Source organism: Microcaecilia unicolor, chromosome 10 (assembly GCF_901765095.1).
Source record: "Microcaecilia unicolor chromosome 10, aMicUni1.1, whole genome shotgun sequence".
NCBI lineage: Eukaryota > Metazoa > Chordata > Amphibia > Gymnophiona > Siphonopidae > Microcaecilia > Microcaecilia unicolor.
This window is the reverse complement of record NC_044040.1, coordinates 165,443,539-165,587,691: the sequence shown is the minus strand read 5'-3', so window position 1 is coordinate 165,587,691 and position 144,153 is coordinate 165,443,539. Positions and strand designations below refer to the sequence as shown.

At 42.8% G+C, this 144,153-nt stretch overlaps 1 protein-coding gene across 1 annotated transcript; it reads right to left on the bottom strand.

Annotated features, from left to right (window-relative positions):
• Window positions 1-26,411: 26,411 nt before the first annotated feature.
• SGPP2 (sphingosine-1-phosphate phosphatase 2) lies at window positions 26,412-107,865 on the bottom strand. The gene is made up of 5 exons (XM_030216960.1): window positions 107,584-107,865; window positions 87,947-88,105; window positions 47,429-47,608; window positions 37,528-37,617; window positions 26,412-28,213 (listed from the first exon to the last, which is right to left on the bottom strand). Exons 1-5 carry the CDS (start codon window positions 107,785-107,787, stop codon window positions 27,671-27,673), a joined length of 1,176 nt encoding a protein of 391 aa, XP_030072820.1. The 5' UTR covers window positions 107,788-107,865; the 3' UTR covers window positions 26,412-27,670.
• Between the last annotated feature and the right edge of the window lie 36,288 nt (window positions 107,866-144,153).

The window sequence follows — 144,153 nt, the reverse complement described above, 5'->3', positions numbered from 1 at the left end:
TAGGCATACTAATCCCCAGCCCTGGTTGACCCCTTGCATCCGTTACCTTCGCTTCTGCGCCCAATCTGCTGAAGGCCTCTGGAGGAAATCTCACACCTATTCAGATTTCCTTCATTACAAATTCATGCTATCCTCCTTCCAGTCCTCCCTATTCCTTGCCAAACAGGACTACTACACCCAATTGACCAATTCTCTCAGCTCCAACCCTCGTCGTCTCTTCGCCACCCTTAACTCCCTCCTCAATGTGCCCTCTGCTCCCACCCCCCCCCCCCCCTTCACTCTCTTCTCAAACACTGGCTGACTATTTCTGCGACAAGGTGCAAAAGATCAACCTTGAATTCACTACCAAGCCACCTCCTCCTTTTCACCCTTCAACCCTCTCCCTCAACAAACCAACCAACCAACTCTTTCTCCTCCTTTCCTGATATCACGGAGGAGGAAACCGCCCGCCTTCTTTCCTCCTCGAAATGCACAACTTGTTCCTCTGATCCCATCCCCACCAACTTACTTAACACCATCTCTCATACTGTCACCCCTCCATCTGTCATATCCTCAACCTCTCTCTCCACTGCAACTGTCCCTGACACCTTCAAGCACGCTGTAGTCACACCTCTCCTCAAAAAACCATCACTTGACCCTACCTGTCCCTCCAACTACCGCCCCATCTCCCTCCTATCCTTCCTCTCCAAAATACTTGAGTGTGCCGTTCACAGCCGCTGCCTTGATTTTCTCTCCTCTCAGGCCATCCTCGATCCACTTCAATCCGGTTTTCGCCCTCTACACTCAACAGAAACAGCACTCTCTAAAGTCTGTAATGACCTGTTCCTTGCCAAATCCAGAAGCCACTACTCCATCCTCATCGATCTATCCGCCGCTTTTGACACTGTCAATCATGATTTACTTCTTGCCACACTGTCCTCATTTGGGTTCCAGGTCTCTGTCCTCTCCTGGTTCTCCTATCTCTCCCACCGCACCTTCAGAGTACACTCTCATGGATCCTCCTCCACCCCCATCCCACTCTCTGTTGGAGTTCCCCAGGGATCTGTCCTTGGACCCCTTCTTTTTTCAATCTACACCTCTATCCTGGGCTCACTGATCTCATCTCATGGTTTCCAGTATCATCTTTATGCTGATGACACCCAGCTTTATCTCTCCACACCAGACATCACTGTGGAGACCCAGGCCAAGGTATTGGCCTGCTTATCCGACATTGCTGCATGGATGTCCAACCGCCACCTGAAACTGAACATGGCCAAGACCGAGCTCATCGTCTTTCCACCAAAACACATTTCTCCTCTTCATCCGCACTCGATCTCAGTTGATAACACCCTCATCCGCCTCCTCTCATCTGCCCGCAACCTCGGAGCCATCTTAGACTCCTCCCTCTCCTCTGCGCATATCCAGCAGACAGCCAAGACCTGTCACTTCTTCCTCTTAAACATCAGCAAAATTCGCCTTTTCCTCTCTGAGCACACCACCTGAACTCTCATCCACGCTCTCATTACCTCTCGCCTTGGCTACTGCAACCTACGCCTTACTGGCCTCCCACTTAACCATCTATCCCCCCTTCAATCCGTTGAGAACTCTGCTGCAAGTCTTATATTCCGCCTGAACCGATATATTCATATCACCCCTCTCCTCAGGTCACTTCACTGGCTTCCGATCAGATACCGCATACAGTTCAAGCTTCTCCTTCTTACCTTCAAATGCACTCAGTCTGCAGCCCCTCATTACCTCTCTACCCTCATCTCTCCTACGTCCCCGCCCGAAACCTCCGCTCACAGGACAAATCCCTCCTCTCAGTACCCTTCTCCACCGCCAACTCCAGACTCCGCCCATTCTGCCTCGCCTCACCCTATGCTTGGAATAAACTTCCTGAGCCCCTACGCCAAGCCCCCTCCCTACCAATCTTCAAATCCTTGCTCAAAGCCCACCTCTTCAATGTTGCGTTCGGCACCTAACCTTTGTACCTTTCAGGAAACCTAGACTGCCCCTACTTGACTGACTGTACATTTGTCCATTAGATTGTAAGCTCTTTGAGCAGGGACTGTCCTTCTATGTTAAATTGTACAGCGCTGTGTAACCCTAGTAGCGCTTTAGAAATGTTAAATAGTAGTAGTAGTAAATTAGTAGGCTCAAAGTGGCTTACATAATCCCAGAGAGGTGGTTACAAACTCCGGTGTGAACAAATACAGTATAGGGGTACTATTACAGTAGCAAATACTGTAAAGAAGTATCGGTAAATAGGTTGGGGTGATTCAGACAAAATGTTAGGGTGTGATCATGTGTCGGGGTTGAAAACTGTCTGTTTCCTGATTAAAATGCTTATTTCATTCGGTTTTTAGGTTTTTTTTTCGGAATTCTAGATAATGTTTAAGTTGGACTTTGGATGTTTTGCATTAAATGTCGCCATTCCAAATAGCAAAAGTAACCATTTTTGAAAAAAGAAAAAAAAGTCCATCTTTTTTTCAAAAATACCATTTTGAGCAAGGTTTTGTGGTTTGTGCATTTATCTTTTTAGGCAATTTAAAAAAAAAAATGCACAAGTTAAAAACGCACAAAATCAAGCCATTGGGATGTAGGAGCGGGCCAGCATTTTTAGCAGACTGATCCCCCAGACATCCCAGGAGAGCAATGGGGCACTCTAGGGGGGGCACTGCTGTGCACATCATATAAATGCTGCCAGGTACGCATCTCACCATTGCTCCATCTTGTCTGCTGAGCCCTCCAAAACCCACTACCCCCAACTGTCCACCTATATGGTTACAGTGGGTTTTTAGTGAGTTTTGGAAGGCTCACGGTTTATACCGCAAGTGTAACGGGGGGAGGCATGGGCCTGGGTCCACCTGTCTACAATTCACTACACCCACCTCTAGATTACTCCAGGGACTTGCATTCTGCTCTAATGGACCTGGCTATAGCATCTGAGGCTGTCATAGAAGCTGGTGAGTACAATTTTTATTCACATTGGGGTGGGAGGGGTCAGTGATCACTGGGGGCAATGGGGGGGGGGGGGGTCATCCCTGAATCCCTCCAGTGGTTATCTGGTCATTTAGGTCACGTTTTTGAGTCTTCTTCATTAGAAAAACAGGTCTAGACTAAAATGAAGTTTTCACCGTAGATGTTTTGGTTTTGTTCTATTATGGCTGTAGAATGTCCAAATGTTAGGCATGCCCCCTTGTGATTTAGATGCACTGCAGGCTAATTGCATAGATAAACATCTCACAACTATACACCTTGCAAACTATCAATGTTGCTCACAGTCTCTCAAAAGAGTTCAGATATCCGGTACTATTTCATTCAGTTAATGAGAAGTACCGCGCCGCTCAGCCGCTGTTTAACTAGATTTCTGTACTGCTGCTGGCGGGCGGGTGGGTATCCTCATGAGTCTGTAAAAAAACCTAATACGAAAATAAACTGACTCCAACTCATAACATTCAAAACAGCTGATGTTTTCTATTGAAAATTGGAGAAAAGCCCTCAGAAACTAAAGGCGAAACGTCTCTGGTTTTAAACACCGTCACAGTGAATTTATGTGTACAGCGTTTGATTTTGATCACTGGGCTTAAAAATTTCAATAACTTTTGTAGAAAAAAATTTTTTTGTGATGCTTTTAAATTGTGATTAAAGTGCTAATTTTCAATTAAAAAGTGCAAAAACTTCTCTCAAAACTGAAATTCTCTTTTAGTTAAATCACACTTATAACTGGTAATGATAGAGGAAGCACTTTTCTTATTGTCTTATCCAGCACAGACTCAAGTTTGACGGGGCCACCGTTTCACCCATCAAAAAGGCTTCTTCAGTAACAGGTGCTGAATAGCAATGCAAGATCTATTCTGGTTCACTTGATTTCAGTTGTAAAGGTAATGTCTCAAAATGTCCGTCCCATACCATGAAAATGTTGTCTATATATCTATACCATTTAATTATGTTGTGCCCCCAGGGGTTATTCTTGATCCATTTGTTTTCAAAGTGAACCATATACAGGTTAGCGACCGAAGGGGCGCATGCCGCGCCCATGGCTACTCCTTTTAATTGTTGATAAAAGTGCTCTTTGAACACAAAAAATGTTTTGTTAATGCCATGGTAGCTAATTCAACCAGAAACCCTGTGGGAATTTGGTGGGGATGGGATCTAGTTTCCAGGCTTTCCTCCACTATTGTTAAACAATCCTGTTGAGGAAGAGAGGTTTACAGTGATAACAACATCTAGAGTGACCATTATCCTCTGTGTATCGCCCTGCTGGATCGTTTCTAAGATATTCAATTGTATAGATATATAGATGACATTTTGGTGGTATGGGACGGACAACAAGAGGATCTAAATACATTCTTTAACTGGTTGAATGATAGGGATAATAACATAAAATTCACCATGCAGCCATCAAAGATCCGAATTAACTTTCTGGATATCTTAATGCAAGAACAAAATAAGTTGATAACTTCGGTCTATGCAAAACCCACTGACCGAAATACGTTACTGCATTTTGACAGTAATCATCCTAAGAAAACGAAAGTTTACCGTTCTCGCAATTATTGAGATACAGGAGAATCTGTAGCAACACTACTATTTTCAAAGAGCAAGCTAAACAACTAATAGATAAATTCAAAACCAGAGGATATCCCAATCAAGTGGTAAAACCACCTTATACACGAGCAAAATATAATCATTGGGACCAGTTACTATTGACCACTAGCAGAAAGAGAATAACAGAAGAGCAGGTGCAACTTGTGTTTTGAGATATTCACAAGAGAACCGTCGGGTGGCACAGACTATTAGGAAACATTGGAAAATATTGCAGATGCACCCAGCCTTTCAAATTCAACAGTTAAGGATTGCGTATACTCGGAACCAAAATCTGAGAGAGATACTACAAGAGAGATTGTAAGCTCCTTTGAGCAGGGACTGTCCTTTTTTGTTAAACTGTACAGCGCTGCGTAACCCTAGTAGCGCTCTAGAAATGTCAAGTAGTAGTAGTAGAATGCCGGCGAAGCATATGGAAAGGCCGATGAGACATAAGTCTTGTGCGAAATGTAAAGTCTGCATAATGATGACCCCTGGGGATGTCTTCATTAATCCATCAGATAAGAAAAAATATCATTTGAGGTTTAATACAGATTGCAATGCCACCCATGTGATGTACATTTTAATGTGTACGTGCCTGAAAATTTATGTTGGAAAAATGACGAGATCATTAAAGCAGAGATTAAGTGATCACAAACATAATTTGAAGTATAGATGTCTAGAAGCCCCCACGGTCCCCCCACAGTATAAAGAAATCACATAGTTTTGGAGAATATTGGTGTACCATCATAGATCACATAACAGAGTCAATACGGGGGGGGGGGGGGGGGAGATAGAGACAGAAAATTAATACAAAAAGAACAACGTTGAATATACAGTTTGGGGTCTTTAGCCCCGGTTGGCCTTCATTGTAGAGTGGAAGGCTTTCTTATGAATACCAAGAGGATAGGGACAGAGATACTCCCTATGTATGACATTTGGTTAAAAATGCACCATTGAAAATGGAGCATACAAAACTAGATGTGCCTCGAATTGGAATATAGAGACATTACAGATTTGCACAAATGTTAGGGGCACTAAATTATCTTTCAAGGTACTAGAAAATAACTTAAAAATGTTATACTGGGTTTTGTGTATATATTCATGGTTACTGAGATATATCACTGGGATTTAGGTTGACAAATTATACAGTGCTTTCAGGGTTATAGCGCTGATCCTCTAGCCAAATGTGGTATGAGAAAGTGATGCCATGAGAAAAGGGAAGCAGCAGCTGCTAAGGAGTGAAGGATAGAGAAGACAAAAAGGCAGGGCATCTATCATTTGAAGATTGGATTAACAAAACTGTCTTCTATTACTGTATCTTTAAAGCTTTTAAAGGGAATTTTGCTAATTCTCCCATTACATTTTGTCCTTTAGATGAGGGCTTCAAACATGCCAGTACAGTGAAGATTACATTAGAATCCTCCAGAACTTCCTCAGGAAGAATGATTCAACTTTGACTCATCCCAGGCTGCTGTTTTGGTGCTTTTAGTTTTTAAACACCAAAGATTTGTAAACTTTCTCACTGCTAGTGCTGATCTAGGTAGCCCTAAGCATTGGAAGGTTATGTCCTTGGTACATTACTACATAAGGATACTCCTCACCACAGTATGCTTCGTGCCTGTAAAACAGAAAATCTGTTAGGAAATAATATCACCCTTCCTAGAAGCCCTTCATGTGTTTCCAGCAACAAAACGTTTTTTAGTGTGTACTGGATTGGACTGAACCTCTGTGCTCCACTGCCTTTTCTAGTCCAACTGACAGAATCCATTGTTGATAGTCAATACAAACTTTAATCTTAAAATTAGCTAGATGCCTGTTCCTATATTTTTTTTTTACACAATCCATACCACTTTACATCATCATCATAAATCGGATAGTGAACAGTATAGACAGAATGACTTTGCAAATAAGGAATTTGTTGACATTGAGACTTAGTGATTATAGAGCACTACAGCCCAATTTGAGTCTGTAGGAATGACAGGGTCAGTGATCTTTTCAGTACCGCATGAGAGAAATTGTCTCTCAGAAGACTACAATTAGTGAAAAGGAATCGGTGATCCTTCTTAGAGCAGCTGTTGCTCAATAGACAGCAATGTTAAAGGTGTTTTGCTGTTATGTCTGGCTACAGCCTTGGCTTGTTTGTGAGAAGACAATAAAGCCAGAGTAAAAGAGCTAGTAGGAACTTTTGAAAATTAAAATGAAACTGCATATGTAACACAGGAAAAAGGATCAATAGGGTTAAGATCACAGGTTGCCATGATAATCTTGAAGGCTACAGGCTTGAATTGCTGAGGAAACGTTTTAAGACGAGTGCAATGTGTTTGGTTTTGGTCCGTAATGGGATTTGCTTGGCTTAAGGATAGAAGATGAGAGTAAAAACCAGGTGAAACAGCAACTTTACAACCTGGAAGGGAAATGGGACTTAATATACTGCTTTTCTGAGGTTTTTGCAACTACATTCAAAGCAGTTTACATGTATTCAGGTACTTATTTTCTACCAGGGGCAATGGAGGGTTAAGTGACTTGCCCAGAGTCACAAGGAGCTGCAGTGGGAATCAAACTGAGTCCCCCAGACTTTCGTCTTTGATTAGATAGGAACAACGTTTTGAAATTGTATTTCCGATACATGATTGATAGTTTTTTGGGTTTAAAGATGAATATATTTCCTGACACATCAAGGGAACCGTAGACTTGGAGGTGTGAAGTCTTGGCTTTTAAGCCAGGAATCATTGCCCCAGGTGGGACCTTCCTAGCACGATTCCCTTGTGTTTTATTTTCCTTATTACTTATTTGTTTGAACCTAAGAAATTATAAGAGTTTGTGGAAACAGATGAAGAATCCTCTGCAGCAACTTCCTTTAGTTACCACTGTACCGGCTGCAATAACCGATTAACCTTCCTCCCTCAGAAAATGTGAAGTGTAAGATTAACCATTTTGAGATTTTCTTATTTTCTTTAAGATTGTTTTCCTGATCTTGGATCTTCCAATTGTGGACAATTATGTAAATATATATTGTTGAGAGAAAATGTTTTCCTTTTTATATTAATTTCTGTATTTCCTTACATTTATGTGATAAATGTGAATGTAATTAAGTAAAATGATAAATAAAATAAAAAAAAAGTCTCCCAGGATCAAAGTCCACTGCACTAACCACTAGGCTACTCCTAAGACAGAATCACTTAGATATATGCATGTGCAATAGAGTGCATACTTCTGATTTTAGATTTCAACCCATATGGAAACTAGTTGTTTACTGGATAAATACCAGGAAATGCTCTCACATCCATAGTACTCCTTCACCCCCACTCTGTTTTTGTGTCAGGTCTGCACCAACTCCTTAGCTGCATAAATATATATATTAGATTCCTGCAGAGAAAGTACTTGGCAATGGCACCTATAAAAACAATTTTTTTTCCTTTGCCTTCTCAAAAGCAACTCCTAAGGAGAAAGAATAAACTGCTGGAAAATGAACTGTGGATTATTTTAACCTGGCTGGAGTAGAGACGATTTAATAACTAGATAAACCAATGTACTGATTATACACTGGAGGAAGACCCAATTCCATAAGAGCTGATGCAGGAAGTGCTTTTTTCCAATAGATGTAGCTTCCTTAATGTGATTATTGTTCAGTTAAATTACATATTCTAAAGAAACAGATTTAAAAAGAGGGGTTTCTGGGATCAGTAAAGAAGTCAATATGCTTTCAAACAATTTGAAAGAAAAAATTATGTATAATACATTTGGGGGGGGGGGGGGGCAAAAATGCAGTCTGCTGCTGGAATTTGGGCTGCATGTGTGCACCCTGCCAGTAAAGGGCAGAAACATGGTAGATGAAGCTGATAAACTCTGTATAGGGATGGGCAGGGCCTGGGAAATGAGCCACAATGTTGTTCAGCTGAGGGAACCAAAGACCTGTGATGCTTTGGGAGCAGATCAGCGATTGGAGTTATGGGAGCCAGGGAGAGACAGTTCCTTGAACGGGGAAGTGAAAGAAACTTGTGAAGGTACAGGGGTGAAAGTGTTTCTGGAGGGGGGGGGGGGGGAGACAAAAGAGCAAGAGAAGGTGAGATGGGTTACCATATGACTCCAGAAAAAGGAGGACGGATTGAGCCAGCCAGGTTTTACTTCCATTGCTTTCAATGGAAGTAATTGAGCCAGCCGGAAAGCAATGGAAGTAAAACCCGGATGGCTCAATCCGTCCTCCTTTTTCTGGAGCCATATGGTAACTCAATGAGAGGGGAAGTGAGAGGCAGTGTAATGGGGAAGGAGGGAGGACAAGGTGCCTGCAGCAGAAGGAAGGAAGGAAGGAAGGAAGATATAGTATGCCTAGGAGGAGAGGCTTTGAAGGAGAGAGCAAGAATGGTTTGCTCAGGCTGAGATGGAGGGGAGTGGAAATGCTATTCTTTGCTACTAGTCTTATATTCCCCCATATCCCTTCGTTCAGGTTTGGAGAGGGTTACATAAAAATTACATATCCCATCCATTTACTATATATTCTGATTTCAAAAGGTTGACACAACCACATTGTAACTCTCTTTTGAAAACACTTTGACATATGTATAAGGGTAATGAATTCCAAACTGCAACTGCACAACACTGATAAGACTCTTGATATACTCGCTTATATTTAATACCCTTAGTAGATGAAAAATATAATAATCCTTCATAATTATAATTCCCAATCTGACATCCTAACAGAATTAAATCAGGAAAAGTATCAGGCACATTTCCATGTAAAGTTTTAAACATTAGACAACATAATTTAAACATTAATATGTAACTCCACTGGCAGCCAATGTAAATTGAACTCCAAAATATCAATCTTTCAGTTGTGTTCTTGACCAAGTGCAGTTTCTTCATAAATTTTACTGATAATCCAGAATACAGAAAGTTACAATAATCCAAAAATATAAAACAGATTGAACACTCTAAAATGTTGCTGATGAAAAATAAGAACGAATCAATTGCAATGGTCTTAACTTAAAAATTATTTTTCAACCACCAAATTAACCTGTGTCTCAAAATTCAATGAACAGTCCAAAAAAAAAAAAAACCACCCAACACTTTTGAAGTAGTATCAGTTTTAAAGCTCAGACCATCAAGCAACTGACAAAAGCTGAAATAGATTCCTTCTTTAAACCATAGAAACTTGTTTTTTTTCTGTATTAATAAGTCGCTGACCATTGCCTAACCTATGCATCAACCTCTGATAAAGGGCTGGGGTGAGATGCTGTCAAGGGGAGGAGATTCTAGACACTTGGGGGTGAAGAGGGAGGATTCTGGGATACCTGAGTGGGAAGGGGATATTTCATCTTGAAGGGTGTGCACAGCTGAAGGTTGCATAGGGCATTGAATACCCTTGGGCCAGACCTGTGCCCTATAATTAAAGTAACCAAGCTAGTGCATGCCAACAAAGTGATTTGTCAGAGATTAATCACACAGTGGGAGACCCTATTTTTTCTCTCTGATGCTTTTATTCCTGCAAGATGGTTAAATCAACAAAATGACTTGCGTGGCGCTGCTCGATTACTGCTGTGCACATCTCCAGTGCTAGAAAATGTAAAAAAAAACATTTACACCGGAATTGGCTTGCGGCGGGAGTCAGAACTACTGCTGGGCGGCCGTAGGACCAAATTGCTGCACACCAAGCCAGTGCTGCTCCTAAGGGCCCCTAAATTAGTAAATTATTTAAATATTAGCAGAAACATGTTGCAGTATCCCCAAGATGGGATTTGTTTTGAACACTGGGTACCTCGATGTGGTGTGCCACAGGGATTGCCCATATCTCCTTTATTATACAATCTTTATATGAGTACACTGAATATGAGTTCATTGCATTTCTGATGAACAGATTTTTTTTTCATATGCCGACAACATTTTTGTTAATTCTTGTTAACTTCAATATGGACTCATTTACTCATCACAACGCAACAATGATTTTGCTACTGAGAGAAAAACGTGATTTATACTAAATTGAACCCGCCGATTCCAAATATGAAATCCGAATTTGCCTGACACATCTAGATTTTAAGTTATATGTGCAAAGCCTATTCACTTATAATATTAATGTATTATATATTGGAAACATGGAGAGAGTCTCCATAAAGACATTTCTGCAATGGAGAACAGATATCAAGGCCGTTGGAATTCCAACATGATGGGGGACTACTGCTGGTTTTTGCAACGGGAAAATATGACTGGTCACAAACGCAAAAGCAGATGCCTGAAGCACTTTTAACAGTACTGGGCCTTGCTGAAGTAAGACTTAGAATACGAGACTTTTTTGAAATTTTGTTATTCCATTACATTTTCATATACTGTTTACTTTGAAAACTTTGATGTAGATCAGGTAATTGTTGGAGTAAAACTCATTCTGTAAAAAATTATTCAATGCTTTCCAAGTGCTTAATTCATTTGGGCAAACTTATGCATAACAAAATTTCCTGACGTGTTACAACAATTTTGACTTTGGATTTGGAATACGCACACTGAATTTAGTATAGGACAAATGGTTTTTGCCCAGTAGCACATGAAAAATTTTTTTTTTGTTGTGCTGTGAATTACTTGCCTTACCTCCACTTGTTGCTGGCGCCCCCACCGCAGCATCGAAGAGTCAGAGTGGCAGGCACAAGGCCTCTGTGCATAGTGCATACTCAAGGCCTTCTGGTTTCGGCCCCTTCCAAAACCAGAAGATTGGAGGTGGTGGGACAGGGCAGCCCTTCAGTATGCGTGTGTACTTGGGCGCCTTGTGCTGAAAGTTGTAACTCTTCTTTACTACCACTGCCTACTTTAATGCAGACACTATCCCAACACTGCCCCTATGACTTCAGCATGTCCAAAGTTCTACCTTAGGGTCCCATGTTCCAAGGAGGGAAGCAGCAGAGCGTAGTCTTGAAACAAATCATCCAAATGACCTCTCATTACAATCAAAAAATTTTTTCTCCAAATATTAGCTTCTGGATTAGGTTCTGGAAAATCACTAATATTTAGCTAGGAGGGTTGATGGATTGTATTTGGATCCCGCCCCCACCTTAGCACCATCCTGATGCCACCTTTGGAATTGTACTACCCTAGGCAGGTACCTAGTCCACCTGAATGTAAGGCCAAATATTCAAAAGGGACTTCTTATGTTTAGCAGCAGTCACTAAACAGATAAACGTGTTTTTTTTTTTAGGATATGCAAGAAAATAGGCCCTGTAGCACAGGAAATGTTATTGATTGAATGCTGCATGGGAATGTTGTCCCAACTGTGATCTCTCTTGAAGATTACTGCTCAAGCATACCCCATCAGTCCTGCTGCTCTTGCACAGGACCACCTCTGTTTTCATCATTCTGTGAAACTATGCATGGCCCCAAAGCTTCCAGTGTGGAAAGTGTAGTATGATTTTTGTTTCTTTTGTTGTTGCTTATTTGTAAGTTTTCCTCAGTTTTATCACGGTCATGTAGTTCCTAATTCCTGGTAGTACCTTAGAAAAAGTAACAAAAAAAACCCTCTTATTTTTTTTGTGCGCGCTTTCACTAGTGTAGGCCTCGATAGAGAACCTCAGCCACTGCAGCAGTATTTTTCAGTTCGGCAACACCATCCGTTAGATATACACAATTGGTGCTTGTAGTGTTTGGAGCCCAGCCATTGACTGTTTCAATGCAAATTGTGTTCAATGAGTCAAAAAGGATTGCAGGGTTGTGTAAAGCAGGACGATCAATTATTTGATATGTATAAGTCCAGTCCATCAACACTGGCTTCAGAAGCATTGGTTTCCACAGGGTCCTGGAGCTGCACTGAATGCCGAGGATCCCAAAAAGCACACAGACGAGTGCTCTGGAAGATCCAGAACAGCAGATCCACGTGGTGAAATAAAACAAGATTTATTCAATGCCAATACATAAAAACAGCATACAACTTTTCTCTAACTGCCCAACATGGTCATGTTTCACCCTATCAAGACAAATACATAAAAGGCCATCGGATAATATAAGAAAAAACTATAACTTAATACAGTGGCATACCAAGGGGGGCGGTGGGGGCGGTCCGCCCTGGGTGCACGCCGCTGGGGGGGTGCCGCACGCCTGTCGGCTCTTCGTTTTCATGCTCCCTCTGCCCCGGAACAGGTTACTTCCTGTTCCGGGGCAGAAGGAGCATGAAAACGAAGAGCCAGCAGGCGTGCGGCACCCCCCCCCAGCGGCGTGCACCCAGGGGGCGGGGTGTATCGGCGATCCGCCCCACGTGTCAGCCCCCCTAGGAACGCCACTGACTTAATACACCTTAAATATGTGAAACAACTAAAAGCAACAGCAACTCATTCATAGGTCCAAAAAAAAACCCAACATTGCATATCCAGCAGAAGCAGGCCAATGTTTTCCCTGTCTGGTTAGTACTAATAATATAAATAAATTAAAAAGATCCCACAAAAAAATGCCCCACTATAACAAAAAAAAGCACAAAACACTATTGATCAAAAATTGATTAGTCACCAGTGCAGCACAAAGAATAAGGCTCAGGCTCACAAGCAATGAGCTGTCTCTTCCAAGCAGCTGCAGCCTGACACACAGGCTACTCACAAATCAAATTACTAAGGCCCAATGTTCAAAACTCTGATGCTGTTCCAAATAGCACCATAAGAATACTGCCAGAACTGTGCAGAACACCACCCTAATGCTCAGTGCTAATGAGATGCAAATATAGGTGTGCTCATAGCTTTGAGCATTAGGGAGTTTGGCAGAAGGATTGTGCTTTGCACATACGCAGAAGTGTTCCACAGTAAACTCAGCTCCTGTGCGCATGTGCCTGGTAAAACCCGAACATGAAGTACACACTGGCGTCTGTTTTCTGTGGCCTAAATATAAGCATTAAAAAAAAAATTTTTTTTAGCATGGACTCATATTTAGATGCAGGAAACAGACACAAATGTGTGCTTTCACTGGATGTTTTCATTTAAAAAATGATTTTTCTTTTAAAGTATGGCCGCTTTAAATTTAGAAAACAACACAGGGTGGAAGAGAAAACAAATCTAAGTGACCAGCCGAACACAGCAGTGAGAGCTCTAAACAAAGTTTATTAGGACCCAACACGGTCCGTGTTTCGGCAAAAAGCCTTCCTCAGGGGTCGATAAATCCTCTGCAGAACGTATAATCGACTGCGTGTGCTAGGAAAGCACTAAATCAATTGCCACTGACATCCGTGCACTGGCAGCGTCCATTTTCACGGATTTCAGTGGCAATTGATTTAGTGCTTTCCTAGCACATGCAGTCGATTATACGTTCTGCAGAGGATTTATGGACCCCTGAGGAAGGCTTTTGCCGAAACACGGACTGTGTTGGGTCCTAATAAACTTTGTTTGGAGCTCTCACTGCTGTGTTCAGCTGGTCACTTGGATTTGTTTTCTCTTCCACCCTGTGTTGTTTTCTGCTTGCGTGACTGTGGAAGGAGCAGACCCCCTTTTTTGGGGGCTTTAAATTTAGACACAGGAAAAAACATGGGCTTCCTTCTTCTTCCAAAGGCAATCAAAACTGGCAGATTTTGCAGAAAGAATCATGAGAGAAGCATGAGAAATCCTGTCTTCCAACATCCTAACACCTGCTCCGACCTTGTATTATTTTTTTGCAGCAGTAAGGCAGTTTTGTTTCAGGCGCTCGTTTCTGAGCATTGGGAGAGAAGACGAAATGACCTTGACTACATTCACATGATATCTGCATTAATGCCTAGCAATTGCCGTACTAGACCCCTCTGAACATTGTGTAGGTAAATGTGGGCCCTAGGACAGCGCTAATGGCCTCTGGTGCCCACGATTACTTTTGAGCATCAGGGCCTGAATGTCTAGCTGGGGTCAAAGTTCCCATTTAAATGCTTCCTCTACATATCATATCAAATTAAATAGGTCCCAGAAAGCAGCCAAAATACACAAAAAATGGGGCGGGGGGGTGTGCTAAGACGGCGGCATGCAGTTGAGCGAGCTCTGCACCGCTCGGAGATCGGCGCTCTGAAAAAAAGAATCCTCTTACCTATGCCGCATACCAAAAGGAAGGGGACGGTCCGGGGGGAAGCCTCAACAACCCGGACCTCCTCTCCACATCAGGCTTCGATAGAGCGATTCATCTCGCGAATTCCCATCCAAAATACTGAGAGGAGTACGGGCTGTCCTCCAGGAGGGGGAAACCCTGGAGGACTTGGGCCTAGATGTCACTATCTCCTCCGGTGCTTGATCCACCGCCCCACCCTGAAGGGCACCAAATCCAGAGAGGACCCCTTGAGACCGAAGTGGTTACCACGGGTACCTTATTCGAAGGCACTGGAAAAGCTCAACCTACGTGGACGCAAAGGCCAGCAGGCTCGAGCATTGAATGGAAGCAAGTAAGATCAGCTCCTGGGACGGTGTCGTTGGAGAATGTTTGGATAGTTCTCCAACAGTAGGCGGTTACCGTTGAAAATCTACAAAGGAACTTTCTTCCCTAATGAGTACAATGAATAATTTTTCTGAGTCTTTGGCTGTTATTAAAAAGGAATTCACTACTCAAACAACAAAGCTCAATCAGGATGTGAAAAAGCTGCAAGATTTATCTTCAGAGTTAATAAAAGACAAAACTATAATATCTAGAAAGATTAATCAAATTGAAAATTATAATCGGAGATTAAATCTATGCATTTTAAATTTTCCGAGAGAAAATGGAATATTACCGTTAGACGCCTTTAAAAAATATTTGGTTGAGGTTTTACAATATTCCTCAGCACTATTACCTCCTGTAAACAAAATCTACTATATAAGAAATAAATCTTCTGATATACCTACAAGTAATGAGGCGCAAACAGCTTTAAATGTATCTGACCTGCTTGAAGCTACTTTATCAGAACAATCAGAAAGAATGACTTTAGTGGTTCAATTTGTTTTTCAGCAGGATGTGGATGCTGTTAAAAAAGTATATTTTCATAAAATGAATGAACCATTCTGTGGTAAACCTGTACCTATTTTCCAAGATGTCACAAAACAGACACAGGATATTAGAAAGTTGTTTTTGAGTATGAGAAAGGAGACGCAAGATTTGGGAACCTCCTTCTTCTTGAATTATCCTAGTAAATGTACTATTAAACATGAAGGTTTAAAATATATTTTCTTTCAGCCAGAGCAGTTAAGAGTTTTTCTTGATTCTAGGAAGACATAATTCCTAATGGTTCTTAACCAACTGATTAAGCTAAAGAATTGAAGGATGGAAAATGCATGTTAAGCCTATTCTTTCTAAATGTTATACTTCTCTTTCTTCTTTTTAGTTTTAACCCCATTATTCTTATGTATGCTCCCTCTCTATAGTTTTTTTTGTGATATAAAAAAGACAATTATTTGTAATTCTTTATTAATGTACTTAGGTGGATGATGTAATCCCCAAAATTTTTTCCTGTCTGTTTTTCTGAAACAAGAATCTCTTGTAATGTAAAACTTTGAAATTATAAATAAAAAAAAAATACACAAAAAAATGCCCCAGTGTCACAAAGTAAGAACACAAAAATACATCAAACGTTGATTACGCACCTGTGCAGTGCACAAAGGCAGCTCACAAGCAGTCAGCTGTCTTTTCCAAGCAGCTGCAACCTGACACACACAAGCTGCTTTCAAATGCAAATTACTAAATGCCTGGCTAGGGGGGGGGGGGGGGGGTGTTAAAGTTCCTATTTAAATATAGAGCGTCTGTTTACGCTTTCCAAAAATACTAGGACAAAGGGGCATGCGATGAAGCTGGAGTGCAGTAAGTTTAAAACAAGAGAAAATTTTTCTTTACTCAGCGCGTAATTCGACTCTGGAATTTGTTGCTGGCAAATGTGGTTAAGGCGGTTAGCTTAGCAGAGTTTAAGAAAGGTTTGGACAGCTTCCTGAAGGAAAAGGCCATAGAATGTTATTAAAGGAACATAGGGAAAAATCCACTATTCCTGGGACAAGCAGTACAAAATGCTTTGCCCCGTGGATCTTGTCAGGTGATTGTGACCTGGATTGGCCACTGTCGGAGACAGGGTGCTGGGCTAGATGGACCTTTGGTCTGTCCCAGTGTGGCGATGCTTATGTCTTACCCCTATATAAGACTTTGGTGAAACCTCATTTAGAATAGTGTGTACAATTTTGGAGGCCACACCTTCAAAAAATACAAACAGGATGGAGTCAGCCTAGAGGGCAGCTACTAAAATGATCAGCGGTCTTCATCATAAAGCATATGGAGAGATACTTAAAAATCTCAATATGTATACTCTGGAAGAAAAGTGGGAGAGGAGAGATATAATCGAGACATTTAAATACCTACATGGCATAAATGCACAAGAGGCAAATCTCAATTGAAAGGAAGCTCTGGAGCAAGAGGGCACAGAATGAAAGTAAAAGGGGATAGACTCAGAAGTAACCTGAGGAAATATTTCTTCACAGAAAGGGTGATGATTTCATAGCCTACCACTGCAAGTGGTGGAGAAAAAACAGTTTTTGAATTCAAGAGAGTTTGGGAGAAGTACATAGAATCTCGAATAGAGGGCATGGATGGGCAGATGAGATAGGCAATAAAGTCTTTATCTGCCTACATTTTTTTTCTATTTCTATGGTTATTAGGAAAGTTGTATGGAGGAGATGGGGGTTAGTGTTGATTGGGTAAGCAAGAACTGGGAGATATATGGATATGAGTGGATAAGGAGAGTAGCAACTGGGTGATTGGTGAGATAGTGGTGAATGGGAAATTGGAATAAGTGGCAATTAGAGCATGGGTAGTGGGAGAGGTGGAAGGGGTGAAGAAAGCAGGTACTGGGGAGGTGAGCTGGGGTTTCGTGGGATCAGAATGTGAGAGTGGAGCAGGAAGTAAGTAACCATGGTTGTTAAGGGCTACAACCTAGTCAGGTTTTCAAGACTTTCACAAAGAATATGCATGAGTTCTAGTTGATTTGCTTGCACAGCTTCCATCATATGCAAGCAGTACATGCAAATCAAGTAGATCTCATGCTTATGTGTTATGACCCGGTAGTAGTGAGCCCTTGTGCCCTGACAGAGCACGGCAGAGATGGAGTGCTATCACACTCAGTCAGGCAGCCAGACAACCCCTTGCTTCACCTGGAAAGCGACCACCGCTCACCGGGAGTTGAGCTCCCAGCTGCAGGTGGCCACCAGGACTTCTGGAACCGGCGGGGTTGCACAGCCACTGACCAGGATGGCAGGAAACAGACAGTCCAGAACCAGTACTCCGATAGGCAAAGAATAGTCAAAATCAGTCCAGGGTCAAGGCAGGCAGCAAACAAGCATAATCCGAGAAAACTAGCCAAGGTCCATAGGCGTAGTTTGACTGTTTCATTTGGGGGGGCAAAGAATGGGCGGAGCATATTAGCATATCATTTGCATATATACATATGCAAATGAATATGCTAATGTGGAGGAAGGAATTGAATTTACAGGCAAAATATCACAGATCACATTTCAAAAAGCTGACACATTTCAATTAATAAATTATGAATAAAATACTTTTATCTACCTTTGTTGTCTGATCATTTAGTTTTTCTATTCGCTTTGGTCCCAGTGTCTTCTGTTTTATTCAGTGTCTTCTTTCCAGTAGGCTTCCCTCTGCTCCCCCACCCCTCGCAGTCCCATCCATCTCTTGCTCCTTCCTTCTGCTCCCCACCCCTCGCAGTCCCATCCATCTCCTGCTCCTTCCCTCTGCTTCCCACCCCTCCCAGTCCCATCCATCTCCTGCTCCTTCCCTCTGCTTCCCACCCCTCCCAGTCCCATCCATCTCTTGCTCCTTCCCTCTGCTTCCCACCCCTCCCAGTCCCATTCATCTCCTGCTCCTTCCCTCTGCTCCCCACCCCTCGCAGTCCCATCCATCTCCTGCTCCTTCCCTCTGCTTCCCACCCCTCCCAGTCCCATCCATCTGTTGCTCCTTCCCTCTGCTTCCCACCCCTCCCAGTCCCATCCATCTCCTGCTCCTTCCCTCTGCTTCCCACCCCTCCCAGTCCCATTCATCTCCTGCTCCTTCCCTCTGCTCCCCACCCCTCCCAGTCCCATCCATCTGTTGCTCCTTCCCTCTGCTCCCCACCCCTCCCAGTCCCATCCCTCCCAGTCCCATTCATCTCCTGCTCCTTCCCTCTGCTCCCCACCCCTCCCAGTCCCATCCATCTTCCCTCTGCTCCCCCCCCCCCCCGCGAGGTCCAAGATGGTGACTCCGTTTACCCCCTCTCTTCCTCCCTCCCTCCCTCCGGTGCAGGCAACAGTCTTCAGCTTTTTCAGCGTTCCTGGCAGCGGTAGCGATGTACACGCTGCCTTCGGTCTGCCCCGGAAGTCTTCTCTTCAAGTTCCTGTTCCCGCATAGGTGGGAACAGGAACTTGAAGAGAAGGCTTCAGGGCAGACCGAAGGCAGCGTGTACAACGCTACCGCTGCCAGGAACGCTGGAAAAGACTGCTGCCTGCGGCGGAGGGAGGGAGGGAGGAAGAGAGAGGGGTAGACGGACACGCTCCTCTCCGTCCGCTACTCCGCTTGGCTTCCCTGCCCTCTCTGTCTGCGTCCCGCCTTCCTCTGACGTCAGAGGAAGGCGGGACGCAGACAGAGAGCAGGGAAGCCAAGCGGACGGAGAGGAGCGCGTGCGTGCATGTGTTTTTTTTTTTTTTAAACTAATGGCGCGGCGGCGCCTCATCGTCGTTTGGGGGGGCATTGCCCCCCCCCCCCAGTCTACGCCTATGCCAAGGTCCGGTGCACAGGTAAACAGGAACAGAAGAATAGTCAGTAAACAGCACTCCCACCGCAACTCCTCAGAACAATTGAGGCCGAAGCAAAGAAGGCCTGGAGGCAGTGCTTTAAATAGTGAAGCAATCAGAGCAAACCAAACTCAGGTGCATCCAATATGTCAGCCCCCATAGGAGATCCTCCCACGACCAGATATGGAGTTCCTTCCTGTTCTCGTTTAGACAAGATGGCTGCCCCCTCCTGAGCTAGCCAAGATGGCTGCTGCTCTTGCTGCAAGCCGGATGACGGCTGCCGGGTTAGGAAACAGAAACTGACCCATCCTGGAGAAGTGTAGCAGAGCGTAACATTATGCATCGTTGAAATCTTGGAAATATGACTGGGTTGTGGCCCTCAAGGAATGTGGTTCCCCACTCTTGGTCTGGAGGGTATTACCCCGGAACCTAGGAGAAGGTAAAAAGCAATTGAAAGGGACAGGCTGAGATAGTGTAGGAATGAGGTGAAAAACAGAACAAACTGGAAACTTGGTAGGAGAAACTACAGTGAAAGAAGAAGCTTGAACTATATGAAAGGCAAAATAAAGTAAATGAGAGCAAGGGAGGAAAAGAGTAAAAAAAATAAACAAAACATTGAAATGGGGGACTGGATAATGAGTTTGAACAGCAGATGAGAAGGAAGTGATAGAGGGTTGATGGGTTGGGAAGGGGGGGGGTCAATAGAAGATAGAAAACTAGTAGGCAGGGAAGCAGGTAGTAAATTGTAAGATGGGACAATGGGAGAAAGAAATAGAGGTAGGATGGGAGAAGAAGGGGAGGGTGCAAAACAAAGAAGATGGCAAAACAGCAAGGAGGGAGAGGAGCAGTGATGGGGTTGGAAGTGCCTGCATAGAATTGCTGGAGAAATGTAATGGGCTAGTGGAACAAGAGAACCAAAATGAGGTAGAAGTTAAGGGATAAGGACAATGGAAACTGATACCTGGAGACTGGTGAAGAGGAAATGGAGGACTCAGTTGGGGAAACACATAGCTGGAGGAAAGAGAACTAGAAGGGAGGTAGAGAACTGAGATGAAAAGGTAAGATCAAGGTCAGAGACAGAAGTAGGGGGAGGAAGCAAACAGGAGAGAGAAAACAGAAAATGAAAAAGTAAAAGTAAAGGAGTTTGGAAATAATGGGAAGACCGGATGACACTGAAGGCAGAATAAACCAGGACCAAGCATAACAGAAAAAAATGTCCAGACAAAAGGTAACACATACATGGCTCTTCACTCAGGCCTTTAATGGAAGAAGTAACTTGCTAGTTACACACACAAGGAGTGACACCAGCTGCACATACTAAGGCAAGACATGCTTATCTACTCCTACCCTAGCTGTTAATATTCAAGCACCTTTTTGACTTCATGAGCAACTTTCTTTAAATTAGTCCCCTAATTTTCTAACTCCTGTTATTCTATTTTATCTATGTGTTCCATCTTGCTTACACCCTATGCTGTCTATTAAAATGCTTTATTGTATTGACATTGTAAAGTAACGTACCATGCCATACCTTGTACAAAGTTATTCAAAGTTGTAAAATCGCAGGAGGATTGTGAAAAATTACAAGAGGACCTTACGAGACTGGGCATCCAAATGGCAGATGCAAGGTTCCACATTAGGAGTCACCAACCCGGAATGGGTTCTAGGTGTCATCATTGACGATATGTTGAAACCCTCTGCTTAGTGTGTGGCCATGGCTAAGAAAGCAAATGGAATGTTAGGTATTATTATGAAAGGAATGGAAAACAAAAATGAGGACGTTATAATGCCTTTGTATTGCTCCATGGTGCGACTGCACCTCAAATATTGTGTGCAATTCTGGTCACTGCATCTCAAAAAAGATATAGTGGAATTAGAAAAGGTACAAAGAAGGGCAACAAAAATAATAAAGGGGATGGAATGACTTCCCTATAAGGAAAGGCTAACGCAGCTAGGGCTGTTCAGCTTGGAGAAAAAAAGACAAATGTGGGGAGATATGATAGAGGTCTATATAATGAGTGGAGTGGAATGGTAGACCTTAATTGTTTACTCTTTCCAAAAATACTAGGACTAGGGGGCATGCAAAGAAGCTACAAAGTAGTAAATTTAGAACAACAAATCAGAGAAAATATTTCTTCACTCAACGCATAATTAAATTCTAGAATTCATTGCCAGAGAATGTAGTAAAAGCAGTTAGCTTAGTTTAAAAAAGGTTTAGATAACTTCCTAAAAGAAAGGTCCATAAGCCATTATTAAGAAGGACATGGGGAAAAACCACTGCTTATTTCTAGGATAAGCAGCATAAAATGTATTGCACTGTTTTGGGATCTTGCCAGGTACTTGTAACCTGGATTGGCCACTGTTGAAAACAGGATGCTGGGCTTGATGGACCTTTGATCTGTCCCAGTATGGCAATACTAAAGATTTGAATATTTTTACTGCTGCAATTGTCTGTTGCCTATGTTAGACTTATTCTTGCTGTGCACTGCCTTGAGTCACCTTCTTCCAAAAAGTGGTAAAAAAATATGTATTTTATTCATTAGGATTTAAAGTTTAGTACTAGGATATATCTGCTTTGGGAAATGTACCTAAAGGGGGTGCTCATTTCTGGTTCTTTTGCAAGTGTTACATTGCATGTAAAGTGACTTCTCAGGCTCTCTCATTTGTGTCTGTGCTCTGAATGTGACAAGTGAAGTATTTTACTAGGGTTCTGTTTGAAGATCCATAGCAGTATGGCTTATTCTGTTTTCCCAGTTGAAGGTATAGAGGGCTTGGGGTAACAATGGCAATGTTGCCTTTCATAGGTAGGATTTTTGCTACTTGTAGCCTGAGAGATAGTGCCCTTTTAGTTTGGCAAGTTTCACTACACAGGTTTGGAATGTGTTTTTGTCTTATTCCAAAGGGTCTGGTAGTGGAGAGTTTAATGTTGCTGTTACTGAGAAGACTCCAGAATTTGTACATTATACTTCTGAAAGCAAATTGTGTACTTCTACTGTTGCACATTTTTAAAAAGTTGAAAAAAAAGTTGAGGTGTGTATTTGAATTCAGTATTAAAATAGTCTATGTCTGTTGCACAAAGTTTGTTAAATAATAATGTTGTATATGGTACAGTGCTAGGTTGATAAGAGCACAGACATATAGTAGTTTTCCCCTTTGGAATTGGCAACCCTAACACACAGCCTTTGGTTTGGTGAGGAGACTATGTGTAGGCATAGCCTTCACAGCCCTGCTTCAGCCTCCTCAAACAAACCCGTCACTGGCCATCTATGTTCCTAGTCCCTTCCTTCCCCAAGTCCTCTGCACATCTAAAGTGTCTTATCTCACCCCACCCCTATTAGTCACCCTCTGAAACTCTGCATTACAGATCACCTCTTACACTTCTATATCCCTCTTCTAAGCAGAATTTCTCACAGCCTCATTACACCTCCTTCCTGTAGGTCCACACACCCCTATACAGGCTAGTTCCCTCATATCCTCTTACCCCTATAAAAACATAAGAGGTTCAACTGTTCCCATAAGGAGATTGATGATGCGCAAGCAGGTATCTTTTCAGTATAGATGGCCCCAGCAAAATCACAAAAATACTTTGTTATTAATATAAATGTACATTTTAACCAAAGAAAAAAACAAGACATCTCATAAATGTAATCTTATTCTTTAATCCTCTGCATATTGTGCAAATGTTTTGAAAATACTACATGTTGCAGGTACATTAAGCTAAATTCTTCAAGAAGTAATGGATAAACTTACTGTGTGTGTATTATATATATATATATATATATACATATATATACATACATACACACACGTAATAAAAATATAAATCCAATATACTTATTTTTATTGGAGACCAAAATGAATCAAAATGTACCTACTTCAAGCATTTTATCACATAAGATAGCTGCTCTTTTTTGGCTTAAACTATTCATGGGCAGGCATATGGAAATCCTAGCCAATCATTCTCTCATTTTCCTCAGCAAAGCATGCAAATTGCTCTCCTGTGTTTGTAAACGCATATATTTTTAACAGTTCTACAGTGGCACTTCCCAAATCTTATGCTCAAGGACCCTCTTAATCCCGAACTCTGGTTTTTAAGGTAACTTTGCACCCTATATGAGCAAACCCATAGAAGTAAGTATTTCTCATGAATGTTTAACATAGTAACATAAAAAGACCTGCACGGTCCATCCAGTCTACCCAACAAGATAAATTCATATGTGCTACTTTTTGTGTATACCCTACCTTGATTTGTACCTGTCCTCTTCAGGGCACAGACCGTATAAGTCTGCCCAGCACTATCCTCGCCTCCCAACCATCCTTTAAACCTGACCTGTTGGTTCTTCTGGATCAGACTTTGGAACTACTATTCCAAGGCACATGTCCAAGTTCCTGTTTGTCACAGATGGGAGTACACAAGCAGTGTAGCCACACCTATTTTGGGTAGACCCACAGTTCTATTGGGTGGGCCCTTCCAACCCCCCCCCTTTACCTCAGCATTTCCTCTGTCCTCCCCCACCCCCAAAGACCAGCATCTGTCCCCTCCATGAATCTCCTTAGTGTGCTTCACAGGCAACCTGGCGGACTCAGCGTTCACCTTCGCTGCATGCACTGGCCCACACAGGCTTCCCTCTGCCATGTTCCACCAGTGAGGAAACAGGAAGTGGCATCAGCGAGGGAGGGACATGGCCTGCAGGGGGTGGTACAGGCAGTGAAAATGAATCACTTTGACCGCTAGCATACCTCTGAGGTACAGGGGGAGATTCAGGGTGGGGGCAAATACCAGGCCACCAGTGGAGAAGAGAGAGGGGAGTGAGACGCTGCCATTAGATGGGCCAGAGACAGGAATGGGTGGGCCTGTGCCCACCCGTAGCTACGCCAATGGAGTACACATTCATAAAGTCAAGCCAGATCCCGCTGCTGCTAAGGTCAGAAAACTCATGATAGGACATTCCAAGCCACAGGATTTTTTTTGTTTTAATTATAACTTAAGGCGCTTTCTAAAACGTGGCACTATTGATTAGCGGTACGCTGAATATGAAGCAACCCATTCACTTCTCATGGGTTTCTTCACATTCAGCGCACACAAATGGGCAATGCCGTTTTGTAAAAGAAGCCCTTAGTGATTTGCTTGCTTTGTGCATTTAGGGAACAATTCTCTAACTGGGTGCCTCCCTTTAAGTGCCCTAAAGATAAGTGGGGAGAATCTATTCTAGAATGGCATCTGGGCACTCAGAATTATAGTATAACCCAGTATTAGTATACCTTGCATTTATGCACCTGTTGCAGTCATGTAAATGTGGCCTTGACACATGCAAGAGCCTCCAGCCATTGCATCTACACCCTACATCACTTAGGCATACTTTCATTAGATAGTATTCCACAAATGTGCACATGCAAGGGGCATATAAATATGGATGCCGTTATAGAACTGCTCTTCACAAGCACCTATTCTATACAATAAAGTAGCTGCCCAGTTTTCCTTCATAGAATATTTGTGTAATTGGGTATAGACACACGTATGTAGAGCTGGAGATACACCAATAGGGCTAGATTCTATATATGGCACTTAAATTCCACATGGAAAAAAAATACACCTAGGCGTATTCTGTAAAGCAAGCCTATGTTTTATAGAATAGGCTTAGATTTCTGCACAGTATATAGAATACACCGAGCGTCTCTCCATGCGATCAAATTTAGTCACGGCCATCTCAATGCCTATACTAGGCGCAGCGTGGATGTATTCTATAACAATGCGAATAGATTTTAGTAACACCCTTGGCCACACACTCCTTTTCAACTATGCAACTTAGAATTTACATGCATCACAGTACAGAATATGCTTAGCGAGTTCTGCATGTAAATCTTAAGCAATTATCAGCAATAACTGGCATTATTAACATCCAATTGAAAGCACTGATTAGCTAGTCAGTTAAAGTTACCCACATGGTTATAGAATATGCTTCAAAGCTCATAGTACTGTCAACGTTCCAGCCTGCATCCACCCATGTGCATACACATGTAATATATGTGCGTATTATCAGAAAGCATGCATAGGTGTGTATGCACATATATGCTAGTATTCTAAGCATTTAAGCACATACTGGCACATGGACTTACCCCCCCCCCCCCCCAAGGGTCAGATTTATACATCTTTTTCCTCCACAGACAGCAACAATGTGAATAAAGAGGCTTCAGTTCACTTCTTTATACAGCACATACAACAAAAATCACCGTTCTTGTAGGAGCCTGCAATGTGTGTATGGGGGTGGGTGGGGGGATGGAAAGGTTTATGGGGAGAGAACAGCTGTGGCTCTGCCTTTGTCTGTCAACTCTGAATTTTCTATTAAAGCTCAAGTCTTGAGGTAGGAGTGTGCAGTCTTGTGTAGGCCCCATTTTTAATGGCCAATTTGAGCTATATGGACCACTTGCTAGAATGGCCCTAAATTAGCTACGTCATCTTATTTAGCATTCACCACTCCTCTGAAGTATGAAAGCAATATGGGCCAAGCCTACAATATTCTTTTACATATCTAAAAAATTATTTTAAAACATACCATTCAATACAGTACTAACATAGCAACATCTAGACTCAGCTGGCTACAGTGGCATATCTAGCTTGTTCACCACCTAGGGCGGGTCACCGCTATGCTCCCCAGCATGTCACCGCCCCCCCCAAGGTGCACCACACACCCCTCATAACACTTCACCCCACCACCTTTCCTCCTAGCAAGGGGGTGCACAGAGAAGGCGTTTGGCTGTCCGCTCTGCCGGTCCACTTCCCCTGGACCAGGAAGTAACATCAAAGGGAGCAGGGGAATGGCAGAGCAGACAGCCACATATCTGCTCTGCTTACCCCCTTGCTGACTACACCTGGGGCAGACCACCCCTACTGCCCTGCCCTTGGACACCTATTTTCAAAGCACTTAGCCTTCCAAAGTGTCATAGGTTTCTATGGAACGTTGGAAGGCTAAGTGCTTTGAAAATATGCCTCTAATTAGTATGCTACAGTTTGGCTAAACTATTCTTACTCAAAGTAATTGTTTTTTTTTCATAATGGTGGTATAACTTTATTAATCCTTTTCCATGTATAGAGCCTGTCTTGCTTGTAAGTCTTTTATAACAGTGGACAACATGGAAAAACTGAGCCTATTTTACATAATCTGTGAAGGCATTTATAAAGGTGAAGTTTGGGTGGTGCAAAGAGCTGCATTTTCTAAAACGTGAACATACACATTTGTACAACTTTTACTGAACAAGATGTAAATTTCTGCATTATCTTTAGTGCACTTTTGGGGCTGGCTCTGGGAACCTATTTTATAAAGGCACACGGTCATCGATATTGCCCTTATACAGTAGGCTTAGTCTTTTTGGACTTCCCAAGTGCAAATGACCTGCAATAAGGAAGGGCTGAAAACCATCCTTCTGTTCTTGTGCCATTTCAACGTCTACCTGTAGACAGAAGGTGGGCTCAAGTTCCCTCATTTTCACTGCTAAGAGAACCTGTGCTGTGGATCTACTAGCACAGCCACTGCTGCTATGAATTCCTAAAATGCAACTAAAACAAGCTCCTTAGGTAAGGATACAACAAGAATCCTATGTAAAATGCAGGTTAGCATGGGAGGAGAGATATGGGTGACTGTGGAATGCAGGATGCAGCAGTATTAATTATTCATTTAACAAGGCATTAACAACAGCAGCCCTCCCCCCCCCCCATTAAAAAAAAAATAGGGGGGGGGGGGGTAAGAAAGCCCACAGAATCAAATCTGGAGCTGGCACTTCCAGCAGGGAGAAATTTCTGAAGCTAGGGTGGTAGTTGCTCAAAATTTACTAGGTAGTTGGTATTCTAGTTCCAGAATTTATAAGCTTCAATATAATTGAAGAATGGCCCTGGTTAACTAGCAGCATAATGTATAATACTTATAAACCACACCAGAATACATTTAACAGTGCCAATACGTCATTCTCAAAATCCCTGAAAATGCAGCTGACTAGAAGTCATATCAGATGTCACACATGGACGTAAGCCCTGAATTTACCGGAGCTCTTGTTTTTATTGCTCACTTGAGCTCGTCCCAGGACCTTGCATGACTCCCATCGAGGTTCATAGGTCACATTTTTTTATATTGTTTCCTCTCCCATCTTTGTTCATTGGTTTATGCATAGTTCAAAGTCATTTGGAAAGTTAATACTATCCTTAAGAGCAGCAGTTTGTATTTCAGAAGGCTAATTAGTATTTAATTGAAGTCATGACTTCAACAAGGTGGGGAAAAAGCCCCATACATACATGAAAATCAAAGCTTAACAGTGATTTCTGCAAAGCAGATCCGACAGGTTGTACCTTTCTCCAAAGCGCCAACACAGCTACATCTGACATGCTAATTTACACCCAGGTTTTCTACAACTAACATTTATAATCCAACACTCTTGCATAACAGGGGCACAACTACTGTAGCACTGAAGCCGATGCCAGAATATGTTACAAACTTGTATGGGACTTCAATTTCCAGACTCTGTCTAGCTTTTGTATCCTTGACAGAAACCTTGTGCCAGGAGCACAACAATTCAAGGGAAAGTCGTTTTATGACTTGCCGTGTGACTATAAGAACACACATTCCCAACAAGAACCTCACTATCATCACCACTAGCAAGTCAATAGTTGCTGGAGGAGTGATGAACGGAGGGGATCCAATCAGCTCATAGGTTCTTCCACATTGGTAATTCAGCCATGCTCCAATGTTTGTCCCAGCGGATACTCCCAAGATGGTGGTCGTGTCTGCTCTCGTAGGGCTGTAATGATCGAGCTTAGGATAGTTGTAGCTCATAAGGAAAGGCACCACCGTGAAGAAGAGAGGACAGAAAGGACTGGTCAAAATTAGATGGTCTACAATGTCCCAGAAGGGATACGTCATGGTTATGATCAAGGCAGCAGCCAACGCTCCACATATCACATCCTGCAAAACAAACAAAAACAAAACAGAGAACTGCACACCACGAATAAGAAAACAAACCAAGAATATTAATCAGGAAAAAAGTCCCCAATTCTTGAGAAATAGGGAAGGCCAATTTAAGTTCACTAATGGAAGTTTTCCTTGCTGCCACCGTTCCCTCTAAGCTGAGCAGGAGTTTTCCAACTGCATTGGTGCCTGTGAGTGTGTGTGTGCGTGGGGGGGGGGGGGGGGGGGAATCAATATTGTGTTTTCAATTGCTAGGGACACACAAGTTCCCCGAGTCCTGTAGAGCCTATTTTGAGTTCAGACTGGCCGCCTGGACTGAGAAACATGTGACCACATTCCCACAGTATGGCTTGTTTACCAAAACAGAGAAATTCTCAAGCATTCTGTAATTTTCCTTAGCCTAACGAAAAAAACGGAGTTTCTATCAGTGAAATTGGGAGCTTGTCTGTGAGTAACGTACAAACTGTGCAGGGAACCATATTTCCTGGTCAAAGAAACTCCTGGCTTGTGCTGTGAACAGGGCCCCCCCCCCCCCAGCTGATAAGAGCCTGGATGATGTAATGTATTTTATAGTGTATTATTGCTTCTTTTCCTGGTCTAGAAACTCCTAGCATTGTTTGGATGTAGAGATTCAGGACCAGTGCTATAATGATTGTTTATAGGTATTGTTTCTTTTCAGTTATATAGCTAATCATTGTATCTATCTATCTATATATCTATATCTATATCTATATCTATATCTATATATATATATATATATATATCTTAATCATTGTGTATTTAGAACCTCTAATAAAAGTCTCATTTACCTAATACGACTCCAAAAGAATCCACCGTAATTACTGAATAGTCTGTGTCAGTAAAGCAGGCTATAAAACCTGGGGCAGAACAAGTCATCATAAAATTGCTTTTGTATAACTACCATAGTTTTGTGTGTATACGCTACAGAAAACAACCCTAAAATTTTAAAGAAAAATCATATATACCCCACACCTTTGTATACCCTGCACCATAATCAAACATAAAATTGTATATTAGTCTTATTAAGAAAAAAAAAAAAAAAAAAAAAAAAAAAAAGTTACCTGTATATATTCCCCAGGTTATATATGCAAAAATACAGTAAGTGCCACTGGTAAGTGCTGTAGCATGTAACTTCAAGGAGTGTGTACAAGTGGGTGGAGCATAAGAGGGGAAGAAAGCAGTGGCGAGCCTAGCATATTTGACACCTGGGGCTGATTTTATTTTATATTTTTTACACCCCCCTCTTCTATATGAAATAATTATTTTCAGTAATAATCTATGAGTCACACAACAGGGGTGTACCTGGGAAAAGGTAGCATCTTAAACATTGCAGCGAGCACTAGAACATCAATATACTCATTGTAAAATAAAACAAGCCAGATTCATAAAGATGATTCTGCCAACAGAAAACCATGTCTTTCACAAACAGAGAACATAGAAACATCCTCTCACCCAGTATAGAATAAGTAACCACAAACTAAAAATATAAATATGTAGACAAAAATTAAACTGAACCCCCAAGAAGCCAGATTCTGCATACAATGCAAAACCACAGAAACAGTGAACCATGTGCCCTAGTACTGTGGAAAATATAAAAAGATAGATATAAATTTGAATTAAAAAAAACCCAAAACCTGTCAAATACTAACCACTTTACAAATTAACAAATAGAAATAAAATAAAAATGGAAAAGATAATACCATTAATTGGACTAATACATTTTTCAATTAGTTTTCAGAGGCCAAAACTTCCTTCCTCAGGTAAGTACAGTATACTGCTGTTACTGTATCCTGTCCCAAGAATGGGTGTTTTGGTCTCTGAAAGTTAGTCAAAAATTAAAATTTTAGTCCAATAAAAAGAACACGGAAAGTAGAAACCAGAGATATATCTATATATCTGGTTTCTACTTTCCTCGTCTTCTCTTCACTCTCTCCCTTCCATCCAGCCTGTGCCCTCTCTCTCCTTTTTACATGATGCAATTCAGCATCTACCCCTCTCCCCCATCCATATCCATCTTCTGCTGTTAGCAAACAACTTCCTTGCATAAAGCAGTTTTTGAAATGGCCCACTACATACATGGGAATAATTACGCATGTATAGCTTATGGCCATTATTTTAGAAAAGTAATCTACATGTAAATGGTGGCACAGACACCATATTGCATACACGTGTAAATATCGATTTTGGAAAATCTCCCCACTATGCATAGATTTCAAGGGGTGGGGTTTGGGTCAAACTAAAATCTACATGTGTATTTGCTATGCGAAATGAGGAGAGCCTGTGTATGGGGAAACCTTTCTACAGTGGGTTCTGCAGCTCAAAAGGCAAGAATAGGTTTTTAAAAGTACATGTTTTGGCCTGGGATTTATGTACGAGATTAAGAGGCCGTTTTACTAAAGCTTAGTACAGCTAATGGACATTAGCACATGGTAAGTGCCATGTGGCCCATAAGTATAAAATAGGACACGCAGTATTTACTGTGTACCAATTCCATTAGCACATGCTAATTAAGAGGCCCATAAGTGAATCACTATAATCCTATGTAATTTATTTCCTCCTCCAAAATGAAAACAAAATTAAAATGATGGTCTCACTACTTGAGGGCCCCTTTTACTAAGCCACGTAGGCGCCTACACGTGCCAAACACGCACCAAATTGGAGTTACTGCCCGGTTACCACGTGGCCCTTGTAGTCATTTCAATTTTGGCGCACATCCGCTATGTGCATCTGAAAAATATTTATTTTCTGGCACGCATAATGGATGTGCACCAAGTGGCATTTGACTCACATAGGTCATTACCGCCATGAATTATTTACCGCTAGGTCTATGGCTGGCGGTAAGATCTCAGACCCAAAATGGACATGCAGCAATTTCAATTTTGCCACACATCCATTTTCAGCCAAAACAAAAAGGCCTTTTTTTTTTTTTTTTTACAGACACTAAAAAAAAAAATGGATTGATGCGCGCCCAAAACTTGCGCCTACACTACTGCAAACCATTTTTCAGCACACCTTTGTAAAAGGACCCCTAAATTAGCAACACTTTCACGTGTTGGGTTGTAAAATGGGGTAACTACACACTAGAAGAGGCACTACCTACATGTGGAAATTGTGTTACTACCACAGACAACTCCATGTGGGGTCCATACTTTTTTTTTTTTTTTTTAACCATGTGTATTTCTAAAATGGTTACTCCCTCTTCACATACTGGCGGATACAATCCTGCCTGTATTTTAGGAAAAAAAAAAAAAAAAAGACTTTGCCAAGCAAACCCTTATTTAAAATAAGAATGTCCCAACCCGGATGACTCCATTCAAATCTCTAAAATGGGGCTTAATGTGTGCATAGTTGTACTTCCATATTGTAGATGCATTCTTGGGGACAGGAGAGGAGTTGGTGGAGGGAGGGTGAGTACCTACTTGCATACTTTTGTATTTCCAGAACTATGAGATTGGCTCCTAAAAATTATGCATGGAAAAATACACTTAAGTATATCTATACTTTATAGAATAGTCTTAAATTTCTGTGTGGTATATAGAATACGCCGAGCGCCTTTCCACATGACCATTAATGCCATGTTTTACTTGGCATAAATCCCGACACCTAAATTAGGTGCAGAGTGGGTGTATTATAACACATACATACATAGATTTTAGAAATGCCTGTGCCTTGCCCATGTCCACACCCTCTTTTCAACTCTGTGTCTTAATTTAAGCGCACCACATCACAGAATACACCAATCAAGTTGTGCACATATTCTTAATGCCAATTAGTGTTCATTGCTCGTTTACATACAACAGCTTTGATTAGCTTGTTTACCAATTAAATTACGCGCATTGTTATAGAATATGCTTCAATTTCCGCCCAGAAATTGAGGCACCATATATAGAATCCTGGGGTATGTGTGCAAGTCTACATGGAAAATTATACCCACATATAGATTTGTGGAAACTCATTTTCAAATGGAAGTTTTCCCTTTGATAACTGATGTAAAATCTATGGGTACAAAATACTGTAAGGTACACATACAGTATTCAGTATTACTGTATATGGGAAACAAGCCTTGGAACTAATGTAACAGATTACCTAACAGGGTGGGTCCCTGACAAGGTAAGTAAACAGAGCCACACCTAGAGAAAGTGGAAGAGCAGGACTAATTTACCTAGCAAAAATGAGTCATGCGATAAGAGCTATTCATTATCTCCATGTGCCCTGCAGTGTGACATGTGCTAGAAAGGTGGAACAAAATAATAGGAAGGTCGAGAAGTGTACCAAAGGGTCACCGAATCATCACTTATAAAAAGGATTGAGGAAAATGTGTTCTTTATCATTTGTAAGTATGACAGATAATACAGTGGCTGTTGCAGTGAAACGGTGCAAAATCCTGAAGTGCTATGAAAGCTGTCTCTGGCCACAGAAAGTACTTCTATCCAATCACATGATTGCATCAGAAGAGTCCACTCTGAATGAATCTCCCACTATGGAAGCCCTATGCAATACCTGCATAAACCAGTAAGAGATTTATGCAAGATAATTAAGTCCCCATTTTAGAAAGCTGGGATAAGCATGTATCAAGCCCCTGTGTGTGCAAATGGCATGGGGACGTGTTTTGGGTGGGCGAAGGGCATAGCAAGTTCATAGACCTTTATTCCCCATTTCAGAAGGGCACAAACGTCTATGTCCTAAATCATTGGTGGCTGGAGTTATAGCTGCTACCAAGAACCTTTAGAATTTGGGAAACCGCTGCCATTGAGCAGAACACCACTGGAGGGATTGGGCGGGGGGGGGGGGGGGGGGGGCAGTTTGCCCCCTTAATCTCCTAGTGGTTTTTGTCCCTCCAAATGGCAAATGACACTGGTCACCGAGTGTCAGGATAACCACCTGTTGTTTTTTTTCCAAGGCCAAAGAACCGGCTATATGCTGGCTTTGAATCCACCCCACTGATTTGTTAAATAATGACTGTTTATGCTTAAACACACTCAGCACATAAACATCCATTTCTCCTGTATTTTAGAACAGGCTCGATAGTGGCAGATTCTGTTCTAAAATACTGGTGAAACCGAATATCTCAATTCCTACTTCTATGGCATGTCAAAAATGGGGCTCTTTATGCATTATACCAATCCACACATATATAACTTACACGTGTGTGTGTAGGGGGGAGGGGTAGGAGTTATGTATATAAACCACATTTTTATAGTTTGAATATTTCAATTTAAGGTGTATATATGTGGTAAAGGTGTGCAAAAGAGAATCCACTCAAGAGGTCCCACAGAGAAATACAAACAGAGAGGGAATGAGAACCAGGATTTCCAAAGACAGGACCACACAAGTAGTGCAGTGAAACAAGATTTATTCAAGAACAAAATGACTCGACACAACGTTGTGTTTCGGCCGAAAGGCCTACATCTGGAGTCTATGGATTAAAAACAATATATAAAAATGAAATTCAAACAAAACCAAAACAGATTATAAACATATGGAATTAAACAATTATATACAGTTTGTGTATATATTGTTTATATAAGTAACTGAATAAATCTCATAAGTTTAGGATAGACTCAAGCCTAGAATCTTGACCTAAAGGATTTCCTTATTTTTTATTTGTTTATTGATTTTTTAAGAAGGAAAGAGGCCTCAAAGAGCTCTGGGATACATTATTGTATCCAAAGAGCTGACCAGATCAATGAGATCCTCTCTTCATCATCAGCCATAAAAAAAACCTTCCAAAAAAAATTGGGATAATGTCCAACACTTTCAATCAGGTATGTTTTTCAATATTCTTTTTAACATATCCAAAAATTACCTCCACTGACATAACTCCTTCAAAGTAATGTTAACAGGCTCAGTTATCAATTAGTGAGCCAAAGTAATAAGAAGGACACTTCTTTTCTTGTGCCTGTTTGTTAATTATCCGTCATCCATTCAGCTGATTCACTGCTCCCTTCACTTTAATAATCTTATACTATGTTTTATTTATACTCGGTCAAGATGGATCATGTTTTATTCATGAAAGATCAATATTCTATTGCTATAATTCATTTTTATTACATTACAACGGTCTTCTTTTTCAATTGACTTTAAAAAAAAAAAAAAAAAAAAAAAAAGATTCTTTTAATATATATTTTTTAAAATATATACATATTTTTAGAATATATTCCTATTTTTTATATATATTTATGTCTTCTGATATGCTTGGTTAAGACGGGTTATGTCTCATTCACGAAATATCTTTTCACTATATCTATGCTCAATCATGTTTCATTCATGATAAACATTTTTATGTTGCATTTATGCTCCACCATGTTTTTGTTTGTTTCATGAAATACTTACAATTGTGTGTTGCATCTATGTTAAACAATATATACACAAACTGTATATTATTGTTTAATTCCATATGTTTATAATCTGCTTTATTTTTGTTTTAATTTCATTTTTATATATTGTTTTTAATCCATAGACTCCTGATGTAGGCCTTTCGGCCGAAACACAACGTTGTGTCGAGTCATTTTGTTCTTGAATAAATCTTGCTTCACTGCACTTCACTGCACTCCCACTTTCCTCTCTGTAAAGGTGTGCACACATATGTAAATAGGTCTGTGGGGGATTGTTCTGTGGATGTACGGTAGTATGTGCAAAGGTTTGAGGTATCACTATATATTGTATGTTTTTAGTTGCAGAAGATTTTGCCACTCAGTCTATGTACCTACTACAGATCTTGTGTCAGAAGTACAGTTGCTAAACGTGAAAGAACAACCCTAGTATTTAAAGCACCGTGCTGACAATGAGAGACACCCAGTTCAAATCTTGCTGCTGCTTCTTGTGATTTTAGGCAAGTCACTTAACTCTCCATTGCCTCAGATACAGACTGCAGGGACAGGGAAATACCTTAGTGTACCTGAACGTAACTCACCTAGAGCTACTATCCAAATAAATATTGAGGCTTAACTACTATAACAGTTACTGGGCTCTCCAAAAGAAAGAAGAGAGAACTGTTGGTTCAGGATATGGCAGTCAGAATTACGGGGGGGGGGGGGGGGGGGGGGGGGGGGACACTTGTACTACAAAGAGCTCTCTCACCTAAGTAGGGTCTAAGAATGGATTCCTGAACAAAGTTTTAGAAATAAGGGAAGCTCATTATCAATAAGTACACCCTAAATTTGGACAAGTACACCCAATTAACAGATAGAAACTAAAGCAATTGGTGCTAATTGGAATTAAAATTTACATATGTAAATTTTACATACTGGTCCAAAAAGGGGGCACCCAGTGGCATATCATTTTAGATGGGCCCTAAGTTAAGAGGGCTGTGCCTTCCAAAACTCCTCCCCTCTTTGTCCTGAATATCTCCTTCTCCTCTGCTCCCGGATCTGGCATTTACCACCTACCTGTGGCCCATCACCCTCCCCCCCTCAGTTTACCTCAACATCTTCTCCAGAACAGCAGTGATGCACATCTGCTGCCTGCCCCAGCCTCGCCGGCTTTCCTCTGTGGCAGAGGAAACAGGAAGTAATGCCAGCAAGAGCCTGAGGCGGCAGAGTGAAACCTGCAGGGCTGACGGAGGCACAGGAAGTATATTGCTGCTACGCTGGTGAAGATGCTGAGGTTTAACGGAAGTGGGGGGGGGGGGGGGCAAATGCCAGATCTGCGGTAGGACAGAGGAGAGCGAGATAGCTACCGATAAACTTTTTGGCTGTCCAGACAAGGTGGGCCTGTGCTGGCATAGCCATGGGCAGATAAGGGGCATTCCTTTATATGTGTTATAGGTAAAAGGGGATTCACGCCTACATGTCACTAAGCGCTATTTTTTGGGCAGTGAAACCCCATTTAAGGCAGCTGAAAGGGAAGTGGCATATAGTATCAATAGTCACTGCTGTTCTAGATCACAATTCTACTTGGCTGGATAGATATTTGGGTATTGGCACTGGATTGCCTGTGTCCAGAATAGAGAATGATACGGGGACTTGCAGTAACTGTGGGGATGGGAACAGAGCAGGAATGAGGACTGAGCTCATGGGGACAGGAACTTTGTCCTAGTGTCATTTTCTACTTTGAAGCCTGTTAATGAACTGGACTGTTATTTATGTTTGAGTGATGCAGACAATGACATTTTGATTTTTTGGAAAAACAAGTAAACATGTTTGCCACAACTAGCAACATTTGCATGGGGGATCCTGTACATCCTGCTACCAGCACATCCTCTAAGAAGACATCTTCTATTTCTGGAAGGACTGTAGAAGACAGGAGAGCTAGACTGAATCCTGTGACTGTTGATGACTTAATCACAGATTTAAAAAAATCATAACAGTGCTTCATAGGCATATTTCTCTCCTCTAGGGCACACAGAATGGGTTGTATTTTGTACCCCTGGACATTTTAACCGGGTGTATTAGGATTCCTTGGGCTAGTAAAAATCAGCTATTGTTGGGGTTGGGGGTAGAGGGTGGTGGTGAGGAGGGTTATTGTAGCTGCTCACTGTTATTGTTTTCTATTTGTAATTTATACACAATAGTTGCACAGCATATTGTTTCTTTTTATACTTTAATAAGAAGATTTAAATATAAAAATCATAATTGTTTGAGGCTTCTGCAGATGAGGACAGAGCCCATTGGTGCGGGGACAAACATTGTCCCTGTGTCATTCTCTAGTCCAGAATACTGTGGGGACTGCTGCAGTGGTCTGTGCAGATATTCAGTAGAACTGCTCAGAGGGATTGATCCATTGATCTTTAAAGTTTAATAAATATTTACAATGAAATGTATTACCTTCCAGTTGTAGTAACCTGAAAAAAATCTCTTGCTCTAGCCTGGATGAAAGTTTTTAACTACCTTCAATTTGAAAAAGAAAAACATACCTTTTCAAAAAGAAAAAAAAAATCCATAGCTAAATACATAAGCTATCAATGCCCCACCTCTACAAGTCTACCTCATCAAACCTCTTCAGAAAACCCACACAAACTATCGTCCTACCTCTACCAATGCCCCACCTCTAGAAACCTACTTCATGTAAACCCTTCAGATAACTACATAACCTATCGTCCTACCTTCTTTAAAACTGCCCCTCAGAAAATTCTATAGATTATCAATGTCCTCTCCATGTTAACACGATTAAACACTAATAACTCAACTAAAATGTAAATTGGAAGCCACTTTGAACTGAAACATGTTTTTGGATAACAGTGGGATACAAGACTGCATAAATAAAATAAAATCTATTCTCTTGGCTGGCAGCTGAATTTATCATAGATACTGAAATGAAGAGCATGCCTGTCATCGTGGAAAACAGCTTACCAGCACTGTGTGCATTCCAGTGTAAATTCTGCTGAGAGATACCAGCGTAGACAGAAAAAATGCCACCATTAATCCCATCTCAAGTGGACACTGCATACAGGAAAAACAAGAGTAAGTCATTAGAAAATGACCCTTCAATTTCAACCATTCCATGGCTGAATATGTAATTAACATGAAAGCAGTGTGCTTTTTTTTTTTGCATTAAAAAAAAAAAATATATATATATATATAGCATGAGTTAGTAGTAAAATAACCCATCTTCATGGTAGCCTACATTCATTTCTATACTCCTAAGTCTTCACCTTTAGGGTCCTGTCTTCTGTACTCAGGCAAGAAAAGTGAAGACAGACAGAAAAAATGGTGCAGATACTACCACAATGGGATGCTATGTAACTAGTATGGTTACAAGCTTCTCGTCAGGACTAGTACCTGAAATTAGTCATAAGGGGAGCCACGGCCTTCTGCAATAAAATAAAGACTTCCACAATTTGTAATTTCAGCAACAAACTCACTGTTGGTTGGGTACCCAGTGTTTCAGAAGCAATTGTTTTCTTTTATAAAATCTAAATGCCATTGTTTTTGTTTTTAAATCTACATACACTTTACACCTTTTTTTTTTTTTTTGGGGGGGGGGGGGGGTAGTCTTATATCATATACAATGATATACAATGCAGGAGTTTAACAGTATCTGCCAATATATGGTATGAAGCCCCGTACAGTGCATCTCAGGATATGCTGGGCAGGGTGCAGCCATTTTTGAGGCTCCTCCAGCAAAGGTATGGGGGGGGGGGGGGGGTTAGGGAAGAGGGCCATGGCCGCCGCTACACCACTAGACTCTCTTACTCAACACCCTCACTTATCACCCCTACCACTGCAATTTCCCCACCCCTAGCTGTCTGTTCGTCTGTCCAATTTAGATTGTAAGCTCTGTTGAGCAGGGACTGTCTTTTTCATGTTGATTTGTACAATGCTGCGTAAGTCTAGTAGCGCTATAGAAATGTTTAATAATAGTAGTAGACCAGGGGGTTTGATTTGCAATGCACTGGGTCACCAGGGCTTTATTTGGGGGGGGGGGGGGGGGAAATGCTAGGGGGCCTGGAGGTCCACTGGACCTCCAGAGCCCCCATGTCGCTGGCTCGGGTGGGAGTGGCCTAGTGGTTAGTGGAGGAGTGGTTAAAGCACTGGTCTTGTAATCCAGAGGTGGCCGGTTCAAATCCCACTGCTGCTCCTTGTGATCTTGGGCAAGTCACTTAACCCTCCATTGCCTCAGGTACAAACTTAGATTGTGAGCCCTCCTGGGACAGAGAAATATCCAGTGTACCTGAATGTAACTCACCCTGAGCTACTACTGAAAAAGGTGTGAGCAAAATCTAAATAAATAAAATACTAGGCCACCAGGGCCATGCTGTTTGGCGGTCTGGTGGTCCGACGGACATTCAGCCCCTGTGTTTGACAGGTCTGGGCTTTTGACAGCCCAGACCTGTCAAGTGTGGGAGGATTGTGCCCGAGTATGTTCTCCTGCACTTTACCCTATGATGAGAGATAATAGCAAGCATGCAAATGTATGTGCACTCTCTCTGATCATAGGGGCAGTAAAGCCCCGCACTGTTCCAGCGCTATTTGGAACAGCACGGGGTTTTCGATCATCTGGGCCTGAAAACGTGGTGGATTGTTCAGCCAAACTTGAACTCTTCTTTCAAACTGGATGGACCATGAAAAAGAATGAATCAGCTCCATTCAAAAAGTTCTCTTATTTCCCTTCTCAGCTTCCATTAAAAACCGGTTTAATTCAGTCAAGCTTGCTTAGTCCAGTCTAGGTGAGAAGGGAATCCTCCCACAGGCTGCCTTGGATTATGGATGGCAAAATTTGCTTCACTAGGATCAATCATTTTAGTTTGTTCTGGTTGTAACCTGCCCCGCTTCTTCTGAGCCAAGCATTTTACGAGATTCTCACAACACACAACTGTTTTGGGATGGGCTGATCATAAAAACACTTATTGCAAAAGAGCATCATTTTGCATACTACTTTCGAACAGGGAATGAAAACGCTTTCATCTGTTGGACAGATGCAGAACAGCTCTAAAAAGGAGTGCACTTCTATCACTCTTCACTGCTAACAAGAATTATAGAATGGTCATTTGCATGTGTGTATTTCAGAAAATCTAACCCTTTTTACTTCCAGCATTCCTCAATTGCTGTAAGGTCCTCAAAATTTTACTTGTGCCACAGAATTGCTCAGTCCCTGTAGAATCAGTAGTTTGCTATGCGGAGAGCCCCTTGATCAGACAGAGGTGTGTGGGTGTGCATCCTACATTTCTCCCATCCCACTCTCATAGTGAGATGATCAGATGCCAGCAGGAGGATGGCGGCATTACCTAAGGCACAGACATTCCCCTCCTCTTACGTCTACTGGCCAATCCTGGGGGAGGGGGAAGGAGAGGAAAGAGGCAAGGTGTATGCAAAACAGCAGTACTAGGATGTGTGCGAGTGGAGTCAGCTGGAGAATGGGAATATGAAGAGGGAATTTCTGGTCTTGTATTCCCTCACTCTATTATGTCACTTCCCCTTCCATTCCTGATCTTCGTTCCCTATCCCATCAAGATTCCCCTTCTCTGATTATTCCTTATTGCATCTCCTCCCCCCCACACTCTCTCTGGTTTTCCCCATCCACGTGCTGCTCCGTTTCTCTTTTCTCTGCTTCAAATCAAAAGAAAGCTCTTTCACTTCATAACCAGGGGCATAGCTAGGTGGGGCCAAGGGGGCATGGGCCCCCGCAGATTTAGCCCTGGCCCCTTCTACTTTTGACCCCCCCTGCTGCCGACCCCCCCCTCGCCTCTCCGATCCTCCTCTGCCGCTGCCTGGTACCTTTGCTGGTGGGGGTCAGGACTCACAGAAACAGATCAGCGAAGGCACCGGAGACTGGTGCTGAAGACCAGCTGGCAGGGGTTGGGGACTCCCGCCAGCAACGGTATCAGGCAGCAGCGGCATGGTAGGGTTGGTGGCGGGGAGGGGGAGGCGGGCTGAAATGTGCCCCCCCACCTCAGGCTCTGGACCCCCCTCCCGCTGAGGTCTGGCTATGCCCCTGCTCATAACTAATTAAAAAGATCTTGTTACAAGGGCTAAGTGCATATATGCATGCAAACGGCAAAATCCCGATGAAGCACTATTCTGTAAATACCTAACATTTGCAATTGTGGGTGGGGTGGGGGGACTCACACTTACAAATGCAACATACAGAAGGGGTTCCCGCAGCCCCCCCTCCCAGGGCACATGGGTCTCCACACCCCTCCCCCCCCCAGCCACATGGGTCTCCCTTTCCCTGCAGCTCTCTGCCTTCCCCAAATCCAGCATTGCTTACTACCTTCCTGCAGGTACAGGATCGCTGCCACTTCCTTCTCTTTCCCCCGCCACCACTGCAGTGCTTGCAGCTTACATTTTCGTGCTGTCCACAATTCACACAGGCACTCCGAGGCCTTCCCAGTCTGCTGCGTCTGGCCCTCTCTGATGCAACTTCCTGTTGCGAGGGCCAGACATGGTAGAGGGAAGTCCCCGCAGTGCCTGTGTGAATTGCGGATGGCCCGAAAATGTAAGCTGCAAGCACTGCAATGGCAGCGGGGGAAGAAGCAGGAAGTGGCAGATGCTGGACCTGCAGGACGGGAAGTTGGGAGCAATGCACCGCGGCACCCCTGAGTTTGCTGCGGTGCAACAGGGTGCTGCGGCACAGTTTGAGAACCACTGACACACAGAATACAAAATGTTAACGTGCGTATCTCTAGCATTTAGGTGCCAATGTTTACATCAGTTCTATGGCTGCCTAAATGTTAAGCATGTACTATATACACTTGGTTGGGCTAGAATGCTAGCAAGAAAAAGTAAGTGCCTATTATAGATTTGCCCTCATGGGGGGGGGGGGGGGGGGGAAGAATGAGAAAGGAAAGGGATTTGAATTTAGTTCATGCTTCTTAGTTCAAAGTTCAGTTCCATTCAGGTAATTAGGTACTTCTCTGTCCCCAGATAACCCTCCATTACCTCAGGTATAAAACGTAGATCAGTGTTTCCCCAAGTCCAGTACTGGAATACCCCTTGCCAGTCAGGTTTTCAGGATATCCACAATGAATATGCATGAATTTGATTTGCATAAATCACCTCCATTATATGCAAATCTTTGACGCAAATTCATTGTGGACACCCTGAAAACTTGACTGGCAAGGGGTACTCCATGACCAGACTTGGGAAACACTGAATTAGACAGTAAGTCAAGTGACTTGCCCAATGTTACCAAAACCTGGCTTCCCTGGTTCTCAGCCCACTATTCTAACTATTAATCTACTTTATTTAATGTGCACATATTTACATACCATATGTACCACAGAATTTACTGCTGAGCTGCCACAGGAAGCTGGGGATTGCGACTATGACAGCATGTGGAGCGGCTGTTCACGCTTTCCAAAAATACTAGGACTAGGGGGCATGCGATGAAGCTACTATGTAGTAAATTTAAAACGAATCAGAGAAAAATTTTTCTTCACTCAACGTGTAATTAAACTCTAATTCTTTGCTAGAGAATGTGGTAAAGGCGGTTAGCTTAGCGGAGTTTTAAAAAGGTTTGGACGGCTTCCTAAAGGAAAAGTCCATAGACCGTTATTAAATGAAATTGGGGAAAATCCACTATTTCTGGGATAAGTAGTATAAAATGTTTTGTACATTTTTGGGATCTTGCCGGGTATTTGTGACTTGGATTGGCCACTGTTGGAAACCGGATGCTGGGCTCGATGGACCTTTGGTCATAGTAGCATAGTAACATAGTAGATGACGGCAGAAAAAGACCTGCATGGTCCATCCAGTCTGCCCAAGACAAACTCATATGTGTATACCTTACCTTGAATTTGTACCTGTCCTTTTCAGGGCACAGACCATATAAGTCTGCCCAGCAGTATTTCCCGCCTCCCAACCACCAGTCCCGCCTCCCATCACCGGCTCTGGTACAGACCGTATAAGTCTGCCCTCCCCTATCCTCGCCTCCCAACCACCACCCCCTCTTCCCCCCAACTGCTCCGCCACCCAATTTCAGCTAAGCTTCTGAGGATCCATTCCTTCTGCACAGGATTCCTCTATGCATATCCCACGCATGTTTGAACTCCGTTACCGTTTTCATCTCCACCACCTCCCGCGGGAGGGCATTCCAAGCGTCCACCACCCTCTCCGTGAAAAAATACTTCCTGATATCTTTCCTGAGTCTGCCCCCCTTCAATCTCATTTCATGTCCTCTCGTTCTACCGCCTTCCCATCTCTGGAAAAGATTCGTTTGCGGATTAATACCTTCCCAGTATGGCAATACTTATGTACTTAAGTATGCTGCTCCTTTAAGATGAAGCCTTTGGTTTCTTGCATAACAGCAAAGAAGAAAGCTCTGAAGCAAGCTGTCACTGCCATACACTTTTCCATTGGGAAGCCAGAACTACAACAGAGAGAGAAGTGCTGTGCTGCCTACTGAACATATGCATGCAAACCCAGCCATCTGAAAGCTTCTAAAAAGAGGCAAATTGGAGCAGACTAGTACATTAGCACACGTGTATAAAATTGGGGTTATCATGGAGAAAAAGCATGGCCAGTGTACAACCCTGAAGACTCAAACAGCTTGCACTAATGGTGCCCTCTTATTACAATTTGAATAAAAATGGCATCATGTACATGTGTGTGTAGTGTGTGTGTGGGGGGGGGGGGGGGGGGGGGAGGCTCACTCAAAAGGGATACAAAGACTAGGGCTATTTCACTCCTGAGATTGAAGACTGGGGACAGGGGCAGCTTGGCTGGTTAGAATGGAGTAGTCTTGAGAACAATTCATTCAGTAAGTTTGGAAAGAAGGACAGCATTTAGCTTTTAAGAGTATTGCCCAGGCTAGGGTTCTTGAACCTGGGATACATGTAGGCTGATTTGTAAGTGGAAGGAGCAGTGCCTTTTTCAAGACTGGTAGTGAATATATGAAGAATTGAAATCGGAGCAACATTAACGTTTTCCTGGAGGAAAAGACCATAGTCTGCTATTGAGACAGAAATGGGAAGCAGCTGCTTGCCCTGGGATTTGTAGTACGGAGTGTTGCCACCATTTGGGTTTCTGCCAGGTACTTGTGACCTGGCTTGGCCACTGTTTGGAAGACAGGATACTGGGCTACATGGACCATTGATCTGACCCAGTATGGCTACTCTTATGTTCATGAGGGGAAGATGTTATGTAATGCAGTAGTGATTTTCATAGGATTGCAGAGCCTTGGAGTCTGCATGGGGAGAAGGAAGACTGAAGAACAATGGAGAACTACAGAGTGAAAATCGGGTAGGGGACAGATGATCATGTAAGACTGTCTGATCTCTAGGCACAATGGTTATTAGGAATCATTGTAGGGAGGTTATCTTGTCAGAGAAGTTGCTAGATCATTAACTGTTGGGGGAGCATTAGAACTGGGAGAGATGCCGATATTAGAAGTGAGGGAGCACACCATGAGAGACTTTAGCTGAATTGGGTTCCCTAGTAATTTGAATGAAATTAAAATTTCTGTTTAGTGTTTTCCTACAAATCAACCATTGAGGAAGCTAAGTACTTGTATTTCTAGAGAGACTAGAGGCAGAGAAATCTAGACAGACTGCCGTGACACTATCCAGTTAGTCTGGGACAGTCTGTGGGCGGAACAGCAATTTACACAGTTAGGGGTCAGCAGTGCAATTTTTCTAGCAAAAAAGGTGCCAGTACTCAAATGCCAGGCCATCCTTCAGGGGTGGGGTGATCACTGAGGGACTCACTCCACAATAGCCAAGCCCCCTGCAACCACTCGCAGAATCTACGACAAGGCAAAATTGGTGTCTTGAGCCTGAGTGCTTTCATTTAAACTTGTGCGTCATGGGTCAATTTTAGAAGATGCTGAAAAAAGTGCCGGTACTCAGTACCCACGAGTACCCCCTCAAAAAAAGCCCTGGGGGTCAGCAAAAGGGCTGTCCTAACTTTCTGCTATCTGATTAGTAGTCCGAATATGACCACTAACTGCACAGCACTTCCCAGTGGGTGCTGAAGCCAGATATTCCAGCAACCAAATATGTGTTATCACCAATTTTATACAGTTATTTTTTTTATACTTGGAGCCTCAGAACCACAGTCAGCTAAATGCACATAAATCTCTTTAAATGCATTGCTGCCTATTCCTCATCAGTCCATTTTCCATTCTTTATTCTTAATTTCAGCCAAACTCATCCCTCTAATCTTGCTTCTCCCTTGTCAGGGTATACATTATGCTATATATCAACTTACTCACAGCAGTGAACGGGCTATACAGCATAATGAAATAGACCTCTACCCTGACAAAGTAATCGAAACCTGGCCATGTCGGCAGAGATCCCAATTTGTATTATTGAGTGAAAAAACTCTGCAACCTAAGGGCCCTGTTTACTGAGGTGCGTTAGCATTTTTAGCAAGCCTGTAATTAGCAAGTGCGCTAACTGTGTAGGCGCCTACATGGTTAATGTGCGTTAAAGACGCTAACATGCCTATAACGAGGCTTAAACAGGGCCCGTAGTACCTTTACTATTTTATCAATAATTATAACCATTTTACAAACTTTATATGAAAATCAAGATTAAAGATATCAGTTTAGCTGAAATTAGGAATGAAAAAAAATGGATTGATGAGAAATGGTCAGCATTTAAAGAAATTGATATGCATTTAGTTGACTGTAGTTCTGAGTCTCCAAAATATTTTTTTTTATAAAATTGGTGACAGACATTAAATATTTTGTTGCTGGGAGCTTGTTAAGGAATTGGTATATGATCCCTGCAACATAAGATTTTGTCCTATTCAAGGTGAAACCAGATATTCATCAGCTGCAAGTACTGAATATCAAGTTACATTTTATTAGTGCTCGATATACTGTCCCATTAGGGATCCCATCAGAGCAGTTCATAATGACTATACTTTATAAACGGAAGAAAAGAAATTCAATATCAGATAGGAGAGGAAGTTAATATCCAAGCTGAATATTAGCCCGGTAACATTTCAGGTGAATTAAATCAATTTTCTTGTCAATGCATATAGCTACCTTTAACAATATGGGGAACCCATAATCAAGCTGACTAACCACCTCTTTGTTTTCTATTTTCTTTTTTTTAATTTAAATAATTTAATTTGAAACAAGCACAAAAGGGCTAACTAGACACTGCAGGATCTTTGTGAATTATAGAGCATACTTATTGTTGGTGTCAATGAAGAGTCTTGTATTCCAGTCAGATCGTTACAATGAAGCTTATCACCTAGCCCAATGGTATTCACTCTTAGTCCTTGAGGGCCACAGAATGGGTCACTTTGTCAAGAATATCCTTAACAATTGCATACAGTGCCACCTCATATATATTCGTTAGATTGTAAGCTCTTTGAGCAGGGACTGTCTTTCTTCTATGTTTGTACAGCGCTGCGTACGCCTTGTAGCACTATAGAAATGCTAAATAGTAGTAGTAGTAGTAGTAGGATATCCTTAAAATTTGACCTACTACTTAAGATCTAGCCCAGTGATTCCCAAACCTGCTCCTGAAGGCACCCTAGCCAGTCAGGTTTTCAGGATACCCACAATGAATATTCATGAGAGAGAGTTGCATACACTACCTCCACTGCATGCAAATCCCTTTCATGAATATTCATTGTAGATATCCTGAAAAACCTGACTGGCTGGGGTGCTTCCAGGACCAGGTTTGGGAAATACTGATCTAGCCCTTAGCTACAAGGCATACTGGAGTCTGTGAGCACACATCTAGGCCAAAACGATTAGGTCATCAAGCAACTGCACATCACAGGATGTAGTGTTGTAGCACTAAACAAATGAATGAAGAAAGGTGAACAATAATATTGGTAAGTATGCACATTTAACTGTGTGTGTCTAACTTCACTTTGAAATAGCTCTAGGATGAAGAATAGCAGTGCAATATTAGCTATCTTCAAAGACATCATTGCATTAACTTGTCATTCGTGAGTTAATTATTCTAGATATTTTTCCTTTTAAAATAAGAAGCTTAATCCCCCTGCTTTGGCAATGGTCTTAATGCAGCCATGACTGCAGGGGGATTGGATAATATGAGAATCTATTGTACAGGCTTTCAAATCAAGAAAGGACTGTCCACAACCTCTTTAACCCTGTACTTGGATCTTATTATCCAAGTAAGTATACATCTAGATAAATCGGTCAAATTATAGGGTTTGCAAAGACTAAAAAAAAACAAAAAAAAACCCACATGCATTTGCACAAAAATGCCCAAAGCAGCCGTCCACTTGGCTGGCCATGTCAATAATAGTGTCCAAGTACAACAAATTAACTCAACTAAAAGGAATAGAGAAAGCTACAAAGCTATTTAACTGTCTTCTTGTAAAACAATTCTTTTAGCCAAGTGATTTGACTGTAGAATTTGTCATTTTGAAACACAAGTATACAGTAAAGTAACAGAAAGCACCCCCCCCCCCCCCCATTTACATCCCTTCTCAGGTGATCGCTTGGCCTATATCTTCATGTTTCACATCACACCTAAGGCATGTTTTACCGGTCTTCTCTGCCATACTTAATAGCATTATTTCAAGAGCTAGTGCTTATCTAAAAGATATATTGTAACTTAAATTACATCATCCATTTAAATACCTTCACAGAATAAGCACAGGACAGAAAATGCCTCATTTTCTTGTTTTTAGTTTCTTTGAGGCATATTTTAAAATACCTCTTGATTGGGCAAAGCAATGTTGCAATATGCTAGAGGCCTGGCTACATGATCCAAGAGTATACCTGTTTTGATTGCATCATTCATTTGTAAACTACAACTTGAAGTAGTTTTGTTAGTTTTTAGGTCAATGGTTAGAATATGCTGTTGGGCTTTCTTCCTACCTTATACCTCTGCATAGCTGCAAGGAGAAATGTGAATGAGATGGCAGTAGCAGCCATTGCATGGGTGGATGGCATTCCATACTCTGTGTCCACTCTTGTTTCCAGCTTTACAACAGGGGGGGAGGAGGGACGAGGCCACTTCAGAAGGTCCTTGGAAGCTTGACCAATGTACATAACCACCTGTGCACAAAAAGATTGGAATCAATGGACAGATCACAACCAAGGGAGTTCTTTCTAGGCCAGTGTGTCAAGTTCTTTCAACAGCGACCCACATAAATACGTAAACTGATTATAGCATGAATTACTCATTGAAAATCAGCGATTCTTGCAAAATTACAAATTACTATCCAATAAATAGTTCTGAAATGCTTCAAAATCATGTGGGCTGGCTAGGCAAGGTTTTATTTTGTTGTTTTGCTAAAGTCTTAAGTGGGCTTCATCACAGGTGTGCCGCATGTTGGACACCAAACATTTTTTCTGCATTAAAAGGATGTTGTGAAACGACATACCTCTCACTTGGTAGGATCCAGTTTAAGTTTTCTACAGCAATATACAGATTCCCTGTGCTTTTTCAGAACCATATAGACCACCAAGTTCCCACTTGTCACAATGGGTAGTTATTCTTATGACGTTTAGAAAAATCTATTCTATAACTTAATCAAGCATTTTAAACACAAAAAACTTCAACACTTGTAAACTATGTAAAGATATGCCTATAAAAAGGTGAATCATGGAAATTAGAGGCTCTCATTCATTAAAATGGAACTATTAAAAGAAATCCATCAACATCACAAAACAGAACACATTAATCCAATGTGTATAATCTAATGCATATCAAATAACTACACACAGTGCCCGATTCCATTATAAACTATTTGTAGTAATCATGGTCTTAAAAAAAAAATACACCTAGGACTGCAACCAAATTTTGCATCATTCTGCTTCATTATATCTTCTAGTTACCCAAACATGTTAAACCTCTTCCTTGCATCATTAATTGCTCCGAGTGTAAGCCCATAGAAGCCAAAAATACCTAAACATGGAAAACATTCCTTATTCAATGGGGTGCAAACACACTGGACCCAAGAAAAGTTGTAAGTGTGCATAGCTTTGGTACTCCTAAATAATACCAGGAATTTAGCAAAAATGCTTCCATATGGCACTTTTGGATAAGGAACGGATATTCTGATGAAATATTAGGTGACAATATGAATAAATATTTCACAAGGATTTGATGCATTTCCAAAGTAGTTGTAGTAACAGTGCCCTCATTCAGGTTGCTAAACATCTGTTACTTCAAGGAAAGTTGATCTTAATACTGCTGCATCCATAGCTTAAAGTAATGAACTTCAGTGCACAACATAACAGGGACAGTTCAAATATCATATCAGGCTGCAGATTAAAATACAAATACCAAGATCCTTGTGTATTACACCTCAGCTTTTCCCATTAATTCTAAGAGGCATATTTTCAAAGCACTTTGGGAGGCTAAGTTCCATAGGTTTCTATGGAACTTTGGGAGGCTAAGTGCTTTGAAAATGAGCCTCTAAGTCTGCTTAAACATGAGTCAGAAAATCTGTGGGCTGAACAGTAACATGCTGAATATTTCAACATCCATCTCTTTGTTGACTAGTTTGTGACATTTGGTCTACATTGCTGCTAATACATCATACCTCCACAGGTCAGTGCTTTTGAAGGTGTCATTATCAAATGCCAATTTGATCACTTCTGACTCTGTAGTTTCAAGTTTATTAGTTCTTGATATATTGCAATCCATCTATGCAGTTTACAATAAAATAGATATTAAGGAAAGGAACTCCATTTAACAGAATAAACATAGGGTTAATAGAGCTATCCAGTGGTGTAGCAAGGGGGGCTGCCACCAGGGGTGGCTCGCCGTTGCACCCCCCCTCCGGGTGCAGCACAATGACATCCCACCCCCCTCGACCCAGTGCCTACCCTCCTCAACTCCATCCAACCAGCTCCCGCACCCTACCTTTAAAGACATCTCAGAAGCCGTGGCGAGGCGCGGCGCCTGCATGTAAAAGAAGTGTGGATCGTCTCATCGGGCCTTCCCTCACGCTTTCTGTCCCGCCCTTGCGGAAATAGGAAGTTGCGTCAGCGGAGGGCGGGACAGACAGCGTGAGGGAAGGCCCGATGAGACGATCCACACTTTTTACATGCAGGCGCGAGGCGCTGCGCCTCACCTTGCCCCGGCTTCCGAGATTTCTTTAAAGGTAAGGTTCAGGATCTGGTTGGATGGAGCGGAGGGTAGGCACTGGGTCTGGGGGTGTTGATGCGCCGAGGGGGGGTGTCATCGTGCTGCACCGGGGGGGGGGGGGGGAGCTGGCAGAGAGCACCCCCTTGAGCTGACACCTGGGGTGGACTGCCCCCCCCACCGCTGCAGCTATCATAATGAATGTCTCAATCCAGCAACTGCCCCTGTGACTTTCAATTTTTTTTTCAAAGAGATAGGTTTTATTAAGCCATAAGAAGAGACTTCAAACCCATCCAGACAAGTGGGTTTGGCCCTCCTGCCAGCAGGTAAAGAGAGCATTGGTCTGTGTTACATATATGACAAGAGATTGTGATAAGCTGGAGAGAGGTTTGACAGTAACTCCAGTAGCTGGAACTAAGGACAGCACCAGGTGGACTTCTATGGTCTAGGCCCCACAGAAAGAGCTTGTTGTAATACTCATGAATTGATAAAAAAAATGCAGCTATTGAGCAGAATGATGGACCGCTCATCTATTATGTTACTATCAGGCTCAATTTCGAAAGACATAAATCAGAACATGGACGTCCATCTCCCAGAGATGTCCAAATCAGTATAATCGAAAACCCGATTTTGGACGTCTCCAACTGTAGTCCATCGCAAGGTGGCGTGTCAGAGGCACGGTGAAGGCGGGACTTGGGCATGCCTAACATTGGACGTCTTTGAGCCATAATCGAAAAAAGCAGGGACGTCCTAAAGTAAAACTTGAATGTTTTCACCCGGAAGTAAGTGTTTAAGAATAAGGCACAAAAAGGTGCCTGAAATGACCAGATGACCATTGGAGGGAAATCAGGGATGACCTCCCATTATTCCCCCAGTGGCCACTAACCCCTCCCACCCTCAAACAACATCTTTAAAAATATTTTGTGCCAGCTTCTATGCCAGCCTCAGATGTCATACTCAGGTCCATGACAGCAAATGCAGGTCCCTGGAGCAGCTGATGTTCTTATTTGAGAAAAGTTGCGACGTGTTCTTCAAGTTTGCACCAAAAACCTTGACAGCCATGTTTTGAGCGAGTTGAAGACTCTCAATCAGTCAAGCAAAGGCCTTGAAACAAGGCTTTAAAGTAATCCAAAATGTCCCAAGACAAAGGAATGGAGCAAAATATGTAAGGTTTTTTGATCAAAACATGACCTAACAGATCAGATACTAAGTTTAATTGGGATGGGAATAAGAAAATAGAGTTTGGCTAGAAGCTCTGGGAGAAGATGGATATTGTTTCATGGGACCAGTGGCATAGTCAGATGGCCTATTTCAGGTGGGCCTGAGCCTAAAGTGTGGGAACAGATTTCACTCCCTAGGCCTGCTCTCTGCTCTCCACCCCGCTGGCAAGCCCATAAGTTTAATTGGGGTTGGAATAAAATGCCTCAATGCACTCTTGCTTCTGCGCCATCATCTTTGAAGGTGGTGTCATCCTGGGATGCATTGAGTGGGGTTAGCCTGCCAAATAGGGAGATTTTTCCCTTATCTCTTGTTTGGTGGACTGACCCTGCTTGATGCATCCCAGGATGCACTGCATGGTTCATGTGCTGCCGTTTTTAAAGATGGTGGTGCTGAGGTGGATATTGCTCCTGTCTCTTTCAGGGGAGGGGGATAGGGGGTGTGCAAGTCTGGAGGGAGGGGTGCCACTGGACAACAAGGCTTTTAAAGTTGGAGGAGGGGGTGTTACTAGAAACCAGGATTTTTTTTTTGTCAGGGTCAGAGGATGCTGCTAGACATGAGGGACTGATGCAAAAATCTACCTGGAGGAGTTGGGTTGTGTGGAGGGGAAGGGTTGTTGCTAGACATCCACCCTTTTCAACCAGTTTTTACACTGCCCCAAACTTGACAAAAAAAAATGTCTTGTGTGCATATTAGAAGCCATCTTTTTTTGTATATTGCAAGGGAGTAGGTAATGACCACATTACCATTCGTTTTAATGCAGTTTGTGGCCATGTTTACTGCACAAGTTAACACCCGTTTCAACCCCTTTCTGCATTTCTCAGCTAATAAGCATGGTAATCCTGCAGTAACTGAGTGATTTGGCTAGCATAGCTTTCTGCATCGGCCTCTGGGTGTGCTCTGAGGAATGAATTGATAACCACTGGGCTGTGCTACCAGTCTTTATATTTAGAAAATTATAACTGAAATGTTCTGTTCTCTTATAGAGGAGTAGCAGCCTAGTGATCAGAGTAGCTGGCTTAGAATCAGGATGGCAGGGTTCAAATTCCACTGCTGTTCCTTGTGATCTTGGGCAAGTCATTTAATCCTCCATTGCCTCTGATACAGATGCCCTCCAGGGCTGTCTTTTCTGTGCTTGTTTATAAAGGAAAGTACTTAGAATAAAATGGGTGTTATCAAGCATCGTCCATCCCATTTTGTTTCTTTTACCCATTATAGGATTCTAGCACTTTTATCTGATCCTGGTGGTCATTCCAACATGATCCGCACATCTGGTAAAGCAGCATCTGAATTACCCTGTTAATTTCCTTGCTCTGTAGTATCCGTTTCTGCTTGGATTCTAATACAACTTCCTTTTATATTATGTCAGCCTTATCTGTTTTTTTTTTTCTTACCATTGTGGATATTTACAATAGTCCAGGCCTTGTTTTATTGTGGATTTAATATACCACCAGAAGGCTGGTGTTGGGATTGTGGATGTGACCCTTAGCCTAAGGACCCTGTTTACTAGGCTGCACTGGCCTTTTTGGTGTGCGCTAAAGGCTAGATTCGCCCATATGTTCCTATGGGCAACTTAGCATTTAGCACGTGCTAAAAATACTAACGCACCTTTAGCTCTGCTTAGTAAAAAGGCCCTAATAATCCGAATCAGTTACCTGATTCTAGGGTCCACCTTGGTGGAGAGGGGGGGGGGGGGGGGGGGTCAGTTCTAAAAAAAAAAAAAAAAGAAGATCTGGGTGTCGTCGTAGATAATACGCTGAAATCGTCTGCTCAGTGTGCGGTGGCGGACATAAAAAGCAAACAGGATGCTAGGAATTATTAGGAAAGGGATGGTGAATAGGACAGAAAATACTATAATGCCTTTGTATCACTCAATGGTGTGTCCACACCTTGAGTATTGCGTTCAGTTCTGGTCATCGTATCTCAAAAAGACATAGCGGAATGAGAACAGGTTCAAAGAAGAGCAACTAAAATGATAAAGGGGATGGAACTCCTCTCGTATGAGGAAAGGCTAAAGAGGTTAGGGCTCTTTAGCTTGGGGAAAAAAAAAAAAAAAAAAAAGAGACAGATGAGGGGAGATATGATTGAGGTTTATAAAATCCTGAGTGGTGTAAAATGAGTAGAAGTAAATAGATTTTTTTTTTCCTCATTCCAAAAAGTACAAGTAGGGAACACTCGAAGTTACATGGAAATACTTTTAAAACAAATAGGAGGAAATATTTTTTCATTCAATGAATAGTTAAGCTCGGGAACTCTTTGCCAGAGGAGGTGGTAACAGCGGTTCGTGTATCTGGGTTTAAAAAAGGTTTGAACAAATTCCTAGAGGAAAAGTCCATAGTCATTGAGACAGACATGGGGAAGCAACTGCTTGCCCTGGGATTTGCAGTATGGAGTGTTGCCACAATTTGGGTTTCTGCCAGGTACTTGTGACCTGGCTTGGCCACTGTTTGGAAAATAGGATACTAGGCTAGATGGACCATTGGTCCGACCTAGTATGGCTTCTCTTATGTTCTAATATTCAATACCTGAGCTGATGGGGATCCCCAAGCTCCGCCAGCTGAAGACCTCATGCCCCTTAGAAGCCATCGCTCCACTAAGCAGCAGATAGTGGCACTCTTCCCTGGTTGTCACCACCACCAACAGGCCATGTGTGCTCAGTGCTTGCATCTGTGTGAAAACTGAGCAGGTGTGGAGAGGACTGGTGTTGACATCACCTTGAGGATAGTACAGCTAGTTGCTGTTTGTGGGGGGAGGCCTTCAGCTGGCATGGCTTGGGGAGTCCCATCAGCCACAGCAAGAATTCCAGAGATTTGGTGGGCCCAGCCCACCCATGGCTACACTGGACTGGAGAAGGAGTAGAATGTTGTCCCTCTTCACAAAAAAGTGTTAAAGAGAGAGGAAACTAGAAACTATAGACTGGTTAGCCTCACCTTGAGCTGAAAACCCATTGGATATTCAACTGAAGGAAAATAGAATTCTATAATCCAATGGACTGCAGATCAAGTGAGGTTACTTACCTGCAACATAGGTTCTTTGTTACCAACAGGATGTCAGTCACATGCTCTGCTTCTATCCCTGCAATGCAAGGAGCACTGGGTCCCTTCTTGACTTAAGGCCTCCCATACCCACTGCTTGTATGTATTTACATCACTGGTAAAAAGGTATGCAGACTTTGTCCTAATGCAGACATTGTCCCCTTAATGAAACAGAGAAACACTGACTGTTCAACTCTGACCTGTTTTCTACCTAGTTAGAAATTATGAACATAATCTTCAGGTGAGCCAAGAAATAGCGTTTTAGAATTTATTGGGATTTATTAACCACCTTTATGAAGATATTCACCCAAGACTGTATAGCAGGTACAGCTTGAACTTAACAGTATAAGTTGTAAAGTGACCAAATAGGTACATTTACCTCATTGATTGTATTTCAGGGATAGGATTCTCACGAGGTCATAATACAAAAACCAAAACAAACCACTCAACAGGCATACATTAGAACATTCAAAATAACTGATATGATTCTAACACTGTTCGTACAATACAATGAAAATGTATTAATAGGTAGGTGAGGGAGCAAATGCAGAACAAACTGAACACAAATTATATATACAGTTGAATACGATAAGAAGAACTAGTCTAAGTTGCAGGGTATGCAGTAAGCTAGCCCAGGAGTAGAGTGAGTGGATAAGCAATTGCAGCACGTATGCAAGACTTGGGAGAAGAACCAGGCTTTCCACCTGCTTCCTGAAATAGAGTGGCCTTGAGTTAGACATACTCTCTCATAGGGGCTGTTTCATAATATGACTACCATTCCTGAGAAGGCTCACTGGCTGGCAGGTAAGACATCCTGCAATTTTGACGAAGGTACAGATAGTAGTGCTCCTTGAGAGGACCTTAGAGGCTTTGAAGGTGTGTAGAGGGCTAAGTTAATCTTGAAGAACGTTTTCTTAAAATATATAAATACCTTCAGCTACTCAGATTTTTTTTTTAAAGAAACAAGAATTAATTTTACTGTTACCATTTGGAAAGAGTGGCTCTAGCTTTGTTGCCATAGCAACTTAGTCTGGCTTAGTAACATAAGGTTCTCTTTCCTCACTTCAGCAGCTGTAACCAGTTTCTTGAAATAAATGCATTTTTATTAACTGGAACAAATCTATGTTTAGCTATTTATTTCAAGTCAAAAAAATTTCAAACATAACAGAAAACATCTCTGTTGTGAGGCTGCCTCTTATTTTAAAGACATTCAAGGGTGCTTTAGCCATTTAAGAAGTGTTTTTATCACCATCCTAGAGTCTATAAATACATAGCAACAATGTCACATATTCAATGATCCCTACTTATAACAAGTTCCTTTGCAGCAGCTCTTACTAAAAGCTCTTCACCCAAATTAACTCTTGTAAGTTATTTTTATCCTGCTTTCCAAAGGGAAAAAGACTTGAGACCACCACATCTATACCACCTTGTAAATAACTTCTGCCTCTTGTACATTTTGGTCCTTGTGCTATCTAAAAAAACAGGCTTCATAATGCATCAATGTAGAAGGTTGTTTCACTGATCTACAAAAAGTGAATTCTGCATACCTGATAAACTTGTGTTCCTTGGGTCCTCGGTCCTTCCAGACCAGTCTAGACAAGTGGGTATGGTCCTCCTGTCAGCAGGCAAAGAGCAACACTGGGAGCAACATGAAGGTTCCTTAAGTTATTCTTGTGACAGCAAAGAATGTTCTAATATGTCCACGCATCCAGTTGCAATCTTTCAATCCCCTTGGCCTACTTTCCTCTTCCAAAAAGATTTCTCAGAGCTGTATGCCTACTCAATTTACCTCTGGGTTCTGCCCTTGTTTGCAGAACCAGAGCACACACACTCTTTGATCACACTGTACTTCTATAGGTGGGCCTCTGGACAGGTCTGGAAGACTCAGAACACAAAATTATCAGGTATGCATAATTTCACTTTCCCTTTCATCCTTGCCAGACCAGTCTAGACAAGTAAGTTGTATCTAAGCATCAGTCCAGGTGAGACAAGGCCATGGTTCTTTTATACTTGGCACCAAAGGTTACTTTCTCCTTTGCCTGACCATCCTATAATGCTTAGTAATGGAATGTAGCGGTGCCAGTGCTGCACTGCTGATTTATGAATCTCTTCTAGGGTAGCACAGGCCCACTCTGCCCATAAGCAGCTCTAGCCCTTGTTGAATATGTCCCAAGTCCTATCAGGATTAATTATCCCCTGGAGATATATGCATCTAGATGTAGAAGCCCTTGAAGCTGCTTTTCTTGGGCCTTCAATCAAGAATTCAGAACAATTGTTTGTGCTATATGGTGCTGTTGCTTTAAAAAAAAAAAAAAATGAGGGGGCATTGCACATTGGTCCTCCTGACCTCTTGCACACTGGAAGATATCACCTAGTTGAGATGAAACTACAACACTACCTTTGAGAGAAAGAAGGGACAGACACAAATTACGGTACATATGAAAGGGCCTATAATTCCAAAACACGCTTGGAGGGGCATAATCGAATGCCCATCTCCATGGGCGTCTATCTCCGAGAACAGGTACGTGAAGGGGCGGGACAAACCGTATTTAAAAAAAAAAAAAAAATGAGTGTTCATCTTTTTTCCGATAATACGGTTTGTGCCAGCCAAATGCATCGGATTTGTGCTGGGCGGTATCGTTTTTCAGCGATAATGGAAACTGAAGGCGTCCAGCTCAAAAATGAAATCCAAGGCATTGGGTCGTGGGAGGGGCCAGGATTCGTAGTGCACTGGTCCCCCTCACATGCCAGGACACCAACCGGGCACCCTAGGGGGCACTTGTACCAAAAAAAAAAAAGTTACCTCTGAAGTCCATAGCTCCCTTCCTTTGGTGCTGAGTCCCCCAAAACCCACTGCCCACAACTCTACACCATTACCATAGCACTTATGGCTGAAGGGGGGCACCTAGATGTGGTTACAGTGGGTTTTGGGGGCGGTTTGGAAGGCTCCCATTTATCACCACAAGTGAAACAGGTAGGGGGGATGGGCCTTGGTCTGCCTGCCTGAAGTGCATGCACCCACTAAAACTGCTCCAGGGACCTGTATACTGCTGTGATGGAGCTGGGTAGGACATTTGAGGCTGGCATACAGGCTGGGAAAAAAAAAGTTTTTAAAGTTGTTTTTTTTGGGGTGGGAGGGGGTTAGTGACCACTGGGGGAGTCAGGGGTGATCATCCCCGATTCCCTCTGGTGGTCATCTGGTCATTTAGGGCACTTTTTTGGGACTTGTTCGTGGAAAAAAAAAAAAAAAGGGTCCAAAAAAAAGTGACTCTCTTCCATTATCAGCCGAGGACGCCCATCTCTCGGCCGATAAACATGCCCCAGTCCCGCCTTCACCACGCCTCCAACACGCCCCTGTCAACTTTGGCCGTTTCCGTGACAGATTGCAGTTGAAAACGCCCAAAATGGGCGTTCGATTATACCGATTTGGGCGCCCACGGGAGAAAGACGCCCATCTCCCAATTTGGGTCGAAAATATGGGCGTCTCTTTCAAAAATAAGGCGGACAGCTAACATGATTGCATCTTTCAACAATGCTCACTTCAAAGGCTTCAATATTTGTAGTGTCAGGACCCAGATCTCACCGATGGTCTGATGTGATGTAGTCCAAGCAGAAACTGAAAAAAAATGGGCAGGCACCCACTAATCTTCCTTTCAATCATATCCTATAGCATGCAATTGTCGTCATCTGGACCATTAATGAGCTAGGTGCTAGATCCTTCTCCAGTCGCTTTTGCACAAAGTTGATACCTGCCAGGGCTGGCACAAGGGATTGTGATGCCAGCCTGAGCCAGCCTGCTTTAGTTCCCCCACCCAGCATCAGTGGTGCCCTGTGGTTCGGTATCTCTCTCCCTTGGTCCAGTATTGCTCCTCTTTCATGTCCCAATTTGTGGGGTAGTTTTTGATGTTGAGGCAGTTTGTCGAGTTGGTAATTTAAAATTTTTTTTTTTAAATTTTATTAAAAAGGTGTGGGGTAGTTTGTAGGAATAGGACAGTTGCAGGTGATATATTTTAATTTTAGATGTGGGGGTAATATGCAGGGTAGTGTGGCAGTAAAACAACAACGAAAGCGGGAGAGAAAGCAAAATAGACCAGAAAAACCGCAAAGTGCGGTTTCTTTCTGGTCTATTTTGGTTTTTCTCCCACTTTTTGTTGTTTTATGTGTTTTGCGGGAGACCTGGACCTTTTTTTGTTAGTGTGGCAGTAACCCAGGTTCTTCCTCTCTTCCTAGTGGGATCACAATCGCCAGGTGTGTCCCTCTCTCCCCAGTGGGTTCTCCCTCTCTCCCTAGTGGGATCACAATCCTAAGTTTTTGTACCTGGGGCTATGGAGGATAAAAGTAACTTGCCTAGGATGACAAGGAGCTGCAGCGAGACCTGAACCCAGTTCCACTGATTCTCGGACCACTGCACTATTACGCTACTCCTCCTTTCCCAACATGCAAGTTTCATCCACTCTGTTATTTACTACTAAAGAAGCTGGAATGCCTCCCACAAAAATGCAATGTGTCGGGGGAGGGGGGGAGAGTTATATCTCCAGAGCCCCCACTCTGATGTGGCCCATTTTCAAATCCATCATGTCTTTATACCACTTTTTCCCTTCATGCTAGGGTTCATCTCATTCCGTTAAAGTTTTGGAGAGTTACTTTATGCCCAGTGGAGGAGTAGCCTGATAAACTCTGGACAAGTCACTTAACCCTCCACTGCCCAGGTAGAAAATACATAGCTGTATAAATTATGTAAACCACTTTGATTGTAACCACAGAAAGGTGGTATAACAAATTACATCCCTTTTCCCCAGACTTCAACCACTTTTATATAATTTTTTTCCAATTTCCAATGGAATGGAAAAAAAAAAAAAAGTTTCCAATTTATGGATCTCAATGATGTGGAACTGCTTTGAAGGACAAAAAAAGCCAATAACAAAAGAGTTGTTGGAAATGATTTATCACCAAGTAACTGAACTGCTTGGATCACTTCCCCAACCAAAAAAAAAAAAAAAAAAAAAAAGGATATATTCATTTTACACTGATCTTGGGGAACACTTAAATCGTAGCAGTAACTCATTCTGCTGTAGTGGGATCTGGTTTTCAGACTGAATGGCTTGAAGAGGTCTTGAATATGAGCAACAAGTACAATTCAAATATCATAATCACCATATAGGCAAGGAGTCACCTATAGCCCTAAAATATAAAATGACACTGTGGCCTAGTGGTTAGGGTGGTGGACTTTGGTCCTGTGGAACTGAGGAACTGAGTTTGATTCCCACTTCAGGCACAGGCAGCTCCTTGTGACTCTGGGCAAGTCACTTAACCCTTCATTGCCCCATGTAAGCCGCATTGAGCCTGCCATGAGTGGGAAAGCGCGGGGTACAAATGTAACAAAAATAAATAATTCAAAAATATGAAAGTATCACATTACACACTAGCAACATATTAATACTTGCAAAATGGTGATGGTACAGGAACAGTGTGCCATCCTTACAGTTGACATGACACTATGAAAGAATGTAAGGTGATCAGAAAATACTTTCACAGAAATGTCTGGAATGTCTTTCCACAGTGGGTGGTAGAGACAAATGGTAGCAAGTGCCAAAGCATGCATGGGATAAACAATCACCTAAAGCAAGAGGATTGAACTAGATGACTTAAGTAACCTGCACAAAGGCATTACAACCCTAAAAAGGCAATGGTACTATAAATAGGTTAAGTGAGGTTAAGTGTGGACACTGGGGAAGAGTTGGGTTCCATGAGAATCTGTATACGTGTCTACCCAAAATGGACAAAATTGCTGCCAGGCAGACTATGGGCTATTTTGGTTTCAAGTTTGCATTGGAAGTGATGGTAGATCTATGCCATCTTCAATTAGTGCAAAATACAGCAATACATTTCACGAGAACTAGTAAATAGCACCATATCACCTCCCTTCCACTTAGGCTCATTGGCTCCCACATCGCATCATATACAACCTACTCCTAGTGTTTAAAGTTATGGCTGCCAGCGAACCTTCTTTCCTTTCTTGCCATCTAATTCAATATTTCCCCTCTCGTACCCTTAGAATTGCTTATTCATACCCAGTTACAAAGACGATCCACAAACAACCAGTGTCCACCTTTTCAGTCCAAGGGCCTCACCTTTGGAATTCAGTGCCCCAACATCTTTGCTTATAACTTCCCTCAATAAATTTGAGGTGGATCTTAAAACCTCTTTTTTAATGATGCTTTCTGCTGAGTCCTCATAGCGTGTGGGCAAGATCCTTAGTGACCTTCTAAAGCAAGACAGTCAAGTTTTACCTTCTGTCCTCCCCCCCCCAACCGCCTTCCTATTACTAATGAAGTTCTGCCCCTCTATCCTTTAACTGTCTTATGTAATTCCTTCTACCCCTATGTTAAATGGATTGTAAACCACCTAGATAGTACATCTAAGGTGGGATAGAAAAAAAACAAAACAACTTGAAACGATGTAATGCAATTAGTTCAGAAGGATGGATTTATTTATTTCCTGATTGCCAATTCTATTCTAATTCTATGAATTCCCCTCCCCTCCATCACTTCCAGAAACTTCCTTCCAAGTGATGTGCACAGAAAAAAAAAAAAGTTTCACAAGCAGTAGGTCCAAAAGTTATATACATCACACACACAGACTTATTGTGGATGGAAAAGTAGAGCCCCAAATTAGGTTAATGATTAAGACTCTAATTTACTAAGCTTTTCTGCCATCTCACAGGCAGAGAATGAGATTAGAGCCTCAGGCCCTTTATAAATCAACTGCCTTCATCTTCCACAACAAGGGTTTCTTAATGTTCTGTCTCCATGAAAGGGAGTTAGGGTCAGTGTAAGGGTATGAAGCATCCTAGGCAAACATTCAATCTTGTGCTCCCCCAATCAAGATCGCCCCTGCACCAGCATAATCTGGGCAAATGGACTATTTGAAAACTGCCCACCCTTCCTGCTGGTAAAAAGCAACTATGAGTCTGCATGGGACTTATTGTTTTTCTTTGATTGCAACAGCTTTTTGGCGTCCCCGAGAAGCAGCTGCCCTAGGTGACTGCTTAGCACTACCTGATGGTTTCGCTGGCCCAGCACTTATATCAACCGACAAACCCCCAAGAGCAGTTAAGCATTCCATAGAGAATTCTGGGTAGCACAGTGGTAGATCTAAGAATAAGGCCTAATATGCTGCTGGTAGAATCAGGACTTTGCAACTCAGTTGACTGACTACATACCAGTGTGGAGTCATAAAACAAGACCAGGAAATGCCTGCTCCACTGTCAGTAATTAAGCATGAACAGCAAAATCAGTTTTCAGTGAGGAAGCAGAGAGTTCAGCTAGAAGGCCGATTGGCCTTTATCTGACCCACATAGTATGTTACTGTTTAACTGGGGCTTGTCTAATGGTTATCTAGAGCAGTGTTTCCCCAAATCCAGTCCTGAAGTAACACTTGCCAGTCAGGTTTTCAGGATATCTACAATGAATAGGCATGAACTTGATTTGCATAAACTGCCTCCATTATATGCAAATCTCAAGCATATTCATTGTAGATATCCTGAAAACCTGACTAGCAAGGGGTACCACCCAAGACCTAGCTGATCATTTCGCCAATAAGACCCTCCAAATTAGGTCTGAACTACCTAAAGCTATTCCAAGAGAGGAAAAACAGTCTAACCCGTAGCTCAGCCTCAATTGCCGGAGATCCTACAATCCAAGGACTCAAAAATGGACCAGATTGTCACAGAGTACGGAATCACTGCTGTTAGTTCTAACTACATATGTCAAACAACACGTATGCAAAGGCGACCAAGTAATTCTTCTACAATTCAATATATTGGTGGTGTTCGATGTGGTTGACCACACATTGCTACTCGAACACCTGGATCAGATAGGAATAACAGATACTGAATTCCTTTCAAATCAAAGCTATTCTGTCAAGCAAAACAACCAACTTTCCAACTACTGGTCTCCTGTTTGCCTTTTTGGCCTCCGCCGCATACTGGATAGAAGATTTCAGCGTATGTTTGGAGATCATTTTAAAAAATTATACACAGGAGAGAAATATTAGATGTTATATTGAATAAAAGTAGATTTTAGGAATCAATGGTCAATTAGTATATTAATATTATTGAATTCAATGGGGATATCCTTAAAATCCTGACCGACTTGTGTTCCCCATGAACTGGATAGAAAACCTCTGCTCTAGATGAACACTTGTTTTACAACATTATAAAAATGTTACTATGTAAAAACACTGCTGTGTTGTCAGTCTATATAAATATAGTGGTTCTCATCCCACTACCCAGGACATATTCAGCCAGATTTTTGAGATACCTGCAATGAATATGCATGAGACTAGAGGCAGTGCACACAAACATCTTATGCAAATCTCTTATGCATGTTCAGTGTGGCTATCGGAACCAGATTATGAAGGTGAGTCTGGACGCCTGGGTTTAGAACCCCTGGTACAGTACAATACATTCAGTAACATTGCCACTGAAACTCACAGTTGTAACACTGATAAGTGTTTAGATAGTAGCAGCCATGCAAAACACTAACCAATGGTTTGTGTAATGTGGAGGGGCATTTTCAATATGACGTCTAAATCTGATTTTGGATATATATTTTTTTCAAACCAGAAAAAACTGTTTCAAAGCCATTTACTAGATGTTTTTGTGCTCAGTGTGTATCTTTTAGGACCAAAAAAAGAAATGTTCAAGGGAAAAATGCACAAAAAGCCATTGGGATGTATTGGGACCAGCATTCTTAGTAGGCTAGCCACACAGACATCTCAGCAAAGCAGTGGGGGCAGCCTAGGGGGTGCTGCAGTGGGCTTCATATAAGAGGCAACATCTCACAGTTACCTCTTATACTGTATGGGGAACCCGCCAAAACTCACCAAAAACCTATTGTACCCCATTATACACCAATACAATAGCCCTTATGCCTGAAGATTTCACCTACTGTATATGTAGGTACAGTATGTTTTTGGAGGGCTCACAATTTCCACCACAAGTGTACCAGTTAGAGTGGGATTATGGGTGTGGGTTTCCTTCTCTACAGGGCATTGCAACGACCACTAGGCTACTCCAGGAACCTGCTTGCTGCCCTAATAGGACTGGCCATAACACTTGAAACTGTCAGAGGCTGGTATGTACTGTTTTTCACATCTTTGGGGGGGTAGGTCATGCATCTAATTATTTAGGGCGCCTTTTTATGCGACTTAGTCATGATTGAATGAAACTGATCTAGATCAACTATTACTACTATTACTATTTAGCATTTCTATAGCGCTACAAGGCATACGCAGCGCTGTACAAACATAGAAGAAAGACAGTCCCTGCTCAAAGAGCTTACAATCTAATAGACAAAAAATAAATAAAGCAAGCAAATCAAATCAATTAATGTGAACGGGAAGGAAGAGAGGAGGGTAGGTGGAGGCGAGTGGTTACAAGTGGTTACGAGTCAAAAGCAATGTTAAAGAGGTGGGTTTTCAGTCTAGATTTAAAGGTGGCCAAGGATGGGGCAAGACGTAGGGGCTCAGGAAGTTTATTCCAGGCGTAGGGTGCAGCGAGACAGAAGGCGCGAAGTCTGGAGTTGGCAGTAGTGGAGAAGGGAACAGATAAGAAGGATTTATCCATGGAGCGGAGTGCACGGGAAGGGGTGTAGGGAAGGATGAGTGTGGAGAGATACTGGGGAGCAGCAGAGTGAGTACATTTATAGGTTAGTAGAAGAAGTTTGAACAGGATGCGAAAACGGATAGGGAGCCAGTGAAGGGTCTTGAGGAGAGGGGTAGTATGAGTAAAGCGACCCTGGCGGAAGATGAGACGGGCAGCAGAGTTTTGAACTGACTGGAGAGGGGAGAGGTGACTAAGTGGGAGGCCAGCAAGAAGCAGATTGCAGTAGTCTAAACGAGAGGTGACAAGGGTGTGGATGAGGGTTTTGGTAGAGTGCTCGGAAAGAAAGGGGCGGATTTTACGGATGTTGTAAAGAAAGAAACGACAGGTCTTGGCGGTCTGCTGGATATGAGCAGAGAAGGAGAGAGAAGAGTCAAAGATGACCCCAAGGTTTCGAGCTGAGGAGACAGGGAGAATGAGAGAGCCATCAACAGAAATAGAAAACGGGGGGAGCGGGGAGGTGGGTTTGGGGGGGGAAAATGAGAAGCTCGGTTTTGGTCATATTTAATTTCAGGTGGCGTTGAGACATCCAGGCAGCAATGTCAGACAAGCACGCTGAAACTTTGGTTTGGATGCAAGGTGAGATATCAGGGGTAGAAAGGTAGATTTGGGAGTCATCAGCATAGAGGTGGTAGGAAAAGCCATGGGATGAGATTAATGAACCAAGGGAAGAAGTGTAGATAGAAAAAAGGAGGGGACCAAGAACAGAACCCTGAGGTACGCCGACAGGCAGAGGGATAGAAGTAGAAGAGGATCCACCAGAGTGAACACTAAAGGTGCGGAGGGAGAGGTAGGAAGAGAACCAGGAAAGGACAGAGCCCTGGAATCCAAGTGAGGACAGGGTATCGAGAAGTATGGTGTGATCGACAGTGTCAAAAGCAGCGGAAAGATCAAGAAGAATGAGGATGGAATATTGACCTCTTGATTTAGCCAGTAATAGGTCATTGGAGACTTTAGTAAGCGCAGTTTCGGTTGAGTGGAGAGGGCGAAAACCAGATTGTAATGGGTCAAGAATAGCATGTGAGGAGAGAAAATCAAGGCAGCGGCGGTGAACACATTTACCCAGGGCTGCCGAGAGGGGGGGACAGGGGGGCCCAGCGCCGCAGTCCCACCCGCCACCAGGCCCCTTCCACCTGAACCCCCACCAGAAGAAGTGCTGTCTTCTGACTCCGGCGTGCGAGGCCCACACAGACGCGACCTCTCAGCTGATCTTCGCTGTACTCTGCAGGGCTTCTGTGTGTCTGACGTCCTGCACGTGCAGGACATCAGACGCACAGAAGCCCTGCAGAGTACAGCAAAGATCAGCTGAAAGGAGCGCATCTGTGTGGGCCGCGAGTCAGAAGACAGCACTTCTGCTGGCGAGGGTTCGGGTGGAAGGGGCGCCGGGCCCCCCTCAGGGGGGGCGGCCTTGTCCCGGGGTCCGGCCCAGTCTCTCGGCGGCCCTGCATTTACCTTTTAGCACTGATGTTTAGCTTTCATTCCCATTATGGCAAAAAGAATGTCCACGTTTTGGGAATGCCCAAATCCTGCCCCCAACATACCCCCTTGCAATTTTGCAGAGAAAAAAAAAAAATCTTAAATCCGAACTTTGAAATCGTGTTTTGGATTTTTTTTTTTTTTTTAGAGAAACGTCCATGCGTCACTTATACCATTCTTTGAGATGTTCAACCAAGTAGTAGTATGAAGAAATCGTTAAGGCACAAATTCAAGAATTTGTTCACAACATGACCTAGCTAAATATCCAAACCTAAATCGGCTACGGTAAAAATGCCCCTGCGCTAGCAGCAGAGGCAGTTCTCGCAGCACGCTGCAGCCCTTTTTACTGTGGGTAAAGATAACCATGGCCATGCGGTAAGATTGTGCTTATTGTGTGGCCATGCGAGGGGGAGCACTTACTGCCACTCACCGAGGTAGTGGTAAGGGCTTCTGTGCCAACCCCACGGTAATCAGGTATTGCACTGTGCTGCCCAATTACTGGCCACACACACACACAAAAAACCCCTGAGCCCTATTTTCCTCAGCACGAGAAATGGCACACGCTGGGGCTGGAACTATTGCCGGCAACAGCTCCAAATTGGCATGTGATAAGTCTGCATTGGGCTCACTGCTGCTTTGTAAAAGGGCCCCTTACTGACAGCTAACAGGAAGCTACAGGTCCAGGAGATTCAGGTTCACAATTAATCAGGCAAAACTGAGCCACTGACTCAGGTGGTAAGATCAATGCATTGCCATACGAGGTCCTGCAGTAATTTTGCCATTTGCGCACACTGAAACACTTTTTTGCCGGGTCATGTCTGGGGAATAAAGAATGGGCATGTTCTGTGCTAATTACACAGACACAATATTAAACACTCCAGTGCCAACCCTTACCCTTAATTGTTCTGTCTGCCTGTCTCATCTAGATTGTAAGCTCTTTGAGCAGGGACTGTCTTTTTGTGTATGGTGTACAGCGCTGCGTATGCCTTGTAGCACTATAGAAATGATAAGCAGTAGTAGTAGTAGTAATTAGCACAGTTAAACTGCTATGCAGCAAGGGCCCCTTTTACAACGCTGCAGTAAAAGGGCCCTGTGGTAGCATCAACATGTGGATTTGCCACAGCGGGTAAAAAGGCTTTTTAAAAATATTTTTAAACAAGAAATAGTATTTCCTAAGATTACTTCTGAATCTACTCCCCTCTCCCACTTTTCTTCCAAAGGATACATTTGAGATCTAAGTCTGTCCCTATATGCTTTATGACGAACACCACTGACCATTTTAGTACCTGCCCTCTGAACCAATTCCACCCTGTTTATATCTTTTTGAAGATGTAGTCTTCAGTTGTACACACTATTCTAAAGGAGGTCTCAAGAGTCTTATACTGGGGCGTCATTACCTCCTTTTTCCTAGTGGCCATTCCTCTCACTATACATCCAAGCATCCTTCTAGCTTTCATAGTCACCGCTTTTACCTGTTTGACCACCTTAAGATCATCACATACAAATCATACTCAAATCCTACTCCTGTTTTGTACACAAGAGTTCGTCACCCCCTAAACTGTACCATTCCCTCAGGTTTTAGCAGCCCAAATGCACAACCCTGCATTTTTTAGCAATAAATCTAACTGCCAAAATTCCAGACCATTTCTCTAGCTTTGCCAAGTCTTTCCTCATGTTATCCACACCATCACAGGTGATTACCCTATTGCAGACTTTGGTATCATCCACAAAGAGGTGGACCTTACCAGACAGCCCTTCAGCAATATTGTTTAAACAAATTTTAAGAACCACTCCAAGAGCCGAACCTTGCAGCACACCACTGGTAACATCCTTTTCCTCAGAATGAGTTCCATTTACCACTACCCTAAGTCATCTTCCATTCAACCAGTTCCTAACCCTGTCACCTTAGGGCCCATGCTGAAGGCACACCATTTATTTATTCATCTATACGGAACCATGTCAAAGGCTTTGCTAAAATCTAAATAAAATACATCTAACACTCTTGATCCAACTCTGGTCACCCAAAGAAATCAGATTTGTCTGACAAGACCTGCCTCTAGTGAAACTCTATTGCTTTGAGTCCTGCAACCACAATAGTCAGACTTTATCAGCCTGTAGTTCAACCTCTTCCTTACTTGCACTTGTGGGGAGGAACTACATCTGCTCTTATCCAATCCTCAGGACCACTCCTGACTCTAGAGAAGCACTGAAAAGGTCAGCCAGCAGAGTTGCTAGAATTTCCCTAAGTTCCTTCAGTACCCTCTGATGTATGCCATCCAGCTTCATCGCTTTGTCCACCTTTAGTTTAGCCAGTTCCTCACTAACAGAGTCCTCTGAAAATTGTACCCCTCCCATTCTTATTTGTGTTTATATTCTGGGGTCTTGTTCCTGGCTCTTCAGCTATGAACACAGAACAGAAATTTGCTATGTAATTCTGCCTCTCTTTATCAGCTTCTATATATGCCTCCCTTCACCTTTTCACAATGCCATTGTGCCAAATACATTATAATTGTGTGTGTAATATAACGATCACTATATAGAAAACACATTTTTAAATCTTTTCTAATTGTGTTGGTCTCAGGCTCTGGTTTATACTTTCCTTCATCTTCTCTAACTCTTTCCAAGGGCTCCTGTCCACTGGCCATTTCTTTCCTTTAGTTTTCACTTCCTCCTCCTATCCATCCCTAACACTGATCTCTTTTTAGTTTTCTTCTATTCATTTTTCTGCTTTTACATCTGGATTTCACTCCTCAGTCTCCCTCTTTCTACCCACAGCTTTCCATCTTTCCTTCACCCCCCACCCCACACTCCCATTCTCAATTGATCTCAACTTCCAATCATTCATTAGCTCTCTTCCCTCCTCCTTCCTATGTCCAGCATCTCCTGTCTCCCTAGTCTTTCCTGACCAACCAATCCAGTATCTCCTGTGTCCCTCCTCTGTGGTCCAGCATTTGCTGCCATCTATGTCACTATCCCTATCTGTCATCAGCTATTCTATTATGGCACCACTTCTCCCACCCTACTATCTGCCAAAACCAGTCTTCATCTCTCTTCCCCCACCTCCTCTTTGTTCCCTACTTCTATGCGTCCAGTATCCTGATCTCCCCCACCCTCCCATATAATTCAACATCTCTTTTTTAGTCCTCCCCCCCCCCATGTGGTCCATTAGTCCCCCTTTCTTCCTCCTTGGTCAGATCTCCTCCTGGCCCTATGCGGTCCAGCATCTCCCTTCCTGCTGCACTCCTCCTGCTTACCAGGCAGGCCACAAAGACAAGCAATAGTCTTCATCAAATGGCAGCGGCACATTGCATGGCCTGCCACGGAACCTTTTCCAGCCTTTAGAGCAGCTGAAGTGATCAGTCCAACCCCCAGAGGAGGTAATACTTCAGATGGGGGAGGACATGTAAGAGTTCAACTGCTCTCAGGGCTGGAAGAAGTTCTGTAGCAGGCTGTTCAGCATACACATTTGTTGTAAACTTATCTTCACAGCTTGCCTGGTAAGTAGGAGATGTGGCAGGTAGGGAGGCACTGGATCCAGGGGTGGAGGGGAAATAGCAGCAAAGGAGTGGGGACAAATGCTTGCCACTTAAAACCCCCTCCCCCACACACACACACAACCCAATGCCCATGCTGTCTGCCAGGGAGTAGCAAAATTAATTTTCATTTAGTCAAAAGATTACACATATTGGTTAGTGTGAGGCCACTAGTGTCACAAGTTACAACAAAAGCAATTTACATTATATATATATATATATATATATATATATATATATATATATATATATATATATATATATATACACACACACACACATATATCACAGAAAGGGTGTACACCAAATGCATGACCCATACCAGTGTGCCTTAAAAAAAAGCACACGTTTAATGCATACTAACCTTAAAATTAAAAGGAAATATCAAGTCACTTAAGGATCCTTTTAATATGCTGAAGTGACCTTAGTGTGCCCTTATGTAGGTTTTTCCATGTACGCTAAGGTAATTTTTACTGCAGCAGTAAAATGGCCAATTTTTCCTTTAATGGCCATGTACTAAGTTACCATAAAAAAAACAAAAACAAAAAGCCACCACAGGAGCACCGACTGGCCTATTTTGTAGGCAGTAAGGGCTCTCATAGTAATCCTGTGGTAATCAGTTAGCGTGTCCATATTACCTTGCACTAACTAATTAGCGCTGGAATGCCCACTCTCCAGCCCAGAGACACCAAAATACATTTTTAGCACATAGGTAGCGTGTGCCAACTGGAAACTCACTACAGGATGCCCGAGTGCATCCTGAAGTAAGTCTTTAACTATGGTAAGCACGCATTAGTGCTTACTGCGGTTTAGTAAAAAAAAAAAAAAAAAAAATGCACGTTAAATGCATAAAACTGCTTGAAAACAAAAACATCCAAAAATCTGGAAATATTTAAGAAAATAAGTTCCTTGTCTGCACACATCTCTAATATTTAGCAACTTAATCTGTCCTCCTTTTCCTCTAGTATCTATTACAGAAAACTGAACTTTTTCTCTTCAATTCAATGTAATTACTGCTTCTACTATTTCATCTTGATGTTATATCTTATTTTTAACTTCCTCTTGGATTTTTTTTTTAATGTACTTATCTTCATCAGTCTCCCTGTGTAATTAAGAGGCTTTTCTGAAACTAAGCCTACTCAAAAATGGCCCAAGACATTTGCAAAACATTTGTGGGTTTCACCTGGTTTCCAGCCTTCTTCTGTAGGGAATGCCTTTGTTTAGTGCACCAGGCGGAACATCTGGTAGGACGGTGCTGAGTTTTCCCTGTATGCCCTGCCATTACTAACGCCACAGCAATGTCTTATCCAGGCAGATTTGGGAACGTAATCCAGCCTGCATCTTAAAATAAGGACACAGCAGTGGTGAAGTGACGTCCTGGCATCCCACCAAGAATCCACTAATTTGTGCTTTCCGCAGACTGGCAAAGGATCTTTCTGATATTACCAAGGGAAGGATAGGGTTAATTGATGCCATAAACATAACTGCAAGGTTCTAGTTACTTGCAGTCATTTTTTTTTGCAAGGAGAAAAAGTGTGGCATGTCTTTCTTCCCTATCTTTACACTGTTCCTCCCCCCCCCCCCCCCCCCCACACCACATCTTTTTTATAGGCTCATTCCCTTCCTTCCGCCTCTCAACTGGTATTAATTTACACACAAAATCTGATGACTTCAGAGTTTGAGGGGATGCTCTTATTCTCATCTTTCTGCACATGGGTTTGAACAAACAAGGGATGTCAAGGAAATTCCCATAACCTAATGGTTCAGACAACAGGGCATGAGAGATTTGGACAATTACTAAACTTAACTTGATCCTTGCTCCTGGATGCGCTGTGGGGGTTTCAGACCTCAAGATGGCTCTAGTGCTTAGAAAGTGTGTGTTGGGGAGGGTGGGAGTGGCAAGAGGGAACAGGAGGAGGAAGGTAGTAGAGCAGACCACCACAGAAGTGAACAGCAACCTCTGTTGGCCGATCACAGATGTAGCCCACTCCAATATAAAGCTAGGGGTTAAAAAAAAAAAAACTAAACTAGATAAATAATGCAAGTGCAAATTTAACAGGTCCTGAAATTAGATGTACTCAACTATTGAATAACTTCTGAATACATTTTCTTATAAGCACTACCTAGTTATATATGAATTCACTTCTGTAGCATGAGCCCAACTTTGCAACTAAATTCAGGAGAATTCCAGTGCCCGATTACTACTCGCTATTGCGGCTAAAACCCAGCCACCTCCCCCTTTCCTCATCTGAGTAATACACCTGGGCACCTTTTAATTTATTAAAAAAGTCTCCTCTTGCCCGCAAAGATTCCTCCCCAAGAACAGATGCATACAGATGGTCTTGGTGTGCAGTAAACTTCTGGCTTAGCCAAGTGCAGACAGATCAGCACATAGTACCCATTACATACGGAAGGCTAGACAGTCCCGTCTTAATTTATCCATGACACTATAGGACAAAGCACTACACAAAACTCCACTGCCATCATGTACTGGTACTGACATCAAAAGCCAGACAGCAAATGAGCAGGCCACAGATTCAGTGTTCATTTGTTTTCTGGGTCAGGTTACAAGCAAATTCAGATTTTGAGGGAGAACACACAGCTATTAGTGGCACTGCATACAAGCCATGTTCTGCAAATATTAAGACCACACCAAGGACTTTCCTTCAAGTCCTGGCTCATCGTAACTTGAACCCCTTTTCTTGTTTTTGGGGTGGGGGGGGGGGGGAGACAGAAGGATGATCACATTTAGCCCTAAAATAAATAGCTCCAGACTGAGAAAAACAAACAGCATCACTTTCACAGAGCTACTGTTAAGGATAAAGTCCTGAGCTCAGCGCCATGCAGTGTGTGTCCCACGATGATTAGAGGGAACTGCAGTGGAAGGCATGGCAGAGTCCTCTTACTGCAGAATTAAGATTAGGAGTATAATAGGCAGCTTAATGTACTCAAATATAATGCAGAAGTGACAGTGTTGGGCAAGAAGATCTGAGAAGAAACAGACTTCAAGTCAGTATCATTTACCAAATCAAGGAAGACAATAGACAGATCCCTAGCATTAAGGGGCAGATCTGCAGCATCATCAAAATGCCTACAAACCCTAGGAAGAGAGCCAAAGGGAAAAAAAAAAAGAACTAGAGATGAGTCCTATTTGGGATGAGAAACCCTTCTGTTCCTTCTATAAACACAGCATATTAGTAATTGCCAGAAATGAAATTACAACATATATTCTATAACAGCACTATTTTAATGTAATTGCCAGAAATGATCAAATAAGAACATGAGTAGCCATACTGGGTCAGACCAATGGTCCATCTAGCCCAGTATCTAGTGTCCAACAGTGGCCAAGTCAGGTCACAAGTACCTGGCAGAAACCCAAATCATGGCAACATTCCATGCTATAAATCCCAGGGCAAGCAGTTGCTTCCCCATATCTGTCTCAATAGCAGACTATGGCCTTTTCCTCCAGAAATTGTCCAAATCTTTTTAAAACCCAGATACACTAACTGTTGTTACCACATCCTCTGGCAAAGAGATCCAGAGCTTAAATATTCAAAGAGTGAAAAAAAAATAAATATTTACTCCTATTTGTTTTAAAAGTATTTACATACAACTTCCGAGTGTCCCCTAGTCTTTGTACTTTTGGAACGAGCAAAATAAATAAATTTGATTTACTTCTACTCGGTCTACACCACTCAGGATTTAAACCTGTCATATCTCCTCTCAAGTCTCTTTTCCAGACTGAAGAGCCCAAACCCCTTTTAGCCTTTCCTCATACGAGAGGAGTTCCATCCCCTTTATCATTTTGGTCTCTTCTTTGAACCTTTTCTAATTCCACTACAGTAATACCTCGGTTTTCGTTGACTTCGGTTATCGTCAGTTTCTGTTTTGGTCAATTTTTTTCACGAAACATTTGTCTCTGATTTTGTCAGCGTGCCCACATGACCTCGCTGCTAATTTTGTGAAAACACGTTCTCCTGCTCAGTGTGGCGTTGTTTGTTGTGTGAGCATCATCCCGCACGTCTAGCCAAACAATTCCATTGCTTTCCAGTGTTTATTCATATGGAAATAATTGCCTCGGTTTCGGATTTCGCCGATTGTTTTTGGACAGATTATCAACAAAAACCAAGGTATCACTGTATATCTTTTTTTGAAATACTGTGACCAGAATTGAACTCAATATTCAAGGTGCAGTTGCACCATGGAGCGAACCAGAGGCATTATAGTATTTTTGGTCTTATTCACTATCCCTTTCCTAATAATTCCTAGCATCTTGTTTGCTTTTTTGGCCACTGCCGCACATCGAGTAGTGTGATAAAACATCAGTACTCACTCCCCCAATGATACTACAAGTTTTTAAAAGGATCTGTTTATAAAGGTAGTTAATAAATCTTAAATGCAAAAGACATGAGCTGATGCAAATATGCAACTGAACATTTCTTACCTTGGCAAAAAAATTTTAAACATTCACGTTTCTAGTTTTTAAAAGGGGTTTTGTGCCTCAGGATCAAACAGCACATCCACAAACTAGCTGATCTATTTTTGAGCAGACTGCATGATTTGTCCATTCTCTACAGTCTTGTTTTCCAAGTGGATGTAACTTATTACATATTATAAGGGAGAACCTCTCCCACTATCTTTTGAAAATGCTTCATAAGATGGTGCTCTACAAAGAAGCAGACTTCAGGAAGATCTGTATACATAAATTTCTGATAATCTTGGGGCCAGGTGCACAAGAATGTTAGGTGCTGGAATAAACACGAGAAATAAATTAAATGCAAGGCCATGAAGTGGAATATGTAAACCCTTTCAAATATACATGTGGTCCCCAGAGCATAAAAAAAGATACCGAAAGTGGGGTATGCAACTTATTTATACTTCAAGATAAGAGCAGAGGTTCTCAACCCACTCCTCAGGAAACACCTAACCAGTCAGGTTTTTGGGAGATCCACAATGAATATGTACGAGAGATTTGTATAGAATGTAGGTAGTGCGAAAAAAAAATGTATATTCATTGCAGATATCCTGAAAACCTGACTTGCTATCCAGCTTATTTTCGAAAGATGCCCATATTTCGACCCAAATCGGGAGATGGGCGTCCATTTCCCATGGGCGCCCAAATCGGTATAATCGAAACCCAATTTTTGGCATCCTCAACTGCAGTCTGTCAAGGAGACGCACAAAGATCATGGGGGCGTGTCAGAGGCGGGACGGGGGCGTGGTTATTGGCCAAGGAGAGATGGGCGTCTTTAGCTGATAATCGAAACAAGGGAGGTTTTGACGAGAATTTGGTCCGCTTTATTTGGACCCTTTTTTCAGGTCCAAGTCCCAAAAAAGTGCCCCAACTGACCAGATGACCACCGGAGGGAATCGGGGATGACCTCCCCTGACTCCACCAGTGGTCGCTAACCCCCTCCCACCAAAAAAAAACAAACACTTTACAAACTTTTTTTCCCAGCCTGTATGCCAGCCTCAAATGCCGTACCCACCTCCATGACAGCAGAATATGTTCTATCCTCTGACAGCCTTTCCCTGGTTCTGATGTGGGTCTCGGGTGAGTGTGACACCTTTTCTGTTAAGGGCACTGCAGAGTCACATCAGCAATGCATTGTGGTGGGTGTAGGGTATTGGGCTCCTTGATTCCACTAGCTTGTGTTAAATGCTCACGATGTTGGTAGTTGGTAGGCTCTACTCCCATGGTGCTTTTCCCTCTGCTTACTGGGTCAGAGTGTGCCCTGTTTTGTTTCCGGTAGTCCATGAGGTAGTGGCCATTTGTGTAAGACACTTTTAGATCCCTTTCATATGTTACACACGTTACAGCACTTAGTTCTTACCTTGAATGCTGCTGAAAGAGGGCATTGTACACCATTCTGCCAGCTCGGACCTACTGCTAATCTCAGTATCAGCGAGACTCATTGCCAGTGGGGCACAACCTCTGATCTGCAGTTAACTGTGAGTAAAGGTGCTTATTCAAATAAAAGACATTTTCAGCGAGATTAGTCTTCAGGTGTCAACTGCTGTGCCAAGGTTATACACCAGCAACAAGTCCTGTCCCTGGAGCACTTTTAGTGGGTACTGCAGTGCACTTCAGGCAGGCAGACCCAGGCCCATCACCCCCATAACACTTGTGGTGGTAAATGGGAGGCCTCTAAAACCCACTGTACCCACATGTAGTTGCCCCCTTCACCCCTAAGAGCTATGGTAGTGTTGTACATTTGTTCCTCCCACGACCAAATGGCTTGGATTGGGACGTTTCTAAGCTGGGCATTTTTAGTTTCCATTATCACCCAAAAAACAAAAAACAAAAAACGCCCATCTCAGAAGAGACCAAATCCATGGCATTTGGTCCGTCCAAACCGTATTTTCGAAACCAAAGATGGACACCCATCTTTTTCGATAATACGGTCTGTCCCGCCTCTTCACATACCGGTTTTCGGACAGACGCCCATGGAGATGGGCGTTCACATTCGATTATGCCCCTCCACGTGTTCTAAGGACTGGGTAGAGAACCCCCAAGATAGAGGGATATCAAATTTTCAGCCTCAAGTATTGACTAAATTACATAAAAATAAAAAATTGCATAGTCCCATTCTACTGACTATAGTATTCAAGACTCAAAAAAGTAAAGCTGCCCCTCAAAACTTATTACATTTGTATCCCACATTGTCCCACCTGTTGGTAGGCTCAAAGTGGCTTATAGTCTTATTACCCCATTTTTGGTACCTTTTTGCTCAACGGGTCACATATTTGGCAGCACATACAACCACAAAGGTTATTTTACCAGAGTACAGCATCACATGGGTCTGTACGTGTAAGTGCTGATACTCATACATGTAGGTAATAAAAGCTGCTGCTTACCTATGGAAGTACCCACATAGGATTTTACATACCTGCACATCTAAGGGAAGCCAATTCAGGAGCTAAGATCCAAAAATTGTCATTTTTTTGGGGGTGGGGGGTGAGGGAGAAGAATTGTGCTTAACCCTCTGGTGTTCAAAACGCATCACCCTTCAACTCCTCCTCCAAATACCAGAGCCAAAACATGCTGTTAACCGATGCCTCACAGTAGGTGTAAAAGCCAGCAGGAAAGCTAAAAAAGGGAACACACTTAGATGAAAAAAGGCCCACCCAAACCACACCCAGAACATGCCCCTCCAATTTCTGCATGCGCATTATTAAAATTGCTGCTTAAAAGCATATGACCATTTGTATGTGCAAGTTTGCTTTTTCTACTTATATACGATGTCTAAAACTTCAAAAATTGGTTCAACATTTCTGTCCTGACTGGAATACCTTGAGGTGAAAAGCAGGGATTTAAGGGCCCTTTTACTAAGCCGCGTAAGCATCTACACGCTCCACAATGGAGTTACTGCCTGGCTACCGCGTGGTTCTTGTGGTAATTTCATTTTTGGCATGCATACGCACGTCTGAAAAATTTTTCTTTTTGGGCGCACGTATCAGATGCGCGCCAAGTAGCATTTAACGCATATAGGTCATTGCCGCATGGCTACTGTGCAAGTCTTCACCACTAGGTCAATGGCTGGCAGTAAGGTCTCAGACCCAAATCGGACTTGCACCAATTTTCATTTTGCTGCACATCCATTTTTAGCAAAAAAATTTTAAAATGGCCTTTTTTAGGTGTGCTGAAAAATAATTCTACGCGCACCCAAGACACACGCCTACACTACAGCAGCCCATTTTTCAGTGCACCTTAGTAAAAGGACCCCTTAGTTTTAAGTCTCAAACTGCATCAGGTAAACAAATCAGACGGTTCTTCAATTTACATGTTTCCGGTGCAAAACAGTCAAAAAATGGTATGACAAGACTAATCTGGTAATTAAAAGTTTTGCAAAAGGTCCAGCAGATAGTGTTGTAGTTGCACTTAAGTTCGGCATTATTGGAAAGCCAGTTCTTTTCTTCAGCCTTCTGGCTGATAAGATTTGGAATTGCACATAAAGCCGATAGCATTCCATAAGATGTCACAGGTGACCTTCACCAAAACACAGCTGTCTCAGGTCTGTTCAATTGTAGTGCTTTGCTTTGAGCTACAAGACTTCCTTTTGACTTCTTGTGGATTTCCATTGTCCTACCCTACTCTTTTTGTAAAGGTGGAGTAGCACTTTTGTGAAAGCCAATATTAAACCAACAAAATGCCGTGAGGCATGGGTCACCTTAAAGGAGATGGAACCTTCATCCGCAGTTCCCTGCAGACCTTCAACTCAAGTAGAAAAACTAGACAGAGATCTGGCCATGGACATCCAAAAGTTGGAAATGAAAGGGGAGGTGCTGAAGCAACTTGCTAAATATGAATTTGCATAGCCTATTTACAGAATCATAAAAGCACAGCATCATGGAAGCCCTTCAAGCTCAAATGGCATTAGAGTCCATTTGGGAGAAAACACTGGCTCTAATACTGAATGTTTAATGCCAAAGTGGGAGCCCACCTGGGCAGCAGTGATAAATCACATGGTATGATTTGATTTCAGATTGCAGGCAGAATCCAGACACACAAAACTGAAGTCCTAGATCTCAAATACATTGGGTCTGATATTCAAAGCAATTTAAATGGGCAGGAAATGGTCCTGCCTGCTTAAACCATGCTCACCAGACTGCTCACCCATATTCTGTCACACTTAACCAGACAGTGCTGAATATCAGCACTAATCAGCTATTTTAAAGTGGGCAGAAGAGAGGCATTCAAGGCTGGGAGAAATCAGGGAGCAGCTAAGTGTTATGCAGGTGTGCATATTGGACCAAATAAAAGGCTGTCCTAACTTTGGTCATTTATACCAGTGACTGTGCTGAATATCAGCCGACACCCACATAGCTTTCTGGTAATGTGCCTAGGTCACTCCCTACTACATTCTGCTCTCTCCCACTAGAGAGTGAGCCATAATGGGCAAGAGTGAGTGGGGATTACTCCTGCTCTGACCCTGTGGAGTATAAGGTAGGCCCAGGGATTGTACGGGGGGGGGGGGGGGGGGAACCCCATGAGAGTAAAACTTTTAGTAAAGAAGGATCAGATTAGTGGTGGACCTTTGGACTTTGGGAAGGAGAGGGTAGGGGAAGGAAAAAAAAAAAAAAAAAAACCGACATCACCTATATGGATGCCAGCCAATATTCTGCCAGGACCCACATAAGCACTGGCAGCTACCTTCAGTCCAGTCAGTCCCAGATATTCAATCATGGTACCCGCACATGGCCAGACATATTTCTAACTTAGCCAGAGATGGTATGTTTTAATTTTTTAAATGCTTAACCAAAACCATGCTCTGTGCTACTGGCTCAATATTGACCAGATTGAATGGGAACATTGAGCAATTTGCTTTGCTAATTATCTTCAAAGTTTATCAGAATCCTAATTTGATTTTCCTTGGGTGGTGTCTTAAGTAGATAATGATTCAATACATTAGCAATGTGATTCTTCAATGACTGTCCTGTTTAGTCTAACTTCTCTCTTTCCTGGGGCACTTGGCTGATTGATATTAAAACACAGTTACTAAGGAATCTAAGTAGTAAAACACCTAGCTGCTTATTTCCATTTAGTTGTCTCACTACTCCCCCATTTGAGTTTTTAAAAAGTTGGAACAAATGAACTCAATTGCCCTTAAGTCCATGGCTACAGGGACAGTAGCTCTGGACAGGAACTTGCAAAGAGTGCCAGCCATCTCTAGAATAATGATAATTTCAGGTAATGTTCTGAGATTCCAGATCTAGATATGAGAACTCACCTGTTCCAACCCCTCTACCTACTCTTGGATGAAAGTGCTTCTGTGAAATGTTTGATAATCCTATGATCCTAGTGATGGGGAAAGTATGTTACCAGACGAGAATATACAAGATGTTGCCGTCTTGGAGAGAGTGTCACACTGCTAGCAATGGAGCTACAAACAGTACACAGTGCCAATGGTTCACAGAAAGGAGATGACAAATTTCCACGGCCACACATAGCACACACTAGAAGAATTCAGCAAAGCCATGAAGAGTACCTGGAGGAAGTCTAGGCTACCAAAATGTGTTATTACTGCAGACACTAGCCATGTAAAAAAAGAAGATCAACACTGCAATTTCACATTATTCTATGATGCTCAAATTCTCTCAATGAAATAAGGGTATTTGGAGGAAAAGAACTCCAGAGCAAAAAAAAAAAAATAAAATAAAATTCTTAGTTTTTGCACCAGACACTGCTGAGGAAATATAAGATTCTATGCATCTCCACCTACTTAAACCATCCCATACTTTACCAAGGTAAATTATGAATGAGGGAGGGAGCTCAAAGACCTGATGAGGGGTGGTAGAACAGGACTTTCAGCTTTTCTGCTGTCTTTGAAAGATGTGATTAAAAAATCTCAAGCTACCCTTTTCTTAAGTTCATATTACCAAAAGGATTTTTTTTTGAAACAGAAAAATTCATGTAGCTCCTGATACTGGTAGACCCGCATAAAAGGGGAGAAATGTCAATGTGGCACAGAGTAACATCCTTGGGGGCTAGCTTTGTTATCTTTCCATCCAAAATATATTTGTGTGTGCATTTAAATCACAATGCATGAGTTCTGTTCTGGCATCGAGCTGCTATCCAGACAGATATAATTAGTGTCTGCTTTTTCCTTAAATCTAGCTTCAGATCTTGGTACAATGACAATGCAAATTTAAGTTCAGCTTCAGTTACTATTAATATCTTCATTTCTTTGCCAAGTGACGCTTTCCTGTTTTGATACCTTCAGATTTATGGACACAAAGATTTACTTAAAAAATATATATATATCAAAATGAAGCTAAATTTGACATTTTTCAAATATTCTGTTTGGAATTACCTGTAAATTCTATAATTAGAAAAATAAACCCCACCTATGCAGGTTCACAAAAAAATCCCTTCCACGGACATGCTTTCCTTTGCAAAGCACCAGAATGAGGTTTGTAGCTTAATATTTAATCAAAAGAAGTCAGTCATTCAATGCACATTAAAACCATTTAACGCACACTAACAGACTAGGGAGTCCTTTTACTAAGGTGTGCTGAAAAAAAATGGCTTGCGGTAGTGTAGGTGCAGGTTTTGGGCATGCACCAATCCATTTTTTAGCACGCCTGTGAAAAGGCCTCTTTTTTGCCAAAAATGGATGTGCAGCAAAATCAAAATTGCCGCGCATCCATTTTGGGTCTGAGACCTTACCACCAGCCACTGACCTAGTGGTAAAGAATCCAGGTGGTAATTACCTACGCATGTCAAATGCCACTTGGCGCGTGTCCATTACGCATGTCCAAAAATAAAAATTATTTTTCAGAAGCACGTATCGGACATGCTCCAAAAATGAAATTACTGCAAGAGCCACACGGTAGTCGGGTGATAACTCCAGTTTGGCGCACGTAGACGCTTATGCAGCTTAGTAAAACAGCCCCTGGGAAGATGGTGTGGGGGGGGGGGGGGGGGGGGGGGGGGGGGGGAAGAGAAGGAATCAACATGCAGTGCAAATCATTTTGTTAAATAGAATTACAATTGCTTCATCCCAGACATGTTGAAGTTCTGCATGTCAGTTCTTTAGAAAATTTGTAATCTAACTAGTCCTCAACACCTGTTCTAGGCTCTTCTGACTTCAGAGAGCATGAGCCATTCAGCCCTATGAAATGAATACAAATAAAATTTAAACAACTTTATAAATGAAGCATTATCCAGCACAGCAACCACTGTAAAGCTCAGCAGGCAGTTAGCGGAACAGGCCACATTTTGGAAGATGACTTCACTTGTTAGCAATATTATCCATGTTCCACATACACAATGCTAATTTCAGGCCAGGAATTGAATCCCCACAGTCTGTCTCCTGGACCATGCTTGTTTACAAGACCCTTGGACACGTGTTATTTGGACAGCTTCCTCTCACTATCTGCCAGTTTCATCATTCATTCTATTCGCATGGAGCTTTTCACTAATCTCTGCCAAAAAGCATCACAAGATAACGCTTGTGATGGGAACAGTAGAAGGCATAAGTGTCGTAGAGAAAAATGAGTATTGATGGGAGACATTTAGGTTTATGCAGTAGAAGTTGGCATGCATTCTAGAGGGTTGTGTGCGCGTGGTGTGGTTAACAGTAGCCCACATTGATAATGTCCCTCTTAGTATACATGCTAAACTGGTCCAGACTGACCATTCAGGCAACCAGGCAGTGCCCAGAGGCTCTTCCCGGTTGCCCTTGCCCGCTGCTGCACACTACAGCCACCCTGGCAAAGTGATGATTCTTCCTGCTGCTGCTTGTCTCCTGTGCTGGCTCCGCAGCTTAAAATGGTGGCCACGAACTCTCGCGAGACTATCAGAGGTTGCAGATGCCATTTTAAACTGTGGAGCCACCGCTGACAGCAGCAGCATGCAAGAAGGTGGGAAAGGTGAGTTGGAGGATGTGCTGGTCATGAAAGAAGGTAAGCGCTGTGGGGGCCCAGAGTACTCTCAGTCCGCCCATGTGCACTAATATAACATATGTACAAATCAGTAAAGGCACACTACAATATTAGGTTTTAGAGGGTGTAGACAAGTGTTTGTCATTTTCTCCTTTATCATGCACCCAGTAAGTCAAAAATATAAACACCTGCCTCAAACCAGTTTTTTTTTTGCATGTTACCTGTCAAAGTCCCCCATACCATCCAGTCCAAAGTGAAAGGCTACTTTCAACTGTATGGTTGGCTATGGAGTTTGTTACAGAATTTAATAGGACATGGAAGGAGGCCCAAGTGCTCTTGTAGGAGACAGGGCTGGGATCAGCATGACCAGGCTGGCCTGTGAACAGAAGTGGAGAGAGGCCACCACTGTGGCAATTTTCAGGCAGTGGTATGACATGGAGAGGTCAGATAGAAGACAGATTCTGGGCTTGGAGGAAGTTGGCAAACAGCCATTGTTTACTACATTGCTATTTTGTTCATGATGACTCAGGAATGAAACAGATTCTTAAAGTCACTTATCTTTGATAATTAGGTATAACAGAAAAAAAAATCTTATGTAATTCTGTTTCTATGTAGAAAACTAAGCTAGCTGTAAAAATTCCTGGTGCATTTAATTAACCTTTATTGCTAGGCTAGAACAGATTCCCAACTTGTGAGGCAGAACCTTAAATGGGGGAGTTTGCAGAAAGGGCTGTGGACTTCCTGTTAGGCTGGTACTAGGTTCTGTAAGCATACGACAGCATTCAGGACCCTGTACTGACTGTTGCTACCTGTTGCCACTACTGCTAATGCTGTCTTCCTGCTTGTGGAAGGGTAGGAGGAAGAATGAATGAAGTACTGGTCCAGATGGCAAAAAGAAAAAAAAAAGGGGGGTGTCACATGATTTTTGAGTGCTGTAGTGGTGTTATATTGGATGGTCTCGTTACTGATTGTAGCACTGCTTTCAGTACAAATTAGCTACATGGCAATAATTTGTATAGCTTGTCCAGTCTCCTTTCATATGCTTTACATGTAGGTGAAATAAGATTCCTTTTAATGCTACAGGATGGCCACATTGACCAGGAGCAATATTAAAGCGTTCAAGCTAAAAGACTCATCTTCTTTGGAAGCAACGTAGCAGGACAAGGGTCTACATTACAACTTTGTTGCAAACTTACCAGTTGGTAGATACCAGCATTAATTACAGACTGGATGTGTGCAAATTGGTCACAATTTTCAATTTGGAAGTTCATGAACTACTGTACTCCCAATTTTACATCCTTTGCTTGACGACAACTTGCATCCCATGATGATCAAAATCTCTGCAAGATATTGCCTCAACATTTCTTACTTTAATGTCAAAATAAGATCGACAGAAGGTATCAAAACAGCTTGTTAGCCACCTTAAAATAGTTCTTTTGAGCCATTCACCACCTGCTGTGTAATTTTTTTTTTTTAACTTGAATAATTTTGTGTTTATATAGTTTATTTTTTTTGAGGTCACCTATGATTCACTGTCTTTCCAAAGAGTTTCCTACAATTTTTTTTCCTGTCTATTAAGGTCTCTGAGAACCGAGGTGACAGTCTAGGTTTAGGTAACCACTTCAAAAGAAGTAGATCTAACCAACATCTAGAGACTACAAATCAAAAAATGTTGGCAAGCTTCCTCTTCCCCCCCCCCCCCCCCACCCCAACAAATTTATTGTCCCTATTACTCTTTTATTGCAATTTAAAACTTAAATCCAAGGTATAAACATTTAAAAGGAAATATGAAAATACAATAAAGGAAACTAAGCAATTGCCTATATATGAAGCAATACTTAACTTAAATATAGTCCACAACACTAAGGAGAAATACAAGTGAAATTTAAAAAGAAAATAAGAAACTATGTCAACCGATATCCTTATTATGCAAAAGCGACAGCAATACACACACACCAGAAAATTACTAAGTTGCTGTGAATTGGGGATCACTGCCTTAACCAGAGAACTAGGCGTAGGGCTCCTGTCAGTCACTTAGAAAATCCAAGAGCTGCAAAAGTTAAAAAAATATATATCTATTGCAGTGATTTCCATTTAATGATGCATTTACAAGGATATTTCAAGAAAAGGTGGCTCCAAACTGGAGCACAGCTGGCTTAAGGAAATTCTTCCTTCTACTTCGAGTTCTTAAATCAGGAAAAGTTCAAACTTGACAGCCCAAGAAGAGAACATCTCTTTTTGAAGAAAAGTTTTGAACAACCATTCATGATCAGATGCCAAAGCCAGTGAAACTATCAAAGTAGTCAAGGAAAACAGCTTCAGAGTCTGAAGTCTCCAATAACTCCAAAATCAGTCTTGGTATCATCAGGGTCAAAGCCCATAGCCTGGGCACCTTGCACAGATTCCTTCTTAGTCAGTGGTAGATAATAAATGCAGGTTAAAAAGAGGCATGGAGTCTTGTGAAACCAGGAGAACTTTTTTCAAGTAGCGATGAAACATCTCTAGCAGACACCAAAGGAAGTTTAGGAAAGTTAATTAATCGTAAGTTATCCCTATCACCCTTTACTGCATTTGGAATGAAGAAATAGCAAAAAGAATCAGACCAGATCAAAGATGTAGTAAAACCAAATCTTAGCACATGTGACATGCACAAGGGTGTGAAGACTACTGGGAACTGTACATGTTTAGATTGAGGGAGGGGCAGTATGGTAAGAGTTGACTTTTTGACATACCTTAGTTTACCATGGAAATAACCATTAGTGGCTCCTGTTGTAAAACAATAATGCAAAGTTGGAATCAACATCGGGACTTGCATATTCTGCTCTCCAGGAATGAACATGCAACCTAATGCACAGGAAACATTTGTTGAAGAGGGTAAAAACCTCTCCCCTCCCTCCCCCCCCCCCCAACTGAAGATCCCAAGGCTGACCTTCTCTCCCTGGTGGTGTAAGGTAGGCAGGAGCAATCCACAGTCTTTCCTGCCTGTGCTTTAGAATGGTGGCCACAAGCTTTACCATTTATAATGCAGTACTACCCACTAAGGGCTAGGCTACCACATAGAGGTTAAACCCCCTCCCCCCCAAAAAAATAACACCCTTATATGGCTCCTTGACCACTGGGGGGGCCTGTGCTGTTTGACACGTACAGAGACCCCCTTTTACTGCAGCTGGTAAAGGGGTAGTCTCTTTTCTGCAGGAAATGGACGTGCAGCAAGTAAAGCAGTTGCTGCCTGGCCATACTGGGGGGGGGGGGGGGGGGGAATCCCTTATCGCCACTCACTGAAGTGTGGTAAGAGCTCCCGCACTAGGCCTGTGCTGTTTTTGACATGCACCGAGGCCCCCCTTTTACTGCAGCAGGTAAAAGGGTAGTCTTTCTTTTCTGCAGGAAATGGACATGTGGAAAGTGAAGTACTTGCTGTGTGGCCATTTATTGGGGGGGGGGGGGAGGGAGCCCTTACCGCCACCCATTGAGGTAGTGGTAAGGGCTCCCACACTAACTTGATGGTAACCAGGCAGCACGCGGCACTGTCCAATTACTGCCGGGTACACACTGGCACTACAAGAATAAATATATGACTGGATATGACTGCGCGCTGGGGGTGGGAAGTAGCCCGGCGATACTTCTTGTTTAACGAATGGTAAACCCGTGTTGGGCTTACCACCACTTTGTAAAAGGGGCCCTTAAGTTTCTTGGCTGTGACTTTAATGCTAATACACAGATAAACTTTTGCTGGAATTAGGTTGCCCCTCTCCCAATTACTGGGCTTTTCTTTTGTGGTATTTCTTAGGATGAGCTCTATCTACTGTACTGCTTACAAGATAACTTCTTGGATAAATTATAATACTTCAATATAAAAAAAATGTACAGAATGTACAATGTTCAGAATGCATTTTGCACTGACGAACTATTTTACAGACAGCTCCCTGAAGGTTCCCCCCCCCCCCCCCCAAGTCGTGTTAAAAGCAGAACAAAGGATTAAAAAAAAAAAAAAAAAAAAAAAAGTCAGAGATCGAGAACCCCCTTGTCCCACCTTTGGATGCTTATGTTTACTATATTCTATGTATTTGTTTAGCAACCAGTTCACAGATCTAGGATGCACGATCCTATAAACACACTCCGTTGAATTTGAATCTGCCTATGAAAGTTGAGAGCAGTGAAAGTAGCTCATTTATATTTCGTCCATGGATCACAAGCTAATTCTAGGAGACAAAACCAACTGAAGCTCAGTCACAAATGGAAAATTTTGGCACAACAGGGCAATGAAAAGCTACTGAACATAGTAAATGACGGCAGAAAAAGACCTGCATGGTCCATCCAGTCTGCCCAACAAGACAAACTCATATGTGCTATTTTTTGTGTATACCCTACTTTGATTTGTACCTGTCCTCTTCAGGGCACAGACCGTGTAAGTCTGTCCAGCACTATTCCCGCCTCGCCTCCCACCACTGGCTCTGGCACAGACTGTATAAGTCTGCCCAGCACTATCCTCGCCTCCCACCACCGGCTGGCTCTGCCACCCAATCTCGGCTAAGCTCCTTAGGATCCATTCCTTCTGAATAGGATTCCTTTATGTTTATCCCACGCGTGTTTGAATTCTGTTACCGTTTTCATTTCCACCACCTCCCGCGGGAGGGCATTCCAAGCATCCACTACTCTCTCCATGAAAAAATACTTCCTGACATTTTTCTTGAGTCTGCCCCCCTTCAATCTCATTTCATGTCCTCTCGTTCCACCGCCTTCGCACCTCCGGAAAAGGTTCGTTTGCGGATTAATACTTTTCAAATATTTGAACGTCTGCATCATATCACCCCTGTTTCTCCTTTCTTCCAGAGTATACATGTTCAGGTCATCAAGTCTCTCCTCATACGTCTTGTAACGCAAATCCCATACCATTCTCGTAGCTTTTCTTTGCACCGCTTCAATTCTTTTTACATCCTTCGCAAGGTACGGCCTCCAAAACTGAACACAATACTCTAGGTGGGGCCTCACCAACGACTTATACAGGGGCATCAACACCTCCTTTCTTCTGCTGGTCACACCTCTCTCTATACAGCCTAACAACCTTCTAGCTACGGCCACCGCCTTGTCACACTGTTTTGTCGCCTTCAGATCCTCAGATACTATCACCCCAAGATCCCTCTCCCCGTCCGTACCTATCAGATTCTCCCCGCCTAACACATACATCTCCCGAGGGTTTCTATTCCCTAAGTGCATCACTTTGCATTGAATTTTAATTGCCAAACCTTAGACCATTCTTCTAGCTTCCTCAGATCCTTTTTCATGTTTTCCACTCCCTCCCGGGTGTCCACTCTGTTGCAGATCTTAGTATCATCCGCAAATAGGCAAACTTTACCTTCTAACCCTTCGGCAATGTCACTCACAAATATATTGAACAGAATCGGTCCCAGCACCGATCCCTGAGGCACACCACTACTCACCTTTCCCTCCTCCGAGCGAATTCCGTTCACCACCACCCTCTGGCTTCTGTCCTTCAACCAGTTCACCACTTTGGGTCCTATCTTCAGCCCTTCCAGTTTATTTAAGAGCCTCCTGTGGGGAACCGTGTCAAAAGCTTTGCTGAAATCTAAGTAGATTACGCCCATAGCTTGTCCCTGATTCAATTCTCCTTTCACCCAAAGAACTCAATGAGATTCGTTTGGCACGATTTCCCTTTGCAAGATCCGAGACAACATGGTTTTACCAACTTATTGGCTTCCAGGAAATTCACTATCCTTTCCTTCAGCATCGCTTCCATTACTTTTCCAATAACCGAAGTGAGGCTTACCGGCCTGTAGTTTCCAGCTTCTTCCCTATCACCACTCTTGTGAAGAGGGATCACCTCCGCCATTCTCCAATCCTTCGTAACCTCTCCCGTCTGCAAGGATATGTTAAACAAATCTTTAAGAGGACCCGCCAGAACCTCTCTGAGCTCCCTCAATATCCTGAAGGCTACTTCTACAAGAGATTTAACTTAAAATGTCAGGAAAGGGATTCATTGCTAGTTAGTGTGGCACACTTCCCCTCTGCCTATCTGAAAGATCTTTTGCCACTTGGCCCTCCCAAAATTTGGAGTCTGCCTATGCCACTCCTGACAATGCACTTAGGCCTTGATAATCAATTTCCACGTGCTCTTCCAAACAGCGCTGTAAAATTAGCGCTAGAATAGCAAGGGAAAACAACACCTCTATGATCAAAGTTAATAGCATGCAAATTTATGCGCACCATTAGCTTTGATCATGGAGGTGGGGGGTACTTCTGTGGGAAGATTGTGCCTAGGCATGCACCCAAGGCATTCCTGCAGAAGTTGTCCGATATATCTGCGCTGTCCATAAAAAACCTTGACCTGTCAAACATTACCAATACAGGGTCTCCAGATCCCCACCAACTCCCCCCCCCCCCCCACCCGACAGAGGGCTGGTAGACCTCCAGCCCTCCACTCTGGTGGTATAGCTCCCCCCGAACAGAAAACACCCAACCCCCCTCCCCTCAACAGAAGAGAGGGCTGGAAGTTCAGTGGACTTCCAGCCCCTCCCTGGTGTCTAGTGCCCCAACCCCCTCATATTTTGAAATGATAGAGAAGCACTCCTTCTTCCTTCCAGCGCCACCTCCAAAATGGCAGTGCCCTGCCCAGTGCATCCCTACCATATTTCAAGGTATTGGGAGGGGGGGGGGGGGTGCTCCAGCCCTCTCTTCTGTTAAGAGGGAGGGGGATGCTAGCATGCTGGACAGGGCTCCACACTCCTCCTCAATGCTCTGCAAACCCTAACGCCAGCTCCAAGCAGCGTCCTTGTTCGACATTGTGCATTCCCTGTTTAGCATGGCTCTGATCAAGTATGGTTGATTATTACCAATATATCCTCACTATGAGTGAGTATTTCTAACATGTCATTGTGTATGTTTGTAATGCTTTCTGAACAAAGCTTTTTAGATTGATGGATATAAAGTAAATAGTGTACCCCCGGTTACTACCACAGTATGAGTACTTACCACCCAAACATTTATTAGCCTCCGGGCTACATAGGGGTCAATATTCCAGTAAGTGAAGGGTAGAAAGGTGATGTAGAAAATTTCCTGGCCCAAGGCAGCTGCAAACCGGAATAAATAGTAGAGGATATAATTCTTAACTATGTACTTTGGTGCAGGACCCTAAAATTGGAAAAAAAAAAAAAAGTTTAAACATGATACAGTAACTCAGCAGTACATTAGCTTCATGCAGAGAGGCAGCTTTTCTAGAACATTTCATTTTCTCAATTAATGGCCACGTGCTACTTTTCCCACCTATTTTGCAGTAAGGGCTCATGCAGTAACCATGTGTTAATTGGTTAGTGTATGGCACACCTACTCTGCTCCCAGTACTTAAAAAAAGGCACATGGGTAATATGCGAACATCTAAAAATTGCCACAGGTCGCATTTAGGCATCCTGTAGTAAGCATATATTAGTGCTTTGACTCCATAGTATGTGACTTTCTGATGCTTTAAAGGAGATCTGCAAATTTTGATCTATGTAGTAAGAACCCCACCACCACCATCACACACACAAACACAATTTCCTACAGTACCTGAGAGGTTAAGCAGCCCAATACCTGAACTGCAATGTTTTGAGGATAAGGTTGGAGGAAAAGAAAAATGCTGCACAACCTAACATATCAGCAGGGTAGTTTCAAATCTTTTCTGCAGGCAGGGCTGCATGTGCAGAAGCCAGCTTTTCTAGAATTACCCTCGGATAAGGAAGTACAGTTACACACAAGTTTCTGGACTGAGTGGAGCAGTGGCGTAGCCAAGGGTGGGCTTGGGTGGGCCCAGGCCCACCCACTTTGGGTTCAGGCCCACCCAGTAGCAGCATACCTATGATGTGGCTAGCAGGGATCCCCAAGCCCCACCAGCCAAAACCTCCCAACAAGTGTCCCTCCTGCATACCTTGTAAATAGCAGATCTTCGTCTGCAGTGAGCAGTGACATACATACTGCTCGCACCGGCCCCACAGCCTTCCCTCATGTATTTCTGCCTAGGTGGAAACAGGAAGCTGCATTAGAGGGAAGGGTGTGGGGCCAACATGAGCAGTGTGTATTAGTTGCTGCTCGCTGCTGGTGAAAATCTGCTATTTAAAAGGTATACCGGAGAGGGGGGGGATGTTTGAGAGACCATATGGCATGCAGGTGAGAGGAGAGAACAAATCACCTGTGGGAAGGGGCAAGGTTCTTCTGCCCACCCATCTTGGGCCCAGGCCCACCCAAAATTGGGTGTCTGGCTACGCCCCTGGAGTGGAGGTGTTTTAGACAAGATTAGTGTTTACATGGACATTTTATAAAATACACATTTGTGCACAAGTTAACCTAGCAAACTTGCTTTTAAGTGTAGACAATGTCAGTGCATAAATTCTATATAGTAAAGATTTTTTTTTTTTTAAAGTGGAATTATGCACTTTAATATACACTGGCATATAAACAGGGAAAAATGTGTGTGCATACCATGAGAATATTGTTTAAAATATATAAATAAAACAAAGTTTGATGGTCTATTTTACCTAATGTTACCTTAGCAGCCATTTGATATGAATCAGTTAATAGAAAAAAAATTATACACCATACATCTATGGCTTGAACCTGCAGCCCTAAATTTCTTTTGGTAACTTAATACTTCCTAAGTGCTATTGGACACTGTTGCAAACCATTTGGTATAAAGCCTGATCTATACAAAAGGACATCCAACCTATTTACAGTGGCTAAAAATATTGCTAGCAGCAGCTTGGAAACCACCATTTACACCTCCTATGACAATGGTTTTTTTGGAACCTGGACTATGTTTGTCAAAATTGACTGCACTGCAAAATTAGCAGCTTTTCATGAAGTGTGGGATTTCTCCAGTTCTGTAAGATACAGGCACACCACCACTGAAAGACTGAACATTTGTCACAGACTGCCATGGGTGTTCAAAAGAACATATTTTTGGACTCTTACCACATTGTTTATAGGTGAAAACCATTCCAACACAGCATGGTTAAAGTTTTTGTTGTTCTTTTTCTATTTAAAAACTATTACACTAAAGCTAAATTTAAAAGCAAAAAAAAAAAAAAGCACTACTGGATTCCTTGCTAAAACGTCTCTGCAGTGTACCCTTACTTTGTATCCATTGGTGGCTGTACAAACTGACCTCCCACTTCTTGGTTCGGCACAAGCTAACGGCTTTCTCCACATTACACCGACTGCCCATTTCCCTGTGGCCCCTAGAGCTCAAACTGTAACAGCCAGCCCCTCCCCCAGCAGGTGTAGCAACCCATTGCACCTTCCCAGTTCAGCACCAACTGCAGCCCACGCCGACTACACCTGTTCCATTTCACTGCCACAGAACCCAAGGGCCCCTTTTACTAAGCCGCATGAGTGTCTACGCACACCAAAATGAACTTACCGCCCCGACTTCTGCGTGGCTCTTGTGGTAATTTCATTTTGGCGCACGTCTGAAAAATATTTTTTATTTTCTGGTGCATGTAGTGGACACACGCCCAAGTGGCATCTATTGCACGTAGGTCGTTACCACACAAATTCTTTACTGCTAGGTCTATGGCTGGCGGTAAAGTGAGAGACCCAAAATGGACACGCGGCAATTTTGATTTTGCCGCATGTCCATTTTCGTGGGGGGGGGGGGGGATTTAGTGGGTGCAGTGCACTTTAGGGAGGAGGAGGAGGGCTACACAGCGCTGTACAGTTTAACAGAGAAGGACAGTCCCTGCTCAAGGAGCTTACAATCTAAAGGACAAGTGTACAGTCAGTCAAATAGGGCAGTCTAGGATTTCCTGAATAGAGGCATAAGGGTTAGGTGCCGAAGGCGACATTGAAGAGGTGGGCTTTGAGCAAAGATTTGAAGATGGGCAGGGAGGGGGCTTGGCGGTGGTGGAGAAGGGTACTGAGAGGAGGGATTTGTCCTGTGAGAGGAGGTGGGAACGTAAGGGGAGATGAGGGTAGAGAGGTAATGAGGGGCTGTGGACTGAGTGCATTTGTAGGTTAGAAGGAGAAGCTTGAACTGTATCCGGTACCTGATCGGAAGCCAGTGAAGTGACCTGAGGAGAGGGGTGATATGAGCATATCGTTCCAGGCAGAATATAAGACGTGCAGCAGAGTTCTGCACGGATTGAAGGGTTAAGTGGAAGGCCAGTGAGGAGTAGGTTGCAGTAGTCAAGGCGAGAGGTAATGAGAGAGTGGACGAGAGTTCGGGTGGTATGCTCAGAGAGGAAAGGGTGAATTTTGCTGATGTTAAAGAGAAAGAAGCGACAGGTCTTGGCTATCTGCTGGATATGCGGAGAGAAGGAGAGGGAGGAGTCGAAGATGACTCCGAGGTTGCGGGCAGATGAGGCGGGGAGGATGAGGGTGTTATCGACTGAAATAGAGAGTGGAGGAAGAGAAGTGGGTTTTGGTGGAAAGACGATAAGCTCGGTCATGTTCAGTTTCAGGTGGCGGTTGGACATCCAGGCAGCAATGTCGGATAAGAAGGGCGATACTTTGGCCTGGGTTTCTGCAGTGATGTCTGCTGTGGATAGATAAAACTGGGTGTCGTCAGCATAAAGATGATATTGGAAACCATGTGAAGAGATCAGCGAGCCCAGGGAAGAGGTGTAGATTGAAAAAAGAAGGGGTCCAAAGACAGATCCCTGAGGAACTCCAACAGAGAGCGGGATGGGGGTGGAGGAAGATCCCTGAGAATGTACTCTGAAGGTACGGTGGGATAGATAGAAGAACCAGGAGAGAACAGAGCCCTGGAACCCAAATGAGGACAGTGTGGCAAGAAGTAACTCATGGTTGACAGTGTCAAAAGCGGCGGATAGGTCGAGGAGGATGAGGCTGGAGTAGTGACCTTTGGATTTGGCAAGGAACAGGTCATTACATACTTGAGATAGTGCTGTTGCTGTTCGAGTGTAGAGGGTGAAAACCGGATTGAAGCGGATCGAGGATGGCATGAGAGGAGAGAAAATCAAGGCAGCGGCTGTGTTCAAGCATCTTGGAGAGGAAGGGTAGGAGGGAGATGGGGCAGTAGTTGGAGGGACAGGTAGGGTCAAGTGATGGTTTGAGGAGTGGTGTGACTACGGCGTGCTTGAAGGTGTCAGGGACAGTAGCAGTGAGAGAGAGGTTGAGGATATGACAGATGGGGGGGAGGGGGGTGACAGTGGGAGAGATGGTAAGTAAGTTGGTGGGGATGGGGTCAGAGGACCAAGTGGTGCATTTTGAGGAACTTTGGAAGGCTAAGTGCTTTGAAAATATGCCTCTAAGGATCTTCCTGAGTTATTTTGTTCTATTTTTCACCAAAACATCTGTGACCACTATGTTGCTAAATGATGTTACTCTGTTTTTCCACCTATGCCCGTTCCTCTTTCTGCTGCAAGAATGTCACAACAGAATATGAGTTCTGCAGTCACATTTGAAGTTCAGGTTAAAGTCATGGGCCTCAGATTTTTTTCTCATTTTAGATCCTGAACCAAAGTCTCAGGCCTTGAATCAAAGCTCATAGCTGTAATAGACAAGTGATTCACAGAACTTTTTTTTACTAGTAAAAAAGAAAAAGGCCCGTTTCTCAAAGAAATGAAACGGGCGCTAGCAATGTTTTCTTCGGGGGGAGGTGGGAGGAGGAGAGGGAGAGGTGTGTGTGTGAGAGAGAGAGAGATTGAGAGTGTGCCAGGGGCCTCCCTCCCTCACGAGTTTCAGGGTCATTGTCCCTTCCTTAGATTTTTAAAAAAGTCATCTTCATCTACCAAGTCAGGGTTACGGTGGCCGGCAGCAGCGGTAAAATGCATGCAGGCTCAGCCCTTCTCTCTCTCAGCTGTGGTCCCGCCCCTCATTTCCTGTTTCCACAAGGGTGGACCACAGCTGAGAAAGAAGCTGAGAAAAAGAGAGAGAAGGGCCAAGCCTGCACGCGTTTTACCGCTTCTATCCGCCGCCATAACCCTGACTTGGTAAGTGAAGGTGACTTTTAAAAATCAGAGGGAGGGGGCCTGGAAGTGGAAGGAAGGGAGGGACGACGACCCCCTCATGCATGTGACATCGCGTTCCTTTGCCTGGCAACTCTGCAGCGTGCCTTTCCCTCTCACTGTCATCACATTTTGATGCGAGGGCGGGAAAGAGATGGTGATAGACTGACGAATCTTACGAACGCTTCACTTCAAGTGTGCCATGGTCAGCATCAGAACGTTGGAGGTGCAAATTATTATAGTAGATTATTATTATTTTTATAAGTATTCACAATAATTCAAGAAACTCTTGATTTGAAAGATAGGAGATAAGTAATATTCAAGTTATACAAATCTTCAAATGACAAAGGAAATTTCTCGCCCCCCCTCCTTTCCCTCCATACAGAAGTCCACAATTTAGAAGGGAAAACAAGGTACAATTCCATGAAAAATACATTCCACTAATTAAACTTAGCAGGTGAGTAAAGAAGAGAACTTAAAGTGCCCTATCAATAACAATTATGGAGTAGATGATAAGCTGCAGAGTAGGAGTTATAGCAACCCTCGAGTCTAAAAAGGAACTCAAATGAGTGGGATCATAAAATATATATTTAACTGAACTGACTTTCAATACACATTTACAGGGAAAATTGAGCCAAAATAAACCACCAATTGTAGGACCCGGGGTTGAAATTTTAGAAATAATTGACATCGCTTGAGTTGCTCTTGCAATGTCAGGAAATATTCTAATCTTATTGTTCATAAAGAGTTCATCCCTATGACGAAAAAATTGTTTCAGGATCCAATCATGATTTGGTTCTAAAACAAATGATACAATTAAAGTTGCTGGTGTAGTACCCATCTCATCTTCTTGAATTATTTGTGTGAGATTCAATATTTCAAATGAAACATCTGTTCCTTGTTCAGCTTGATTAATATTTCCTTTTTATATGGTGGCAAATAATATATTTTAGAAACTGGCAGATAAGCCTGTTTAATAATTTTCAAGAAATATTTATCCAAAGTATTGAAGATTCCTGAAGGGGCTATAGATGTTATTTTAGGAAAAAAAAAAAAAAAATCAACCAACCTTAGAGTTTTGGCTCTTAGTTCATTTTCTAAATTTTCCATTTTATAGTGAAGTAACATTTTCCTTTATCAAGTTGGACTGAGTTAGTTGGAGATTTTATATTGTCTTTATTCATTTCTATTGTTTTCTCAATGTTTAGTGTTCTTGTTTCCAAGACTGAAATTTTTTTCCAATGGCAATTCAGTAGTTTGGGTCACGAGTAACCGTTTCTGTGAAAAAGAAGTTTAAGCTCATAAGAGCTTCCCAAATTGAGTCCAAGGTAATGCTTGGTTTAGCAGGCAAGAAAGACTTAAATGATGTAAATTCAGGTGAAATTTGACCCGATAGCTGCTTCTCCTCTACCGCTCTGGAGATTGCCAGGATACTGGCTCTTCCAGATACCTCGCTTCCGCTGATGATATCCAATGGATCCACGCTGCATTCAGGCCCCACTGCAGGAAGTACTCCTTGGCATGAGGTACAAGGGGTTTCCCGCCCCGTTGCTGCTCCACTGCCGGCATTGTTGGAGGGCTCAGTTCGTCAGGGCTGAGAGATCTTGGCCTCAAGCTGGGGGAACAGGACACCTCCCACCACTCCCTCCAGCAGCGAGGCATCCAGCCCCAAAAGACTTCCAAGCACTGCAAAGCGGTCCATCGGTCCCCATTGGTCTCACAGGCATAGTGGGACCAACGCGCTGTTTACCCCTCCTTTTCAGCATTTTCTCAGGTAAAAAGTTTCAAGTTAGAGGAAAACAGGGAGACAGCCACCTTACTGCGTTCTCCTCAGACGCCATCTTGTTTTCTCACAGAACTTTTAAAAAGGCATATAAAGTAAATAGACCATGGTTGCTCTATCATCGAGAAGTCAGAAACTGAAACAAAGATGACATGTGTCTTACCTTATGTGCCCCTTACTATCAAGTAAAACAAGTTATTTGTAAAAACATTGGCCAATGTTAAGATTACATAATAAATTCTGGGCTATACCTCGGTTTGCTTATATGAGGGGGCCTAATTTGTGTGTAAGATTATCTATCAGTAAATATAATACCCAGATGGAAGGTTACCATTCAAGATGTAGAGGGTGTAGATATTGCCAACATGCTATTCAAAGTACATTATTGTACCTAAATCAAGAAAAAGAAAAAAAAAAAATTGTGATTCATCTTTTATAATACATGCCATTATTTGCTCATGTGGCTTATGGTATATAGGGCAAACTATTTAAAAAAAAAACCCTGATTGGCAGAGCATTTGAGTAATAAACTACAGAAAATGGAAGCTCCACTGGGTTAGGGCTAAACATACTTTAGCATACAGTGAAACCTCGGTTTCGGTTTTCGTTGATTTTTTCAGTGAAAATTTTGTCTTGGATTTCGTTGGTTGCCTCGGTTTTCGCTGCTAATTTTGCAAAAACAAAAGGGCAACCCACGCGTTTTCCTGCTCATTGGATTTACCTTGATTCACATGGAAATAATTGCCTCGGTTTTCATTGATTGTTTTTTGGACGGATTATCAGCGAAAAACGAGGTATCACTGTTGTATATGAAATTTTGATTCGATTTGATATTTCTAAGAGGGAGGTAACATTTTACAACAAATGTTTAATAAAGGAACAGAGAATGGTTTTTGAGTGGAAAACAGTGTCGTCTCCTGGGTTAAATAAAGTGGAATAGCTTGGGATACAGCACACAATGTACTCAGCCAGAGTTAAATGAGAAAGTGGTCAGTACTGCACATGCACTGGCATTTGGGAGTGCAAGGAGCCATTGTTCCCAGTATGGATGGACGTCCACTCAATGTGTGGCTGAAAACAATTTATTCAGAATTTGGCAGCCAAACTATTTTGTATAAATTTAAAACCTTATGATCACATTACTCTATTGCACTGGTTGTCTATACCCATTAGAATAAGGCTTTGATATGGACACTTCAATCCCTGTGTACAGGGATACCCATATTATATATATATATATATATATATATATATACATACATAATATCTTTGCTTGTTCCATATAATCTGTGACATTTGCTTCAATCTAATGACAATTCCTTCATATAATAACCTGTGGCTGGATACATCATATGGGCTTTATGGGTGGTATCTCCAAGTTTATGCAATTCCATGAGGTCAGAATGAAGGTTGTAGAGTTGCTATCAAAAATTTAGGACTAGACTAAAAACACGATTAATTTTGGGATGCTTTTGCCAATATGTCTTGAGCAACTTATCTTCTCCCTTCCCAATGTTCTCTAGTTTTATGCATCATCTGGTAATCGATATGAATGTGATTTTTATTCTGCAAACTGTCTTGATATCTGTTAAAAGGCATCACATTTTACTAAATAAAACCACTTATGGTATATACAATAACCCATTTTGAGACACTGTCCCAGAGAGGGGCATTCAACTTAAAGGGATTGTACTCCATGTTCTATATATATTCTGAAATGACACAAGCCATGACGGAAAATTGTAAACCACATTGAGCCTGCAAATAGGTGGGAAAATGTGGGCTACAAATGCAACAAATAAAATTTCTCCAATATAAAACAAATCAAGAATGCTAGGTTGATAAGACAGGCCAGATGCTAGACAATCACAATTCAGACAAAACAAACCAGGATAGCAGTTCTTGGGACCAGAGCACTGCATCACTAACTTTAACAAGTATATGAAAAGGAAACTTTAAAAACGAGTCCATGTTAACTAAAATAATCTGATGAAAGTCATACATTCCTGGATCGTTTTAAACATCCGTTTTCCCTATCACTTTACTATAAAATTGATGCTTTGCCACCTTCTGATCACTGATCTCTTCAGACTATTAGAATGCTTTTTATGATTTCACTTTTAGTCTATCATCTTTTGTTCACTTTGTCAGAACTAGGAAAAAAGAAATGCATTTAGTCCAATACATTTTATATATAACAAAGCAAAAACACCCATTTTGGAACAAATGAAATGGGCCCTAGAAAGGCTATCGTCTAAGCGTTCTCACCTCTCTCCTCTGCCCTCCCATCCATGTCCAGCGATTCTCCTGTGCCCTCCCCGCCATACCTCAGATTGCAGCGGCAGCAGGCTCGGCTTGCATCGCCTCCAGCCTTCCCTTTCCTTCCCTCTCAGTGTCCCGCCCTCCTCTGACATTTCGTCTTTCCGCGAGGTCAGGGAACGCTGGAGGCGAACTGATATAAGCTCATTAGCATACACTTACGAACCAGCCATATAGGGAGGCAAATTATTAATATATAGAGATGTGTGTATATTTTAAGCCTTCATTTCTATACAATACAGCAGGAAATTGGTTGGTTAAAGATGTTTGTCAAACTAAATCTTGAGTGACATATCCCCTTTTACAAAGGCGCACAGCATTTTTAGCGCACGCTAAGAATAAGCACATGCTAAACGTTGCTCACCCATATATTTCTATGGGTATGTCTAGTGTTTAGCACAAACTAAAACTGCTAGCGCACCTTTGTAAAAAGGGACCCCATAGTAAGTAGGGCAGCCATCAACAGTGAGCATTTTAAGCTGCTGGTGGTATTCCCGGATATTTGATGCCAGGCAATGTTTGGGCACAAGCATTGACTATCTGGGTTTATGCGGCTGGCTCATGTAGTTAAATGAGATATTCTTCACTTAAACCACCTAAGCGATGCTACAAAAAAAAAAAGGTAGGACTTTTAAGCAGTCATATTGGACTGCATAACTAAGTGCTGAAAAAATTGGCACTCGTCTTCAAGTGCTGACTCACCCCCTGGACTGCGTATAAAGTGGCCAGCTTTAACTTCAGCTGTCTGCAGTGATATTCAGGGCACTACCAGTTTCATGCCACTGTTCATCAACAGATGACTAGTTAAATAGCTTGTGCAGGGCTGGGAGCCATTTCTGGCCTACCATATATGTGAATAGAAATAGAATTTCTTCCTTGCTGGCTCCAATCCCACAATGGCTGCTGTGACTTGCTGCAGCTTTCAGTGGCAAACATGAGACTGCTACTGAACTCATGGCAGCCATTTTCACTTTGGAGTGTGCGTGTTGGGGGAGGGGAAGACTACACACCTGCCCCAGCTTGCCATTGCACCACCACAGTTGTATGGTAAGCTGGGGAAGGGCAGGGAAACCTCAGGGAAGGGATGGAATAGGAGGAATGTTGGATGGTAGGCTCATCTATAAAGCAGAGATTCAATTGCCTCACTTAATATTAACCCCTTATGAATGGGTCAGTACTGAAGATATCGTGAGCCTCCTGTATGGAACAGCAGTTATGTCCCCAAAATGGTAGGAACTAATTAAGCATTAGGAAACCAAATAGTGGTATATGATATTCATGCCAACAAGGGGGGGGGGGGGGGGGGGGGGGAAAGAGAGGAATAATCCCTGAAAAATATTTTGGGGACCAGTCCTTACATTTTAAAGTGACAATGTAGAAGGATTTGTGAGAAAAACAAGGTTTTGGAGACAGTACTGCAAGGTCGAGGTGTGCTATCTAAACAGGTGGAGCGTAAACAGTGAAAATTTGGCATGTACAAGTTAATGCACAGAAGCATAGGACAAAATTTAGTACTTTTTGTGGGGAGGAGGAAAGGGGAAGATGATATATTCAAAAAGGGGAGAGAGATTGGGGTTTTTTTTTTAAATTAATTTATCAGAAATATTTAACAAGTGGACACCCGGGAGGGAGTGGCAAACATGAAAAAGGATCTGAGGAAGCTAGTGGAATGGTCTAAGGTTTGGCAATTAAAATTCAATGCGAAGAAATGCAAAGTGATGCACTTAGGGAATAGAAATCCACGGGAGACGTATGCGTTAGGCGGGGAGAGTCTGATAGGTACGGACGGGGAGAGAGAGATCTTGGGGTGATAGTATCTGAGGATCTGAAGGAGACGAAAAACAAGTGTGATAAGGCGGTGGCCATTAACTAGAAGGTTGCAAGGCTGTATAGAGAGGTGTGACCAGCAGAAGAGGTTTTAATGCCCCTGTATAAGTCGTTGGTGAGGCCCCACCTGGAGTACTGTGTTCAGTTTTGGAGGCCATATCTTGCTAAGGATGTAGAAAGAATTGAAGTGGTGCAAAGAAAAGCTACGAGAATGGTATGGGATTTGCGTTGCAAGACGTATGAGGAGAGACTTGCTGACCTGAACATGTACCCTGGAAGAAAGGAGAAACAGGGGTGATATGATACAGACGTTCAAATATTTGAAAGGTATTAATCCGCAAACTAACCTTTTCCGGAGATGGGAAGGCGGTAGAACTAGAGGACATGAAATGAGATTGAAGGGGGGCAGACTCAAGAAAAATGTCAGGAAGTATTTTTTCACAGAGAGAGTGGTGGATGCTTGGAATGCCCTCCCGCGGGAGGTGGTGGAGATGAAAATGGTAACGGAATTCAAACATGCGTGGGATAAATATAAAGGAATCCTGTTCGGAAGGAAGGGATCCTCAGGAGCTTAGCAGAGGTTGGAAGGCAGAGGCGGGGCAGACTTATACGGTCTGTGCCCTGAAAAAGACAGATACAAATCAAGGTAAGGTATACACAAAAAGTAGCACATGAGTTATCTTGTTGGGCAGACTGGATGGACCTATAAGAAAACTGGTATAAAGAGGAAAAAAAAAAATAAGCCTTCTTTAGACCACAATAGGAGAAGGAGATACATTTTCAGGAGAGAATTTAAAGGAATATTGTTAAGTTGTATATAGTTAACACACAATTAACCCGATTCATTAATACATTTATATCAATCCTTAAGATGTATTACTAAGCTGAAACCAACTTGATTGATAAAAGGCATTTTAGTTCTGGTGAGAAGAAAATATATTTAATCACACATTTACAGGGATAATTCAAATAGAAAGATGCTCCAATCTCTAGGGTTTCTTTCCTAAAGGCTAGAAACTCTTTTCTTCTTTCCTGAGTTTGTCTTGTAACATCCAGGTACATCTATATCTTTTTCCCATAGAATAAAGATTGTGATTTCTTAAAAAAAAAAAAACCAAAACAAAACAAAATGTTTGACAGCCTCCAAATCCTGTTCGAACACAAAAAAAAAAAAAAAAGACACCAACAAAGTCTTTCAGAAATTTTCTGATAAGGATGATTCTAGAATTTCAGTTAAATTTAAATTCAGTTGTCACGGGGAGAGAGAGATTGTAAAGCATTGCACCATTCTCTTTAGCTTGGTGGCCCTCACACTGCAATGCTTTACTATTGTAGTTCTGTGTAGAAAGTTTACCAATGATTTAAAGCAGGGGGTAAAAACCTTATCTTAATCTTCCTTCCTGATTAACCCTGCTTGCTGATTTAGTGGTGATCCTCCCAGTAAATTGCTTCTCACTATCCTTCCCTGTATAGTATGGTTGCTAAGTAACTTATGACTTATTGCAATAGTTAATTGCTGTTATTGTAACTCGCATTCCTATTGGTATATCCCTGTCCTGTTGCTATTCTTCCCTTTTAATTTTACGATTGTAAGCCATTTAGATTTGATATACTGCCTAATCAAGAGTAAAGTTCAACATTATAAGTACATAAGTATTGCCATACAGGGACAGACCGAAGGTCCATCAAGCCCAGCATCCTGTTTCCAACAGTGGTCAATCCAGGTCACAAGTACAATACATTTTATGTTGGGTTATCCTAGAAATAAGCAGTGGATTTTCCCAAAGTCCATTTTAATAATAGTCTATGGACTTCCTTTAGGAAGCCATCCAAACCTTTTTTAAACCCCGCTAAGTTAACTGCTTTTACTACATTCTCTGGCAATGAATTCCAGAGTTTAATTACATGTTGAGTGAAGAAATATTTTCCGATTCCCTTTAAATTTACTACTTTGTAGCTTCATTGGGTGCCCCCTAGTCCTAGTATTTTTGGAAAGATTAAACAAGCAATTCACATCTACCCGTTCCACTCCACTCATTATCTTATATACTTCTATATCTCCCCTCAGCTGTCTTCTCCAAGCTGAAGAACCCAAGCCATTTCAGCCTTTCCTCATAGTGAAGTGGTCCCATTCCCTTTATCATTTTCATCACTCTTCTCTGCTCAGCAGCTGTCAACCCCTCCTCATGCAGTACCTTCCAGACTTCAGAAAATAAATCGGAGACAATGCATCCTTCCCCCCACAGTGAAACAAAGTCCAAAGGGAAAAGTCCATCGGTACGGGATTTTATTTGCAAGTAAGATATCCAAAGCAGGTTTCATCGCACGTCGCTTAGCCAGAGTCAGCTGTGACAGATCTTGAAACACCTTCACTTGTGCCTCGTTGTATTCGATATAGGGAACCTGACAAGCCCTTATAAATCGCTCTCTCATAGCATAGGAAGAAAAGTAAACCACGATATCTCTTGGCTTATTATCTGACCGCTTTCCCAATGCTTTGTGTGCTCGCTCCACCTGATCTCTTCCGAATCAAGCAGCTTTTTACAGAGCAATTTAACCACAGCACCAACATCCTCTTTATCTCCGACTTCCGGAACCCCTCGAAAACGAAGGTTGTTCCATCTCCCCCCGGTTTTCTTGATCATCCACTTTATATTGCAACTCAAAAGTAAATCAAAAAGTTTTGCTTTAAAATCGGCCCCATTCAAATGTTCAGCTTGTTCTTCAGTTCGCGCCTCTAGATCCTTCACGCGCCCTCCCAACTCACGCAAGTCTACACACAAAACATCCATTCTATCCAATATTTCCTCCTTAGAGGATTTAATTTCATCATGGATCGCCTGCAAGCACTTAGCTAGATCCTTAGAGTTGCCACACCACAAGCCTCTGCAGTAGACTGAGCAGAATCAGAATGGGAAGCACGAGCCAATGCCTGCACGTGGCGGATCGCGGCCTTACTCGCTTGCTGCGCTGACTGCCGCTCACTCTCCTTGCAGACCACAGACATCTTCCCCGACAACGGACACACTAACCCGGCAAAATCCCAGTAATTTTCCGCTGCACCGGGTATCGGTTTAAGGGCAAGGAACGCTGCCGTTAGCTAAATAAAACAGGGACGCGACGGAGCTCCGGATTCAGGCAGCCATCGGAGCTCGTGATGTCACTTCCTCTCTTGGCCTTTTTTTTTTTGTAAAGGGGGCAATAAACAACCATGTGCTAATAAATTAGTCTACTGCCCAAGCCTTTACCACCACTTATTTATGAGGCGGTAAAGGCTCATGTGCTAACCCCACAGTAAATCAAGCAGTGCACAGCAATGTGCCCATGCTGCTGACTACTGCCAGAATGCTCCCCCTCCCCCCCCCCCTGTAGAAAATTGAAAATTATTTTCTACTGTGGGAAACTGTGCCAACTTCAGAACTACCACCAGGCTCCTGTGCTACCACTGTGGTAGGGCCGATTTGGTGTGTGGCTTAGTATGAAGCTGAGCTTTTTAATCTTTTGATATACTAAAACACTTTTGTATATTGATATTATACAAAAAAAAAAAAAACTTGAGGATGGAGGTTTTTTTTGTCAATGAGATTTGAAGTCAACTGTTAAAACCGATAATCTGAGAAAGGGATCAGTGAAATTGTATGGTATAAAGATCTTCAGCTCGCATTAATATATAAGTTATTGTATTGCCATATTTTATATACCAGTGGCTTTAAAAAAACGTCAAAGACACCAAAAAAAAGATCTAGATAAAGAATTAAGGTCCTTACAGAAAAAGTTCTCTCCTGTTTTGTATCTATGGGAAGAGTGCCAAGGGCCTCTTACTAAACCACGCTAGTGATTCCCAGCATGGCAATGCTTTGCAGTCCATTCATTTTGGATGGGCTGCATTGCATTTGCCGCACAGGAATTGCTACTGTGATTTAGTAAAACAGGTCTTAAATATGGATGCAGCAGAGTTATGTGAAAGGTAAGCCAGTGATTCCCAAGCTTGTTTTGGGGAGCCCCAGACAGTCAGGTTTTCAGGATATCCTGAATGAATATGCATGACATTTGCATATACGACCTCCTTGGCATACAAATCTCATGAACATTCATTCAGGATATCCTCAATGAGTATGCATAGCTCTACACTGGGTAAAAAAAACTTTTTTTACAGCTGTACTCTATATATTAAATATTCAACAAGATATCAACTATTTTTGATTACTCTTAATTATATATCACAAATATCAAACCTATAACATCATCTATCATCAATAAGCCAGATACACACACCCCTACATTCATCCTTCAACAACTGCCCTTTTAAGCAATTTGTTGCATTATCCATATCATTAAACTCGTTGTTGCTTCCAGAATATTCATCTCCACATTCACAGGCTTCACCGTTTTAGCAGTTTTGAATACTACATCTGGATCCTCAAGGCTGGTCTTCACAACACCACCCTTTATCACACACAGTAACCCGCACCCTACACAGCCTGTGTTTCGCTATGTGATGGTCATCAGGGTTCAATTGATGATTCCATCCAATTCGTGGATATCGGGCAGACAGGAACTCATGGCACTTCCGTGCGTCCACGCCCCAACAAAAATGGCATCCATGAATTGGATGGAATCATCAATTGAACCCGATCCCTGATGATGCTCACGTAGCGAAACACAAGCTGTGTAGGGTGCGGGATACTGTGTGTGATAAAGGGTGGTGTTGTGAAGACCAGCCTTGAGGATCCAGATGTAGTATTGGAAACTGCTAAACAGTGAAGCCTGCTGGCTTTGGAAAGTTAAATGTGGAGTGGAGGAGAATATTCTGGAAGCAACAACAAGTTTAATGATATGGATAATCAACAAATTGCTTTAAAGGGCAGTTGAAGGAGCTGGTCATCAAAAACAGTGACGACAAGTTTTGTTGACAAGATGAAAATACAGTAATTTATTTAAATGAAAGTTTTGAAGGAACTGTTAATTGTAACAAGAGTTGATTGTCAGGGCTCACGATAGTAGTTAGGCACATGATGTATTAGTAAGATCTGGTGCAAGGCTTGGATGAGCATGTGAGTGTGTGTATCTGGCTTACTGATAAAATGATTTTATAGGTTTGATATGTGATATATAATAAATAGTAATCAAAAAATAGTTTAATATTTTGTTGAATTAATATGCATGAGATTTGCATAAGTGACCTCCGTGGCATGCAAGTGTCTCATGAACATTCATTCAGTATAGCCTGAAAACCTGACTGCGTAGGGTTTACCCAGGACAGGTTTGGGAACCTTCGAGATAAAGCTACTTCTGAGGAATTTCCAGCCCACACTGGTCCTACTGTATATTCACAGGTGGTGGCTCCAGAGGCAGAGCAGTATGAATCCTACTTTTCATGAGCGATATCTTGGCAATTAACTGCCTATAAACTTTAAATCCTGGAATGCTGAATGGAGTGACTGCCATATCAATCAGTTATGTCTTTGCTGATTTAGAGCCCTGTTTACTAAGCCGCATTATAGGTGCTTTAACATTTTTTTTTAATGTGCATAAACCATGTATGCACCTACAATATCCCTATAGGCGCCTACACAGTTAGTGTATGCACTAATTGTAGGTGCATTAAAAACGTTAACGCGCTTTAGTAAACAGGTCCCTTGGAGCTCGAGTTACACTTGAGTACTATCACATTAGCAAACATTAATACCTGTTATTTTATAACAAGTTCCACTATATGATAGTATCTAGTTAAGAACACACTTTAATGGTGATTAACACATTAGTAATTCTAGCTCTTAGAATACTATGCAATGTGGGCTTTCATCAATGAAAGAAGCTAGAATAACCAGAGCTGCCTATCCATGGCAAGGAGGTTTAATGACCGGAGACAGCATGAGCCTATCTGGCCCATTACCTGGGCTGAAGCAAGTGGGCAGAGCTTGCCGCCATATTGGTTTGTCCAAAGCAATAGCAAATGCTATTCAAAACAGCAAACCTGTAAGGTTCATATCGTTTTAATTAAACCTCCTTGGTTCTGCATTCTCTGTTAGGAGGGGGGGGCTTAATGGGGTTTTTTTGTCAGTACTCCACAACTTGCTTTGTTATTTGCAATGCTCTACTGTGGAATTCAGTGCTGAACAATATGCCTTTATTTATTTATTTTTACTTACGATGACAAAGATATTGCTATATAAAAACAACAGGAAACGCTTATGACTGCCTATGTGTGTGTTTTTGTTTTGTTTTTTTAAATTTGAAAGCTTCCCATATGTAGATATAAATTTTATGCTATTTTAGTGATTTTCAATTTCATGATATATTTTAACTAGTAGAAACAGTAAAACTATTTTGTGCTTATTTTTCTACACTGTTCTATATAATACAGTAATACATGGCAGGTGGAAGAAAGTGAGCTATTGAGGAGGAGAGAGAGTGAGAGAGCGGGGAAGGTGGCTGGTGGGCAGGCGAGAGAAAGGCGTCAGCTTTGAGCTTGCATAAATCTAGCACAGAAAGCGCAAGGTGAACAGAAAAGTTGATGAAGTGTGAAACGTGTGCAATAAAAAAAGTGGGAGGCTGCCTCCCATGGAACGAGTGTCGATGCCCATCACTAAAGTGAAGGATGCACACGCCATGATCCTTAGAGGGTAATTACTGCGTAAATGCTATGTGGAGACAGTGGTTGCGGTGTCATGGATTTGTTGCCAGCCCCTCCAAGTGACAATGATTACGATTTAGGCCCAATTACTACTCTAAACAATGAAAGGATCATCCATGGGCGTAGCCAGACTACAGATTTTGGGTGGGCCTAGACAAGAAGTGGGTGGGCACCAAGTGCTCTTCCCCCCCTCCCTCTAACAACCACCACCAAAAATCTCAGCTGGTGGGGAAATGCTTCTTTTCACCAAGGCAGTCTGCAGTATGCATGCGCTGAAAACTGAGCATGTGCAGGTGCTGGTATCGTGGAGAGTAGTGTTTTCGTTACCATTAGGGGGAAGTCTTCAGCTGGCTGAGCTTGGGATCCCCACCAGCTACCACTAAACGTGTGGTACTGTTGGGTGGGCCCGAGCCCTAACTAGGTGGACCCAGGCTCACCCGTGGCTACGCCACTGGATCAATCACAATGGAATAACCTATGCTGCAGAAGTCAGCATGTTTCTAACTATAACTTAGATACAACAAGGAATGACAACATTGATGCAGCACCTGATGGTCCAAAACAAACTAAGATAGTGGCTGCTGAGGGAATTGGCTTCAGCCTTGTGATGTCATGCCATCTCTTGTCATTAAACATTAAATTTCCTTGATCCATGGTAGGGTTACCATATGTCTGGATTTCCTTAGATATGTCCTCCTTCAGGGGAGACTGTCAGAGGTCCGTATGTTTTTTTTTCCAGCCAGCCCATTTATCTGGGTTTCTGGGCTGGCGGGATGACGGACGGACAGACTGGCCTTCTCTCTCTCCCCCCCCCCCCCCGAAGCCTACCATAGCACACCCTCGTGGTCTAGTGGCCTCTCCAGAGCAGGAAAGGGCTCTACTCTTTCCTGTCCGCTGCCACATGAAAATGGCTGCTGAGACTTCACAGAAGTCTTGCAAAGTCACTGAAGCCAAGACAGAAAAGAGTGGGATTCTTTCCAGCCCCAAAGAGGCCACTACACCACCATGGCTGCAAGGTAAACCCAGGAGGGGAAGGAACAAGCTGCTCATGGATTGGAGGAAACACAGAGGAGATGGGAGCATGCTGCTCATGAATTTTGGAAGTGCACATCTTTTCCAGGTTTTGTTTTTAGACTACAGAAGAAAATATTTCTCTTATTTTTACCAATATTTTCACTGCTTATTATCTGACTTTCTTGGGAGATCAAGGTCACTGTGTGTGCGGCAGGGACAGGGCAGCATTTTATTTTTTCTGGACTCATCTCCGCAAATACGGAGACTCTAATCCATAGTAAGCTTCAATTGGAACATCAGTACTGTAGCACCAGCACTGAACTTATTCTTCTAGCCTAAAACTGTCCTTGAAGGCCACAAAATATGCTTGGCTTTTTGGGTACCAACGTACACAGAGTAACCATAAGGAGAAAGTTAGAGAAAAGTGGCCGAAGACAGTACTGAAATCCCACTGAGCCACTTTGTGATCTTGCATAGTCAATTATCCCCATTGCCTCAGGTATTCGGACTGTAAACTCCCTGGGGAAGGGGTTTTTTGTAAATGAAGTGCAGAATGCTTTAAGTAAGCCACCATGACTATCCCTTAAAAAGGGAGACTACAGTTTAAAAAAAAAAAAAAAAAAGTTACATATGTATACACACACACACCACAAGCTCCGTGCACAAAGCCATTTCACATATATATATGCACATTGCATATTTCTTACAACTTTTTGAAATACTTATTTGCCACAGTACATGAAAGAAACATGATGTTTTATTGGTTTTCCCCAAGCACAGACTCCGCACGGAGTTTCAATTCTAAATTATGTTGTCTGCAAGGCGTGTTCGAGACCCTCCCACCTGACTTTCCTGTTTTGCGAAAAGTAACACTAGAAAAAGTTGGCTTGGCGGAATTTTGTTCAGTCATTTAAAGTAATGCTGGGGACAGGTAATAAGCAACCTAGAAGTGTATTTTCTTTATAAAGGGTTCCAAGTGCTGAACAAGTAGAATGCCAATATCCCACACCTTAAACTGCCAAAGGGTCGCTAGACACATGACACTAAAACGCATCTGAACAAGCCAGGCTCCTGCCGCAGGGATCCTTACCCGATCCGTAGGCTTCTGCTGACTTCCCGATCCATTTTGCTGAGCCAGGCTAGGCCACGTTCCGGCCACCGGTGCGTCCCCGTTGGCAGAGGCCCGGCGGTGCTGATGCTCGGTTCCTCCGTCGTAGGACAGGTAGAGCCCGCAGCATCTCTGGAAGCGGACGACCAGGTGCGTCTGCTGCAGGTAGCGAGGCAACGCAGCCATCCCAGCGCCCCACCGGTTGTAGGATCGAAGGGACCACCGCAACGATGCTAAATACCAGATCGTGCTCGCGGCACCTCCCTGCAGCCGCGGGAAACAGGTGCAATGCGTGCGGGATTAGGCTCTCCCCCTGGTCCTAGCGCCTCCCGCCGTATTGCACGGAGAAATAGCTTTGCAGAGGTTCCCAAACCTGGCCTTAGAAACCCTCATCTACTGGGTTTTTCATGCAACACAGAGCATTGTGGGCTCCAAGAAAATCTAAACTTGTGGCACTGTCCCATCTGATACTTGCGGGGCTTGTGGTTCATGTACAGTACAGGTACACTTGTTCACAGTGCGTTTTTTTCTAGCAAAAAAGGTGTCGGTACTCAAATACTAGGCCACTCTTCAGGGGTGGGGTGATCACTGAGGGACCCATCCCACAATAGCCAAGCCCCCTGCCACCGGTCACAGAATGTATGACAAGGCAGAACTGGTGTGTAGAGCCTGATCTGTTTTATTAAAACTTGGGGGTCCATGGGTCAATTATAGCAGACAATAGAAAAGGTGCCAGTACTCAGTACCCCCAAGTACCCCCTAAAAAAAAAGCCCTGCTTGTTCATCTGGTATTCAAATGCGTGAACCTGAGTATTTTTTGGCCTGAAGTATGGGACAAAATTCAGCTTATATTGCAGTTCCATGAGACTCTACAAGCTAAACATGTGATATGGAAATTATGTGCTATTGCACTCCCACTAACTGCAAAAGATAATTACAATTCTATTCCGTGTCTTTTTTAAAAATTTTATTATTTTTTATTTGGTGCATTTTTACCCTACATTTTCCCACATGAGCAGGCACAATGTGGCTTACATAAAATCAAGAGGATACAATACAATACATCAGGGGTGTATCTGGACTCCAGCGGTAGGGGGGGGCCAGAGGGAGGGGCATATTTTAGCCCCCCCCCCCAATGACCCCCCCCACTGCCACCATTGCCAGAATCCCACCGCCATTGCCAGATCCCCCCACCAACGACTCTCCACCCTCCCCCCCGCTGCCTACCCTCCCCCGCTGCCGTTGCTTACCTTTGCTGGGACGTCAGACTCCGAACTGGATTGAACAGCTATCAACTACAGTACGGCCACGGAGGCCGAAGAAGAACTTTAAAGACGTCGGGTCGGCTGGCGGGGGTTGGGGTCCCCCGCCAGCTGAAGAAATATCTTTAAAGGCGGCAAGCGGACCTCGGCTGGAGGGGGGTTGGGGTCCCATGCCAGCAAAGGTAAACAACAGCAGCGGGGGAGGGTTGACGGCGGTAGGGGGGTCCAGGGCGAAATCTGCAGGGGCCCAGGCCCCTGTGGCCCCACGCAGATATGCCCCTGCAATACATAGATGGCACAGATTCGGAATGAGTCAGGAGGGGAAGGAACATGAGATGGCATGGGGTAAATGTCAGGGGCGAATTGCCAACGAGTGAGAGAAGTTAAACATTGGAGTTGCCAGTGGAATAAGCCTTGTTGAATAAGAAAGTTTTTAAGGACTTCTTGAACAGTTGGTGATAGACGAGCTTAAGTTGTTTTGGCAGAACATTCCATGATTTTGGACTGATATAAGGGAAGGATGAAGCATAAAGGGTCTTGTATTTAACATTCCTGCAGGTGGGATAATGTAGATTGAGGTAGGTCCTAGCAGTTTTAACAAAACTTCAAGGTGGTTCACAACAACAATAAATATCTCATTCAGATATGATATACAATTTACATTTTAAGTTAATTCTTCAAAAGGATATAATATTACAAGGAGAACAAATATAAGTTCACAAAAAAAAGACTACAATTAGATATTAATTGTATGGACACTGGTAAACTATTCCTTATTTTTTGGCCCCTGAAATACAAAAGAATGTTCCCAGAATGTTTCAACTTCATTTTCCTTATGGAAGGAATATCGAGTCAATTTTTTTGAACTCCTCAGGTGTTCTCTTAGATCTGGAGATGATATTACCCCTCCTGTTTACTAAGCTGTGCGACAATGCCAGTATTAGCGTGCAGCTTAGAAAACAGGGGTAAATTTCCTACCATAACAGAATTCATGCCATAAACGCATTTGTAAATTGTTCAACATAAAGGGATCTTTCACTTGCTCATCTTCCAATGTGGTATATATCATTCAGTGTAAAAAAATGTAACGAAGGATGCTATATTGGAGAAACAGGCCAGATGCTTAAGACAAGATTCAATTTACATAGACATCACATGAACAATACAGGCAGTAGGGCCCCCACCCAGGTGGGACAGCACTTCACAGAACCAGGACACTGTACCAGTGATTTCACAGTGAGAATACTGAAAGGTAACTTTAAAACCATACAAGAACGTAAGACCTTTGAAGTCAGAATGATTGAATATTTTAACACCCAACAGAAAGGACTTAACAAGGATCTGGGGTTCCTAGCCCATTATAAACCATAAAGCTGTATGTCTCTGTTGATCACCCCACCCCTCACCTATCCACACCCATCCTGTTAGAATATCAATGATATGCTTTGATGTCCCCATGTATACCTCCGACCCACCCCCATCCTCCCACCCTGTCAGACTGTCATAGTAATGCTTGAATGTTTTCACTTATATACACTGTCAGCTAGCATATTTGCTTATTTCCGATCTGACGAAGAAGGGCAACCTTTGAAAGCTAATCAAGAAATGTATTAAGTTATGTCCAATAAAAAAGGTATCATCTTATTTTCTTTTCCATGTTTTATTTTGTTTGATTTCTATTGATAAATTTGACAAGAAATTTTAAATTGCATCCAAGATTCTAATCTTAGCCAATGTAAATTGTCCAAAAGAGAACTGACCACTACATTTTCCTAGACCAAAAATCAATCGAGCAGCTGTATTCTGCAAAAGTTGAAGCTTACACATCTGCTGTTTATATACATTACAATATCATGAGTTGCTATAATCGAGTAATGGAAGTAAAGTTGTCGGTGCAATTATTCTCCAAACCACACTAGTTTAGTCTTCTGTGCATTAAGCTTAAGAACATTTGCTAGTGCCCATTTCTCAATTAACTCCCCCCTCCCCCGTTTACAAAGCCACGGGGCAATGCTGACATGGTCCATTCAAAGTGAATGGGCTGTGTCAGCAGTACCGGGGCTTTGTAAACAGGGGCCTTTGTGTATTGTTTTAATCATAAAAAAGTACTTTCCAAAGTTTCTTGAATTGGACACAGAACAAAGATATCATTAGCATAAGACAGAGAGAGTATATTTGAAGAATGTAAATAACCACCCAGATAACACATGTAAACATTGAAAAGCTGTGGTGACAGTCGAGACCCCCCCCCCCCCCCGGGGGGAATCAACTGTTGTCACAGCTTTTCAGGATTTTATGCTGCTTATCCTAGAAATAATCAAAAAATAATCTGTATGGCTATGTTCCACCTATATATTTTGTGACTCGCACAATCTATGGTGTGTGGAAACATATACATGAAGCAATGCTATTTTCTGTTAAGGGGACGTCTCATCCAGTCACACAGGCGATTACCACCATATGAGTGATGTGCCTACAGCTGTGACAATTTTGTAATCATAAACAGCCCCCAACCACCTATAGTGCAACAAACTATCACTCAAAAAATAATAATTAGTGCTTTGTAAACCGACTCCTCCCTCTCCTTCTCTGCGCATATCCAACAGACTGCCAAGACCTGTCGCTTCTTCCTCTTCAACATCAGCAAAATTCGCCCTTTCCTCTCTGAGCACACCACCAGAACTCTCGTCCACGCTCTCATTACCTCTTAGCTTGATTACTGCAACTTACTCCTCACCAGCCTCCCATTCAGCCATCTATCCCCCCTTCAATCCGTTCAGAACGCTGCTGCACGTCTTATATTCCGCCAGAACCGATATACTCATATCACCCCTCTCCTCAAATCACTTCATTGGCTTCTGATCAGATATTGCATACAATTCAAGCTCCTCCTCCTTACCTACAAATGCACTCAGTCTGCGGCTCCTCACTACCTCTCCACCCTCATCTCCCCTATGTTCCCGCCCGTAACCTCCGCTCACAGGACAAAGCCCTTCTCTCAGTACCCTTCTCCACCACTGCCAACTCCAGGCTCCGCTCATTCTGCCTTGCCTCACCCTATGCCTGGAACAATCTTCCTTTACCCATACGCCATGTCCCCTCCCTACCCATCTTCAAATCTCTGCTTAAAACTCACCTCTTCAATGCTGCCTTCGGCGCCTAACCGCTTGAGAAATATAGAATTAGATGACAGACCCTGGCCTCATGATGTACCCACAGATTTTCTATCAGCTTTATTAAAACTGGCGCTGTGCAAAGAAATTTTTTAATTCAAAGAAAAACTATTTATGCAAATTTCCGGTGTGGCCATGGGCGCAACTTTCGCCCCGACTCTGGTCAATTTATACATGACAGCTTTTGAGAGAAAGTGGCTGCAAGACTCTCCTTTCCAGCAGAAGATACACATATGGCATAGATACATTGACGATATCTTCCGGCTGTGGAGTGGTGATAATCAAGAGCTTAGGGATTTTCACGCTTGGCTCAATAGATGTCACCATAATATCCAATTTACATTGAATTTTTCAGAAACATCTATACATTTTCTGGACGTAGAAGTTACTTCATGCCAGCGTGAGTTCAAGTCCAAGGTTTACACGAAACCGACAGATCGGAACACCATTTTGGAGTATGGGAGCTATCACCCAAAGGCTTTGCGTAACAGTCTCCCTTTCTCCCAATTTTTACGATTTAGGAGAATATGTACCTGAGATGAAGACTTTCACCAACAAGCTCAGAATTTTGGCATGAAACTGATGCAACGCAATTATCCTAAGAAAGTCTTGAAACGTGCATATCAAAGGGCTAAATATAATAATAGAGAATTGCTTCTGCAGAACTACAATTAAGAAGAGGTAGAGGAGGCAAGATGGCGGCTGAGTAAGATGCAAGTGAACCAGCTCCAGATTTACCTTAGTTTGTTTCCTGAAACCCGGATTTCTGATGCCCAAAAGAAGAGGCAGACAACGCACCAGCCTGGTGGTGCAATCTATACCATCTCTTGGAACTCTGGACCGATTCATGGTTCCGAGTACGATTTCGGGAGCGTTGTCTTCGCTGCCGACGAATATGGAGAGAGGACTCCCACTTTCGCGGCTTGAAGCAGAAACATCTTGGAGCCCCGAAGAGCGTAATCCTCCCCCGATGCCGGCGGAAAACCCGGAAGCAACCCAGGAGACTCTGAATGCACAAACGCCTATGGGGCCTCCTGGCACGGGCGCTGCTACGGGCCTACAGACGCCGATAGACCCCGCTATTGCAATAGCGGGAGAACAAGGGGAGACTGTCCTAGGAGAAAATCTAGCGATGGGAGGAAGCCAGTTACCGAAGATTCCAAATGTAGGCTTACCAAGTAAGTCTTTATTACCTCCAAAACCAAAAGAAATAACTTTAGAATCAATTTGGGAAGCTCTAGCTTGTCTAGAAGCTTCTTTTGCTTCGAAATTCACATTTGTAAATCAACAGATTGAAATCTTGTCTGGAAAATTACCCTCTATGGAAAAAAAAAATGGAAACTTTGAGTAAAGATAACGAAAATAATTCTAAACTTATACAAAATTGTCAACAGCTTCAAGTTAATCTGATCAAAGAAAACATACTCTTACAAAACAAGGTGGAAATGCTTGAAAATTACCAACGGTCTAATACTCTTAGACTGTTAAATTTTCCAAAACAGCTGTCTATCTCACCTCTTATTACTTTTAAAAAGTATCTTACAGAAGTACTGAAAGTACCCGAACAGTCATATCCTCCTATATCAAAGATATTTTATGTAACGTCCTTTTTGAAGAGGGACTCTGAAAGAGTAATTCCCCCAGTAGAAACTGGGGATGTAAGTTTAACACAAATGATAGAAGATGATATGGTGGGACTAACGTCAGCAACACTCAAAGTTACATTTATTCTGCAACCTGATAGAGACTGGATACTAAAACAATATTTTTTGCATAGAGAACAGAATTTCCTTGGTTATAATATAAGAATGTACCCAGATGTCTCAAAGGTAACGCAGAAGAAAAGACAGGAATTCCTCAAACTTCGTCCCAAGGCATTGCAATTGAGAGCACTGTTTTGGTTAAATTTTCCTTGCAAATGTGTCATAAAGTTAAATTCTGTTAAATATATATTCTATGACTCTAAACAACTTAATTCATTCCTGGACTCTAAGTTACCTGGCTCACCCATTTTATTACCGGGACCTGTAATAACGTCTACGCCATAAAGTATATACTCGGACCTTTTGCTCAGCCACCTTTTTCCTAGCTTTTATTAAATATAGTTTTCCTGAAATATAGTATATAATGCCTCCATATTGTGGACTATAGATGAGAAATAGATCAAGATTTCCCTTTTCTTTGATATAAGAATTTCTTTTATGTTATGAATGATTAATAGTCATCTTTGCTGATTTCAAGAATTGTACTTGATTAAAATGTTAAAAGTGATAAATAAAGGAAAAAAAAAAAAAAGAAGAGGTAGATGTGAACATCACGACATTTGTCATGCGGTATGTACCTGGTAGCGAAATAGCCATGAAAATTATACGGCAACACTGGGATATTATGAAAGCACATCCACTTTTTAAATCACATCGGATGAGGACTGCTTTTTCGAGAGCGAGAAAATTGAATGAAATATTGAGCCCAGCGGATCTTCCTACTGGTGATTCCACAACTGACAGGCATACTAGAGGTCACTTTAAATGTATGAAGACTGGGTGTAAAACATGCACGTTGAGCATTGAAGCAGATAGTTTTTGCCATAAGGGGCGCACCTATTATTTGCGACATTCAACAACATGTCGGACTACTCATATTATTTATTACATCAGTTGTCAAAAAATGTATATAGGTAAATCGTGTCGATCGCTCAATGCTAGGATAGAGACAGTGCCATAGAGACAGTGTGGGCTCCCCCCCCCCCCCCCGAGTCCTTCCATGTCCATGAAATACTCATTTTAGCCACAAAATCAGAATATGGGTAAGACCCTGTGGGGGCCTCTCATGAAGGGACCAATTAGGCATAAGCCCCAACACACATGCCACCTTTTCCTCTGCCCAGGACTCACCAGTCCAACCCGAAATTCAATGTCATACTTGTGCCCAAAAGACTTGCACCTCGGGACAATCCCAGCACATATGTTCAAGGGACCCCCACCTGTGCGCACCTTCTCCTACAATGATCCTTCCCCTCATTTCCCCCTTGTCCTCCTTTTTGAGGGGTACATTATGTCCTATGCAAAAGTTGAAATTGAAGTTGATCTGAGACATCTCTTCACCTATGGGTGTTGGAGGAAATCTCTTGCCTGAAAATATTGGTAGAAAGGTATTTTCATATGTGTTAGGTCCTGCAAGGTGGCAGGTGATATAATAGTGTCTTGATGGTATAAGTCTCCACAAAAACTAAACCCCCGATCTGTAACACTGACCTCAACTGTACAAAATAACTGGTTGACCAGGGCTGAAAATCCTTAAGAAAACTAGCTGAGTTAGTACTGCCAGGGAAGTGAAATTTCCCCTTAACTTCCTTTCAGATCCCCAGTAAAGAGGATAAAAAGATTTGCTTAGTGGGGTTGCCAAGCTGCATCAGGAGGTATTGCTTTGACCTGATGCAGCTTGGCGAAACAAGGTGCCCTTGTTGGGATTGGCGGTTCATGAACTGGTCATCAGTTTTTCACCTTACTTGTCTTCAAAGGTTTGCTGATAGTATTGAGAGTTAAAAAAGTGACATATTTGAAAGATAAATGTTTTTTTTTTGTTATGCTATGCACAGTTTTGTTTTGGAATATATTGCCACATTGAGTGATTTTTGCGATTGCTGTTTATGATACTGCAGTTTTTTTTTTTGTTAACTGCTGTTTTTCTCCAGTTTGTGGTCTGGAGGTTTTTTGACTGTTCTTTTTTCCTGCTAATTAGAAACCAATGGTAGTATTTGGTCTCCATTGAGTAAGTATGTGCTGATGATATGTTGAGCACCACTTTGAAGCTTTGAGGTTTCTTTGTTAAATGTTTTGTATACCTGGGTGCATCATAATTTCTCTCAATCTTTGCAGGCTGATTTTTTTAGATGTGTAATTTACTCAGTTTGCTTCTCAATACTGAATTTTTCTAAATAGAAATGTCAATGTCATTTCATGTCATAGGCAAATGAAAATGGGCAGTGTTTTTCCGTGTGCCATCAATAGTGCACATTATTCATGGAAGACACATGCACTACTGGGAAAGAGCATGCACACTATCTATATAGTACGACTTACGTTGCATGCACAAATCTGGTTATATTCTGTTTTTTTGCACGCAAGCAATTATTGACACTAATTGGCATTAATTAGAATTTATTTTTATTTTATTTTTGTTACATTTGTACCCCGCGCTTTCCCACTTATGGCAGGCTCAATGCGGCGGGCAATGGAGGGTTAAGTGACTTGCCCACAGTCACAAGGAGCTGCCTGTGCCGGGAATTGAACTCAGTTCCTCAGGACCAAAGTCCACCACCCTAACCACTAGGCCACTCCTCCACTCTGAATTTGCATGTATTCTGTAAAGTAATGCGCATAATTCTAAGGCACATAGTTGAAAAAGGGATGTGACCATGGGCAGGTCATGGGCATTTCTAAAAACTATGCACATTGTTATAGAATACACTTGGTCCATGCCTAATTTAGGCGTAGGCATTTACACCAAGTTTTACTTGGCGTAACTGCCCGTGATTAAATTTAGTTGCATGGATGGGCGCTAGGCATATTCTGTAAACTGTGCTTAAATTTAGGCATAGTTTATAGAATACACCTAGGCATATTTTTTCAGTGCCGATTTTTTTAAGCATGTTATAAAGAATCTAACCCTATATGTGAGAAGCGTGCAATTCTAATTACATTGCTCCCATGATGACATAATGAGAAAAAAAGAAAAACAGATAAAATGAATATTCCCAGAAATGACTTGAAACAAAATTTTTCTGTCTGCACACCCCTACTGATCAGTCTCAGTTTCTGCAAAATTCTTCCTTTTTGATTCACAGCACTAACTTGTTTCACACTTTTTGTAGCCAAAGTTCATAATCTGGATCAGAAGCCCTCTTAAACTGGTTTATTATCCTGGATCAGCTGCTGCTCAACCTGTAGAGCAGCTGTAATGTTACAGGATCTAATGCTGTAAAACGTCTTCCCCATTAAAGAGGTGCAGGTAGTGTTCTCACTAGACATTTCTCTGATAATATTTCTTTGCAGCTCTTGCTGTTATTATCTGATCCACTGATAAACACCAGACCACAGAGTAGCAATAAAACCCGAGTAGCAATAAGCAGTTACTTTAATGCAAAAAACACTTCAGCATTATTTGTTAGGTATCTCTACCTAAGTCCTAGATTTAGAACAGAAACCCAAATTACAGCAATAAAGCACAGAAAGCATATGCAGTTGCCAGAAGGGACAGACCAAACCCTCTACCAGCTTCTGAAAGGGACAGGGTCTCTCTGGTGTATAGTTTCCTCATATATTATTCTACCTCCTGGTAGTCTTCAACCAACTTTCCAATCAGCCCCCTACTTGTGTTTGGCCATGAACTGCATACATGCCAGATTTGACTTCTCATTCTATGTGTTTATATTTTTGAATTTTATATGTTTATTTTAAGGCAATTAGGTGGTTTCCCAGGGTCAGAAAATAGGGGTCTATCATGATATTCACACTGCAATCATTTTTTATTTTTTCCTAACCTTTTAGGTGGATTCCATTCAATGACCCAAAACACAATTTTCCAGTGCCAGCTTCCTTCTTTTAAATATGTTCTATTTGGGGACCTAAAATAGGCACTTGCAAGTCTATTCTTTTTTATGACTAATACATTTTGGCTGTTTTCAATTTCTTTTGGTGCTTTTTCTACATCAGGTTTTTCTAACCACTCATGCCCAGTTATCAAATTTTCTTTTTAGATTGTAAGTCCTATGAGGAGAAAAAAAAATACTTACTGTACCTGGATGTAACTCATCTTGAGCTACTACCAAAAAAGGTGTGAGATAAATCCAAATCCAATTCTTAATAGTGCACATACTTACACACATATATAGGACTCACAATTTTAGAAAAACCTTTTCTGCTTACAAAAGAGGCTTTACATGCCAAAACAACAAAAAAAAAAACCCTTTATAAAATTACCCTCTATGTAAAGTGTTGCCTATCATTCACATTAAATAACAACCAGGTGCTTGATAGTGGTCAGCTAAATCAGGGTAAATGACTGCAGCTCTGGCAAGGACAACAGAAAGCAAGCACACATGTCAAGTCACAGGCATCTGGGTTGAATAAGTTCATTAACTAGACCACATACGTGCTGATTAAAGATTATGTGCATTTCTTTAGCTGAGTGGTATAGTGTATTCCATTTCTGTCTGCAGATGTGAGTGTGAGAGAGACTCAGTGGGAATATGGGGCTAGATTCTATATACAATACCTAAACTTCGGTGCTGAAAAATACCCACATAAGCGGTATTCTATAAGCCGTACCTAAAGTTTGGTGCAGTTTATAGAATAAATGCTTAAGCTGAGAGGTCATGCAATGTATTTCTGCTTTATTGTATATTTTCCTAATTTTTGTAAGCCACATTGTGCCTACATGAGTGGGAAAATGTGGGATATAAATGAACCATAAATAAATAAATGTGTAAATTTAGTCACCACCGTTGGTGCAATGCCCATGCCTAAATTTACGCACAGAGCACCCATATTCTGTAGTTATCATGTGTTAACTCAAAAACCAAACCCATGAAATGCCCATGACTCTCCCATTTTCACATCCTCACTTTTGGACCACGTGTAAATTTTAGGCACAGATCCCGCACCTAAATTTACATGCATTAGTCCCAATTAAATCTAATTACTGCCAATAATTGCATGTTAAAAAGCCAATTATTGGCAGTAATTGGCTCATTATTCTATTAAATTGTATGTACAAATTGGGAACACGCCTAAAGTTGCATGCACAATTTTTGGCGAGTTTTATACAATCAGGGGGGATGATGTGTTAGCTTGTAGCAGAGACTTAACTATACAATTACAGTGGTTCTTGAAACTCTCCTATTAATTCTACAGCTAGCCAAGTTGAAAAATATATCTTATCCATATTCATTGTGGATGTGCATATATATTTTGTGACTATTCTGAAATCCTAAAAGGCCATGAGGTCAAAAAGAAAGTTTGGTGAATCAATGATATAGAATATCTGTGCAGGCACAATGTTTTTTTAACTGACTGAGAATGTAATTTATCAAGATCTGAACAATGGCGCTTCTCTTTTTTCTGTCCTGCTCAAGATCGAGATTTATGTCCCATACAGTATCTATACCTGTACCTTAACAACAGGGGACTTCTGCTTTTCTCTGCCAGAAAAATAAATGTATGTTTTTTGTGCTTCAGATGGACCATGGATCAGCCAACACCATTTTCCTGGCCAGGGTTTGAGGTGAAACATGCTCCCTTCCCACTACATGGAGGATGAATATGTAATCTCCAGGGTGCCCCAGTGACCTGAGGGGCATCATGGTCTAGAAGAGGAGTTATGAGGGGGAGAAGTTACCTTTGCCTTTCATAAAAGTAATCTGTTGTTGAATTTAGAAGAAAAAATGAAATGTTGAGAATTGACACTATTAGGCTCATTTTCGAAAGAGAAGGACGCCCATCTTTCGACACAAATCAGAAGATGGGCGTCTTTCTCCCATGGTAATCCAAATTGGTATAATCGAAAGCTGATTTTGGATGTCCCTAAATGCTTTCCGTTGAAGGAACAGCCAAAGTTCAAGGGGGCGTATCAGAGATGTAGTGAAGGTGGGACTTGGGTGTGCCTAACACATGGATGTCCTCGATCAATAATGGAAAAAAAAGTGCGTCCCTGATGAGAACTTGGACAACTTTAACCGGTCATGTTTTTCTTACGACTAAGGCACAAAAAAGTGGCCGAAATGACCAGATGACCACCGGAGAGAATCGGGGATGACCTCCCCTTACGCCCCCAGTGGTCACTAACCCCTCCCACCCTCAAAAAATATCTTTAAAAATATTTTGTGCCAGCCTCAGATGTCATACTGAGCTCCATCACAGCAGTATGCAGGTACCTGGAGCAGTTTTAATGGGTGCAGTGCACTTCAGGCAGGTGGACTCAGGCCCATCCCCCTCCATACCTTTTACGTTAGTGGAGGAAACAACGAGCCCTCCAAAACCCACCAGAAACCCACTGTACCCACATCTAGGTGCCCCCTTCACCCATAAGGGCTATGGTAATGGTGTACAGTTGGGGATAGTGGGTTTTAGGAGGGTTTGGGGGGGCTCAGCAGACAAGGTAAGGGAGCTATGATCCTGGGAGTATTTTATGAAGGCCACTGCATTGCCCCCTAGGGTGCCCGGTTGGTGTCCTGGCATGTGAGGGGGGGCCAGTGCACTAGAAATGCTGGCTTCTCCCATGACCAAAGAGCTTGCATTTGGTCGTTTCTGAGATGGGCGTCCTTGGTTTCAATTATCACCGAAAATCAGAAACGACCAAGTCTAGGGACGACCATCTCTAAGGACGACCAGAATTTCAAGATTTGGGCATCCCCCACCGTATTATCGAAATGAAAGATGGATGTCCATCTTGTTTCGATAATATGGGTTTCCCTGCCCCTCCATCGGGATGTTTTGCGAGGACGTCCTCAACAAAACTTGGGCATCCCTTTCGATTATGCCCCTCTATCTGTACTCACTGATAGCAGTGGGTCGATAATTATGTTTGCATATGAGCTTAAAATCTTGGGAATAAGACTGGACTCCCTTTTAAGTTTGAAATCATAAGGAGTATGGAATGCTTATGTAACCTCCAGAGCTCTCTTTCCATTCTGTGGCTGCTTAAGCCATGCAGGAGGGAGGCCCCAGCACATCTTCAGATTTCTGGAATTTGGTTTTGTGGGACTGAGCTCTCCAGCCATGGTGTAGCTATGGGTGGACCTGGGTGTCCCACCAAAATAGTTCAGCAGCAGCCATCTCCTTCTGCTCTCTTCCGCCCCCAGCTCCAGCATTTCTGCCCCCCCCCCCAATGGCCCAACTGCTCCCCGCCACCCATGGCCCAGCAGCTCCCCCTCTCCCTTTCCAATCTACCTCAGCATCTTTGCCAGTGCAGCAGCGACACACATCTGCTGCCTACACTGGACGCACAGGATTCCCTCTGCCATGTCCTGCCCTTGCTAATATCAATTCCTGTTTTCTCTCTGGTGGGACAAAGCAGTGGAGGTGCATTGCTGCTGCACCAGCAAAACTTCTTAGGTAGACTGGGGGGACTGCTGGGCCTCGGGCAGGGAGGAAGGGTTGGATCCGAGCGGTGGAGGAGAGGGAGAGAGGTGAAAGAAAAAGCAGGGGGGGGGGGGAGGAGTTTTGGCAGGCCCACCTATCTTAATTCTAAGCCCAATGAAGTGATAGGTCTGTAGCCACACCACTGCTCTCTAGTACCTGGAATTGGAGTTCTGAGACTTGTGCCTGTTAAACTATGGATGGCTGGTATAAAAGAATCAAAAATAATTACAGTATATCCAACTATCAACAATTTAATGTATAACTTCCAAGCCGCTATCACTTGAATCATTCATAATTTAAATGACCTCAGCGATGTCCGTTGCCATTATGTTTATTGTAATGGTGATGTTAAACAACATCAATCATCTTCATAGGTCAACTAGAAATTGTTTCCAAGACTTTTATATATATATTTAACTTAGCTATTAAATGTCCATCTATCCTCAAACTCAGGATATTACCCCCTGAGTTGAGGATAGATGGACATTTAAAAGCTAAGTTAAATCTCTCTATATAAACGCACCTCCAACGTTCTATGAAGCCTCTTTTAGCCAAAAGTGAAGGGGGTGAGATCGCATTGTGTCTGCCCCGCCCACAGCGTCAAACGTGATGACGTCGAGGGCGGAGCAATGACACTCAACCAATCGCATCGCTCGGCAGCGAAGCGTCAGGGAAGGAGGCGGCGCTCTCGACGTCTAGCCTTCCCTTCGCTGTGTTCCGCCTTCTGACGTCAAGGATGACGTCAAAAGAAGGCGGAACACAGCGAAGGGAAACCTAGACGTCGGGAGCGCCGCCTCCTTCCCTGACGCTTCGCTGCCGGAACCGCCACGGAGGTACATTTTAAAAGAAGAAAAAAAAAAAACGGATGCATGGATGCGAAGGGGGGGAGAAGAAGAGGGCGGGCCAGGCTGGGACATGGGAGAGAGAGGAGCATGGATGCGAGGGGGGGGTCATGGAAGGGAGAGAGGGGACTTGCTGGAAAAGGATGAATGGAGGCGGCAGGGGACAGAGGAGCATGGATTGCAGGGCAGGCCTCAGGCAGAGAGGGGAAATGCTGGATAGGGATGAATGGAGGGGGCAGGTGACAGAGTAACATGGATGGCCATGGATTGGGACGGCAGGGCTCAGGGAAAGGGGAATTGCTGGATAGGGATGAATGGAGGGGACAGATGGGCATGGATGGATATGGATTGCAGGACAGGCCTCAGGCAGAGAGGGGAAATGCTGGAAAGGGATGAATGGAGGGGGCAGGGGACAGAGTAACATGGATGGCCATGGATTGGGAGGGCAGGGCTCAGGGAAAGGGGAATTGCTGGATAGGGATGAATGAAGGGGACAGATGGGCATGGATGGATATGGATTGCAGGACAGGCCTCAGGCAGAGAGGGGAAATGCTGGAAAGGGATGAATGGAGGGGGCAGGGGCAGAGGAGCATGGATTGCAGGGCAGGCCTCAGGCAGAGAGGGGAAATGCTGGATATTGATGAATGGAGGGGGCAGGTGACAGAGTAACATGGATGGCCATGGATTGGGACGGCAGGGCTCAGGGAAAGGGGAATTGCTGGATAGGGATGAATGGAGGGGACAGATGGGCATGGATGGATATGGATTGCAGGGCAGGCCTCAGGCACAGAGGGGAAATGCTGGAAAGGGATGAATGGAGGGGGCAGGGGACAGAGTAACATGGATGGCCATGGATTGGGAGGGCAGGGCTCAGGGAAAGGGGAATTGCTGGATAGGGATGATGAAGGGGACGAGTGGCCATGGATGGATATGGATTGCAGGACAGGCCTCAGGCAGAGAGGGGAAATGCTGGAAAGGGATGAATGCAGGGAGCAGGGGACAGAGGAGCATGGATTGCAGGGCAGGCCTCAGGCAGAGAGGGCAAATGCTGGATAGGGATGAATGGAGGGGGCAGGTGACAGAGTAACATGGATGGCCATGGATTGGGACGGCAGGGCTCAGGGAAAGGGGAATTGCTGGATAGGGATGAATGGAGGGGACAGATGGGCATGGATGGATATGGATTGCAGGGCAGGCCTCAGGCAAAGAGGGGAAATGCTGGAAAGGGATGAATGGAGGGGGCAGGGGACAGAGGAGCATGGATGGCCACACACACACACTCTCTATCACACTGTGTCTCACATACACACTTGCACACACTCTCATTCTCACACTCACACCCAGACTCACTCTCTCTCACACACTCACACTTTCACTCTGACTCTCAAACAGTCACTCTCACATACACTCTCCCAAACATACACACTCCGAGGAAAACATTGCTAGCGCCCATTTCATTTGTCTCTGAAACGGGCCTTTTTTACTAGTATATATATAAAAGTCTTGGAAACAATTTCTAGTTGACCTATGAAGATGATTGATGTTGTTTAACGTCGCCATTACATTAAACATAATGGCAACGGACATCGCTGAGGTCATTTAAATTATGAATGATTCAAGTGATAACGGCTTGGAAGTTATACATTAAATCGTTGATAGTTGGATATACTGTAATTATTTTTGATTCTATGCTTGTTATCCAACAACTAGCTATAAAATAATAGCCGATTGTGTGAGTGGTATAAAAGAAGACAGTAGTTCACTGAGGGGTCCTTTTACCAAGCTGCAGGAAAAAGGGCCCTGCGCTAGTGGCGGGGCCTTTTACCGTAGCAGGTAAAAAGACCCCAGGCACACATGACCATGTGGTAAGCAAAATCTTAGCGCATGGCCATGCAACAGGAAGCCCTTACCACCACCCATTGAGGTGGCGATAAGGGCTTCCACCCTAACCTGGACATAACCGGACAGCGCACGGTGATCTACGATTACCGCCGGGTTACCGCCATGCAAGCCATTTCCAGGGTTTTTCTTTTTCCCCTGGAAATGGCAGGCACTTGGGGCGGGACTACTGCTGGCGGCCACATTGGGCTTATGGACGCTCTGTAAAAGGGCCCCTGAGTGCTATGAATAACCCCTTTGTACCCCAGAATTTATCAAAAAACAGACACTATTCAACAATAAACAACTTTACTGGCATATAATTAGTAATTGAACTACACACTGTAGCAATAAAAGCAATCAGTCAGATCATCAAATAGACACTGAAAAAGCATTAGGATTATTTTCAGTATAAAGGTACACTAACATTGCAACAGTGGTAAAATGTCACCACCCTCCTGCGCTCCGTTGTTTCTGAAGTGGTTTACCCAAACCCAGTTGTCAGTAGTCGTGGCTAATGTTGGGTACTACATGGAGCTCAGGGGATAGTGCAGGAATACTAACCTCGTCCCTCACACCAAACGGTAATGCGGGAGGAAAATACACTAAATTGGGTACTTACTTAAATTAAACAGGACCACACCACTCTGGAATCTTACAATAAAATAACCATTTTAATTTTAAAAATAAATATAACAGTACTAATAACAGTGAATGCTAATGTCTATCACAAGTCAGTATTCAGATTAACACTTTGTTGTGTTACTTAACATTAAATTTCTTTCCTCTCTTAGGTACTCATCCGCTCCCCTCAGGACAAGCCCAATCTCAGATAAGTAAAACTTAACAACAGAAATCTCATTTACTATATGTGTTTTTATACCCTAAATGTTTATTTCCTGAATTTGATTCTTTGGCTTTCTTTCCTTTGCAGGTTTCCCAGGACAACCCACCCTTCTCTCTAAGGAAATAAGGTAAGTATAGTTTGTGTGCGTGTTTTTATGTCTCTCTCTTTCTTTTTCTTTTCTCTTTAACAATGCCACTTAGCTGCGTTCAGTATTCTCTCCGTTCTGCTGTAGTCTTTCTTGCGGAGGGGCCCTTGAAAGTTGTCCGGTTTCCTTTGACGTCATCCGGTGTTCTTCTTCCTGCAATCTTCCTCTTACACCTGCCCTAATAAATTAAATAAAGGCAAAACCCTCTCTTCCTGCTTGAACTGGAACTCTAAGGGATTGCACCCTCAAGAACTGTGGCCAACTATTTTAAAAAACAAAATTAACTTGATGCCCTGTCTTCCAAACCTAAACTATATTTTTGAGGGTCCCTATACTTTAGTTGTGAGAGACTGACAGTCCCACTCTCGCTATAACTCTCACACAACCTTTTATCTCTATTTTTCCCAACCCCTTAAATAAACCCCTAAATTTAACTCTAAATCTCTACCCAAAAATTTATTCAGTCCTCACTACTGCCCTAATAACACCCCCTTTAACAAACTCCCCTTAATTTCTACCCTTTTCATCAATTCTCCCAAACCTCAAAAATTTTAAAACTAATTTGGCAAATTTCACCTTCTTCACACACCTGGCACTCATTCACCATCAATCACTTCAAAATTTTACCCAATATTTTAACTTTAACCTCTAAAACTCTTCCCACTCAGCTAACACCTCCTCAACACATCCACACTCTCCAACCGTCAATCTCGCTCTGCCAACTGCCCACTCCCTGGTTACCTTGGTTACCCAGTCTCGGCTTACGTTCCAAGGCAGCCTTGGCTTGCATTCCAAGACCCCTTTAGCCAATCCCTGTCCATTTCCCACATTCCAATTTCCACTGCTGACCAGCGGAATTCTGGCCAGCAATGCAAAATCCCCATTTTAGCCCCATAGAAAATAATGGAAAAATAATAAATTAAATAAAAACCCTATAAAACTTTTTCTGAATCACTCCAAAATTTCCAAACTAAATAAACTTCCCGTCCCCTATCAAATCATGCTTTTAAAATTTAAAAATTCCAATATTACAGTCCGCCTGCAATTATCTCACTTAAACCCCTCTTAAAATTCCCAAAATAATTTTAAACCCACTCTAAAAATTCAATCTCCCTGTCCTGTTTCGGTTATTGGTGAGCCCTTAGGTTCCCTGAGGCCCCGCAAGACCTCCGAGGACAGCCGCGCATCCCGAATCTTCACCCGCGGCGACCGCCGTTCACCAAGGGTTGAGCCCCCAGCTGCAGGCGGTCAGCAGGACTGCTGGAACCGCGGGGTGACGGCCGGCCTGGCTGGTAGTCAGCAACACAGTCTCTGAAGGGCAGCTAGCAAGGACGGCTAGCACTGAAGGGGGAATACAGTCTCTGAAGGTGGCTAGCGGACGGCTAGCTCGAAGCGGAACACAGTCTCTGGAGGTGGCTAGCAAGGACGGCTAGCGTGATGAGGACACAGTCTCTAGAGGTGGCTAGCAAGGACGGCTAGCCTGAAGAGGAACACAAGCTCTTGGAGGTGGCTAGCAAGGACGGCTAGCCTGACGAGGAACACAATCCCTTGGAGGTGGCTAGCAAGGACGGCTAGCCCGAAGAGGAACACCGTCTCCGAGGGCTGCTGGCAGGGACGGCCAGCAAGTCAAAGGAACACAGTCTCTGAAGAAACAAGCTTCCCAGATCCGTGGCGTCGGCTTCGGACAAAAGAACCGGAAGCACTGGACTCTTCCAGTCCGTCCATTTAAATTTAGCGCCAATCCGCCCCTCCCACGGAGAGAGAACCAATCCCCGCGTCCTGGCAGACAATAGGGGGCCCGATTGGCCGAACTGCCCTGCAGGCGGAGTCCCAGCGCCGGGACTCCAATCCGGCGCGAGGGGCGGAGCTTCTGCGCTGATCTGCCCCTAGCCAGGGTGATGCCGACGCCGGAGCCGCCATTTTGGCCGGCGTGCCTCCTCCTCCGAGGCCGGCGTTCGGTCCAGCGGACCGCCGGCCTCGGTTTGACCCGTGGCAGCATCGGCTGCCGCGGAGGTCCGTCTCCGCCCCCCTGGACGCTGCGCCGCCCGAGGGCCATCGCCTGCCCCAACGGGGGCACAGGTAGGAGCGGGAGACATGACACCCCCTCCCCTTTACCTACTACTTCGAATACAAAAATTTACCACATTTTTTAACCCCTTAAAACCCACACTACTCCAGAACACCCCCCCAAAATATTAAAATTTAAAATGTAACCCCCCACAAAAATAAAGAAAAATACCCCGATCACAAATATGCAACCAAAATTGAAAATCAACAAACCCCTGATTTTTTAAAAATAAAAAACGCTATTTATACAATTTAAAAATCAACCAATTAGAATTTCGGGCCAAACGACCCCTTACCTTGTTCCTGATTTTCTCCACACTCGATGCCTGCCCTTGGTTCTGGTCCCGCACGTTCTGGCGTGAAAACGGAGCAAAAATAAAAATCGAGCCCAAAAATGGCGATTCTTCTGGAGCTCCGGCTTAAAAATCGAGGCCCCGGCTTGTAGGCCTCGCCGGAGCTCCTGCCGAAAAACAGTTCGTGCGCGTGCTCCTCCCGGCATCTTCGCCTCACAGGGCAGGCCTCTTGCCAGTCCTCCTTCCCGAAACTCTTCACCCCGACCTGAAATCAGGCTAAAACGAGGCCCGACACGCCCGTGCAGCTACTCACCTCCCTCCGGCAGCCTCTCTTCACTCCCAGGGACGTGCTAATTCGTCCCAGGAGCCAAAAAAAACACGGCGGCCGTAGCACCCGCAGTGTGACCCTCCAGAATGCCGGAGCGACCCGGCCCGAAACAAAAAGGAGCCCCAACGCGTCCCCGGACCCAGCAAAATTGCGGCGTCCCTCCCGCCGCGCTCCTCCAGGCCCCATTTCCTTCTTTTCTCCCGGGGACGTGCCCAATCATCCCCGGGCCACCCAAAAACGTAACACTGCCTCCTGCAGCATCTCTTCTGCCCCTGCAGCACCCTGGCCAGACTGCCACATCCCTCACCCCGGACCCCCAGGTAAGTATAATTTTAATTTTTTTCTGTTTTAACCCTGGTTACAAAAAGACCAGATACCCAGCTTCAAGAGCTTACAGCCAAAAAGTGGCAAACACAAAAAGCAGGAAAAAAATGCAGAATATGCTCACAGTTCAGATGGAGACCAATGTGATATGCTGAAGATGTTAGGTTTTCCTAGGCAGTTTCTTGCGAGCCTTAAACAATTTTTTACTTGAGGTGAGAGCGTCTCAACCATACAATTACAGTGCAACTTAAGCTAAAATAACCTGTGGAGAGCCTTTCTTAGACAGTAATCCTTCTGGGCTGAATGGCTCCAAAAGCAGTTCTCGCCTTCTCCCGAATCTAGGTGACATTTGTATATGGACTCTAGTGGCGAACTTGTGTTACTACAGCTTAGTTGAAATTTTTGTCAGGATGTTAGGGTTTAGACAGGGATAGGAAATCCACCAGGGTGGATGAACAACAAAATCTTACGTAACCGTGGATAGAGCTCCATTCACGCATGACAGCAGTTTCAAGTCCCAAGGTCTTTTTAAAGACCCCCCATTATTCAGCGATATCATTTAAAAAATATCATACCTGTACGCATACTACAAAGACTTCCAAGGCAGGCCTGTGGCTGAAACACAGATCTGTGTCTAGTCTGTAATAAAGTTTTCCAGTTTGACCAAGTAATCCCAGTCTCTGGAGTCACTGGTCCACTTCCCACTCTCTTGGGTTCCTGGGGACCACTGGCAACTGTTACAACTCCCATTACCCAGGCAATGAGGACACTGCCGGGGCCACCTGACCCCGTGCTGGCACATGGAATGTTTATTTTCTTCTACCTCATGGAATCTCAAGAAAATCTCCATTTTTAAAATTATTTTTCCCATTGATTTCAATGGGGAAATACATTTCTTTATAAAATAAAGTAGAAATTACACAGAATTCGGATAAAAAATGTCCCAGACACCCATGTCATGTCATTACAATCCAGACCATGTTTTTAAAATTTAGAAATCACGCTTTGTTGCCACTTTACATATTTTCAGTTAAAATTAGTCCTAAACAAAACTTTCCAAATTTTCAGAAAGGGTTCAAACAATTTTATGTTTGTGAACATAACCGTCGGATTTTAAAAATCCATGTTCTAAGTTACATTAGACCCTCTGCACCAAGAATTTCCAAAATAGACACTCAAAATATTTTTAAGGGTCCACAACACCAGAGTCCACATCCCAGAGGTCCTCAGACCCCCTCATCCAAAAAAACCTTTTTTTAAACCAACTCCTGAGGTCTGAGAAATAGACCACCCAAAATTGCTCGTAAAAATGTAAATAAATGTAATCCAAGGTCAGGAGACCTCTTACCTGACTCTCCCAACCTTCTTCAGGCTGCCCCCATGGCTAGTACTCCTCTGGGCTGTCCCTTCCTGCTGCCGGCAGTTATCTGTGATCTTCTGTAGTAGCTCACTGGGCAGCGCTAAAAATGTAGGCTCCAGCTTTTTCTGAGGCCTACCTGAGCTTACTGCACATGTGCAGGAGCTCTAGCAGGCCAGGCCCAAAGCCAGACATTTTTCTGTCGGCTCTACCTCCGTTTCTCCTCAATCACACCTGCTGCTTTTGCCAGCTCTTAGCTCTGAACCCACTCCCAAGCCCAAAACTGGTCACTGGCCACCAATTCGAATTGGAATTGGGACAAAAACAGCCCGAAGACAGTCAGAACTAGCTGCTACCCTCTGGAGCAAATTTGGACCCCAGATGGGTCCCAGAAGGATTAAAACAAGTCCCAGCCAGCCCCAGATCAGCCCAACAGCACCAAAAGGCTCTGAATCAGCCCTAGATCACCTAGAGATGTCTCAGGTCAACCTGGCACCAACCAGCACTCTTCCAGGGCTGAGGTAAGCCCTTACATAGTTTGCTTTCTGTAACTAAGGAGTTGTTTTCTTTTTTTTAAATTAAGCATTTTCAAATACATTTCCATTCACACTGAAAAAGAAAAGGAAATTAAAGAATTCATATTCAATACCAACTAATCAATTAATTCCCACAAGCCCACATCAAATGAGAAGAGATTAACACAATCATTAATAACAAAGGATATTATCTTAAATAATCAGCGCTAATTCCTTCATTTAAACTCCTATCTAAATCAGTCACCTATCATGACCTCTAAGAAAATCTTCTAAATGGAAAGAATCCCAAAAAATGTATTCCTTGCTAAGTGATTATACATTATTACTACTTGATCCACCTTTTTGGTTACTTTTGCTAATGAGAATGATAAATTGCACGTATTAAAAATGTATTTTCCTAAGAAGGATGAGAAGTTTTGTGGGGACAATATCAATGTATTTCCTGATGTTTTCAGGGCAAGTCAGATGAGATGCAGGGCCTTCGGGGGGGGGGGGGGGGGGGGGGGGGGGGGAGGGGTGGCAAGTTTCCCCAGGCCCGGGGCCCAGTGCTGGCAAGGCTTCCGGAGACAGGCAGAAAATTCTGCTCCCTCGGTCTGTCTCTCTCCTGCTCCAGTGTGTCAGAACCAGGGTGATTGCGTTAACACGATGACCCAGGTCCCAGCCCAAACAAACAGAATGACAGACTGAGGGAGCAGATGCAGGAATATAAGGGGGGGGGGGGAGGCAGCAGTGGCCCTGCTGTGGGCTCGGCTCTGTCTCTCGGTGACCCTGATGATGAGACATAAGGCTTTTAAAGTCTGAAACCTCATGTGATTGCTCTGGGAGCTGTTTTTCCTTAAATATCCTTGCAAATGTACAATGACTTTTATCTGGTGAGAAGTTTCTGTAGAAGCCCCTCTGTGATTGCTCTGGCTTCAGCCTGCAAGAGGGTCTCAACTTTGAGCTCAAAGGAGTTTCCTTGGTACACAACAGGCAATAATGTAGGCAGGCAGCACACAAGTCCAGGCTCTCACTCTATTCACTTCTTCCAGACAGATTGACAACAAGGAATTTCATTCAGATTTGGGCAAAACAAGATAACAACTTTATTGATAACCAGCAATAAACTTTGTTCAGGTGTTGACAGAGGCAGTGGAACGCCTTTTTGTTTGGGGGCGGGGGAAGCTCTGCCCCAACCCTGCCTGTGCTCTGCCCTCAGCTCCACCCATGTTCCGCCACCAACTCCAGTATCTCCCTTTACCTAATATCCCATAGTCACCTCCTCACACACATCCAGCATCCTTCCCTACCTTTGAACCGCCCACCAAAGTATAAAAATATGTAGGTAAATATTAAACTCAACTCCCAAAAACCCACAGTGCAACTCCAGAGAAAGAGAAAAAGTGATGCATGTCCCCCTGTATTGTGCAGGCGCAAATTTAAAAAAACTGACATATTTCAATCACTATACTATAGGTTAACAAATACAAATAAACAACAAATGGAAAATATGATGATACTATTTTATTGGACTGAATACATTTTAAAATTAACTTTCAGAGGCCAAAATTCCTTTCCTCAGGTCAGGACAATATACTGCTGTTATGGTATTCTGTTCTGACATGAGAAAGGAGGGTTTGGTTTCCAAACATTAGTCAAAAATGTATTAAAATTAGTCCAATAAAGATATCACCTTATTTCCATTTTCTGTATTTATTACACTACTTTATCCTAAAATAAAATAAAATTCAAATTTCCTACCTTTGTTGTCCGGCTGTTTACTTTTTCTAATTGTGTTGTGTTCTTCTTTCCTCGATCTCTTCTTAACTCTCGCCAGCGTCTGCCCCCCCTCTCTCCTTCCTTTTCATCCAGCATCTGCCCCCTCTCTCTCACTTTCCATCCAGTGTCTGCCCCCTTCTCCCCTTTCCATCCAGAGTCTTCTCCCTCTCCCCCCTTTCTGTCCAACATCTGTCCCCTCTCTCTCTCCCCCTTTCCATCCAGCATCTGACCCTTCTCTCTCCCCAGTTCCATCCAGCATCTGCATCCTCTCTTCCCCTTCCATCAGGCATGTATTCCCTCTCATAAGTACATAAGTAATGCCCACACCGGAAAAGACCAAGGGTCCATCGAGCCCAGTATCCTGTCCACGACAGCGGCCAATCAGGCCAAGGGCACCTGGCAAGCTTCCCAAACGTACAAACATTCTATACATGTTATCCTGGAATTGTGGATTTTTCCCCAAGTCCATTTAGTAGTGGTTTATGGACTTGTCCTTTAGGAAACCATCTAACCCCTTTTTAAACTCTGCTAAGCTAACCGCCTTCACCACGTTCTCCGGCAACGAATTCCAGAGTTAATTATGCGTTGGGTGAAGAAACATTTTCTCCGATTTGTTTTAATTACTACACTGTAGTGTCATCGCATGCCCCCTAGTCCTAGTATTTTGGAAAGCGTGACACAGACGCTTCACATCCACCTGTTCCACTCCACTCATTATTTATATACCTCTATCATGTCTCCCCCTCAGCCGTCTCTTCTCCAAGCTGAAAAGCCTTAGCCTCCTTAGTCTTCTTCATAGGGAAGTCGTCCCATCCCCGCTATCATTTAGTCGCCCTTCACTGCATCTTTTCCAATTCTACTATATCTTTCTTGAGATGCGGCGACCAGAATTGAGCACAATACTCAAGGTGCGGTCACACCATGGAGCGATACAACGGTATTATACCATCCTCACACCTGTTTTCCATAGCTTTCCTAATAATACCCAACATTCTATTCGCTTTCCTAGCCACAGCAGCACACTGAGCAGAAGGTTTCAGTGTATTATCGACGACGACACCCAGATCCCTTTCTTGGTCCGTAACTCCTAATGTGGAACCTTGCATGACATAGCTATCATTCGGGTTCTTTTTTCCCACATGCATCACCTTGCACTTGCTCACATTAAACGTCATCTGCCATTTAGCCGCCCAGTCTCCCTTCATCCGTGTCTGTCCCTCCTCTCTCCCTTTCCTTCTGGCATATGTTCCCTCTCTCCTCATCCAGTGTCTGTCCCTCTTTTGCCTCCTATATGCAGCATCTGCCATCTCTCTCCCCATCCATCTGACATCTGTACTCGCTCTCCCCCTCATCCAGTGTCTGTCCCTCCTCTCCCCATTACATCCAGCATCTCCCCCTCCCCCTGCATTCATTGCTTATGTGTTTCAGTCCACACCTGCCTTATTCTAGAGCTGGATGTTACCACTCTGCAGAACATCTATTGCCTATTACTTTGCTCTGTGAATATTAAGTTCCACTAAACATGTTTCTGGATGGCACTTTATTGGCTCAGGTACTCCCATTCCTTCCACAGCCCTGTGCAGTAAGGCCTGTCGAGGCCCCCCATCATGGGAAGTATGGTAAGCTGTGGCTAGGGTACTTAGTCTGTAAAATAACTCTGAAGGGCCTCTTGAAAATCATTAAGAAGCAGATCCTGTGCCACATCTGGAAGATGTATGTGGTCACTGCGGTAATTCCTAGGGGATGGAAGGGGTGGCCCAGTGGTGTCAAATCATCTGGCCACCTAGGCAGCAATTCCATAGACCAATCTGCCTGTTCACCTTCTTGAGGCTGCAGGCCCAGAGGGTAGACATGGCTCATCTGTATCTAGGTACAATATCAGACCAGATTATGCAGGTAGTGGCAAGTTGGTCAGCTTTTGCCAAAGCTATCAGCTGCTTGCATGAGATAGAATTCTGATCATTGCTTCCAAGGTGCAAGATCATAGCTGCTCATGGTGCTGCATAGTCAGGAGTTCTCAGATGTAAGGCAAGAGTTGATTCCAGATCATGCCTCTGATAGCATGCCAGCAGATGTACATGTGGCTTGGCGGCAAGCCCCAATGGAGTTCTTGAGGGCACACCTTAGATCTTTAGTCAGCATGATGAATGTAGGAGTGTCCGATGATCCAGATGGTATGAGGCTTCCGCTGCTGTCCCTGTAAGACAAGAAAGCATATTAAAGTGGATGAAACTGTCTGCTAATGGTTTGCTGGAAGTATGTAGCCAAGGTACAGATTAGATTTTCATCTGCCAATGTTTTGGATGGCTGGGCTGGGCTGGGCTGGGCAGGACCAGCTGGGCAGTTGATGTGGTTGCGCCAATCTGGAAGGAATGGGTTCCAAAATTGGATGGGCAGTGTCATGCCTTGGTGAGGGATTTCTTCAGGATTGCAGCAATCTAGAACTTGGTAAGTGGTATTAGGACCTTGTGTACAAGCAGGTGATAGCTGCCCTCTGGGCGTACTCTGAAGTGGGCAGGTATTTAAACACAGGACCTTGTGCTAAGTCAGCCAGTGTCCCTGTACTGATTGGTCAGTTTTTGATCTTGCGATTCGTATCCAGACTGTCTTCATGAATTCTTGCATCGGAGAGGGCAAGGCCTCCACTTTTCCTGGACTTGGAACTCATAGTGAGTTCACTGATGCACAGGGCTGCAAAGAAGGCTAAATTGAATGTGGCTCTGAATAAGGCAGTCTCATAAGCGGAACTGCATATGTGAAGAAGGATCTCCTACAGGGCTATCAGCAGGTCATGTGTTATAGGTCTCCGCTTGTCTGGAAGGGGAGGACAGGAGTGGGACCACCCTTTGAAAAGAGTCCTGGCTAGAAAGCTGGACTGTGGGATACCCCAGCCATGAAGCTGGCAAGGAAAGAGAAACCCACCAAATTGGCTGATGCTGTGGATCTTGATATGCCATGTTGGAATGCGGTAGTGATGTAACTGGCTAGCAGACTGGTTGGGGGCTGAGCTGCAGTAGGAAATTGAAGACATTTTGGAAGGCACACTGATATGTGCTCGAGGTCGAAGAGGCAACAGATTGGCAAATCACCTGCAGCATTATGGGTTGGCTAGCCTCCAAAGTTCAGGAGGAACTGCTGTTGTTAAATCCTAGAGTATGCTTTGCTCATGCTGTTATGTTAAATTGAAGGCAGCATAAGATGAAAACTTTGAGTAGCTCTGCAAGTCTGGGACACTTACAGGTGACCACTGGAGGGAATTGGGGATCACCTTCCTTTACTCCCCCAGTGGTCACTAACCCCCTCCCACCCTCAAAAAAAATCTTTAAAAATACTTTTTTGCCAGCCTCTATGCCATCCTCAGGTCTATCACAGCAGTATGCAGGTACCAGGAGCAGTTGTAGTGGCTGCAGTGTACTTCAGGCAGGTGGACCCAGGCCCATCCCCCCCCCTACCTGTTACACTTGTGGTAGTAAATGTGAGCCCTCCAAAACTCACCAGAAACCCACTGTACCCACATGTAGGTCCCCCCTTCATCCCTAAGGGCTATGGTAGTAGTGGTACAGTTGGGGTTTTGGGGGGGGGGGGGGTTGGGGGGGCTCATCACCCAAGGTAAGGGAGCTATGCACCTGGGACCTTTTTTCTGAAGTCCACTGCAATGCCCCCTAGGGTGCCCGATTGGTGTCCTGGCATGTCAGGGGGACCAGTGCACTACGAATGCTGGCTCCTCCCATGACCAAATGGCTTGGATTTGGTCGTTTTTGAGATGGGCATCCTCGGTTTCCATTATCGCCGAAAACCAGGAACAATCATCTCAAAAACGATGCTCTAAGGTCGACCTAAATTTCATGATTTGGGCATCCCTGACCGTATTATCAAAACGAAAGATGGACGGCCATCTTGTTTTGATAATATGGGTTGCCCCACCCCTTTACGGGGCCGTCCTGCAAGGACACCCTCATGAAACTTGGGCATCCTGTTCGATTATGCCCCTCCACAGTGGTTTGCTTGTTAATAACCAAGACTACTGCTTCATTATCTGACCAAAATATGATTTTTCTATCGCACAGGGAAAAGCTCCAGGAAGGCTAGGTTCCTTACTAGTCGTGATTCTTTCCAGCTTGCGGCCATGGAGCAGCATAACATGCACAGTGTCAATATACACCAACACAAGCTGAGCCAGCTGCGTCGGTAAACAGGTGGAATTCACAACTGGAGACAAACTCCGATTGCAGGAATGTTTGCAATTAAATTCTCGAGTTGGTACCAGATGCTGAGGTTTTATCTGAGGGGGGCTGTTATGTAGATGTGATGGTGAGTGATGCCGACTGTAGCAGCAGCCAATCTCCTGGCAAAGATACTCCCTATAGGGATAACTCTGCATGCAAAATTGAGTGAGCCCAGAAGGGATTGCATTTGTTACAGGGTTAGTTTTCTTGACCTGCATGGCTGCAGAAAGTTTTTCCTTTAGCACTACGAGCTTGTCCTTGAGGCAAGCTGGTAATCATAGCAGAGGTATCAATCTCGATGCTGAGAAGGAAAGGCAGCTGGTGGGTTCCACAGTTTTCTCCTCTGTGAGGGGGACTCCAAAACTCCATGGACATAAACCGGAAGACTTACAACAGTTGCGCCAAGTGTTCAGGTCCCACAAAAAGAAACTCATCAAGATAGTGGACAAGGTTGTTTGAAAGAGTTATTTGCTCAACCACCCAATGCAGAAATGTGGTAAAGTCTCACAGGTTGCATGATACAGAACAGCACATAGGCATGCATTTATCCAGGTAGTGTCCTCCGGACAATGGAGAATCCTTTGGACCCCAACGTTTAATTGGGGTCCCGTCCCCTACCATTCTTCCCACCATCCTGTAAGTTCTTGCATTTGCTGTCAGCTTTTTTCCTCAGCCTGCAGTGGTAGCCCCATTATTCCAACTTAGGATCCTCACTGATGTCACTCTTTGTAATGCCCCATACAGAACTCCTGTATGGCACTTGCAGCCACCTCCTCCTTCTCTGACTACAGCAGCCTCCCCATTGTTTGGATCCTACCACAATTTCTTTACTGGAAAGGGTTAAGATTGGAGAGCTGCAGAAGATTAAACTAAAAAATATCCAGACAATTTAGCCAACCTTCTAGCTTTAAGGCAGCTATTTTACAAATCTTTAGAATCCTGAAAAAAATCCAAATAGTTAGCAATTCTAGCCTCTATGCAGCACAATATACATGTCTTTATTTCTTGATTTACAGCTAAGCTCATGACAATGACACCTGTTCAGCATCTGAAGAAGTTCCCCAGCTATTTTTCCACCTTCTCATATATTGTTAGTTTGCACACATTTGGGCTGGTTATGATTGCACATGAATGTCTTTAGCTCAAAGAAAAGGATTTAAAAAAAAAAATCCTGCAGGCAGCTTTACTACCACCCACAAGACAACTGTCGTATGATATGATGAAACCCTTCAGCTCTGCTCCAAAATTTCTAGCATTATTAGAATTAAAGTGATAGGACCCTCTTTTTAAAAGTTCTTTTAGGAGAGAAAATCTTTTGAAAATATATTCTACAGAAATCAAACCGTTGTCCTTAGAATGCACTGTCAGTATATCCATAATGAACATGCATTACTCTTATTACTAGGCTCCCTTTACTATCTAGGTTAACGAATCTAATATTGTTCCACCATTCACTCAAACCATTCATGCACTTTCTACTAAAAGGACATTCAATTCTCTTCTGGAGGTTATTAACCCCTCTTTCCTTATATCCCATTAATTAGCAGCACCATTAACTGGGATTCCTGTGTGGGACCTAGCCTGTGGAAGCAGTTGAAAAATTATGAAGTTAAACCCCTGAAGATGCCGTGTGGTGAAACGCATCGATTGCATAGGGTTTGACAGTGTTGGAAGCTGTTCTGTCGAATCAAAAGTTTAGGATTCGATTGAGAACTTGACGGTCGATGGGAGAAGGATTCATGGGATACAAAGACATAACAGGACTGAGAAGTCAAGGGAAGGATATATAGCCAACCTGTGAGTTTTGATATCAACGGAAGACTGTTGTCTTTTTATATATACATAACAAAGAGGAAGTATTACAGAACACGTATAACCAGTTGGATTGAGCATGGACAAATATTTGATCTTTGACCAGTTGTAAGGACATAACAACATACAGAAGGAGTAACCCTAAGTATAAGGAAAGAGGGGTTAATAACCTCCAGAAGAGAATTGAATGTCCTTTTTAGTAGAAAGTGCATTATTGTGTTTGTATAAAAGCTTTATATGCAAAGATCATGTGCTCCTCAAAACCTGTTGTCGGGTATCCTGTAGAAATGTAATTATTTTTATTTAATTAAAGGGAGTGGATAGTATGAATGGTTTGAGTGAATGGTACAGCATTTGTGATATATAGTCCATAGGGTAAATAAATAATTGTATACAAAGGAGTATAAAAATTATAATTATACCCCACCCGCAGACAAACTTGCTAATTACTTCAACAAAAAAATAATAAAACTACGCACCACACTCCATCACAATACCGACATCGAAAACTTTTTCAATGAACTAGACTTATCCTCCGACGGTTACCCGGCTGACCGTACCTGGACATTTAATCTCATCAACACCGAATCAACTAGACAAGCAACTCATATTCGCCAAGACCCACTGCAAACTGGACACATGTCCCAGTTACCTACTAAAATACGCCCCTGATCGCTTCATAGTAGACCTCACATCCTACCTAAATTTCATGCTACAACAAGGGAGCATATTTTCAAAGCACTTAGCCTTCCAAAGTTCTTCCAAAGTTCCATAGAAACTATGGAACATTGAAGCTAAGTGCTTTGAAAAATATGCCTCAAGGTCTCTTCCCTGAGGAATACGGCAACATCCTACTCACCCCAATACCAAAAGATGCCAAAAAATGCACAAACGATCTCACCACTACCCGCCCAGTTGCATCTATCCCACTTGTAGTAAAAATGATGGAAAGTCTGGTGACTAAACCGCTCACGGATTACTTGGACAAGTTCTCAATACTACATAACTCACAATCAGGATTCCGCTCCCACCACAGTACTGAAACTGTATTAGTCACCCTTCTGTCCAAATTTAAGGAGGGGATAAGTATACTCCTCCTCCAGTTAGACATGTCAAGCGCATTCGACATGGTACACCACAACATATTACTAAGACTACTCAGCCACTTCGGAATTGAAGGAAATGTACTTAAATGGATTAAAGGTTTTCTAACCACCAGAACTTATCAAGTAAAATCAAACTCAACATATCATCACCGTTGAAAGCAGTATGTGGAGTACCTCAAGGATCACCATTATCACCAATACTCTTCAATATGATGATGATGATCCCATTGGCACAGTCCCTATCCAAGCGAGGCCTTAACCCATTCATTTACACAGGTGATGTTACTATCTATATTCCCTTCAGACATGACATGAATGAAATAGCCAATACAATCAACAAGGGCTTGAACATCATGGATTCATGGGCAAACTCATTCCAACTGAAACTGAACACTGAAAAAACACACTGCCTAATCCTCACTTCACAACACAACAGATACAAACCAACAATATTAACTACCCCAGGACACACTCTCCCTATATCAGACAGTTTGAAAATACTCGGTGTCACACTTGATCGCAACCTAACTCTCGAGAGCCAAGTAAACTTGGTAATAAAGAAAATGTTCTATGCTATGTGGAGGCTCAAACAACTAAAGCCCTTCTTCCCAAGGGAAACCTTTCGATACCTAACACAATCATTGGTCCTAAGTCATGCAGATTACTGTAACGGAATCTATGCAGGATGCAAAGAACTAACAAAAAAAACTCTAGACCGCCCAAAACACAGCAGCCAGGTTGATATTCAGCAAAACCACGCTTGAACAGTGCCAAACCTCTCCGAGAAAAATTGCATTGGCTCCCAATCAAAGAGTGGATCATTTTCAAATCTGCACCCTAGTCCATAAAATCATATTGGGGTAGTACCAGGATACATGATTGACCTCATAGACCTACCAATAAGAAACACACTCGGTTCTGCTAGATCATACCTAAACCTACCTACCCAAATTGCAAAGGAATGAAATACAAAACCACTTACGCATCCGGCTTCTCCTACATACTCACAACTATGGAATGGCCTCCCAAAAGCTGTGAAAAACAATCCACGACCACCTTAGCTTCCGAAAATCACTAAAGACCATCCTGTTTGAAAAGGCATACCCTATGACTCAACTTAAGTGCCTTGAACCCAGCAACACAATAAATCCAAGCTGTAATGAGCACTGAATAACTTTTCTTCTATACGATTCTCCTAAAGTGTCTGTAATTCATGAACCTCTTTGATTATAACATCTGATTGAACACTGATTAACTTTTCTTTTATACGATTCTCCTATAGTGTCTGTAACACATGAACCTCTTTGATTATAACATCACCTTGTATTTGTTTCATCACCGAAGGTGACTAACGCCTCATGGTACAATGTAAGCCACATTGAGCCTGCAAATAGGTGGGAAAATGTGGGGTACAAATATAACAAACAAATAAATAAATAATAAAGAAAATGTATATATATATATATAATATATATATATATATAAATAAGAGGTTACGTTTATGGTGGAACAATAAAGAATATGCATGAGATAATCTGCATGCACTACCTACGTTATTTTCAACTCTATCTCATGCACTTTCATTGTGAATATCCTGAAAACCACACTGGCTAGGTGTGTCCTGAGGCCTGGGTTGAAAACCACTGCTCTATGCTATGGACTATGATTTATTTCTAAGTAATGGTTTAAGTATTGTGTGCAGAAATTCATCACATTAAACACCTTGTAGTACTGTTTCTGATACACCCCAGTCATGAAACAAAGCAGGCATCTCCTTATACAGCAAAACCTGATACAAGAGGCAAGCACTAGACTCACAAAGGTTAGAAATGTCAAAATAATTAATTAGAAAAAAAAATTAATAACTGTAAAAAAAATTAAAACAAATATTTTTTTAAAGTGCAAGAAAGAGTAACAAGATTAGAAAAAAAGGATTTAGGTTTAGTTCACAACTTTACAGCTGCAGCTCAAGGTGGGTTGCAATCAGGCACAGTAGATATTATCCTGGACTCATAATCTAAACCTGCACCTGAGGCAATAGAGGGTTAAGATTACTAGGAGCTGCAGTGGGATTTGAGCTAGCCTTTCCTGGTTCTCAGCATATCTAACCATTATGCTACATAAGATTTCTCAAATGTGTTTTTTTTCGGGGGGGGGGGGGGGGGGGGGGGGGGAAGAGATTGAGGAAGCATGCATGTAAAATTAAAATACAAAGGCCCTCATTTTACAAGAATCTGATGTGTACATAGCACCTTTACATTGCCTACACATGCAAACAGCAATTTCACACAGCTTCTATTTAATGTACAGACCACATTTACACAACAAGAGGATACAGTTAGTGTGGAAAGGAGTGGTGTGGGTGAGCCAAAAAAGACACCTATTTTCTATTTCACATGTAAGTATGTACAGGGTTGGCTGGCACCCTGAGCCAACTTGCTTTGGTGGCGTGCCCTTCCCCAAAATCACTCCCAGCACCCCCTACCATGGATGCGGCATCTCTCCCCTGCCCCAGTCCACTTTTCCCCTCCTGTCTCTCTCTCCCCTCCCTTGCTGTCCTGATTAAGTTTGTTAGTCACCAGCGGCAGCAGCATGACAGGCTGCCTTCAGCCAGCCTCTGGATCTTCGCTCTGCTGCATCTCACCCACAGGAAATTGCATCAGAGACAGGACATAGAAGAGGGAAGACCCAGGGGCTGGCTGAAGACAGCCTGTCTTGCTGCTGTTGGTGACTAACAAACTTCACAGGACGGCCGTGAGAACTGCCAGACCCACAGGACAGGGAAGAGAAAAGGGGACTGGATGAGGGGAGGGAAGGCTTAATCTATGAGGTCAGAGGCTGGTTATTTTGGCACCCTTAATCGCTAGCGCCTCATCTGGTCCAATGGGTGTGTAAAAATGTAGATATTCCAATTTTCCATAAACATTCAATTATCTTTATACAATAAGGTATGGTTGCTCAGTTGCGCCAATAGCTGTTTCAAGGCTATTGAAGAAACAAGTGTCAGCACAGATTTTCTTTCTGAAACTTCACTGCTCAGATAAGTGACATTTGAAAAATTAAGATTGCTGAAAATCTCTTGAAAGTACTGTTGTGTTAAATAAAAACGGATGAAAAAATATTAGGGTACCAATGAATAACTTGATACTGATTGAGTCCCTTGAAGTTTGTTGGGATTGCATCACTGGGGAACCATACCTTATCGTATAAAGACATATAGGATGCTTATAGGAAATTGGAACTGTGTATCTATTGCAATTGATTCCCAAATTTTTCTCTACATATATATGATTCTATATTAGCCATTTTTTGCTACTAAAATGTAGATATTGTCATTTATATTTGTTTCAAAGCATACAAGTTCCTGATGGAAGAGCTGAAGCCAGCTCCCCCCCCCCCCCCAAAAAAAAAAAAAAAAAACCCCAACAACCTTATTTACCTTAATATCAAATAATGTAAATTATCAGCAGCTTTGCTTGGTGGATTTGCAATCCCTCTTTTCTCTTCACCCCTGCTGGTGGCCAGGTTATTTTAATATACTGTCTACCCTTTTAGTACAAAGGATGCACACATTTGAATATGGAATCAGTCAGTAAAAAGGATGTAATCCCTTTCTCCCAGGGGTTTTGTTGTACGTCATCAGCTTCCCTTCTCTCTTAATTCTTCCACTAGCGACAGTGGGTACTATATCAATTAGGTGGAAAATCATAGTAGTGTTGCTTAGCAACCAAAACCTTGAGAATATTATTAATGAAAAATATACAAATTTAAACTTGAAAACAGATTTAGGTAAGGGATATTTTAGGTCACAGAATAAAGGACACATGAGAAATGATTTACAGAGTCTGAGAGGAAATAGAAGCTGTAATAAAAGTTCAGTTTTTAATAGAAAGCAGTCTAATACAGAAAATAAACAATTTAGAATCTTTTGCAGGATACAAGCTTAGCAATCACAATACAGTGCTAAGCAGTATAGAGAATATACAACAGTAATAACAAATACCAATTTGTTTCTGTTTGTTAAATGTACTCATCCAAAACAAAATCACTGCTGAATTCAGTGATAATGTGTAATACTGGTAGCATAAAGGTTTAGGAGGGAAAAATATCTAGATTATCAAGTTTGTCCTTACAAACATACATCCAAAAAGGAGGTACAAGAATTAAAAGGCATATTTTCAACACACTTAGACTTACAAAGTTACATTTTTGTAACCTATTGAACTTTGTAAGTCTAAATGCTTTGAAAATGAGCCCCATAGTCAAGTACCAGTCTTTCTAGGCATCATTTAATAGAATGGCAGGTAGAGGGTAGAGACCATGGACAGATAATTTTTCACGTTGTTTTTCTCTCGGTTCTCCCCCCTCCCCCAACTCAACATTTCAACTAGGACTGCTACTGGCTCTTATAATTTTCTTGATCCAAATATTCTCTCACCTAGGGTTACCATATGGCTTCAGAAAAAGGAGGACACATTGAGTCTCCAGTCTCACCTCTCTTTCATGCTTTCCAGATAATTTTCTTTCACTTCCTCTTCATGACTTGGTTACCTGCTGGGATGGTATGTTGCATTCCCAGCTCTAGAATTTTTTTTCCAAGCAATTACCTAGATCTAAGTCCCGTCATGAACCTTGGTTTTAATGACTTTTTCCATTTAAGAAGGCAGACTCGTAGAACTGAACGACGATAGTGGAAATGACGAACAATCCCTCCTTATAACAACAGATATTGTAACGCCCAACTTAAAGATGATAAAAAAAATCCCATTTCTGAAATCCTATAGCTACTTCTAAGAATCTGGGCAGATGTCTACTTGGGCTGGTTTCTAAGCTCTTTAATCACACATCTACAGTCTACTTCTCTTCCATTCTCTTGCTTACTTTTTTTTTGTACAGGTTGTCTTCAAAGCTCACTAACAGTTTCTAGTACTACTTGTTCTGTCTCATCTAACTCCTCGGATTCTTCAATACATCTTTATCTCTATGGGGCACTTTTACTCTTCTGTTTTTGATGGTCTTGACTACAATGCTTAGTCATATGCATCTTACCATCTGTTAGCTAGATCCTGTACTATGTAAGTGGCTTTGATACCCAAACATGGTCTTCTTCCTCTAATACTGCATATGGTTTCTCAATGTTTATTCACTGGTTCAGTACCACCTCTTTGAAAACAGGCATTAGTTAGACCTATCTTAATGAAGTCCTCACCGGATCCTTCTCTTCCCGAGAACTATCGTCCTATTTCTATCTCCCCTTTGTTTTCAAGACTGCAGAAAAAAAATTGTTTTTGGAGCCATTGGTGAAACATGTTGACAACTTCATTTATTTGCACCCTGTCAAACTGGATTTTGTTCCTCCCATTGTTACAGAAAACCATTATTATTGCCGTTACCAGTGAACTGCATTCATTTTTGGACAGGTGTGACATTGTACTGCCTGGGTTTCATTAGAATTTTC

Excerpts from the sequence above, each read along its gene's own strand:
- SGPP2 (XM_030216960.1), bottom strand. The coding sequence starts at position 107,787 with ATGGCTGCGTTGCCTCGCTACCTGCAGCAGACGCACCTGGTCGTCCGC. Across the intron at positions 88,106-107,583 it reads AGCAGAAGCCTACGGATCGG|GGTCCTGCACCAAAGTACAT; the intron begins GTAAGGATCCCT and ends TTCCAATTTTAG. Across the intron at positions 37,618-47,428 it reads CAGCTATGCAGAGGTATAAG|TGTCCACTTGAGATGGGATT; the intron begins GTAGGAAGAAAG and ends TCCTGTATGCAG.